At 36.4% G+C, this 144179-nt stretch overlaps 2 protein-coding genes, 2 long non-coding RNA genes and 1 pseudogene across 9 annotated transcripts; 3 read left to right on the forward strand and 2 right to left on the reverse strand.

The window, feature by feature from the left end:
- Positions 1 to 1685: 1685 nt before the first annotated feature.
- Positions 1686 to 2480, forward strand: LOC115853434 (coiled-coil domain-containing protein 90B, mitochondrial pseudogene; annotated as a pseudogene).
- Positions 2481 to 19413: 16933 nt separating this feature from the next.
- LOC115856526 (uncharacterized) lies at positions 19414 to 39767 on the reverse strand. 2 transcript variants are annotated; one of them, XR_009563615.1, is made up of 5 exons: positions 39674 to 39756; positions 38758 to 38884; positions 37013 to 37187; positions 23861 to 24045; positions 19414 to 19578 (listed from the first exon to the last, which is right to left on the reverse strand). It is a non-coding gene; the product is annotated as an uncharacterized lncRNA (long non-coding RNA). The 2 variants fall into 2 exon arrangements; XR_009563614.1 differs by lacking the exon at positions 38758 to 38884 and having other exon boundaries at positions 39674 to 39767.
- Positions 39768 to 39948: 181 nt separating this feature from the next.
- CCDC39 (coiled-coil domain 39 molecular ruler complex subunit) lies at positions 39949 to 86555 on the forward strand. The gene is made up of 20 exons (XM_030862884.2): positions 39949 to 40048; positions 46174 to 46293; positions 47959 to 48105; positions 49260 to 49418; positions 50182 to 50274; positions 50550 to 50678; positions 53474 to 53665; positions 56262 to 56365; positions 56690 to 56822; positions 60040 to 60234; positions 61322 to 61486; positions 64036 to 64173; positions 66004 to 66212; positions 78053 to 78176; positions 82378 to 82537; positions 82959 to 83065; positions 83749 to 83889; positions 84036 to 84215; positions 84353 to 84438; positions 85535 to 86555. The coding sequence occupies exons 1-20, from the start codon at positions 39959 to 39961 to the stop codon at positions 85686 to 85688; spliced, it is 2826 nt and encodes a 941-aa protein (XP_030718744.1). The 5' UTR covers positions 39949 to 39958; the 3' UTR covers positions 85689 to 86555.
- Positions 65890 to 98944, reverse strand: TTC14 (tetratricopeptide repeat domain 14). 5 transcript variants are annotated; one of them, XM_030862932.2, is made up of 13 exons: positions 98603 to 98944; positions 98001 to 98125; positions 97702 to 97901; positions 96466 to 96550; positions 96238 to 96367; positions 95764 to 95919; positions 95324 to 95395; positions 94799 to 94918; positions 94572 to 94694; positions 92079 to 92196; positions 91041 to 91150; positions 89845 to 90221; positions 65890 to 66090 (listed from the first exon to the last, which is right to left on the reverse strand). In XM_030862932.2, exons 1-13 carry the CDS (start codon positions 98761 to 98763, stop codon positions 66041 to 66043), a joined length of 1827 nt encoding a protein of 608 aa, XP_030718792.1. In that variant the 5' UTR covers positions 98764 to 98944; the 3' UTR covers positions 65890 to 66040. The 5 variants fall into 5 exon arrangements, 4 of the variants coding, with proteins under 4 accessions (XP_030718792.1, XP_060154366.1, XP_030718787.1 ...); XM_060298383.1 differs by lacking the exon at positions 65890 to 66090 and adding an exon at positions 80795 to 83392; XM_030862927.2 differs by lacking the exon at positions 65890 to 66090 and adding an exon at positions 98162 to 98291 and having other exon boundaries at positions 88664 to 90221; positions 98001 to 98054; positions 98603 to 98744.
- A 47-nt stretch (positions 98945 to 98991) lies between these two features.
- Positions 98992 to 119815, forward strand: LOC115856564 (uncharacterized). Its single transcript, XR_004040894.2, has 3 exons — positions 98992 to 99066; positions 100485 to 100598; positions 119681 to 119815. It is a non-coding gene; the product is annotated as an uncharacterized lncRNA (long non-coding RNA).
- Positions 119816 to 144179: the final 24364 nt, after the last annotated feature.

Consider the following 144179-nt stretch of genomic DNA (forward strand, 5'->3'; position numbering starts at 1 on the left):
AAATTACTTATGCACAGCTATTATTAAAATAGAGGGAAAGCAAATTAGAAAGTCCTCCTATCTCTCCACTGGATTTAGCCAAGGCAGGACTGTGACAGCTAGAGTCAGCGTTTTTGAAAAAATTCTGCTCTCTTGAAAAATTTTGCATCTCTATACAATTCTATACCACTGTTGTAAACGTTCTGACCTGCCTTCTTACCAAATTAACCTAAATCCTTTCTATTTTTCAACATTAATGGAATCCTCTAGAGTCCTGCTGATATATATTAAAATATATTTATTGGTTAATTTGAATTCCAGCATTTTGTACCTCATTTCCAGCACTCCTGTTAAATCTGAACAGCTTTGAGCTTTAGCATTAAAAACTTACAAATTAAGATACATACAGTACATCTTACAATTATCAGATCAAAACAACTTAACTTTTATTGGAGTATAGAATGGTAAATTTAACTTTCTGATAAAATAGAAAATGAAGGTTGTCTGTGTGAAAGAGTTAATTGGATTTCAATGAGTGTTTTCTAGCTGATGAGGGGACGTCTTTATTGGCCAATGAATACTTGACCTCTTGGTTTTAAGGACAGGTGAAAAGTTTTTATTTCTAGAGGGTTTTGAAGTCCAAAGTTCCCAATAACTGAAGACTAATTTCTGTTAATATTACTTTGCTCAAGTAAAGTAGATCACTAGTTTCTTAGAACATCTGGCTACCATGTCTTTGAAGCCTGAGTAAGTATTGATGAGGCTCTACCCTTTCATGCCATGGTGTTAAGAGAGTTATCAAAGCACTATTTTGAAAAGCAACTTCAACCACAGCTCATATTGTAAAAGATAAAATAAAGAACACTCCCAAGCCATTTCATAAAATATATTGATAAACAGATTTTTTTTTTTAAAGAGAATTGCATCCTGTGTTGGGGAGGATTGGTTATCATACTCAAATAGCATTTAACTTAGTTCTGAAAAATTAAATATGCTCTTTAGTTTCTGTTGTTAAGATCTTCATAGTGTTTTGATATAAGTTTTGTACATAACTAAATGGAGTTTTAAAAACAGCGTCTTGATAGTATAAGTTATTAACACAAATAAAATTACAAATAAGTATTTGTGGTGTATGTGTGGGGTGAAAGTGGAGCTGTCTTAGGAAAGTATGGTGGAATGGGGAAAGGAGACACATACCTCTTTTTTGCCCTCATCTTTGCCCTGAATCCAAACTAGCCATTTTTCTTTCTCTTTGGGAGAAATCTTTCAAAGTTAACAAACATACTTATGCTCACGTTCAAAATGGATGTTGGAAAAGAATACCAAGCAAACAAAACCTAGCATCACAACTAAAAGGCATACAAATGATTTTGGAACTTTGCTGCTGTAAGATACCAGAGGAAAGTATTATTTTCAGGTCCGTCCACAGCGATTTTCAAATGGGGTCATCTCTCCTCCTGTCAAAGTTTAATGACAAAGTGTTGTTCTCTCCTTGAGAGAACTGGATGAAAAATACTATTTGTGTATCCAGCATTATTAATTTTAAAATTCAGTGTGTAATTATATGGTGTTATGACGCCTTTAAAATAAATCTATTCGTAAACTTACAAGGTGGAATTCACTAGCAATAGAGTTTTGTCAAATGTATCAAAAAGAATGCAGAGTTTGAGCTTTTGCCCTCCCTCACCAGCTGCAAAGCCGAGGACATGTGGAGCCACTGGGTTTGGCGGCTCCTGCGTTCATGAAGGCCTCCGGGTTTCAACTCCCCGCGGGCCTATTTCCCCGGCCCTGCGGAGAGATTTCTTCACCGCCACAACCAAAGAAGGATAATATATGAGGCGAGTGGACATAACTCCTTTAGGACAAAGGTAATTAACTTTTGATACCCGTGCATTGGTTCAGGACTTGGAAACTCATGGATTTGACAAAGCACAAGCAGAAACAATTGTATCAGCTTTAACCACTTTATCAAATGTCAGCCCCATACTATCTATAAGGAGATGGTCACTCAAGTTCAACAGGAAATAACAGTACAACAGTTAATGGCTCATTTGGACTCCATCAGGAAAGACATGGTCGTCCTAGAGAAAAGTGAATTTGCAAATCTGTGAGCAGAGAACCAGAAAATAAAAATTAAATTAGAACAAGTTAAGCAACAACTGATAAATAAAACCAGTCGAATCAGAGCAGATAATAAACTGGATATCAACCTAGGAAGGAGCAGAGTAACAGATATGTTTACAGATCAAGAAAAGAAACTTATGGAAGCAACCACAGAATTTACCAAAAATGAAACCAAAACCAGAATTATATTTCAGAGACCGGTAACAAAATTGACACTGAAATTGCTTATTTAAAAACCCTAATGGAGTCTAACAAGCTTGAGACAATTCGTTACCTTGCAGCCTCAGTGTTCACTTGCCTGGCAATAGCACTGGGACTTTATAGACTCTGGAAGTAACAGTGAAACTACTATATTATGCTCCTACTGCTGCTGCTGTTGACTTAGAACAAACACTGTGCCAGGATGGATTTACTCTGAACATTGAAAGTTGCAGTAGAAACTTAATACAAGATTATTTAAAGTACATATGGACTAAAGGAAATGTTTTAGAATGGGAAGGTGTATTTTGTCTTTGTTTTTTATATATGTCTTTATTGCATTATGTTGAAAAGATGCCGTTCAAAACCTGATGGATTTGAGATAGACCTTTTGTCTTTATCCTTTAGATAGCTCATAGAAACTGAAGCAGAGTTTTCTTGTTTGCTTGAACAACTGTAAATCATACAGGATTTCTTTGGTATGTGTTGCAAATTTGTTTAGTTATAAATAGGGAATCTAAAGTACAGAGTAGTCAAAAGACTGACCTTGTATGGTCCAGCAAGTGAGAATCAGAGGCTCTCCAACTAAATTTTTTTCAAAGAGCTAACAGCTGGGTTGTTTTCAAAACAAAACTTTCTGTATTTTGATTCAAAATATCTCAGAATCCTCTTGCCTAAGAAAATTCTTGGCACACTGTAGATAAATTTGTGTTGGATTAATAAATAAAGACCATATAGATTCCACGGTAAAAAAAAAAAGAATATAGAGTTTGAGATCAGTGAGCAACTTGAATCATGATAGTTAATCCTGTTTATAAAATACTTAACTAGCTGAAGTTTCTTAGATGTCTTGTTTTTTACCTTGGCAATGGTGGTTTAAGCCAAGAAATCCCACGGAAGACAAATAATTAGTGTGCCATTACTCCCCAGGCATCTGCATAAAGTCTAACACCTGCATGAAAAAAGAAGCATCTATTCTTTCAGACAGTTTAAGGTAACAGCATGGTTGGCATTTTGTAGACACAGCTTCCTATCAGTTCTAAGGGTTGTAGGCTGAGAAGAAACGTAAATTGAAAATAGAAGATGAATTAAATTATCAGGATAATTCAGGCAAAAAAGTAAAATAAAGTTTTGCAAATAAATCGGTCACATGCTATTCCTCAAAAACTATAGCTTGCTTTTCCTACAGACTGTTTTGAATTAACTCATCATTTAATTGATCAGTTGTTTCCCTGTAAATTGCTTGAAGAGCAGCATGAATAGAGTTGTGAAAAGCTAGGAACTTTTGAGTCTAACAGACTTAGATTTGAAACTTGGCTATAACATTACCTAGCTGGGTAGGTACATAACCTTGCTTAAGCCTCAGTTTCTTCTTTTGTAAAAATGGAATAATACCTTACTCACATTTATCAGGAGGATTGAATAAGGTCGTGTATGAAAAAGATTGACTTTTGAGTATGTAGGTGCTCAGTAAACATTAGGATTTCTTTAGTGCATTTAATCAGCTACAGGTATGTAAGACTTTTTTTGTGTGTGTGGTACGCGGGCCTCTCACCGCCGCGGCCCCTCCCGTTGCGGAGCACAGGCTCCGGACGCGCAGGCTCAGCAGCCATGGCTCACGGGCCCAGCCGCTCCGCGGCACGTGGGATCCTCCAGGACCGGGGCACGAACCCGCGTCCCCCGAATCGGCAGGCGGACTCTCAACCACTGCGCCACCAGGGAAGCCCTGTAAGACTTTTTAAAACAGGCTTCAGATCTTATACAGTTTTGGTAGTATTATAGGTATGATTTCCATATATAACTTCTCTTTAGTCAGTTGTAGGTATGTAAAAATTTTGTTGTTGTTGTTGTACTTTAGATATAATATATATCTTTGTAGTGTATTCTTATGATCTCCATAAAACTCTTCAGTATGTACATCCATGAATGAAGCAGAGAAGAGTTTGTTTCTTACAAAAGGACAAGAATTTTGAAAATACAAAAGATTTCAAAACATTCTTAAATAAGAAAATAATTGAGTTGCTCAATGTAGAATATTTGAGAATTATACAGTGATATAAATTGAAAAGTGAAAATATTCTTTCTTTCCATATTCCAAAGACATTTGAATATTTCTATACATATCCATATTTTTTAATAAAACTGAGATCATATTGTATTTGCTAAGATTTGATAAACATTTCATTTAATAACATATTAGTCCTTCCTCATGACAAATATTTTTATAAGCATAATTTTTAATGACTGCAAAATATTCAGGTGAATGATCTTACAATAATTTATCAAACCATTTACTATTTTTGGATGCTTAGGTTGTTTCTAACTTACGGCTATTACATAATTTTATTTAACTAACAAATTTTTGTCTACATTTTTTTGTTGTCTTCTTTGGTAACCTAGTTGTCAATGAATATAGGCATTTTTGACCTGTTTAGAATTTAATTCCAAATTCTGCAAGAGTTGTAGCACTTTATACTTCCACAAATAAAATGCAAGAATATACTTCTCAAATCCCCTTTGCATAAGTTGAGCATGTTATTTTTTAAAACTTTTGTGAATTTAATAAATGAAAAATTGAATTTCTATCAAAAGTGTATGAGTACCAGTTTCTGGTAAACCGAATCAGCACTGGATATTATCAACAAAACAAGGTATTTTATTTGTTTTGGCAAAATTTATTTTTTAAATTAAAGGACTTTTTAAATTGGTAGTGGGATTGGACATTTTTTTTCTATGTTTATTGGAATTTGAATTGTCTTCTTTGGTGAATCATCTTCTCTCATCCTTTTATCATTTATCTATTGGTGTGTTTATCTTATTCTTATTGACTTATAAGAACTATTTATATATTAAAATAAAAACCACTTAGTATTTTGCATTTATTTTTGGCCTTTTAACATTATGATGTTTTAAAATTAATATAGTTTTATGTTTTTATATTAAAAAATAAATGCTTTCCTTTATAATATTATAAACTTCAATACTTATATTACTTTCAAATATTTTACTCATAGAGTAGTAAAATTATTGCTTAAAATTAATTCTCCTTTTATAGTTTTTTTTACATTTATACAAACTGTCTGAAATTTATTTCTGTATTTATGAAGAGATAGGGTGTTAGTTTTATTTTTTTCCATACAGTAGGCCAACCTACTATCAGAGAGTTGGTCTTTTCCAGTCTCCTATATTGGTTAAGTCTCGTGGATTTATGACAGTTTCTGACTTACTTCTCAGTTATCGATTAGATCTATTTATCTGTAGATAGTTTTTCCCTAATATTATGCTCTTTTATGCAATACAAATCTTCATCATTTTATCATTGTTTTGGCAATAATAAAATAATAATTGCAATAAATGATAATTATGATTAGGACAAGAATGATCACTTTACTCAAGTCAGTGACTCATATGCAAGGTAACCTTGGGTAAGCTACTTATTTACCCATTGGGGTAAGTAAAGTGGGAAGCATCTGTAAAATGGGCAGAATAGTATCTAGTGAACATTATGGTTTACTCTTCAAAAGGCATTCCACTCCAACTCTTTAGTGGCCAGTTATGATAGTCTTTTCATGCTAAACAGTGATTGCTTTAGATAAGGTCTTGTCTAAGCCAATTGGGCCAATAAAACTTGAGAAAAGTCTTAGGGCTTCTGGGCAAGAAGCTTCCTGCACTTTAACAGTTGGGTAAAAGTGGTTTTGGTCTGTCTGTATCTCTCTCTGACACACATGCACATTTCCCTTACACATGAACAAGGAGTTCCATTTCCCTGTCTACTACTGGCAGTCGTCTTGAGATTATGAGGCAAGCAGCCTGAGGACTACAGCTGACTCAGAGAGAGGGAAAAGTTAAGAAAATAACAGAAGGTGGAGCCTGGAGCCCGTATCTCCCTTTGTCTGAAGCCCACACTACTTCTGGCAGGTTACTGTTACTTGCAACTGAAAGCATCCTGATTGATACATATTATCTCTTCCTAGTTTAGTGTGCTAAGCGAATAAAAGCATGATTCCATAGTGCTTTAGAATATCACCAGGAATGCAGCAATATGTGGTTGTCAGGTATGAAAGGTTGCTGTCATTATGCATGAGTTAGTTGATCACACATCTCTGTTAGCAGAAATGTTTGAGCATGCAGCTTCAATATATTTGTTTACCAGATGCATTACTGTAAATATCTATGTGATATATAAATAAAAATATATATTAGACATAATATATGTAACATTGAATATTATATACATTATAAAAATTCACAAAACAGGAAGGAACTCGGAAGAGATAAAGATGAAGTAAGTAATTTAAAAATAATTTTTTGTTCACTTATTAATGTTACAGAAAACCCTTCCCCACTAACAGCATCATTATTAAATATATTTATTTTATAAAAATATATACTGGATTGGGCTTCCCTGGTGGCGCAGTGGTTGAGAGTCCACCTGCCGATGCAGGGGACACGGGTTCGTGCCCCGGTCCGGGAAGATCCCACATGCCGCCGAGCGGCTGGGCCTGTGAGCCATGGCTACTGAGCCTGCGCGTCTGGAGCCTGTGCTCCGCAACTGGAGAGGCCACAACAGTGAGAGGCCTGCGTACCGCAAGAAAAAAAAATCTACTGGATCACACACTATTACCTAACCCTTATCATCTCAGAAAGGTCAATAAATCATGAACAGTTGTCTTAAAAAAAATGTCACAACTGTACTTTAAATTCAACCACTCTTTTAAGTACTTTTTGAAGAAGTTACCAGCAAAATCTGTAATATACCAGGCTTCTCTCCCAATCTAATGTCAGGTATTGTAAAGACTCTGTTCTTTAAAGTAATATATGTAGGTATGGTTAGCCTCATGCACAAACTGCAATAGGCCATAATATGCTGAAAGCTGGTAGATGAATTAAGGCTTTTCTGTTGACCCTCGGCATTGCTAAAACCACATACCTCCCTCAGCCAAACTGACAAACCTTTTATGGTAGGTTGACCAATTTAGGGTGTCAGTGTCAACTGTGTATTAAATATTATAGGGTTCTTTTATTCCTTTTTAAAGATAAAGATAAACTCATTATTTCTCCCATATGTCAATAAATTGGCATGTCCTCCTGGCATATGAATGCCCTTCACTGGAATACATCGGTTAGATATCAACTGTGAGCCGCTAAAAAAAAAAAAATCTAATTTTTTTTTGGAAAGAGCCATCATGAGGTTACATGTCAAAACAATTAAAAACCAACCCTAAGAAATAGAATATTCTAGTTGATAAACTGCTATGAATGTAGAGGCTCTTGTTTTTATTGTGGCCCCAGTATTGATTATAAACCTTATAATCACAGTCAGAAGCACAAAACTAGAGTTGTTGGTGCTAATGTGGAAATTGAGGAATAGCAGTGTTAAATCAATGAGACCACTTCGCCAGTGAAGGGGGGTAGAACTAGGAATTTATCATAGTATAACAAAACCACATGAAGTATTGCCTTAAATGCTTTCAGCATCCAAAGAGAACCAGTAATATTATCATTTATTTGTATAAAGATTCAGATGGTTTTGAAAAAGGTTAAAATATAGTTATATCTGGGTACTCTGAACTCTTAGAAAGTGAGTTGTACTATATAGCCAAACTGTACTGCTTCTTAAGGATTAAACCCTCAACAATCAACACTTTTATTATATTTTAATTTTTCTAGTATGAGTTTCAGTCATTTATGTACTAAGCAAACATTTCCAAGAGTCTTCTGTAAATTCCTATAGACTGTTCCTGTGACGTGTGTAAGACCATTTGCCACATCTGTAAAGAGCTCTGCACCGCTGCCCTTTTTAAATTCGTGCTTTGCTTTTTATGGTGTTTCTATCTTTTCTTTTTCTTCTATACTGTCACATCTTGTTAATATACTAAGTTCTGCTTGTGGGAAATACCCTTCTACAGCCCTTCTCTCCCTTCCTAATTTGCTGCTTCAAATCGGTTTTGGTCCTGAAACAAGTTAGAAATGTTCATTAACAACTAAGTTGGCTTGAATTACTGACATAAGTTCTCTCCTATGAGCAGAGTGTGTCAGTTTTACTGCCTGTGTGTTATAATATACATTTCAATTACTTGATATTCTTTTCTTGGCTTTGAGATTGGTGAGGAAGCCACAGACCCATGCTTCAGAATGGGTAAATTGTTACTCTGGTGCTCAGTGTTTTCTGCTTTTGACCTGATGGCAGTGGATTCCTTGAAACCTGTCATGTCTCTGTGTTGATTGTTAAGCCTTCACTCATGAAGAATGATTATAATGCATTTCCTGTTACTTCAACTTCTTAAATGAGGTTTTCTCAGAATATAGGATATGAAAAAACATATAAACATCCTTAGAAATACCAGAAAAGAATTCTGCACTGAACACTAGTGACACTCTACTGAATTTTTAAAAATTCCTTTAATCTAAGACCAAATTGCAATGTATTAATTGACTTTGGATTGTTTCTTTTTGACTTCTGGAAACTCAGAGTCATTGTCTAAATTTTTGACTGAAATAAAGTAAGAAGTAAATAAATGGAAAATAAAATGTTTTTATTGTTTGTCCCACAATAAAATTTAATTTATTTGACTATTTACCAGAATTAGAATTGACGGTGTTCACTTGATATTTGAAGTGCATTTTATGATGGTGTTCACTTGATATTTGAAGTGCATTTTATGATAGATTTTTTTTGCAGTTTTAAAATTATTTAAGACCCTTTTTTGAGAAGTTACAGAAATGCATAAATCACACAGAATGAAGTCCAATAATACTACTTTCTGTATGCTTTGTATTTTACAATTTCCAAAGCATTCTCTCCATAACTTAATTTTTTAGTTCTCATGAACCATGTCAAGAGGTAAACGGGGCAGTTATTACAACTGTTTTACAGATGAGAAAACTGAGCCACGTTTGCAGCTAAGGGACTGACCAAGGAGGTCACATAGCTAGCTTGTAATTGACAGAACTTGGATGTGAATGTGAATATAGTCAGTGCTTTTTGCCCTTCAGATGTTGCCTGGGTGTGGTTCATAGAAGTACTGATATGAAAATGAATGCTTAATAAAAACCTGTTGACTGATGGATCGGTATGGAAGCAAGTCATGTCTAATGGAAGTGAGAAGAGGCTGACAAGAATGTCGGAATCGGCCTGGAGAGGGCCTGGCACGTGCCTGTGCATTTTGTTCTCAGTCACTGCTAGATCCTATTCCTACTGTCCATGAAATGACCCAGGAATCCTTCTTCCCTGGCAGCGTCTGCAGCTGCTATATGTGGACCAGCTCTCCACCGAACTAGGATTAAGGAAGGGCCATAGAAGAGTGATCTCCCCACTAAATAGGCTGATAAAATGTTCAAGAGTCACAGCTGTTAGAAACAGCAGGTCTTTTGTTCCCTGTGCATGTGGAAAAAGATCACTGGAACAAAGTTCCAGTTCTTCAAAATTCAAAGTTCTAGGACTTCAAAGTTTTGTGGGTTTTTTTTTGTTTTCTTTAATCTTGGGAGAGCACTTTAGAATGATGTGCCACATTATCAATACATACAGTATTTTACAAAAATCAGTCCTTTGTCCCCAGAAGCTCATTTCCTTTTTTATTTAGCTCAGGACATATCCTAGGAACTTAGTAAAGGGCATGCTACAATATTAAGAATTCTATAATTAATGTTGGCCAGGATTTGAATTTAAATCCTTTACTTTTCAGAGTCTAATTAAACTGAGACGTTATTGTGAGTGGAATGAGACATTTTCCTGACCAACCGTATATTAATGGTTTAATGTGTAAGGATTTTATGTTAAAAGTTTAAAACATATTTGGAATAATGCGTTTTCCTTTGAAGTCAGGAAGAGTGAAAAGTTATCTTGCCTTAACATAAAAGGAAATCACCTTTGATAAAAGTGGCCTTATTAGGGCAAATATTATTTTATCTCTTTACAATTCTTAGTAGCTCTAAAATACACCACAAAATTGTAAATATAATTACAAACACTATACCAACATAACTGCTGTAGTTTAGTAGGTTTGGGTTCTAAATAACTAATTCATTTTAGATCAGGTTTTTAGCTGTGAAATTGAACTCTTTGGGGAATGATGTTAATATTTGCAGGTAGCTTAACTGCAAAACTGTCAATATAACAGAATAGTGTATTCAAGTGCTTAATTTCAGGTTTTACTTGGGCTGTAAAAGGTAGTTTAATATATGTCCTAGAAAGTCAGCTATAAGAAAATAATCATCTGTTGATGTTTACAATGTATTCTAGAAAGGAAATACTGTTCATTTTCTGGCAATCATTTTTCCCCCCAGAATTATAAATTATATGCATTAAGAGCATTAACATCTTAGATGTCCATAGCAACTTTTCTCTAATAATTCAAGTGCTTTTACTTCTATTATTTCATTGTATGTTAACATCACTATATATATGTACTTCATTCACAAATCAAACTCACAAATCAATATACTATATGTACTTCATTCACAAATCAATGTTAATTGAAAATAGCATTATAAAATTTAAACTTAAAAGAGAAATGCATAACCTGAAATCTATAAACTATAAAAATTATAAAAAGACAAACCTCCAAAAATGCTCTGTTCCAAAATAATATTCTTCAAATTTCACAAAGATGAAAATATTAGTTGGATTATTTAAAATACAACTAATATTGAATAAAATCATCAGGCATAAATAAAACAGTAAGAATTGGTGTAAAATAAGCCTTCAGTTTTTATGTAAAAATAAAAGTGTGTTTTCATGCTCATACAAGCTTATAATCTTTTTCTGCCCCACTTCTCTGATCTTAGGAAGAAAGGATCAAATTCTTTTGCTTTTTTCTCTGTTTCATCGAAATAGAAATCATAGATCTTAGGAGAAGGGGACAAGAAAGCGAAACAAAGGGCAAAGCTAAGGGCGAAGTGGACTGAAAAGAAGGCTTCATACATTTCCCCGAATCTGACTGCTCTCTGGAGTTGGCTTATCAATGTCTTGTGTAGTAGTAGTAATAATAGTGGCAGTGGTATAATTGTCACTCACATAGATATTCTTCCTGAAAATAGAGAAATAGCCTATTAATTTTAGGAAGAGTATAACTTTCACAAAGCCCTCAGATTTAGGCCCAGGGCAGTGAAAAGAATGTCTGAGCACTAGGAAATGTTTAATTTAAGATTGAACTTGGACCATTTACCTTTTTTTTTAAAATTTATTTTTGGCTGCATTGGGTCTTTGTTGCTGCACGCGGGCTTTCTCTAGTTGCGGCGAGCGGGGGCTACTCTTCCTTGCGGTGCGCAGGCTCCTCATTGCGGTGGCTTCTCTTGTTGTGGAGCATGGGCTCTAGGCGTACGGGCTTCAGTAGTTGTGGCGCGCGGGCTTACTTGCTTCACCGCATGTGGGATCTCCCCGGACCAGGGATTGAACCCATGTCCCCTGCACTGGCAGGCGGATTCTTAACCACTGTGCCACCAGGGAAGTCCTGGACCATTTACCTTTGATTGTCACCACCAGCAAATCCTGAAGTTGAATCTCTTGAAACTTACTATGGTTTCAGCAGCACAGGGGTTAAATTTCCTTCCAACCTGCCCTAGATTCTTCTCAGGAGCTGGGAAGGCAGTTCTCCCAATTCCCAAGTAAGTTATTCAACACAGCATAAGGCAGAGCTCAAATTCTTCTGTTGAGAACTTATCACTACTCAAACCAAAAGGAAATCTAAAGAAGGCTGCCAAAATGCTTCTCTGCTGCCCTCCCCCACCAAGGGAGATATAAAAATGGCAGAGTTACAAAGCAAACTACAGTGTATGGAACATATATATATATATATATATATATATATATAAATTTAAAAAGCCCACCACTTTGTCTTATTTGCATGAGCACAAATCGCTTTCAACTTAATGCCGGAGAAAAAGGCAACATTCCCTGTGATGACTTGCTGAAAAGCTCACTGTATTTGTTTGATAATGGATTTTAGTTCATTGTCATGTACTTCACTCTTCATCAGCAGGAGCACTTCAGGGTAAAGAAACAGGCTTTTACCACACTGGAACAAAAGCTATATAAGGAAAAAAAAGTCCTGAGCAGATGGAATATTATTTGCATTTGCACAAATAGTGGTTTTTATCACAATTCATATTACTCCATTGTGAGCTAAAGTAAGCCAGATGTGTCTACAGCACGCTGCAGATGTAGAATCGGCTTTTTGTTTGTCAGACTCAGAGGTCCCAACCTTATGATCTTTGTACTTGTATATCCATTAGTTTTATTTCAGTTACTTATCAGGAGGGAAAAGAAGAAAATGGCACTATGTATTTAAGAGGACCATTGCAGAGAGGGCCAAATTAACTATTTTTTATTTTCATGAGTGAGGATCAAATAGGTTTCAGTTATCTGAATGTCCATCTAGAGGTCTAGATGATGATGTAAAATTAAAAAGCAGAGTGTTAAGTGTAATAAAAATTTAGTTCTCTATGATTACATTAAATAATCCTTGACATATATTTTGTTAGTTATCTGAATGTCCATCTAGAGGTCTAGATGATGATGTAAAATTAAAAAGCAGAGTGTTAAGTGTAATAAAAATTTAGTTCTCTATGATTACATTAAATAATCCTTGACATATATTTTGTTCTTAAGTATCTCTTATGCAAAGTAGAAAGACAAGTTATTTGACATGATTGAAATAGAATTTTAGGTGTGAAAGGAATCTTTGACACTATCTAGACCAACTTCCTCATTTTACAAGTCAGGGAACTGAGGCTCTGGCACTGAAGTGAGTTCTAAGAACTGGTACAGATAGAACTGGAGCCTGGTCTCCTGACCTTGAATCCCATCATCTATCCATATATCAGCGTTTTCTAAAATGTTTCAGTTGGGCTACAAGCTTGAACAGGTTTGATAATTCAGGCTTCAAAAAAAGTTAAGCTAACAAATTTTTCTCAGCCTTTAGTATATGTCATCTCTGTTGTACCTTTCTAAGAGCAGGAAATAATAAACAGTGTTTCCCAAAGTCTCTTGGCCCAGACCCCCATTTTCCAAAATACATAACAAGGGTCACTTGTGTAGAATGTTCTTTGGGGGGTTGCAGCAATGGAGTATTACATCTCCTTTTCCCTTCATTACAATGAAAAGACATTGAACAAGTTTAAAGAAATCACAAGGGAAAAAATCCTCGATGACATCAAATTCTGGTAAAGATAAAATAAAGGTATTCAGTTTAATTAAAAACAAGTGATATATTTAAAGCTAGCTAGACATTTTTGATCAGTTAACATTCATTTATTTCATTTCTTAAACAAACCTCTGCTTTCCATGTTATTCACTATGTCTTATTTAAAAAGAGTGTGCTCGTCCATCCATGCTGATAGTGGAATAGTGGCTGCTTTCCATCTGCGTTAACTCAGGGTCTAGTTGGTAACCCAAGAGCCATTTTTATCTGGCTTTGAGATGTTCTCATTCATTTGTCCATTTAATCATGTAATGATATGATTGAGCCCCTAGTATATATCAGGCACTGTGCTAGGCATTGAGACTGTCGAAGTAAATAAGTAGAGCACTTCTCCTCAAGGAGCTTACAGTCTAGTCAGGGAGAACCAAATAACAAACAAATAAACAATTATGAACAAGTTAACAAACATACAAAGAAAAAATAGTTACAATAAAATACATTATACTATATTCCATACCACATATTATCGTAGCATATTTTCTGATAGCATAATACACAAAAGTGCTTATAACAGGATGCCATGGATGCAAGTGGAAGGGCATGAAGGGCATATTACACAGACCAAGAGGTCAAGGAAAGCCTCCTGATAGAACTATCTCAACTACGACCTGGAGGATATAACCAGATGTCAGCTATTGTTAAGCACGATGGGAAAGGAAGAAAGAAAAAACATTCTAAGCATAGAGACTAGAATGTACAAAGACCAAGAGTTGAATGAGGACATGACATGTTCTAGGGATTCTGGTGCTACTGTTTGCATGTGCCGGGGCATAGAGTGTGACAAGGAGGCTAGAAGATATAAGGCTGGAGAATTAAGTAGACACCAGAAGATGAGGCTGTCCTGAACTGTGTTAAAGAGTTGAGACTTTATCCCCTGAACAGTGGGTATGGGAAGCCTCTGAAGGATTTTACTTTGTCAGACAAGTTAAAAGGCTGTGAAATAATCTAGGAGAAAAATGGTGGTGAACTGAACATAGTAGTGGTGGAGATGAAAACAAGTGGACAGTTTGAAGAACACTAAGGAGGCAGCATATACAGTTCTTAGGGATGGAAGACTTGTGTGGACTGGGAAGAGAGATGACTGTAGATGACTCATGTGGCTGGGGCATCGGTAGGCTACTTTACTTAGTTATATTTGGTTTAGGTTATTTCTTTAACTACCTGACAGCAAAGAAGAAAAAGTACCTTAACTTAGATTTGAAATGATATAGAGTCACAGGGATGCAGTGACCTTCTAAAAGCTGAGGTTAGAAGAAAAATGCTTTTAATCTCTTCTTATTGTAAAAATAGAAATGTTTGTATCATAATAACTTTTTAGCTATAAAGAAATCTTTTTTTTTTTTTTTTCTGTACGCGGGCTTCTCACTGTTGTGGCCTCTCCCGTTGTGGAGCACAGGCTCTGGACGCACAGACTCAGTAGCTGTGGCTCACGGGCCCAGCCGCTCCGCGGCATGTGGGATCTTCCCGGACCGGGGCATGAACCCGTGTCCCCTGAATCGGCAGGCAGACCCTCAACCACGGAGCCACTAGGGAAGCCCAAGAAAGCATTCTAATTTAGTAAATGTGCATAATCTGCAAAAGTAGATGAAGAAAATAATGTCATTTCTCACTTAGAGGTAGTTGCTACTCTAATATACGGATATTTCTGACTGTCTGAAAGCTTATTATCTGAATTCAGGAACTGAATTTTTATAGCATGAAATATTTGTATTTCTTTACAATCTTCTTATGTGTACATGTCACAAAATTGGCTTCATATTATATGTGTAATTGTGTCCCAATTTTTTATTTAACATTTTGTTGTATACATTTGTCTTGTTTCATCATATAATCTTTAAAAATGTGATTGTACTGACAGGACAATAATCCACTGTACTATAATTTTTGAACCATTTCCCTATTGAAGAACATTAGGGTTTTTTTTTCACCATAATAAATGCTGTGGCAATGAACATTTTTAAATGTAATATTAGCCTTTGATTGTTTTTTAGGATATCTTCCTAGAAGTGGAATTGCTTAATCAAAAGTTACTCACATCTTGAAGTCTCTTAATAGATAATGCCAAATTGACCTTATACTTTATAACAATATTTTGAGTGTTCCCTGTGTTCCGGGAACATTGTGTTTGAGTGTTCCCAGAAAGCAGAGACATTTCAGAAAAAATGTCTTTAAATCAGGAGTACATAACAGATATTTGAGTTATGGGAAAATGGGTTTTGTTATTCACTTGAAAAGCAGCAGTAGATATACCTGCCATAAAAAACAAGTACTTAGTGTCTCTTCACACCAACTGAACGTAGAGCATTTACCACAGCCTAACAAAAGTGGAGACAGCTCTAGTATGAAATGATCTTATCATTTTGTTATCTGGTCAGTGGAGAGTAAATTAGACAATACATGATCAAATGTTTGACCTATATACTTCCACCAAGAAATAAGTCAGACAGAGAAAGACAAATACTGTACGATATCACTTATATGTGGAATCTAAAAAATATAACAAACTCATGAACATAACAACATCTCTCTGTTAGAGGATGAAGAATGGAAGAGCCAACCAAACCTCGAAGAGGTATTATGATTGTGTAATGTTGTTACAGATGACTATACATACACAAGGTACACAAAGGAGAAGAGCACTCCAGAGGGAGGTAGCAGGAACAAAGCCCTACTCTTTAAATGCTGATCTTTTCAAATCTAGAGGGTTCACCTTCTGCTATCTTTTATTTCTCACTTTATGGGCTATCTGCCAATAGTCTTATCCACTCCAGAGGCAAACACTGGTATAGATATACTAGTCTCAAGCCTATATATCTATTGGATCACCAGAACTATATTCTTAACTCACTGGATGGCTCCACTTGGATATTCAGCACACACTTTATTTTATTTTTAAAGTATTGTTTAATTGAATTATAGTTGATGTACAATATTATATGTTACAGGTGTACAATATAGTGATTCACAATATTTAAAGGTCATGCTCCATTTATAGCTATTATAAAATATTGGCTATATTCCCTGTGCTGTGCAATATAACCTTGTAGCTTAGTTTATACATAATAGTTTGTACCTCTTTATCTCCTACCACTCTGTTGCCCCTCCCCCCTTCCCTCTCCCCATGGGTAGCCACGAGTTTTTTCTCTATATCTGTGAGTCTGCTTCTTTTTTGTTATATCCACTAGTTTGTTGTATTTTTTAGATTTCACATATAAGTGATATCCTATAGTATTTGTCTTTCTCTGTCTGATTATTTCAGTTAATAATTCCAAGTCCTTCCATGTTGCTGCAAATGGCAAAATTTCTTCTTTTATGGCAGCATAGTATTCCATTTGTGTATATATATACCACATCTTTATCTATTCATCTGTTGACGGTCACTTTGGTTGCTTCCGTATCTTGACTATTGTGAATAGTGCTGCTATGAACATTGGGGTGCATGTATCTCTTCGAATTAGTGTTTTCGTTTTTTTTCAGATATACACCCAGGAGTGGAATTGCTCGGTCATGTGGTAGTTCTATTTTTAGTTTTCTGAGAAACTGCCATACTGTTTTCCACAGTGGCTGCACCAGTTTATGTTTCCACCAACAGTCAACACACACTTTAAATGAAACATGATTTGTTCCCTTCCAATCAGCCTTTACTCCTATATGTACTTAGATTAACTGGATTCCAGAATCTTCTTAGATTTCTTACTGTTCCTCAACATTTAAAATTCTTTGAAAAAAAAATCAATAGGAACTATTTTTTCTCTTTCTTGAATGTCTCTTGAATCTGCCTTTTCCTCCTATTCTTGCTGCTATTGCCTCAGTTCACGCTTTTATTATTTCTTATTGAGAATATTGCTCTCTAATGCTACAGAGCAATGTAGCATAGATATGGTAAAGTAAAAAGAATATAGGCTTTGGAGTTGAACAAACCTTTAGAATATCATTTCCAACTCTTAATATTTAAATAAAGTTTCTGAAGTTACTTAATTTATTTGGGTCATGATTTTTCCCTCTGTAAAATGAGGAATCATAATATTTACTTTCAGGGTTATTGTAAAGATTTAATATTATAATATACATAAAGTACCCAGTACCATGCCTAGTATGTAATAGCTGTTTAATAAATGACAGGTACCTTTTGTATGCAGTTGTAGTGTGAAATAAATGCAATTAAGAGACAAACAAAAGAAGAATCATATTGACACCTGTAACTGGGAATTTCAGGACACTGTCACCCAGGGCTGACACAATGTTGTAGAGCTCTTTTTTCCCTTTCACCTCTGTTTTTTCTCATATGTTGGCTTCTATTTTATACAGACTCTTTCTGTGTAATGGCAGGATGGCTGTTGGGAACTCTCAGCCTGCATCTTTAGACTATGTTTACTGAAAGGATCCATGGCTTAACCTCAGGAAAGAACTCAGATTGGCTCTGCTTGAATCACATGCTTATCCATGAACCAATTGTGCGTCCCAGGAAATGCAGCACTAAAATTGACCCAACCTTGTGGTTCTGTGGGACACTGATTGACAGTCCCACCAAGACTGCCCAGAGTGGAGAGGAAGTTCTCACGAGGAAATGAACACTTTCAGACAAAACAACATGCCCACCATACCTTCCCTACCCAATCTCCTTGTCTCCAGTATTTCTATCCAGCATATCCTCCATGAGATAAGATTATTTTTCGAAAATGTAGAATGTACTATGTAACTCTCAAAACCTTAAAAAACTATACTCTGCTTAGAGAACATAGCACCAACTTCTTTACAGGGCTTCAAATATGCACACTATTTGACCTCAGCAACCTTCCATTCTTTCCCCCTGTGTACCACCAATACCATCCAGTCCCTCAACACGCACTGAGTTTTCCCTCTTCTTGCTTTTGCTCAAGGTCTCTGCTTGGAATGACTTTAGTTTCCATCTTAGCATGGCGGTAGCCAATTTATTTTTCTAGACTTCAATGGATTTAATTCTTCTGGTTTACCCAGAACTCCTCTTTCTAGGAGAACCTGCTTCTCTCCCTTTGCAATGATGCGTTTTGAAAGCCTTGCCAATCACCGACCTAGGCCGTATACATCATCATGCTTGTGACCCTAATGATTGATCCAAGGGTGAGCAAGTAACCCCAGCTGGGCCAGTTGGAGTCCTTCCAAGGTTGAAGGTAGGTAAGGGACACCCTTTCCTTCTGAATCATTACTTTGGAATGACGTTTAGCCCAAAGCTGCCAGTGACCATGTTCCCTATGACAAGGAGAAAGCTCACATGTAGTAGGAGACAATGAGGCCAACATGCAAAAAGAATCAGATAAGAGAGCTGGGAGACTAAGGGAGTCAAGGTGGTCCAGCCCTTGTTCTAATAGTGGTAAACCATAATCTCCTTTTTCCCCTTAAACCACTTTGAATTGAGTCTCTGTCACTTGAAAGGAATAGTCTTCAGGTCCACATTAAATATTTCTTCCTCTATGCAGCCTTTCTAGACTGTAACCTTATAGACCTGCTTTATTATACAATTACCATCTGCTTTTTCCAAAGGTATAGTTAAGTATTTACTTATTCCACTAGGTTCAATCATTCAGTAACATTTGCCAAGTGTTACTGTGTTTCCCACTGGGCTAGACTGGGAGCTTGTCTTATACCCCACTCAGCACAGTGCCTAGTACACAGTAGAATTTTAAAAAATGTTTATTACTTTGAATTGCTAAATGTTGTTCAAAGAAGGGTTTTCTTCCCATTGTGTCTGATGACATGTATTTCTCTCTCCATTCAGGTTCTGCACTGGTAATAGAATCACAAATGATCTACAATATTTCACTGAAAATGTAATTTTTGAAAAATACGTGAACAAGTGGAGAACATAAGCTACATTCGAAGTAGAAAAGGTTAGTTTTCAAATAATGAACTTAAGCCATTTCTGTGTCTTACCTCTAAATAGCAGGTACAAATTGGTTTATTTGCATTTTCTTGGTTAATCACACATTTTGGAATAATCTTTCCATGTGGAAGTCATTGATAACAGGATCTAATGCTGGAGACCAAAGTGCCATTAGCTTCATTGAATTGAAGCATTTTCAGAGGTTGGAGTCAAAGCCTGGGAATTAGAAATTGTGGGTCTTAGTTACATCTTGGTCACAGATTGGTTGTTTTCTTAGAAGCATACAACCTCAAAAAATTCAAGTGCCTGTAAAATGAAGATGAGAATCTTTGCCTCCTTCAACATCAGCCTTCTACGTGGTTTAATGAAATATTACCTGTACACGCCTTTGATTTCCGAGGATGGTGTGCCTTACTTTCCTGAGCTCTTAAATAGAGTGGCCATGTAGCATCGTGGACGAACAGGTAAATTAAGGCCTCTGGCGTGGTGGAAAGCAAAGTCTAGGTGTTTGTAAGAAAGGCTCAGAAACAGGAGAGGGAAGGGAGCCACCCTGAATTGGTGGCTCCTCTCCACGAACTGCGTGTTAAGCAAGGGTCTTTACTTATCTGTAATCCTTCGAAAATTTTATGAGATAAATAGAGAACACATTTTACCCATAATGAGACCAAACTTCAGATACCTTAAATAATTTTCTTCAGGGTCACACAAACAACAACTGGATGATGGTCTGTGTGCTGGTCTTTGTAGAATTAATTATGCTGTCGGAAGGCTGTGCTTTTGGTGCTGGCATATTAAGCCATTTACTCATAACAGTTAATAAAAACTAGGCGCCTGTTTCGGACATTTTTTCAAAAGTAGTGCTATACATTTTATTATTGATTACTGTCAGCAATAAGAGGAACTTTGAGCTTCAGCGTGTTTTGCTGTATCAGAATGGCTCATAAATTTAAAAAGTTAGCCCTTGAGTTTGTCTCTAGATGGGACTATAGGAATGCTGTGGGCATTCTTTCTCAAAGTACAGATTAGGCATCAGATTCACTTGTGAAGCTTGCTGAAAAAAAACAACCCTGGAGCCATTTCATGTAGATTCTCACTCTGAAGAATGTGTGTGTGTGTGTGTGTGTGTTTACATGCTCTTCTCTGAGATAGGAAGATAGTGATCCAAGAATGACAGGTTTCCCTGGGAGAAGACTCAAGCCAGTCCAGGGGAGGTGCATGAGTGTGGGAAACTCTATGAAATCTAGGTTATCTGTAAGGTATCCTGGAGTCCCTAAACTCTCCCTCCAGTTGTACACATTTCTAAATTGGCTTTGGAATTGACCCGTTCTTCATAAAACTTGTGTGGCAGAGACAACACCTGGTCCTGACAGGTTATCCTCTCTCATCCGGGAGCATGTTCAAGTCAAAACAGCTAACAGAGGGGAGGAGAGAGCACTCTGGGTGAACATGGGAAGCAGGGAAAGTGAGAATCCTTCGGCAACAAGCCCAAAACCTTACCATTAAGGAGGCTGCACCCCTTTCAACCACCAGATAAGACGAGATAATACCTTCATGTTTCACTTGGCCAGTTTATAATGTGGCACTCAAAGGGAAGCAAGAGTGTCAAGCTGGTGTCTGCATTATCTGATTTCCCCCACACTGCCCCTGCTGTCCCCCATTGTGTCAGAAGTGCATTACTTGTTGGAGCAGTGAGGCTCAGCAAACCTGGAGAGTGGGGCTGGGAGGATTATGGGGAAGAGCAGTGAGGCTCAACTAATGTGGGGGAGTGGAGAGAGGCAGGGACACATAACAGCACAAGCTCTGCTTTGACTCACATGACCAAATCCAGCTGAAAAGCCGGTTCAGATTTTAGTGTAACAACTCTATTGGCAAAAGACAGCAAGGGTTTTCCCCAAGCTGTTTCTTCAGAATTCAGAGGAAACAGTGCTAGAAGGATGTAAATACTACTCTCTTAATTTATTTTATTAAAAAGAAGTTTAAGTGTGTGCGTGTGTGTGTGTATATACACGTGTGTGCACTCATTCATTCCTCCCTACACTGGCATGGAAACATGGAAGGAGTCTCTCTTGGAAATGGCCATACAGTGCTATAGGATAAAGCTATTTCACTGATATTTTTCTTGTCCATAACACACAGAATTTAATCTGATATTCCTTCCCCATGGAAACTGGCAATATTCAAACCATATAGCATGGGTGTCTGATGAGGATTAGGGTGTATGAGGGTCCACAGCTTAATTTGAGACTATATGCAAAATTCTATATGCAAAAATAAACAGTCTGTGGCATAGCCAAAACAAGTATAGATTGACTATGAATTCTGAACAGTTCATACACTCATTCTTAATCAATATAGGTATAGTAATCACATTGATTATGAAAACTGATCTTAGGGACTTCCCTGGTGGCACAGTCGTTAAGAATCCGCCTGCCAAAAAAAAAAAAAAAGAATACACCTGCTAATGCAAGGGACACAGGTTCCATCCCTGGTCCGGGAAGATCCCACATGAGGTGGGGCAACTAAGCCCATGTGCCTGCGTGCCTAGCGCCCATGCTCTGCAACAAGAGAAGCCACCGCAATGAGAAGCCTGCGCACCACAACGAAGAGTAGCTCCCACTCGCCGCGACCAGAGAAAGCCCGTGTGCAGCAACAAAAAGACCCAATGCAGCCAAATAAATAAATAAATAAAATTTTAGAAAAAGAAAACTGATCTTAGAAAACCATAGGGATCATTTAAAATACTGACGTTTAACAAGTCTAAATAGATCAGATCATAAGTGATGCCCTTTTCCTCATCTCCTTATGAAAGAAAAATTTAAATTCTTCAGGTGAGCATACCCGAAGAAAGTGCACAGTAACTTTTACTAGAGAATTCAACTGTACTTTTAAAATGAACATTAAGCAATAATAAACAGTAATAATAAAACAGCTACCCTTTACTGACTAACTACTGTGTACCTGACATAGTGGTGTTTTACATATATTATCTTAATTAATTCTCTCAAAAGCTATAGGACTTAATGCTTAATGCTGTTAGTATCCCCGTGAAGCCGAGAGAGTTCAAGTTCACACAGCTAAAATAAGTGGTGGATTTAGGAATGGAACCTATAAAAGCCTGATCCCTGGAACCTGGCTCTTAAGCATTACTCTATTCTAGAACCACAAACACCTTCAACATAACCCAGAGACGTAGCAAGAGGAGTTAAAAGACTAGTCATATTGGGCTTCCCTGGTAGCGCAGTGGTTGAGAGTCCGCCTGCCGATGCAGGGGACACGGGTTTGTGCCCCGGTCCGGGAAGATTCCACATCCCGCGGAGCGGCTGGGCCCGTGAGCCATGGCCGCTGAGCCTACGCGTCCGGAGCCTGTGCTCCACAACAGAAGGGGCCACAACAGTGAGAGGCCCGCGTACTGCAAAAAAAAAAAAAAAAAAAAAGACATCATATTGATGGATCTAGGATGAGGTTTTCCAAATTCATAAATTGGGGTTGTTCAGTAGATCACATAACTTCATTAAAGTAAATCAAGTAATCCTCCTTGCTTGCTAGGCTGATATTTATAAAGGATGGGCCAGGGAGATAAATTTCCAGTTAAAGTTTGTTCCAAGCATGGCTGTTCCTATAAACTTATATAAGGTAACCACCATCCCACTGTCAAAAAGACCCCAGAGAAACCTTACTACAATCTCTTTAGGTTACTTTTAAATGAAGAACTGCTATTTAGAAAAGAAATATACTTTCACTGTAAATAAAAAAGAAAAATACAGATATATTCAAGAAAAAAAATCACCCATCCATAACTCCATCACTGTTTAATTTTGTTGTTATATTCTCCTAGTTTCTGTGTGTTCGTACATAAATTTCTATTGTTTTTTGTAATTTATTTAGTTATTTATTTAGTTTTGGCTGTGTTGGGTCTTCGTTGCTGCACATGGGCTTTCTCTAGTTGCGGCGAGCAGGGGCTACTCTTCGTTGCGGTGCATGGGCTTCTCATTGCGGTGGCTTCTCTTGTAGCAGACCACGGGCTCTAGGCGCACAGGCTTCAGTAGCTGTGGCTCGCGGGCTTAGCTGCTCCGCGGCATGTGGGATCTTCCCGGACCAGGGCTTGAACCCATGTCCCCTGCATTGGCAGGCAGATTCTTAGCCACTGTGCCACCAGGGAAGTCCCATAAATTTCTATTTTTAAATAAAAATTAGATACACCATAATAATATTTCATTTACTGTCTTTTCCTGTCAATATATTAATATATGATTTAGCAGCCACAACCCAGCTTCACATCTTATGAATTGTGAAACTTCAGGAAAATTGTTTAGTTTCTAAGTGCCTCAATTTTCTTTTTTGTAAAATAGAGATAATATCAATATAATGTTGCCATAAAGGTTTATTTTTAATATTTGAAAAATGCTTAGGGCAGTGCCTGGCACATAATATTATAAAATAAATACCGGAGAAAAGTATGTGTACCTTTTAAAGAATTCTTTCTGTATTCTTTTCTTACCTTCCAGAAAGCGTCTACCAACTGATATGCTTAGAGCACAGCATGTGAGTGGAGTACCCATTTTCCTGCTCCCGTGGCAGAGTGGTTAATAGTGTGGGAGGTCAGGCCAAAATCTTGCTCCATTGTCCAGTAGCCATGTTATCCTGGGAAAGTTGCTTGACCATGCTAAGGGTCACTTTCTTTTTCTGTAAAATGGGAATGACAATAAATATCTGCTTTTTAGGATTGTTAGGAAGCTGAAATGAGATGATATAAGTGATTAGCACAGTGCCTCACATAGAGAAAGGGATCAATAAATGCTAACTATTAGTCTATGTTTGCAGTCCCTCCACATTAAAGATAAGGAAAATTAGGACCAGTAAGTATGTCATCCATGGCTGAAGAACTAAAGTAATAAGCCAAAATGATACAGGAAATCCAGTGAGGGGGATATTTCTGGCTCGAGGTGATAAATTGTTTTGTGCCTTGCTGACCAATATGGATATCTTTAAAAAAAAAATATTTCCAGGATGCCTTCCTGTGGTTAGCGCTCAGCATATATTCATTAGTGACATGGACAGTGGCACAGAAAGTATGCTCATTAAACCTGCTAGTGTGAGGGAGCGAGGGCATGAGCTTCACCTTGAAAGAAAGAACCAAGAAAATATGATTCTACCAGGAAATGTGATAGTAGTCTACTTGAAGAGAAAAATCGGTTGCCAAAGTACCACGTGCGAAATGAATGATTATGTTCAAACCAAGAAGAAAAAGCTCTATCAGCCAATCTGTGCAAAACAACTGTATGATGAATGTAATACTACAGATTAAGTTAACCTGAAAGCCTTGAGCAGATAGACTGAGAACAGGGTGGTGTCCTGCTCTTTTGGGGCACCCCTGATCAGCCTTTCAGATAAGTAACAAGATAGGATTGGGTTCCCTAATGAGGGATGGTCTTGCAGAGTGTAGGACTTCATCAGAGGGGACCTACAATACAAATGGCTAAAAAAAAAAAAAAAAAAGAACAGCATTATTCACTTTGAGGAATTTGTCAGACATTTTTGTTATTTTTTTAAGTACAGGCAAGACTCTCTTAGGAAGTATACAGTTGTTTATTTCCACTGAGATTAGAACAATAGGAAGTGGATTTCAAACTGAAGCATGGAAGATTTAAGTTAGAATGATTGAAAAAAAACTTACAATTAGTGTGAAATGTAAAACACTGCAAATGATTACCAAGTAAAACTACGTAATCTTTCCAGAATTATTCAAAATAAGACTTTTCTGTATTAGTTTCAAATTATTTTCGTAGGTGTTAACTAAAGGCAGGAGAATAGGCTGGGTAGACTCTCAAGATTCCTTTCTATGATTTGATGATAAAAAAGACTTGATCCTATAAAGATTGCTCTGGCTTCTTTTCTATTGAGGCTACCCAAGGAACAGCTGTTGCCTTGACAACAAGGGACAGTCTTAGGTTCCTCATATGCTAGTAGGAAAATGGCCAATTTTCTTGTTCATAAGAGAAAACTGTTAATGTGTGCATTTCTTTCTCTCTCTCCCCCACCTGTCTCGCTTCCACTCTCTCTGTCCTACCATTATTAGCCACCCTTACATGAACCTCAGTGAAAGAGTTCAAAGAAGATGAGAAAAAGGTGGTAGAATAGTTTGTATTTTCAGAAATACCCACCGAAACTTCAGAAACTCATTCACAAAAGACTTTGGAGTAAGGTAATGCTATAGGAATACCAAGAGATCAGCCTTCAATGTGTAGAGAAGAAAAACAATGGATGACATAAAATTCTTAGAATGTGGGCAGACACACTGAACAGATTCCAAGAGGAAGGAATCAATATACCTTCACTGATGTCTCAACATGGGATGAATGACATAACCACCACTTCCAACTATCTAGATACACGTATATAGACATCACCCACTTTTGACTAAACTGAGTAGATTGTATACAGACCTAGCTTTACATAAGATTTATGTGAATAATACTACAGAACATAGTAGAAGAACAGCAGTTACTTCACATACAATTCACTAAAGTAATAGGCAACAATTAGTTCCCCTAGGACAAAAACCTTAGGATAATACCTGCTTTCTCCTTTGCTACCTGAAATGTAGCCAAATGCAGGCTAGGAAACAGATTGACAACTGATAAAAAGTGCTTTGAGTAAACTTACCCATATATTATGTGGGGAGCTATAGCTCGTTGAATTAAAGTAAGCCAACTCTCTGCAGTGTCTCTTAAAGCCTCAACTATAAGAAAGCCAAGTTTGTTAGCCCAATGGAGTGGTGCTTTTTCCGTACAGAAGCATGGGAGGTTCATGCTGCAGCTCTGAACCAGCCTTGTTTTTATACTGCGCTCAAATGGATGGTGTGTTACAGTGTCATGACAACACACATTTTCTTGTATGTTTACCCTACCTTTTTCTACATAGTGATTATACGGTGGGTGTGTTTTTTGTTTGCTGTTTCCCCACTACCTCCCAAGGATTTTTTTTTTGGAGGGGTGATATTATTGTTGTTAAAAAGTATTTTTCTTCTGGTTATAAAAAAATTCAAGCTTGTTGTAAAGAATATGAAAAACGTTCACAGAATAACAAAGAAGGAAATGAAAGAATCTTGGTATTGTTTTGAAGAGCAGTACTGAAAGCAAAGAAAGCCAATACCAATATTTTTTTTTACTAAATGCTAGGATAGCATAAGACACAGGATATTACTTCCTGCCTGTTTTCTTTATTTTTCTGTGTCTACCATGGTCCCGGGAGAATAACACTCTAATGATGTGCAAAAACATGCAGGTACCCGTAGGCGATGCTATATATTCTGATGACGTAGAGTGGGATTGTCAAGCACGTGAGAGAATATATAAGGTTGGAAAGGCTAAGCAAAACCACATTTACACTTTGATGAGATAATGTTAAGGATATTTTGAAAACTCTGCTACTTGTGGCACAATATTGCTGGTGGATTTTGGAGCTAGCTTTTCTCATCCCAAGCCCACTGGTCCCCAATATTTTTCACAGAATGAGAAGACCATCCTCTTGGTTGGTCCCACTTTTTTTTTTTTTTTTTTTTTTTTGCGGTACGCGGGCCTCTCACTGCTGTGGCCTCTCCGGTTGCGGAGCACAGGCTCCGGACGCGCGGGCTCAGCAGCCATGGCTCACGGGCCCAGCCGTTCCGCGGCATGTGGGATCTTCCCGGACCGGGGCACGAACCCGTGTCCCCTGCATCGACAGGCAGACTCTCAACCACTGCGCCACCAGGGAAGCCCTGGTCCCACTTTTAAACAGTCACAAAGTCTTATCTTCTGCCTTTTTTCTCTTTCCCTATTTCAGACCCACATTACTGATCCGCTTTCCATTCATCTCCCCCATTTAAAATTATTCAGTGTGTCCCTATTGTCTATAAGAAAATATCTTTGTGTTGTGGTACCTTTCAATTCTCCCTGCCTCATCTCATGTTACTCTCCCAGGCAAATGCTACCCTCAAAAGTCACCCCATTCCCCATTCAGTAGTGTTGAACTACTTGTAATTTCTCACTTCTCTTCACCGCTCAGGCTCAAGATTTTCCATATTATTACCTTTTTCTTGTTATTCTCTCTACCTGGAATACACTTTCACCTCAGCTTTTCTCCAGGAACATTTATATCCCCATCTTTGGAGTTTCAGATAAGACCTTATTCTTTTTTTTTTTTATAGAGTGCATACATTTTATTGCTTTCTCATTGGCTACATTATTTTTTTTAATTTTAATTTTATATTGGAGTGTAGTTGATTAACAATGATGTGTTATAGGTGTACAGCAAAGTGATTCAGTTATACCCATATGAGTGTCCATTCTTTTTCAAATTCTTTTCCCATTTCGGTTATTACAGAATATTGAGCCAAGTTCCCTGTGCTATACAGTAGGTCCTTGTTGTTTATCTATTTTAAATATAGTAGTGTATACATGTCAATCTCAAACTGCCAATCTAGCCCTCCCCCACACCCTTTCCCCCGGTAACCATAAATTTGTTCTCTAAGTCTGTGCGTGTTTCTGTTTTGTAAATAAGTTAATTTGTATCATTTTTTTAGATTCCGCATGTAAGCAATATCATATGGTATTTGTCTTTCTGTGTCTACCTTACTTCACTTAGTATGATAATCTCTTGGTCGATCCATGCTGCTGCAAATGGCATTATTTCATTATTTTTAATTTCTGAGTAATAATCCATTGTATATATGTAGCACATTTTCTTTATTCATTCATCGATCGATGGACATTTAGGTTGCTTCCATGTCTTGACTATTGTAAACAGTGCTGCAATGAACAATGGGGTGCATGTATCCTTTCAAACCATTGTTTTTTCTGGATATACACCCAGGAGTGGGATTGCTAGATATGGTAGCTCTATTCTTAGTTTTTGAAGGAACCTCCATATTGTTCTCCAGTGTGGTTGTATCAATTTATATTCCCACCAACAATGTAGGAGGGTTCCCTTTTCTCCACACCCTCTCCAGCATTTATTATTTTATAGACTTTTTGATGATGGCCATTTGGACTGTGTGAAGTGATACCTCATTTGCATTTCTCTAATAATTGGCGATGTGGAGCATCTTTTCATGTGTTTGTTGGCCATTTATCTGTACGTCTTCTTTGGAGAAGTGTCTATTTAGGTATTCTGCCCATTTTTTGATTGGGTTGTTTGTTTCTTTCACATGAGCTGCATGAGCTGTTTGTAAACTTTGGAGATCAATCCCTTGTCAGTCGCATTGTTTGCAAATATTTTCTCCTATTCTGTGGGTTGTTTTTTCATTTTGTTTATGGTTTCCTTTGCTGTACAAATGCTTTTGAGTTTAATTAGGTCCCATTTGTTTTTTTTTTATTTTTATTTTCATTACTCTAGGAGGTGGATCAAAAAAGATCTCGCTATGATTTATGTCAGAGAGTGTTCTGCTTATGTTTTCCTCTAAGAGTTTTATAGTGTCTGGTCTTACATTTAGGAGGTAAGTCCTTATTCTAATGGTGTGACTGCTCTGCCCTTGATCCCCTCCCACCTGGAGACAGACATGCTTCCCTGATGAGTCTTGATAGCTTGCCATACTGTGTGCACTTGGTATGCTTTAGCTCATTTAACAAAGGTTCTGGAGGGCAGCATCCTACAAGTTTTTCTCACTGATACATATCACTATCACTTACTACAGAGAGCATGTCACACCTTAGGTGCTCAAAGACTATACAATGAGAATGAGTGAATAAAGGAATGATGAATGTCTACTGTGTGCCTAGTGCTGGGGAGCCAGTGTTAAATCAGCTAGACCTCTCTGACCTATGTTGCTTACAATGTAATAGGGGGGCTCAGGGAAGTAAACAGAGGAAATGTCATGATAGCCGAAATATGATGCCAGGGGAAATGTATATAGGTCAGGGAAGGTAGACATTAGCTGGGAAAATATGGGAAGAGTGCCCAGGCAGCAGGAACAGATGTGCTAAGGCTTAAAGTGAGAGAGAACTTGAAGAAAAGGAAACAAATTCACTCGGGCTAGAATTCCCAGTGTGAGATGAAGAAGAGTGAGAGACGAGAGCGGGGAGGGAGAAGGCCCAGTTCATGAGGGCCTCAGAATCCACGTTAGGGAGGCCTTGGAGAGCTGGGGAGGGATGATGTGCTAAGATCTGTGGGTTAAAAAACTCATTTTGGCTGAGGCGTGGAGATGATATTAGAGAGATCGATTATGGAGGCAGTTACCTGTTAGGAGACGGCTTTTGTCGGTGGTTTCTCCACTTGATAGTAAACACCTTGAGGGGAAGGATAATCACTTTTTCAATTTTGTAAATTAAGGGCTTAGGTCAATGTTTCTTTAATGAATGACAAACTCTACATATGTCAATTATCATACCTCAGAAAAACAAAAATAAAAAAGCCCCTTCTTTTAAGAAGTTGCATCCCCTGTGGCTCATCTAGTCATTGGGTCAATATAACTACCTCCAGGTAAGCTGGTTACACAAAGGAGATTTAGTGGCACCTCCACCCTGACCTTGCTCGTGATAGATACATAAGTTGATTTATTTTACCTTACCTTGCCTATATTATAACTGACCATTTTTTTGGCTTTTTCATGAAGATGTCATTCCTGGATTAAGATCATGGCTTTTCCATGTTGCATAATCTACCTAAGAATAATCCATGCAACTCTGCCTCTTTGTGTTTATTCAAAGACTGGTGAAAGAGTTAATGAAGATATGAATTAAGGAAAGCATAAATGATAAAATAGTCATCTGAAAGGTTACTTCTGACTTCCCTGTATTTGTATTAGAATCTAGTCATTAAAGTGATATAATTCACTGAATAAAATCATTTTATTAAGCCTTTGGTCAGCAGATTATTAATACCTATATTATATATAGAACTCATCTAAAATTAGTAATTATAGCTCTCATTTTTCTTTTGATACAACGAAAAGAGTAAAAGAATTTTCAAAGTATGTGAGAGGACTCTGTGAAATAACATCACAGTTAATCAAAATTTAATACAATAAACTAATAAAATAGTAAAAATGTTCTAATTTAATATTAGTAGTAGATGTCTTCTTCTTATCCTTATTTTATATACAATGACACTTTCAAAGCATTATAAATTTGTGAGCTAATAACATATCACAAATCTACAAAAATATGAAAAGCCAAAAAAATTGATAACTTCTGATTCAGATTATATGTCAGTTTTCATTATTGTGTTTCTAGTAAATAAGTAACATAAATGAACTATTTGTAGGGTGGTGGGTGATATGGATTATTTTTCCTGATACCTAATTAGAGTCCCTACTTTTCTAAAACTTTCAGTCTTTCACGATTCACAATGAAACATTAATTTGTATGGTTCACTTAATCAGATTCAACAAACTTTGTTTATAAAATTTCATATACCTAAGTTTTTTAGCATATGTTATCTTCTAAGTGGTTAATTTACATGTTGATCTATCCATGACAATCTTACATTTAAACTTTCATTGTTAATTATTATCATTGTTATGGTTGCTTCACATTAATAGCAACTAACAATGTTTAGAAGAATAAAAGGGACTCTGATTTTGCATCTGGATGTTTTTTAATGCAATGACACAGAGTTCTGTGTCACACCAAAGATTTTGTCATTTTACAGTGAGAATGAGCTGGGGGAAAATAGTTGTTAATAGATTGTTAGGTTGGTATTTGGGCCACAATTATTTCTGGGGGGTTTTCTCCTTAAGAACATCTTTAATACTGCACCCAGAGATTTGACTCAGATGTCAGGAATAATGAGCTTCATTATAAAGTAGACCTTGATGATAGTTCTGGCTAAAAAAGAAAGAAAAGATTGAAAAAAAGAGGTATTTGTGGTACTTTACATAGACAGACATGTAGCACCATCTACTGGATTAGAATAAATGAATAAAATCTGTATTTCCACTAGCAAAAGTATGAAACTATGAATATCAAAGCTTCCTATAGCTTGATAGGAATTGGTTTAGCCAATTCTTTTGATTCTGATGATTGTTTTACTAGTAGATGAGAGTACTTTGCTATATAGGGCCTTCTTTTCCCCTCTGTCTTTGCATCTAGGAAATTTTTTTTTTTTGCATCATGTGTACACACACACACACACACACACACACGCATATCCCATTGTACCCAACTAAATCATGTAATTTTTTTTACAAGGCAGTTGTTGCCATTGGCAAAAGAAATTTTGTGAATGTAATTTCCCCGAAAAGGATATTAGAAAGTCCGTAATTAAGGTCTTTCCTTTACTGTTTCTCTGCAGTAGAAAATGTTTTCTTTAAATATAGTTAAGGCCTCCTGTTATCAGTAGAAATAAATCCTTAAAAATAATCCATTCAATAATTCATTAATTAAACAAGTATTAATCAAGGGATTACTATGTTTCAGCAACAATGATAAGAACATTAAAAAACAGAACAGTGATTTCAGAAATATTGCATAATATTTGTCTGTGAGGTAAGTGTTCCTTTGTAAAGACTTACATCCATCCCTTTCATTAACTGAGCAGCCAATTATCCGATATAGCTTTGTAAAATGTACAAGTTTGCAAAATGTTATAGATACTGGTCAAAATATTCAGCACTAAAAACATGTTTTGTATAGGGAGGAAAACTGTGGAACAGAACAATTATAAGACCTTTCTGACCTTTCAATGAGACTGTTATCTCATTATCCAAGTCATTAACTATTTCATAATAAAATGAATTTCCTCAGGAGGGAGTGAGTACCTCAGCAATACAATAGCAGTGTAAAAGCACTGCATGTTGCTGAGGTGCATGTTGTAGTCAGGGGCTATCTTGGAAGTTTCTTCTAATTCTGAGGTTATATAAATGCTCTGAATCTAGTCATATGGAACTATATTAAGAATGAATTACATAAAAGAAAATCTGAGAAAATGGAGACATTTACCATATTTCTGGGTAGGAAGACAATACAATAAAAGTTTAATTTCTTCTTAAATTATTATGTATATTCAAGGAAATTTCAATGAAAAATCCTAGGGTTCTTTGACCTTTTTTGAACTTCACAACTTGATTGCAAGGAAGTGTTTGAAAATAAATAAGAGTAGTTGTGATGGTGGTGATAGATGGTGTGCTTGGCCCTACCATAGTAAGAAGCTATGCTACTCAAAACAGTGTGGTTCTTTTGTAGAGATAGATAAATAAGTCAATGAAATACCAGACATCTAGAAACATATCATTATATATATATGAGAATTTAGTATACAAAAGGACACATTTCAAACCACAGGAGTGAGACAGACTATTTAACAAATGGTGTTGAGAAAATTCCTATTTATTTTGGAAAAGAACTATGAATCTATGTCCTGTCATACACAAACATAAATTTTATGTGCATTAGAATTTTAATGTAGAATATATAATTATAAAAGTACTTATATAATTATAAAAGTACTTGGGAATTTGGGGTTACCAGATGCAAATTATTATATATAGAATGGATAAACAACAAGGTCCTACTGTATAGCACATGGAACTATATTCAATAATCTATGATAAACTATAATGGAAAAGAATATATATAAAAAAAGAATATATATAGGTATAATTGAATCACTTTGCTGTACAGCAGAAATTAAGACAACATTGCAAATCAACTATATTTCAATTAAAAAAATAAAGTTCTAGGGCTTCCCTGGTGGGTGGAGCAGTGGGTGAGAGTCCGCCTGCCGATGCAGGGGACACGGGTTCGTGCCCCGGTCCGGGAATATCCCATATGCCGCGGAGCAGCTTGGCCCGTGAGCCATGGCCACTGAGCCTGCGCGTGCGGAGCCTGTGCTCCGCAACGGGAGAGGCCACAACAGTGAAAGGCCCGCGTATCGCAAAAATAAATAAATAAATAAATAAATAAAGTTCTTGGGAAGCTGAAAAAAAGTACTAAAAAATATATAAATAACATATATAAATATTTTAATGAATAAACAACAATAAATTTTAATGAATAAATACTAAATCTTAATATAAACTTTAATATTAAATATATTAAACTTTTAATAAGAGTAAAATTTAAATAAATAAAATATGTTATATATAATACTTATATATAAATAAATAATATATAAAATAGTTTATTTTTATAGTCTTCCGGGCAAGGCTTTCCTTAGTGAGATGCAAAACAAAAGTTATCAAGGAAAAGACTGACAGATTTAACTATTTAAAAAAACTCCTCTTTTCATTTATGTATTTATTCTCTCAGCAGATTTTTATTGAGCATTACCATGTGCAGATATTGTTCTAGTTTCTGAATATAGTGTGAACAAAATGCATATGGTTCCTATTGTCATGCATATTATAGTCTAGTGGCAAATATAGAAAATAAGTAAACAAAATAAAAATATAAGTACTAATTATGGTGAATTAGTCTCAATGTAATTACTAAATGTGAAAATTTTGCTGTAAGACAGAGTAACAAGTAAAAGCTATATTTGATTGAATGGGCAAGGAAGGCCTCTCTACGGAGGTTATATATAAACTGAAGAATATAGAGCCCTGCAGAATACTCTAGAACTAGACATTATGGAAGAAAATATTCCAGGCAGAGGGATCAGTATATATGAAGACCCAAAGGCTGGGAGACTCCTTGGTTTTTTGAAGCTCTAAGGAAATAATTAAAACAATTCAAGGTGGCTGAAACATAGTGAATAAGGGGAAAGATGGCAAGAGATGAGCTTGGAAAAAATTTGTCAGGGATAAGATCACATAGGATTTTGTAGACCAGATTAAGGATTTTGGATTTAATTCCAACTAAACCAGGAATCCACTGAAGAGTTTTAACTTGGAAGAAATCTGATTTAAGTTTAAAAAAGCCTTTAAAATGGTACAACTACTTTGGAAAAGGTCTGGAATGTTTTATAAACATGCCCTGCTGTCAGCAATTGTACTCCTTGGTATTTATCCAAGAGAAATAAAAACATATGTCCTTGAAAAGGCTTGTCTTGAGAGTACACATTAATAATTCTGAAACACATTTAAATGTACTTTGGGGTTGAAAAAATAAGTAAATGGCTGATGGATAGTGGGAGCAAGGTTTCTCACTGTCAGGAGGGAAGTTTCAAATAAATAAGAAGGGAAGGCTAGAATAAACTCTGTGGTACTGGATTGGAGTCAGAGACATCAGTATGTACTAATGTTTAGCTTATACAGATAGACACAAAGATGATTATAGATTTGTGAATTCTTGGGTTAGTATACATCATATATTATCTAGTTTTGTCTGCTGAGAGAGCCCAGAAGCACTGACAACCCAGTAACAGCAAACATACCCAGAGCCCAGATCTTGATTTCTAAATGCCATTCTCCAATAAAAGGAATCAGAGCTCCTTGGAGAAATGGCTAATTCTCAGGCTGTGTAAGGGAAAATACAAGATGGCCCGGAGTACTTTGTAGGCCAGAAAGTAAGGAGGTGCTCAAAAAACAAAAAGATGAAGGCATGTCAAAGATACAGGGGCCAATGGCCAGAGCTGGAACAAATTGGGTAACAAAATAGCATAGTTTGGATTATAATCCAAAGTATAAAATATATATGAGTCCACAGTAATATAAATAAATAATTGAATAAATAAATAAATAAATGGAGAGGATAGACTCCTACTTACAGAAAAGTCTCAAATAATACATGTAGATACTCTCTTTTTGGGAGGTAGAGTGTAATCTCTCTCCTCGAAGGCAGACCGAACTCAGTGAATCATTTAGAGTATGGAAAGGGAAATAGTAGCTTTACAATGGAGAAACCTGGCAAACGCTATCTTAACAAAATGATCACAGGTAAAATCACCAGTAATGCCATGATGACATCACGAGCCCTCTGATAAGATGTGATGAGAAGTGTATTTCACCTCTGTGGTTTTCTTCCCCCAAACCCATAACTCCAGACTAATTATGAGAAAACCATCAGATAAAACATTAAGAGACATTTAGAGAACTTCTATATGAAATAACTGACCAGTACTTCTCAATACTGTTCAGGTTACAAAAAACAAGAAAAAACTGAGAACTTGTTACAGACCAAGGAAGACTAAGGAGACATGATAACAAAATGCAATGTGGTATGCTAGATTATATCCTGAAACAGAAAAAACATGGATGGAAAGACTGGAAATCTGGAGTTTAGTTTATAGTAATGGGCCAATGTTGGCTTCTTTCTTTTGTCTAATGTACCATGGTAATGTGTGATGATAATATTAGAGGAAACTGAAACTACATGAGGGATATATGGGATATTATCTTTGGGGAAGTGGTGATGTTCCACCTCTTGAGCATAGTTTAGGTTAACCTGGTGTATGCATTTGTCCAAACTCAAGATATGTGTATTTGTTTGTATATAAATTTTACCTATAGAGGGAAGAATGTAAACAAAAGTAAACATATGCATAGTGAAGTCTTTAGGGGGGAAGTGTACTGATCACTGCAATTTACTTTGAAATGCATCAATAAATAACATGAATTGATGAGTGGATGGATAGATGGGTATGTAACAGCAAGAATAGTCAAACACTCATGGTAGGACCTAGGAAACATCTAGATCACGGGAATAATGGTGCTTACTGTAAAATTATTTCAGCTTTTCTATATGTGGGAAATATTTCAAAATTAGATGTTGTAAGTAAAAGATTACCTTAACTGTTGAGGGAGAATGGATTTCGGGGGAACAAGAGTAGAAGCAGATTGTTGAGGATGCCATTGCAGTAGTGCAGTGAGAGATGATGATTGTTTGGAGTGGTGGTAGTGGACTTGGAAGGGAGTCATAAAAGCCAAGAGAAGAAAATGTTTTAATAGGGAAAGAATAGTTGAGCTGAATGTAGCCCATAGATCAGGTAAGTTGATGATGAACGTATCCACTGGAATATGAAGCATACTGATGGCAATGAGAGCAGTTTCTGAGGTGTTGTATAGCAAAATACACTAAAAAAAGTTAAAAAAAACCCCCAAAAATTAGGAGAAAAATACTCATACACACACACAAACATGCACAAAGAAACTATAACATAAAAAACACTGCCATAATTCAATAAGAAGAAACAACCTAACGGGAAAAAATGGACAAAGGATATGATAAAGAAATTCTTAGCAGAAGAAATGTGATGTTCAGTCTCACTCATAATTATATAATTGTCAATAAACAATGAAAAACCATATTTTACTCTTTAGGTTGTAAAATATTTGATACTTCATAAGAATACTGTCATATTTTGTAGGTATGCAAAGACATTTTGAAAGATAATTTAGTGGTATCTATCAAAATAAAATTGTTTATACCTGTTTTCCATTAATTTTACTTCTAAGAAAATGTCATGCAGAAATACTTACATAGGTGTTCAAGATTATATCCTATTCACCAAATATAACACTAACTGAAAGATGCATTCCAATTTTGGAGATATTAAAATGTGAAAATAAGTATAGTCTAGAATTGATGAAATACAGTATTAGAAAGGTGTTCATTATAGCATTGTTTATAAAGTTAAAATTGATTGATGATACTGAATTTTAAGCTGCTATTAAAAGACCAAAGATCTAATATACTGACACGGAAACATAGCCACTATTGTTAAGTGAAAAAATGAATTTGCAAAATATTTAGGTTTTTATTTCTATAGGAAAAAATTAATATATGTATATACTTACAGCTTCATTTAAAAAAATGCCGGTAGGGGCTTCCCTGGTGGCGCAGTGGTTGAGAGTCTGCCTGCCGATGCAGGGGACACGGGTTCGTGCCCCGGTTCGGGAAGATCCCACATGCCGCGGAGCGGCTGGGCCCGTGAGCCATGGCCGCTGAGCCTGCACGTCCGGAGCCTGTGCTCTGCAACGGGAGAGGACACAACAGTGAGAGGCCCGCGTACCACAAAAAAAAAAAAAAAAATGCCGGTAGGATAAACACCAAAATGGGGCAAACTTTTGAGAATGAGATTGGCATGGAGCTGAGGATATCTTTTCCTTTTACTTCATACATATATGTATTTTTCTTTCTTATAAAACAAAGATCATGTTATTTTTGCAAAACCCCAAATCTCTTCATATTTTAGCCTTAACAACCTGATCTGGATGAAGTTATCTATTTGAGAATGAGATAGTAAAAGGGTAACATCTACCTTAGCATTTGGGGATTAAATTGATTATTTCATGGTTAGTGACAAGGCTTGTAAAACTTTGGGCTTTATTTCTAAATCTGAATGAATAATGATAGGGTTAGAATCTGGAAGCTGTAGAATTATAAAAGTGGGAGGAAATGGATGATAGGAATACTGTGGTGATGAGGGGGAGAAGCAGGGATATTGTTTAAAGGCAGAAATGTAGAATTTAGAGGATGCATGGACATTTTGTCCAAAATTCAACATTGTATAATCATTATCCTGAAATTCAGGAAATAGAAGCCTTGAGATATGGGAAATGGGATTCTTTGCAGGGATTTGGCTGCCAAAGTTCTTATGTCCTTGGGGCCTACAGAAGTACCCAGCAAAGACAGCTGCAGTCATACATTTGGCAGCTACAGCTGACACTGAGAGGGGTGGATCAACAGATTGGCACAGGCGAAGGCAGCTGCCTCAATATTCACATTTTAAAATAATCATTAAACAAGGGACATTGCCATAACAATTTTTAAATATAAATAACAATATGTCATCTTAATATATGCTGGATATTAACATTTTCATTAGTAGTGTTGACTAAACTATTATAAAATAAAAGATGATCTCTATTAAGGTTATTTAAGCTGTAAAAGTCCATTATTCCATATAGGTCAACATTCCCTCTACAAGCTCTCTTTCTCTTAACCACCTTGGAAATTTAGGCATTGTAGAACTGGAGAATAAAATGCCTTGCTAACTCTAGACTTTGAAGACACTATCTCTAAGTCCATAATGCTAAATATATGGAAAACCATGTAAGCACAAAGAGACAAAGCTACAAAAGATTTCAAAAGTATAGCGACAAACCAAGGGTAAAAAAAGACATTTTCAAGACATTTGAGGAAATATGAATGTGAAAAGATACTGATCATGAAGAGTTATTTTGATACTGTTAATTTTGTCAGATGTGCTAATGATAGTGTTTATGTTATAAAACGTAAAACATTAGTGATACATGCTCCAGTAGTTATGGGTGACATGTTATGTTTGTGATTTACTTTAAAATGCTTCAGCAAAAGATCCAGATGAAACTAATATGGCAAAAAAAAAAAAAAAAGAAAGAATGTTAAGTCATGGTGATAAGTATATAGGGGTTCATTATACCCTGCTCTCTATTCTTACATATATTTAAACTTTTTATAATAAAAAAGGTTAACAATGAACAGGTAAAATAAAATTGAAAAGGGCAAAAAAAGCTACATATATTTGACTATTGGATAAGCAAAATTAATTGGTCCTCACAATGAAGTGGTAGAGTATTCCAGCCAACAACACCCCTCATTGCAGACAGCATAGTTTGAGACCTGTTTCCTAGTTTAGGTCCTGCTTACTTTACCCACTTCACCTCAGGGAGCTTCACTTCATTTATCTAGGAAATGAAAGAATTAGGTTAGTTCACTGTTTTGTGCTTTCCAGTTCTGAGAAGCGGGTACATAAAACACGGGTCATAAACTCAAACTCCTACCGGTGCCAAGCAGTTAATTCAAATGAGTGAATTGGTAAAGTGCTTGCCAGTCTAAAGCGGTTAGACTTTTTCGAGTTTAGGAAGAAATATAGGTTTCTGTGTGGAATTAAAGATGTGTAAATGCTAACAAATGAAAATGTAAAGAAAATAGGGACTTCCCTGGCGGTCCAGTGGTTAAGACACTGCGCTTCCATTGCAGGGGGCACGGGTTTGATCCCCGGTGGGGGAACTAAGATCCCACATGCTGCCTAGCCAAAAAAAAAAAAAGGAAATAAAGGTGTGGGAACTCTGCGCTGCAGGTTTGCCATCTCGGGGCAGTTCACGACTGCGGTCAACTAGGACTCTGCAACCGGGCAGAAGACCATTGGGTGGGAGACCAGAAGTTAAAACAGACGAAGATCAAAACATCCAGCAATGATTCTAGGGAGTGAATTGTGCTTCAAAATACCTGTCTACTTCAGCCTACAAGATTTCATCTACTAATGAAACTCAACAAACGCCACTTGAAAGGAAAGCTAGGTTTATTCTTTTCGTTAGCGCTCATCTTCCGCCCGCGATCGCAGCTGCGTAGCGCAACGCAGGTCCGGTGCCCTGTGGTCCCCTGGAGACTGCAGGCGCCACCGATTCTATGCCTCCCGGGAGCGCCGAAGGGGCTAACCGGAGCCGCACATTGAAGGACTGTTATGCCGGTACCTGGCAATCCCAAGGAACCTCTGGAGGAGTAAGTTGATTCGCTTCGCTGGGTGCCCAAGAAGAAAAAGTTGCACTGGATCCTGGGAAGGAGTTCTCAACCGGAAGATTTGCCTGGGCGCTTCCTGTTTGGTAACTAAGGGCGCGAAACGGTTGCTAGAGCTCCAGTAGCAACTACCCCGGAGCTTTGCGAGTTCCTTGGGTTGCCTTAGGTGCCGCTCACGGGCGATACGAGAAGGTGGATCTTACCTCTGCACCTTTTCTGAGGTCCCCTATCTGTTTGTCATCATGAGTAGTGAATTCCTGGCGGAGCTGAATTGGGAGGAAGGGTTCGCCATCCCGGTGGCGAACGAGGAGAACAAGATACTGGAAGATCTGGTAAGGATCAGGTGAAGAAGGCGGGGGAAGAAGGGGTCTGTTGGGGGACGTTTTCTAGTTGGCAGAAATACCCCAACCCTTTTATTTCTCTCCGTTCTTTCCCTAATCCCATCTCTTCTCGGTCTACCTCTCTCCGGCAGCATCTCCTTCTTCCCTCACCTGCTAGCCCTTTTCGGTACTTGCTAAAGCATTAAAATCAATCAATCAATCAATCAATCAATCAAACTGAAACTATAATAGATATTCACAACTATAAAGCTTGAAACTTTACTCCCTCCTCCTCTTCCACCCCTTGCACTCATTTCTAGCCTCCTGAGCAGTAGAGGAAAGGCTGGTTCTCGCGCCCGCCTTTTCCTTCCTCAGAATTGAGCGCAGTTTGCAAAGGGACTTCTGAGGTTTGCGTAGCGACAGTTATTTGCGGATGTTTGTAAACAAAACATGTTATGGTTGACATTTCTTTTTGAGTTACTGCCTATGATGTTTAAAGTGACTCGAAGAAATGTTTTTAAGAGGGATGTTCTAGTAAGTACGTATAATGTGCAATTTACAGCTTTTCAAAGTGAGGATTAAGTTGTCACAGAAATATATAAAATATTTTTGTAAGGAGTATTTTACACCAGCTTGCAACAGTGCATGGTAGTTGTTAAAAATAAAATTGCAACCAGCTCAGGAAACTTTGAAAATCAGTTAGCAGTCAGTCTAAAGTTCCATCACATGGCAATGTGTTGTGTGGAAGAGGGTCCAAGAAGACCGATGATGTTTACACTACTTTAGAGAATGGAAGAGAAGGTTCCTCTGAGAAATGAAAATGAAAATCCTCCACTTTGTTTTTTGAAAATATGTTTTTCAAACTCTTCTGACTTATTTACTTATATCTAATGTAGATGGCTTCAGATTTTGTTTTTTGTTTTAAGTGAAGGGCAGCATTAGGAAATATAAGAGATCTAGCACTGAGTACTGAGGACTAATAATAAGTATCCAGTCTTGGGTTCTGATCCTGCTTACGAGCACTGAGTCCATTTCTTCTTCTGTAAACTGGAGATTAGTAAAATAATTATCTCACAGGGTTGTTACACAGCTCTAAGGACTTTAATATAGGTTAAGTTCCATTCAAACGTTAGTTTTTGGTATTATTGCCATAATATTTGTCTCACAGGACTTTATATACATATTACTTGTATTAGCTATTTAAAAAAATATTAAAGAGCAATAAAAAGAATAATGAGGGCCATAATCACTTCACCTGAATAAACTCCAATATTAAAAAAGCAACTCTTGAAAGTTTAAGATATTCAAACAGAAGAGAAGGGTATAAAATAAAAAATTCAAGATATTCCCTCCCCAAAGTACTCACTGTTGACCGTAGAAGTGGCTATCATGGCTTTAAACAAATATCCCAGACATCATGGTCTACAGGTATACAGATAGAAAAGACAGGAGTATTATAAAACTGGGATCCTATTACATGTGCTGCTTTTAACATAGAAATTTAAATTTAATTTTACTTGTGTTTAAAAGGAGAAAATGAACGGAATTGTTGAATTTCAGTGAGTATTACTTGGTTATAAGAGATAATGGTTGCTAAAGATTTCTTTAACATTAAGAAAAACTAAATGGTTAAATTAATTGTTTTTAAAAAACTTCTTTGCTTCATTTGTAGACAGTATGGGTTGACTTCCTGATCTTTCATTTCTCATCTTTGAAATGAAGAAATTAGCTCTCTTACCCTTCCTGCCACCTTCTTTTCCCCATTAAAAATAGTGGTTTTATTATTTTTATAATATCAAGGTTTATTTTATTTTCATTCTATTCAGTGCCCTTAATTTACTGCAAGTGTTTAGTCTTATATTTAAAATGATTTAATGGTTGTTCATGCAGCCACTTTTACTATGTTTACCTTTTTTTGAATTTTTCACTTTGATTCATCTTTTGACTGGTTGGGTACTATCCATGTGTGGGTTTCAAGAAGGACCCACAGTACTGTGCTTTCAATTCCTCACATCCCTGGCTGCCAGTCTGGTTCCTTGCATTGCCAACTTTACATTTATAGTCCTTAAATCGTAGTATCAGATCTTCAAGATACTTTCTCTCTCCCCCTACTCCTTCCTCCTGGAGTCCTGTGTTTCCCAGTATGGACTATTTTCCCACAGACCTATTTCCCAGCTGTTAACTTGAGAATTCCCTTTCCTTTATTGGGTTGACGCTCTATTTCCTACATCACATAGCTTCTTTTTTCTCAGATTATTATTCTCTTATTTTAATGAAATACTTTCTTGTGTCTCCCTAAGAAGGGTCTATGGGAGGTAAACACTGTGATTATCTTCACATATGATGGTCATTTGGCTGGGTAGAAGATCCTAGAATAAAAATAATTTTTCCACAGAATCTGGAAAGTATTGCCCTATTATCTTCCAGCAGTGTTGTTGGTGAGTAATCTGATATTAAAATGATTTTCATTTCTTTGTAGCTTACTTTTTTAATCTCTGGAAGCTTTTAGGGTTTTATTTCATCTTTACATAGAAATTTTAATTTTGGCAACTGTATCAATCATATTTTTAATTTTCAGGTTATTTGCTTATTGCTTTTTTGTATCACATGGTCGTGTTTTAGGAGTACATTATCATTTACAATCTCTGAGTGTGTATGTGTCTGTGTGTGTGTGTTTAGTTCTTGTCTTTTGTGTCCTGAATTATCTGTTTTCTTTGGGATCTTTTTGTTTGTTTATCTTGATGTCCCTCACATTATGTAAGTTTTCAATATATATCTGGTGGTCCTTGCATGTCCTTTTATATTGAAGAAAGAGGCAATAAAATGTTGTTTGGGAACTCTATGGGGAAGGAATTATCAAGTTGTGGTGAGTTAATCATTATGCTTTCATTTAAAAAGCAGATGCTTTTGCTCTGGGTTCATTATGCAATGATAAAAATCATAATTGATGAAGAAAATAAAAGTGATAAAGCACCAAACAACACAACAGCTAAATATGTAAAAGTAAAAGCTTTTATAAATGCAAGTAGGCCTTGACAAAAATATGTAGTGAGATACTTCAATATTTACTTCCTCAGAATTAGACAACTCTAATAGACAAAAATAAAGATATAAAAGATATGACTAATACAACAAAAATAAGAACATAGAGAACATATATCCCTTAAGTAGAATATGTTCATAAAGCATTTACAAAGGTAGATTATGTACTAGACCAGAACAAAAACCTGAAAATGAGTGATCAACCTTAAATACAGTAGGCTAAGTGAAATAAGCTGGACACAAAAGGACATACTGTATGGTTCCACTTATATGAGATAACCTAGAGTAGTCAAATTTGTAGAGACACAAAGTAGAATGGTGATTTCCAGGGGCTGGGGGTAAGGGGAATGGGGAGTTGGTATTTAATAGGTACAGAGTTTCAGTTTGGGAAGATAAAAGATTTCTGGAAATTGATGGTGGTGATGGTTGCACAACACGTGGATATACATAATGCCACTGTACTTAACGGACACTGAGAAAGGGTTAAAATGGTAAATTTTATGTTATATATATTTTATAACAATTTAAAAATGAGTGATGGAAAATTTTTAGGTCACATTTTCTGATCATAAGCCAATAGAATTTATAATAAACAATTAAAAAAATTATCTGCCATTGTTAGGAACTGAATACTTGCGTGCCTTCCCCACCCCCCCCACCCCTGCCCCATTCATATGTTGAAGCCCTACTCACCCACCGCAAACGCCTCCCCCCCCACCGTGTGATGGTATTTAGAGGTGGGGCCTTTGGGAGGTAATTAGGTTTACATGAGGTCATGATGGCGGGGAAGGGAGAGCATGGGATTACTGTCCTTATGAGAAGAGGAAGAGAGACCAGGGCTCTTTCTGTCATATGAGGACTCTGAGAAGGCAGCCATCTGCAAGTCAGGAAGAGAAATTTCACTGGAACGGAATTGTCTGGCACCTTGATTTTGGACCTCCTAGCCTCCAGAACTGTGAGAAATAAATTTCCATGTTTTAGCCACCCAGTCTATGATATTTTGTTATGGCAGCCTGAGCTGACTAAGAGACCCATCTTAAATATTGATACTTAGGTGAGTTTCTCAGAAATATATTTCTGGGTAGATTTATATCAAAGAGAAATTGAAAGGAAAAAAATCACCTTTTAGAGAACAGTAAAAGGGGACTGCTTCATACCCACACCCACGGGAAATGGCAAAAATCTTAGAGAAAACTTATAGCCTTAACTGCCTTTATTTTAGATCAGTGTCTTAGCCTGGGTTACTACACCAGAGTAACATAGACTGAGTGACTTAAAAAACAGACGTTTATTTCTCACAGTTATGAAGGCTAGAAGTCAGGATCAGGGTGCCATCACAGCTGAGTACCTATGAGAGCCCTCTTTTTGGCTTGTAGATGGCTGCCTTCTGGCTCTGTTCTCACATGGCTAAGAGAGAGAGTGAGCTCTGGTCTCTCTTCCTCTTCTTCTAAGGACACTAATCCCATCATGAGGGTGCTACCCTCATGTCATAGTTTAAACCTACTTACCTCCCAAGGGCTCCACCTCCAGATAATATCACATTGGGGATTAGGGTTTCAATATATGAATTTGGGGGTGACAAATATTTAGGTCATAAAAATCAGTAAGACAAAAAGTAAAGAAACTAAGAACTCCTCTTAATAAGTTTTAAAAAAGAACAATAGGGCTTCCCTGGTGGCGCAGTGGTTGAGAGTCCACCTGCCGATGCGGGGGGCACGGGTTCATGCCCTGGTCCGGGAGGATCCCACATGCCGCGGAGCAGCTGGACCCGAAAGCCATGGCCGCTGAGCCTGCGCGTCCAGAGCCTGTGCTCTGCAACGGGAGAGGCCATGGCAGTGAGAGGCCCGCATACCGCAAAAACAAAACAAACCAAAGAAAAAGAACAATAAAGTAAAAAAAAGGGAATTAAAATAAAAACTTAAATTAATGAAATAAACAGCAAAAAATACATATTTATTATTGCAGTTGACCTTGAACAGTGTGAGGGTTAGGGGGTGCTACCTGCCCCCCTGCCCCCGGCAGTGGAAAATTTGAGTACTGTTATCTCTGTCTCAAAAACAGGGAATTGATAAATGATTCACCCAAGGTCAGGAAGCTGAAACAGTTTGGATAGAATCAGGAATCAAACCTTAGTTCTTTTGATTCCCCATATTGTGATCTCTAAGCAAACACAAACTTTTCCCCACACTTAAAGATCTGTAAAATGAAAATATAGGTACTATATTTATTGAAAAAAAATCCCCATATAAGTGAAACCACAGTTCAAACCCAGGTTATTCAAGGGTCAACTGTACTTAGTAAGTTTAATAAAATATAGGACATAACAAATGAGTAAATTAGTATTTATTTTCTTTCTTCCTTCGTTAAAAATTCAAATATTTCTTCTGCGTTTTAGTGGATGGTGTTGTGTACCTCCTGGATTGTAGCCCCAACATGCGGAACCACAGCTCCAAACGCTAAGGAAGCATATTTTTTGTTGTTGAGTTTTATACTGCTTCGAGGGGGTGACATACTCTAGTGGTCCTGAGAATGTGTGTTATAATTTCCTAAAGGTTTGTTTGCTTGCATTTACAATGTTTTGTTTCTACTCAGGGTTCTTATTCAAAAGACACACAAAATTTATTAAGAAACAGGTTTTAAGCATGTGAGAGTTAGTTGTTCTGTTCTGTTAAGCTTAGCCTAAGTTTGTTGGTTTTGAATAGGAGTTCAGGGATGAGCTATTATGCTGCGTGTACAGCTACTTTTCAAATTTATGTTCCATGCTGTGTGTTTTTGTTACATCTTGTTGCTATGCTCTGTCTACTTTAGCTATCTTGTGGTTTAATTACAGAATAGAATCTTATTAAAGTGCATTTTAGCAGTGGACCTGCTAACGCTGTAAATCTGAGAGAGATTTCTATTCTCTTTTAATATAGTGCTAATTTTCCCACAGAGCTATTTTATAATATTTAAAAGATTAGTAGATTTTAGAAGTTTAAATGGATATTGCAAGAAGTGAAGTAAATGAGGATTTAATTTTCTTTTGATTTTAGATCCTTTTAATATGGTAAAAACTTAGTAGGACTTTGGTTAATCATAGAATTTATTATTTACAGTTGTCAAAGCTGCGGAATGAAAGGTCAAGCTTTCAAGATCAGCTACGTGACTATGAAGATCGAATTAATGCTATGACTTCTCACTTCAAAAATGTTAAGCAAGAGTTCTTATTTACCCAGGTACAATAATGTTGAAATTCACATTGATTATATCATGTGTAGTCATGGAACATTTCACATTGCATTTACATCTATGATTTGATTTTAGAGATATTATAGGAAACTTCATATAACTCAATAATTATGAACATAACCTTGATCCTGAAAGTAGGTAGAAAAAAGACTTTTAGGAACTCTACTGCCACCAAATTCAAGGAATAATTAGTTCATTTGAAAACAGAAATCCTCATTCAAACAGTCTGATATATTAGTCAGCTGATTATATGAGAAGGATACAGTGATGGCAGTGAGAAACTATGGCGTTAAGTGGAAGCAGACCTAATAAAACACATAATAGAGTTTCTGTCTACTTTTAAATTTTTCAGCACAACCCCCTGGAGCCATTTTGAGTGGAGGTAAATAGTCCACACACTTCAGTAGCCCTTAGGACACGACGGTATTTTAGCATAGTTTAAGAATTGAATTTTATAATGACGATTCTGAGGTAATAGAAAAGTTAAATTATATTCAGGAAACTAAGGTAACTGGGAACAGTACAACGCATTTTAGAAATATTAACACAAATAATAAAAACTAAAACTTAGAGTGATTAATTAAGTAAACATCTGTTTTATGGACCATCTATTCATGTGTAGAATCTCTTTCCCTGATGATGCCCAGGAAATCAGAAAGCTCTGTAAATCAGCATTGGAGAGTTTACTAACTTCCATCTGAAACAATTTTTCAAAAAATGCATCAACTTTCCTTTGAAGAAGTATGTAATTCTTAAAAATGAAAAAAGTCATGTTTTTAATACTAATTTATACTTAATATAGGTAAGTAACTGTTTTATGGGTTTTTACAAGTCTTATTAGAAAGTTATAAATTTAATGAACTTCTAAAAACAATCTCAAGATTTTTGTATCCTGTTGTGATTTAGTAACTAATAAGCAGTTTGGAACAACATCTTTTCTTCAAGTTGTTAAACCACTGAGTTGGGGAATTGAGAAACAGAGATTTTCTGTAGGTGTATTTCATTATAGCCAAACCTCAATTAAGTAGGACAATAGAGACAAAAGACAGTAAACTTCCTTCAACACTAACAGCCTTAATAATGTAAAAATAATACATATGGTGATAACTTTGAAGCCCTACAAGATCAGTAGTCAACAAATACGATTTTATTAAGTAAAACTTAACACCAAGTCATCACTGTATATTAATATACTCTAGGGCATATTTATAACCATCACTGTTTACATAATTACTTTAAAATTATCTCTGTTAATTAGAATATGTGATCAATTCTTATAAACATACCATTTCCTAAGTATTTTTAATTAGTTTCATTTTTTATTTTTAAATAAATGAATTATATCTTTTAAAAGTCTTAGTATATAAATTTTGGTTTTCAGCAGTTTCCTTAGACCAACATAAAAACTGAAAACTGCTGACAACATTTTTTCCTAGCACATTCCATGAACTGACTTCTTACAACTAGTAAGCAACACCGACTACACTGAATCACAAAGTCTAATGTGGTGTAGGTTTCTGAGAAGTGGAATTAATAGTACTTGATCTAAGCATTTTGTGGGAACTTTGTTATTTTCTGTCTAGTGGATTATTATGAATATTTTATAATATTAAAATTTAAAAAGTCTTTCTGTCTTGTATATTATTCTGTAGTCTCTTTGCAAAGCCAGGGAGCATGAGATTGAAAGTGAAGAACATTTTAAGATGATTGCTGAAAGAGAACTGGGACGAGTGAAGGAAGAAATGCAACGACTGGAAAATGAGATAACTTCAATACGGGAAAAGAAAAGTGATAAGGAAGTATGTGTTGAAATGTTACTTAAAATTGTGTGCTATTGTTCCTTCTTCCCTCACCAAATAAACTTTTTTTTTTTTCCATACGGCAAAGGCATTCTTTAGTTTCCTGACATTCACTTACATCATTTTTTGGACAATGAAACTCACGTGGAGCTGTAATTTGAATCAACAGTGATAGAATGTTACATTTATTTTCTCAATATTCATTTACCAAAATAGTCATTAAGCCTTACTATGTGCGAAGTACCATGCTGGCTGCCTGTTATATACCACACTAGGCATAATTTATAAGTGCTACATTTTTAAAAGCTACATTAAAAAAGTCACTTGTAATTTTGAATTTCATTTTTCAGTTAAAATTTTTACTTTTCATATTATCAGCTGGTGATTCTAATATTAAACTACTGTAACCTATTTTTTTCTTTCTTAGTTTTTAGTTACCTGGCTGGGAGCTCTTTCCAAATTCAATTCTTATCTTTACATATGCATATACTTATGGAAATGTATATATCTGTATCTCTATATGTATACATGTATGTATACATATGCATACATATCATATTAATTTGTATGTGTTTGCATATTGATCTGTTTTCTTCTTGTGAACCTAGATTTGTTAAATGAATACATTGACAGAAATATTTTTATCTGCTTAACTACTATATTTATTTTAATTAGACATGCTTCCAAAATTTCTCTATAAGAGGTCTTTTAGAGGAAAGACCTCTGATTGGAAATGGGGCTGAAGGGGACTTGTCTTGGGCTTGAGTTAGCATATCAAGTACATTATTTTTATTAAGGTTGTGTATCAGCTTGGGGTAGTTTTGGTGGAGTGACTAATGAGATTGCTCTAGGGGAGCTACCCTGAAGCCTTTTTTTTTTTTGCGGTAAGCGGGCCTCTCACTGCTGTGGCCCCTCCCGCCGCGGAGCACAGGCTCTCGACGCGCAGGCCCAGCGGCCATGGCCCACGGGCCCAGCCGCTCCGCGGCATGTGGGATCTTCCCAGACCGGGGCACAAACCCGTGTACCCTGCATCGGCAGGTGGACTCTCAACCAGCGCCAGCAGGGAAGCCAGCAGGGAAGCCCATGTTTTATTTTAATTTGTACAGTAAATAATGTTTTGTAATTTCCCCATGCCCCATCTCTTTGGAAATTAGAATTACATATTTAAAACTACTCAAAAACTGGATGATTTGAAATGTCAGATGAACTGGGACCAGCAAGCACTGGAGGCATGGCTGGAAGAATCGGCTCATAAAGATAATGATGCCCTCACTCTTCAGAAGTATGCACGACAAGATGATAATAAAATTAGGGTGAGATATTATAAATTGTAGTGTTAGATTTTCTCTGAATCTGTAATATATCAACCATTTAATCTAAATTGTACTTATAATTTTAAAGTAGTTCTTAAACATTTTGGGTCTAATAAAGCCAATTATCCTGTCTCTAGATAAATGACTATACTCAAATATCCACAAAATTTTGCTGCAAGTTTTACAGATCCTCTGAAGCCCTTTGTCCATTTAGGGATCTCTGGACTCCCGGTTAAGAATCCTGATTGAGAAGGTTTCTCAAAAGCATTTCAGAAAAGAAAGTTTTGTACTAGAACTATGTATAAGTATTTTAACTTCTTTTGTGTAATAGTTTGAATGTTACAGATAGTTTTTGCTGATTTGAGACTATAGTGCTATTGATTATTTAATATATTATTTTAGCCGTTACTTAAAAATCTACTTGTAATTAAATCTGGTAATATTTTAGTATCATGAAACATGCTATTTTCTAATAGATTAATACCACATATGTTAGTTAAAATAATTTTAAATGGAAAATTATTGTTTAATCTTTTTTCTAACTTACTTTAAAAAGTATTAAAAGTCTTTTTAGAAACAATTGGGTTATCATTGCAGCACTATGGGTCTAGAAGATAAAGAATATATATATTATTTTGTAGTTATTTTAGATGTCAAATAAATATGTATATGTATAATATAATACTTAATGTGAGATATGCTAACAGCTTTTATGTTAATAAAATGATAATTATGAATATTTTTGCATGTAATTACATCATAGGCACTGACCCTTCAATTAGAAAGACTGACTGTGGAATGTAATCAGAGAAGAAAGGTACTTGACAATGAACTCACAGAGACTCTAAGTGCACAGGTTGGTTTAGTAAAGATTTTTGTTTTGTTTTGTTTTTATTTATTTATTTTTTAACATCTTTATTGGGGTATAATTGCTTTACAATGGTGTGTTAGTTTCTGCTTTATAACAAAGTGAATCAGTTATACATATACATATGTTCCCATATCTCTTCCCTCTTGCGTCTCCCTCCCTCCCACCCTCCCTATAGTAAAGACTTTTATTTCTTAGTTGTCAAAGTGATGTTTAAAAAGCACTTAAATTCACAGAAATACTATTTGGTCTTCATTTGACAGTTAGAATTGGATAAAGCAGCCCAAGATTTTCGTAATATTCATAATGAAAGGCAAGAACTCATTCAACAGTGGGAGAACACAATAGAACAGATGCAGAAGAGAGATCGAGACATTGATAACTGTGCCTTGGTAAAGTAGTTGTTTGGTCCTTGCAACGTTCAGCTGTATTTATCTCTTTTGTATTTAACTCATTCATTTCAAATGTAAATCACACTGTTATTTGAAAGTCACTTTTGTAGCAGGATTCAGTAGTTTTGGTAAATGTTTTTCAAAGCTGACCCTGTATCCATTTAGAAATGAGATTTTATGAAGATTATTTACTTATGGATATAATGCCGAAGACTGGATCCTGACATCTCTGAAATGTGGGACGAGAGAAGATCAACAGATAATGTTATTGCAGTAAAACAAATGCCCTGACTTATACATGGTTGTCCAAGGTGCCTTGGATTTAGCATGTGTGCTATTTGTGTGCTAATCAAAGGTGTAGGGAAAGGAGCCTCATGGATAGCCAAAAAAGAAGGACTGCAATAAATTTTCCCTTTTGAAACTGAGATACCCATGATGGGGTGAAAGCTCAGAAGGGGAGGAACACCACACTGATTAAACACAGACCTAGTGTTATCTTTTGCTACTTTCAGAGGTAATTTAGGAGAACTTTTTTGGGAAATCATTAAGGGGTAAAATAGTAGTGAGTGAAAATGGGAAGATGATGGAAAGCTGGGAAGGAGAAGGAATTGAGGAGGAAAGAAGGCAGATGAGAAAATGGGTGAACTTCCATTCTGAATATACTCCATGGAAAGGCATTGGCAAGCAGCTCAGGTCACTGGGAGTTTGGAACTCCCAGGGAGTTTGGAACCACATCCATATCTGGATGTGGTTTACTTGTTAAATGTAACTTATATGTAAAATGTGATTTCTTTATTTTAAACTTCTGTAAGTAATCAACATTTTGTCAACAAAATGGCCTACACCTCCCTAAGGAGGGACTTGGGAGACCCAATGTTAACTATGAGTTCCTCTTATTTCTTAATGCTGATGTTGGTTTCTCTTTCTTGGCTTCATACTGCTTTCAAGCATCAAGTCCTGACTGCTTCCTCTGTGTAAATCAAATGTGTCAGATCTAAGACTGCAGATCCATAATCAAATTCTCATACAACCCTGCAGCTAAATTGACTCAGCCTGCTGATTTGGCGGAATCCACAGCCTGTAGCTCTCTGGTCATATCCTCAGTGGTTCCTTATTTATGGGGTGACATTTCCTGGCTGTATGTATTGAAAAAGACTAGGAAGGGAAACAAGAAACTGTTCCATAGGTAGTGGGATGCTTCTAAGTGTTTAACAGCTGGCTCTCAATTTGTGGTATTTCTGATTTCTGTGGCATCACCTGTATGAAAACTTAACTGTGAATAGATTGCCCTGTTAAAAAATGTGAACGCTGAAGTAGGAATTAAAACATCTGATTAAGTGGTAGAAAAATTAATATAAGGCAAGAAATTCTAGAATAATCATTTGACATATATAAACTTAAGAAGTTTTGACCTCCTAAGATTGAATGAACATAGTAGATAGATGGAATGTTACAATTATAGAATGTTAATTGTTATATAGATGGGAATACTAGATTAAACAAATTTAAAATGTTTTTTAAAATGCAGTAAATCTCAGATATATATTGATTTAATATGCTAATATGTACAATATTACATGCAGCATTTCTAAAACTTACTGATTTTAGAACACATACTCTCCTCTGACCCAGTCTCCTGGGATTAGTTGTTTGATGGGACCCTATTTCAGAACAATTGGAAGAAATATATTTTAGGGTAAATTTTCCTTCTCCCTCCAATTCAGTTAACATATTGCCATCAGAATCACCCGTGAAAACCACATATGATCTTTTTATTCCCCAGCTCTAAAATCTTTATTCCATGTTGCTTAAAAGCTGACCCTCTTTAACATGGCAATTGAAAAATTGAATTCTTCACCATTTGGCCTTAACCTCTACCTTTCCAGACTAATCCCTATCATCTGTCTCCAACCTTTCTTATTATGTCCCCATTCCATACCCGCCCTCCCACCCTGCACCTTAACCATGTTAGAGTATTTATGCATCCCCATTTATCTTTTTTTCTGCGCTACATGGGCCTCTCACTGTTGTGGCCTCTCCCGTTGCGGAGCACAGGCTCCGGACACGCGGGCTCAGTGGCCATGGCTCATGGGCCTAGCTGCTCCGCGGCATGTGGGATCTTCCCGGACCGGGGCACGAACCTGTGTGCCCTGCATCGGCAGGCAGACTCTCAACCACTGCGCCACCAGGGAAGCCCCCCATTTATCTTTTTAGGCCCGGTTCAAATGAAGGCTCTTAGGTAAAGCCTTTTAATGATTTCTCTTGGGTAGATTTCATTATCTCTTTGCTCCCATAGTATTAATACTTTGTCCATACCTCAGTTACTATGTTATATACTCTAGTTATTTTGTATCCCCAAGACTAGCAAAAAGCCTGCGTGAAGACATTCCTACAGAAACCAATAACAAAAATAAAATTCTCAAAAAATGAAAGAAACTGGTCTTGTGAAATATTTGGAAAATTTCATTGAAATCCAACTTTCCATGTGAAAACTATTCAATACTGTTATATTTTTTACATGTCACCTTTTGTTGATGAAAAATTGACATTTTTCTCATCCCTTTAGCAAAGTACCAGATGGATGAAATAAAATACAGAGATCTTTAAAAAATGAGCTTATAGATATTAGTGTGTGGCATATTAATATTTTATTTTATTCATATAAATCAGTCTGTCTTTAAAAAACATTTTCTTAAGTTTTGGTAAAATAAATGCTATAGAAAAACTAAATTCCTTTTAGTTTTAGTTTTGTTTGTTATATTAAATATATATTTAACATGTATTTTAAATCCTAGGCACTAGCAAAGATAAAACAGGAAATAAGAGAAAAAGAAAATTTGGTTAAGGAAAAGATCAAGTTTTTGGAAAGTGAGATTGGGAATAACACAGAGTATGAGAAAAAAATTTCTGTGGCTGATCGTGAAGTTTTAAAATGTAGAACGGAATATCAATGTCATGAAACTAAGAGAATTCAGCTGAAGGATGAGGTATGTCAACTAAAAAGACTGGTTTGTGTGTTTATAACAAATTACTATACAAATAAGCATAAAGCCTTTCCTTTGATTAAGAAACTGTCTTCTAGTTCTTTTTGTTACATCCCTTCATGTTGTGGCACTTTTAGGATACTCTAATGAGACCTTGCTTGGATGAAGGCAACAGGGGGCTGTCATTCACATCACAGGTGGTGTGAAGGGCTCCCTCTGGAGTTGTGCAGTGACCAACTTGACTGTCACACATAGTGTTCTGTAAGTGACCCAAGGCAAAAGGCTCCTGAAGGGTCTAGGCTGGAAATCATAATTATAAGATAACCGGCAAATGAGCAAATGTGAAGATGAATTATTGACATCGGTGGTAACTTGAAGTGTCCTTCCAGTGCTACATGTGTATGGTGGTTTTAACTCTCAAATTCTAGGTGGAACTACCTGCTGAAGTTCAGTTTCTTACCTTGTTAAGGGAAAATATTTCAATGTGGTAGTGGGACAATGTAGTGGTATAATGTCTTTAAACAGACTAAGAGAGAATAAAATTCTCCTGCTTTGTTCTTTTCTTTTTTTGAGCATACATGCCAACTAGATTATTCCATAGGGAGAGTTAGCAATCCCCTTAGTTAGGAATAAAGGGATCTTTATGAAATTTGTGCCTTGAGGCCATGTTATCTGAAGTTACTGCTATTTGGGTGGGAAATTGGAATATTGCAGAGCTTTTTATTCTATAAGTTGTTATACTTTATAAATATAGTAAAGATAAAGAAGGAAAGATTTTTTTTTCTGTCTGAAGAGAATTATTAAGATCTTGAAAAAGTAAAATAAGTGAATTTCTTGCATAAATTAAATGTCACTGCTAATAGCTCATTCTCAACAATTTTTAAGTTTAAACCAATTACAGAAAAGAATGCAGGTATTCATTCATTTATAATTTGCTTATTGAGATAGAATTCACATATCAAATACACCCTTTTGAAGTGTACAATTCAATGGTTTTTAGTATTTCACAGAGTTGTGAAACCATTACCACTAACTAATTTTAGAATATTTTTGTCTTTCAAAAAGAAATCCCATACCCATTAGCAATCACCTTACTTTCTCCCCTCCTACCAGGCCCTGGCAACTCCTGATCTACTTTCTGTCTCTATGATTTGCCTATTTTGGACATCATACAATATGGTGCATTTTGTGTCATGATTCTTTTACTTACACAATGCTTTCAAGGTTCATACAAGCTGTAGCATATAAGAGTACTTCTTTTTCCTCAAAATTTTTTTATTGTGGTGAAATACATGTAATATAACACACATTTACCATCTTGACTGTTTTCAGGTATACAGTGGTATTAAATACATTCCTAATGTTTTACAACCATCACCATCACCCATCTTCATAACTCTTTTCTTGTAAAGCTGAAACTCTGTACCCATTAAACAATAATTTCCCATTTCCCCCTCCTCCCAGCCCCTGGAAACCACCATTCTACATTCTGTCTCTGTGAGTTTGAGTACTCTAAGTGCCTCATATAAATGGAATCATAAAGTATTTGTCTTTTTGTGACTGGCCTATTTCACTTATTTTACTCAGCATAATGTCCTTAAGGGTCATCCCTGTTACAGTATATGTCAAAATTTTGTTCCTTTTTAAGGCTGAATACTATTCTATTGTGTGTATATACCACATTTTGCTTATCCATTCATCTGTCAATGGCCTTGGGTTGCTTCCATGTTTTAGCTATTATGAATAATGCTGCTGTGAACATGGGTGAACAATTATTTCAGAATTGCTGATCACATGGTAATTATATTTTTAATTTCTTGAGGAACTGCCATACTGTTTTCCACAGTGGCTGTACCATTTTACATTCCCACTAACAGTGCACAAGTGTTCCAATTTCTCCACATCCTTGTCCATACTTGTTATTTTGGGTTTTTTTGATAGTAGCTGTATGAATTGGTGTGAGGTAGTATTTCACTGTAGTTTTGATTTGCATTTCCCTAATGATTAATGATGTTGCATGTCTTTTCATGTGCTTATTTGCCTTTTGCATCTCTTCTTTAGAGAAATATCTATTCAAGGTCTTTGCCCATTTTTGAGTCAGGCTGGGTTTTTGTTGTTGTTGTTGAGTTTTAGAAGTTCTCTATATATTCTGGATATTAATCCCTTATCAGATATATAATTCGCAAATATTTTCTCCCATTCTTTGGGTTGCCGTTTTGCTCTGTTATTGTTTTTGTTGTACAAAAGTTTTTAATTTAACGAAGTCCAATTTGTCTACTTTTTCTTTTGTTGCCTGTGCCTCTGGTGTCATATTGAAGAAATCATTGCCACATACAATGTTGTGAAGCTTTTGTTCTATGCACTTTTAACTCATATATGTAGTTCTCTATAATATGCCAGGATTTACAAGTTATTCAAAATTTAATATCAGATCAAAAAGAAAAATTGTTAAATATGTATTACAGCAACATGGTTATTATGTTTATGGTTGTGATGTAAGTTAGAAATTAATGTGTTCATAATAGAACTTCTCAGAAATGATATTAATTTATAAGATGTAGAGTAAATATATAATTTCTCTCTGTTAACTAATAAATAGCTGGATACTTTAAAAGCCACTGTGAATAGAAGTTCTAGTGATTTAGAAGCTCTGAGGAAAAATATTTCCAAAATAAAGAAGGACATTAATGAAGAGACAACAAGGTAAGAAAAAAGGTATTTAAATATGTTTATAGTTTTTGACTATTTCTAGAAAAATTATTGAATATTTGATTTTTTGGTTAAATAACTGTAAAATTATAGCTACTAAATTATTAAACTTAAAAAAATTTTCCTGGGTTTTTCAGTACAAAGGCTTAGGAACAATATTTTTATGGCTTATTATATACGCATTGATAATAAAAAGATTTATGGCAAAAGAAATTTTCAAGTTATATGAAGAAATCTTAGGATAAACTATTCCTTATTTGTTTGCATTAAATATCTTTTAGACATGTTTTCTATTTTTTCCTTATAAATTCTCTATAGGTTACACAAAATTAAAAATCATAATCAGATTGTAAGAAAAAAATTAAAGCAGATAACTGAGAAAACTACGTCTGTAGAGGAGAAAGCTACCAACTTGGAAGACATGCTAAAGGAGGAAGAAAGAGGTGTGAAAGTAAGTTTAGTTTCGTTTTTTTAAAAAAAATCACAGCAGGGCTTCCCTGGTAGCATAGTGGTTAAGAATCCGCCTACCAATTCAGGGGACATGGGTTCGAGCCCTGGTCCGGGAAGATCCCACGTGCCGTGGGGCAGCTAAACCCGTGTGCCACAACTACTGAAGCCTGCGTGCCTAGAGCTGGTGCTCCGCAGCAAGAGAAACCACCGCAATGAGAAGCCTGCACACTGCAACAAAGACCCAATGCAGCCAAAAATAAATAAATTAAAGGAAAAAATCACAGCAAATTTAGCAATAGTGAATAAATTAGACTCTTGAGATCAGAGGAGAAGGAGGTCTTTTACGAGGCTCTGATTTCTGGGGTGATTGCATTTGTAATTAGATTGTTAAGTTGTTGGACCTCTTTTTATCTTCAGCTCCTAATTCTCCATTTGCTTCACTTTCAGCATTTAACTGTGTCTTCTTTTAGAGGTATAGCCCTTCTATCTTAAATTCCATGTCTTCTCAATGCCTACTGTGTCTCTGTCCCTGTTTGCCATTCCTATACTTTTTTTTTGGCTGCACTGGGTCTTTGTTGCTGCGTGCAGGCTTTCTCTAGTTGCTGCGAGCAGGGGCTACTCTTCGTTGCGGTGCTCGGGTTTCTCATTGCAGTGGCTTCTCTTGCTGTGGAGCACGGGCTCTAGGCACATGGGCTTCAGTAGTTGTGGCTCACGGGCTCTAGAGCACAGGCTCAGTAGTTGTGGCACACAGGCTTAGTTGCTCCGCAGCATGTGGGATCTTCCCGGACCAGGGATCAAACCCCATGTGTCCCTGAACTGGCAGGTGGATTCTTAACCACTGTGCCACCAGGGAAGTCCTTGTATATATGTTCTTACATTGCAAATGCATCTTGAAAAATGCCCGTGTTTTACAACTTATTTCCACCTGATTATCATCTTTTTTGTTTGTGATCAAGTTCCCCCCAGTGGTCTACGTTCATTGCATGTATTTCTTCATCATCTGCTATCTCTTTAACCTCTTCCAGGCTGGCACCATTTATTGGTAAACAGACTTTTAAATGCTAACACTTTTACTAACTTCACTGGCATACCCCTTCTACCTTAACCTCTTTGGCATTCTGGTAGAATTAAAGCCGATTTTTAAGGAACTGGAAAAGGCTGGTTCACCGTTCCCTCTTTGAAAACTTCAAAATTATTTGTGTGACCTATCACTGTAGGCACTACTTTCTGCTTTTACTCTTTTTTTTTTTTTTTGCGGTACGCGGGCCTCTCACTGTTGTGGCCTCTCCCGTTGAGGAGCACAGGCTCTGGACGCGCAGGCTCAGCAGCCATGGCTCACGGGCCCAGCTGCTCCGCGGCATGTGGGATCTTCCCAGACCGGGGCACGAATACGTGTCCCCTGCATCGGCAGGCGGACTCTCAACCACTGCGCCACCAGGGAAGCCCTTACTCTTTTTTTTGATGGGGGAAGAGGACGGGTAGCTGAAGGTGGTGGTAAAATCCCCCATTTGCTGAGGCTTATATCAAGTATGGTTGCATTTATATTTGGATAGAATCCAGCTTCCTCAGTGTGCTGTTGTATGTTTAAAATTCCTGAGTAGTGAAGTCATGCAACAGTCTTGACTTGAGTGGTATTTGAGTCCAAATCATACAACATTATTAAAAAAAGAAAGTTGTGGATTTTTTTTGCCCCTAAGAGCATGATTTTCTGTAGTACATGGAACGGGATAGTATTAGAACTTACTAGAAGTCTGTAAATACTGTGAAGTTTGTATGAAATACACCTTCTGAAGACATAATTAGCTGAATTAGGAAACAATAAGATTGGCAGCATGTGTACTGATTGTGCTGTAGCAGGGCTGGGTTCATAATCTCGTTTTTTGTAGTTATTGGGGTTTTTTGTTTGTTTGAAAAAAAATCTCAACTCTATCTATTTTTCTGTGTTATTCACCACCAAGCACTGACTTTAAAACTCTGCCAAGCAGTCTCAGAAGGTCTTAAACCCAGTGAAAATTGTCTATTATATGAAAAAGAATGCATTTTATAAGGTTATATCAGATTATATTTCTTGATTTGTGAAAATTTAAATGTGCCAGTCACAGACTTCTTTTGTTTCATATTGAGGTTCATTGAATGCCAAAGGGAAATATGCTTATCTGGGTATAAGAACACAGAGGGAAATTATTTCAACATTTTAAAATGAGAGCTTTCAATAGATCTTGGCGTGGGAGATCTGTTCGAAACCTAGAATACATTGATGTGACACTGTGAGATCAAGACGGACCTGCCTCCTGAGAAAGGAGAAGTGGGAATAGGGTACCGGTTTCTATTTGCTAGAGGGCTGCACATGTAGGGAAGTCAGCTGCAGGCAAGGTGTAAGGGATAGTGATAGTGCCAGTAGTGTGTTGGGGCCAGCTCTCACCAGCTCACAACAGCTGATAGTTAAATTTTCTGGAATTTTTTAAGTCAGCTGCTAAACATAGCTACTATTAAAAATCAAATTATATAGTCTTACAATTAAATAAATTATATTAAAAATAAAATATGTACTCAGCACATATCACTTCCAAATTATTTTACTGCATTTTACTGTTATCTATGCTTTTAAGGTTACTTAAGACTATTAACATCTGTTATATCTGTCTAGTAGATATACTGCATAATGGTCTGCTATGGCATATCTCTTCCTAGCTTTGCATTTAGAGGAATCATGTTAGTAGCTTGAAACTGGCCATAGTGGGAATAAAATAATCATAGAAATCAGCCTCTTCCCCGTAACCTCCCATCTACTAGAAAGCTGATGGTTAAAATTTATGTGCTCACCACTGGATAGTACCAAAAAGAAGGTGGGAGATTTCTTCCCTTAACACTCTCAAGACTTTAGTAAACTCTGTGAGCTTAGAAGCTGTGTGTCTTCAGTATATTTTATGTTCTAAGGAAACCAGTGGAATGGTCAAGTTCTAAGGCTAAGGTGACATAGGATAGAATTAAGATGACAGATCAAGGTGCATGACACAGGAATAGAAAACTACTATTCTAGTCTACTAGACTGGAGTAGACTACAAGCAATATTGGGGATTTGTTGAAACTGTGGGAAGGGCTTTATATTCTTAAGGGCTAAAATGAGGGTTCATTTATGACCCCCAAATTATAATATTCATGCAATAAAACATTACAAGGTATTATATTTCATTAATCATTGTTATTCTTATTATCAGGAATTAGAAGTTCAGTTGAACATAGTGAAGGATGTGCTATTTAAGAAAGTTCAGGTATTACAGACTGAGACAATGAAAGAAAAAGCTGTTGTATCTGAAATTGAAGGAACCCGTTCTTCTCTAAAGCACCTCAACCATCAGTTACATAAACTGGACTTTGAAACCTTACAGCAGCAAGAAATTATGTACAATCAGGTAGATGTTACTCTTATGAATGTCTTCATATTGATTTGTTATAATTGTGATGGTCAAGATACTGCAGTGTCCTAAGAAAACAAAGATTTCTAAGAACTCTTGGGGTGGGGGGATAGACAGATGCTGAAGATGGGATATCATGTTAGGTCAGCGAAGGGTGAGGGGACCTTAAAAGCTATTTTTTTTCTTGATCTGAAATAAATAGAGAAGAGGATCGACAGCTCTAGTGAGGGAGACCATGCTTTAAAGGAACCTGGAGCAATTGGACCTGGAGTAAAACAAAACAAGGAATGGGATGTCTGAAACCTAGAAAAACTGTATGTTGGGAATTCCCTGTCAGTCCAGTGGTTAAGACTCCACGCTTCCACTGCAGGGGGTGCGGGTTCAATCCCTGGTCAGGGCACTAAGATCCCACATGCCACACAGCGTGACCAAACAAACAAACAAACAAAACCCCAAACCCCTATGACTGTATGTTGTGCAAACATCGGTATCCCCATCTCCATCCCCACCCCCACCCCCAGACCAAAAAATGTTTTAAATTTTTTTCCTTTTTTGTTCTATTTATATATTGTCTCATGTTAATTTCTTAATGTCCTCCCTCTCTACGTCTTAATTTCCCCATCTAATGTGTTCTTAGTTTCTCAAAATTAGACTCTAAAGTATAATTTTCAGAATAATTCTTTAGAAGTTCATCATATTTGAAACCTTCATGGCTAACAATTTGTGATTCTTTTTTTGTACTCCTTAGAAAATGTACCCTCAAAAAATCCATATCCATGTAAATCCAGTGGATTTACTGATGTTCCATCATGGGAGTATGATAAATGACCACCTAGCTGCTTTATTATATTTTCAGATTAGTTCTGTGTTACTATCACGTACTCTGGTTGTTGAAGAATAGTTTGCTCTTTCTCCCCTTACAGTAAGAAGGATTTCATCCTATAAATCACTGAAGGGTGAAAGTGACTTTAGTAAATGGTGACATCAGGCCAAATTCATAAGAAAGTATTTACAGTGTTTTTGCATTTATAGAAATGGTTTTAACTGTTTCTTCTTACTAACTTATCTTTAAAACCTGTAACAGGATTTTTACATTCAACAAGTGGAACGCCGAATGTCACGGTTAAAGGGAGATATTAACTCAGAAGAAAAACAAGCCCTTGAAGCAAAAACTGTTGAACTTCAAAAGACATTGGAAGAGAAAAAATGTACATTTAACCTTTTGGAAACACAGATCAAGAAGCTTCATGTAACTTAGTTAAAATACTTTTTATGCTTCAAATATCCTAGTCATCATTTTAAGTCAACATGTTCCTAAGACTTGACTTTGGATAGGATAATTGCCAAGCTACCCATATATATAACAAGTGTATGAGCTAATGCTTATATTTCTATACTGACTATGAGAATGTAACATTACCATTGATTATGCATTTACTGTATGCTAAGTATATGCCTTTAGTATCTTATTTCATTTAATCCTTATAAATGTCTTGTGATGAAGATAATACTTGTTTTACAGATTAAGTAACTTGTCCATGATTACAGCTAGGATTTGATCCGTGGTCCATGTGACTTAAAAATAGTCTTAAATAGTACATGATTTAAAAAAATTGATAAATTCCAGTTTTCTATTATGTATCTGCCATAATAACTTGATTGCTTTTTATGTCTGAATTGGCATCTAAAAGAAGCTGCTCTTTTATGGGTCATCTATTGTTATTCAAATATTTACTTAGTTACATATTTCAGATGACTCAGTTTTGTTAATACGGTAAAAAATGTTCTTCATCTTTAGGTACTTTAATGTTTATGGCAATATAAAACCTGTGTTAGGGGAATCTATGTAATATAAAACCTATGTTAAAGTGTAACTGGGAAGTAAGAGTGAAGGAGTGAAAACATGGACCTGAATAGGGGGAGAACTACAAAGGTTTAAAAATGTTAAACAGCTGGAAAGGCTAGTGATGAGTGTCCTCTAGTGGTTCTAAGAAGAATTGCCCTGAATTCCTTCAGGGCTACAAAGGTGAAAGGGAGCTACTACTTTTTTAAATTAGGGAAAAAAAAAATTAACATGACAAAATATTGGTTTGGTAGCCAAATTGGTAGCCAATATTGGTAGCCTGATTAAGTTTTTAGAAGACTGTTTCCTTGGTTTAGTGGAAAAGAGCAGAACCGGTTTTGAATGTCAAGGTTACACCACTAACTGATATTTTAACTTTTCTGAGTCCTAGTTTACTCATTTTAAAATGGAAAACTATATTTAATATTATTTTAGGGCATTTGGGAGAATTAGAAGCAATGTATATCTTAACACAGTGCTTTTAGTAGGTACTCAATAAATGGTATTTTTTTAATTACATAGAATATGAGAATATTAGTGCTACAGAATAATAGGAGGGTGACATTTGTATCTGGACATGTTTTTTGACCCTAGCCTGAATTGTGTCTGTTTTCCTGTGTGAGGATGGTTCTAGTGTTCCTCCTTTTAGCTACCCTGGGGCTCTGTCCATTATGCAGTTGGCTAGTACTTATGCCTATCCCAGCTGGTTTTGACAGAGAGGTAAATAAATTAATAGAAATGCAAGTGAATTTTTAAAGATATTAAAGCTAGTTAAGCTTCTAATGAAGGTTTTCTCTTCTCAATAGTAGCATTAGATTGTAAAGTCATTCTGCATTCTCTTTCCCATGCCACTCCATCTATTATTTTGAATAGTAGAGACAAATTTCTTCTGGTTGAAAATTACCTTAAATTAAAAATTTCATTCTAAAAGTTAATTTTATGAAATCACATCTTTATGTGAAAAAAAAATCTTAATGTCTTGCTTCAATCTTAAGTCCTGATAGTTCAGAGAAATACAGGCAGTGAGAAGGGCAGGGGAGGGAAGAAGGAAGGGACAGAGGAAGAGAGAGAGAGAAAGAGAGAGAGAGAAGGGAGACAGATCTTGGCAATAGAAACTTTTTGCTTTATGTCCCCTAAGAGGGGCTAAGGGGGACAAAGGGAACAAACCTTGTTCTGGTTCTGAGTGGGAGGGAGGATACAAACTGGTATAAAGCTAGAAAACTAATATCTGAGTATGTATGACCCATTTATTCATTCAGTGGAATTAGATCTTATCTAGCATTTTTCTCTCCAGCAGTATGTGATTATATATGTAATAATAATAATAATAATAGACACTTCCATGTGTCAAACATTGTTGCACATATTCTTTGACAGTAAATTCTTTAACCCTCACAACAACCCAGGTAGGTAGGTATAGTTATCATCTCCATTTTGGAAATGAGGAAACTGAGGAAGAGTATGTTGCCCACTGGGGTTGGATGGCTAGTATATAATTAAGGCTGTCTGATTCCAGAGCTTGTAGTTAACCAAGACCCTATGCTTTCTCAGACTGTTAATGTTTTTACCTTCTGAGACTTGGGTTGAATCAAATAATGAACTCCAGAAGGTGAACCATGTATTTAACCAAAGCTTGAACTCCACCCTCCCATTTCTCCCTGTAAATGGCAACGACTTAATACAGTTTGAACTGTAATCATACATAATATTTCCTAGAATTATTGAACTCAAACTGAACCCAAACATCAATAGATAATAAAAATGAAAATGCTTCTATGTGAACATCCATGTATATTCTATTAGAGACATAAGACCATGAAGGGTGAGATTTATAATATTATATTATTATAAATATTTAATGGAGCATATAGTTTAATGTAAGTCATGTTTAGTAGTATGTATTTAATATTGTTATTTAAAATATGTATTTATGTACCGTTTTTTCCTCTTTACAGAATGATCTTTACTTTATCAAGAAGTCAAATAGTAAAAATCGTGATGAAAAACAGTCCCTCATGACCAAAATAAATGAACTAAACCTCTTCAATGACAGATCAGAGAAAGAACTTAATAAAGCCAAAGCTTTGAAACAGGTGCAATAAAATCATATGTATATATAATATTAAAAAACACATATTTTCATGCTAATTGTAGAAAAATTTAAAATACCAAATTATAAAGAAGAAAATAAGTCACTATAATCACTGTACAGAAGATAAAGTGTTATAGTATATTATTTTCTTTCAGTCTTTTAAAGAAAATTGGCTTTATATATTATATTCAAAAATTTAAAAGTATATTGCACATGTCTTCTAAACATTAATTATCTTTAAAGGCTTCCTACAGTCCATTGCATGAAGTTACCGTACTTTATTTAACCATCTCCTATTTTTGGATATGTGTTTCTAGTGTTTGGCTATTCTAAGTGGTGCTATCATGTACTGTGCACATATTTCGTTGTACAGTTCATGTATCTCCTTAGGATAAATTTCTAGCTGTATAATTATGGTTCAAAAAGTGAATATTTTCGGTGTCTTGAAACTATTTTCAAGCCAAATTGCCTTCTAGAGGGTTCAGTTAATACTCCTACCAGCAGTGTGTAAGCATTCTATTTTACTCACCACCACCAGGGCTGGATAATATAATTTATAAAATTATTGTTAATTTGATGGGCAAACATGGTATCTCATTGTTTTTAGTCTGCACTTTAGAAATTGGTGACATTTTAAAACATTTTATGTTTAAACATAAAATTTAAAATACTTATGTTTCAGTTAAAATGTATAAACATTTTTTTCTATTATGTTATATTCCATAATTTTTCTTTTGGATTTCTAGTTCATTTTCTTGCCCATATTTCCATTAGGAGGTTTATATGTTTATTTATTTGGTTGTGCTGGGTCTTAGTGGTGGCAGGTGGGCTCCTTAGTTGTGGCTCGTGGGCTCCTTAGTTGTGGTATGCAAACTCTTAGTTGTGGCACACGTGTGGGATCTAGTTTCCTGACAAGGGATTGAACCCGGGCCCCCTGCATTGGGAGTGCAGAGTCTTATCCACTGCGCCACCAGGGAAGTCCCCAGGTGGTTTATATTTTTTAAATGCTTGGCAAAAGATCTTCATATGTTAAAATATTAACTCATAAATATTAACTCATAAATATTTGTCCCATTGTCTTTAAATTTCTATTCAGTTTTTTTTGACATAAAAACTTTTTTTAACATTATATGTTTAAGTGTTTTTCCCTGTATAATTTTTATGCTTAGAAACTTTTTCATCACACTAAAAATCAAACAGATATTTACATTTCTAGTGGCTGCACTGGTTTAATCTCTTACATTAAGTTCTTTCATTCATCTGGCATTTATTTTTGGTACATATGAGATATGGGGATCTAATCTTTTCTCCAGCTAACAAGCTTTGTTTTGAATTTGTAAAATATTATATTCTAGAGTGTTTTTTCTGGGCTTTCTATTCTGAAAATTGATCTATTAGTGTGATCTTGTGTCAGCACTCTACTCATGACTGAACTGTTTTAAAATAAAAAGGTATTTACACATTATTTTGTAAGATTTAGTTTAGAATATAAAAATGCTCATCCATTGGGTTTCATATATTTGCTGGACATTGTAACTTTCAATTTTATAAGTTCTTCTTTTTGTTATTTTAGTAAACTTGAATTTAAAATTGAATTATAATAAAAGACTTGGAATAACCATAAACCCTTTCCTTAAAATAAAAATAAAAGGAAAATCAGTCATGACTCAGAGCAATCTAAATTTAACCCTAATTAATATCTTGGTCAATGGTCAAATTAGAAAATGTTATATTTTCAAGTTTGACTTTTGTAGCAATAAAAAGGAAATATATTTTGGTTTGGATATGCAAATTATTATTTCAATATTTGACGATTTTGTTATGTTGATAGGATTTGATGATAGAAGACAATCTTTTAAAACTTGAGGTTAAACGTATTCGAGATATGCTTCACAGTAAGGCAGAAGAAGTTCTTTCTCTGGAAGAAAGAAAACAGCAATTACACACTGCTATGGAAGAACGGAATGAAGAAATTAAGGTTCACAAAAAAATGCTTGCATCACAAATAAGATGTGTTGATCAAGAACGGCAAAATATAAGGTAACAATTAGAGTTTTAAAATCCTGCTCACGAATTTTGAAAACGTTAAGAGTAATGTCAGAAGAACTGACTGCTCCCTCCACCACCCTGGATGTCCATCTTTTTCTTATTTGTTTGAAAAAGCTTTTAATATAATACATAGGCCATATTTTAGCTACAAAGCTATGCTTTTCCCTCTCTTTCCTTAGGCTAACTCCTCATTCTTTAGAGTTATCCTTTTACCTTAAGATCATTAATCTCCTTGGAACTGATTTTTGTGTATGGTTTGTGGTAAGGGTCCAATAACATGCTTTCCCTTATGGATACCCGACAGCTGCATTTATTGAAGCAATTTTCCCCTAGAGATTTCGCATTTCTTTTATAAGATTTATTCCTGGATACATGCTATTTTTTCTTAATGTTACTATCAGTGTTATCTCCTTTTAAAGCATTTCATTTTTGGTTTGTTGCTGGTGTATAGAAATGCAGTTGATTTCTGTATATTAAGTATTCAGCAGCCTTGCTTAAATTTTTATTAATTCTAACAATTGATCTGTAGATTCTACTTTCTAGGTATTTCACTGACATCATTTGCAAATAACAGTTTTGTGTCTTCCTTTTCAATCTTTATAACTTTTCTTGTTCTTACTTTATTGTCCTTGTTATCTAACCTCCAGTTCAATGCTGAATAGCAGTGGTGATTGCAGGTACCCTTGTCTTGCAGGTGGTTGATCTTAAAGGGAAAGTTTTAACTGTTTTATCTTTAAGTATCAAGTTTACTATAGTGTTTTTTTGAGATTCTCTTTATAATATTAAGTGAGTTCCCATCTATTTTCATCCTTTGCTAAGAGGTTGTTTTAATTTGTTTAATCAGGAATGAATGTTGACTATTATATGCTTTTTTTGTACTCACTGATATGATGTAGCTTCTTCAGTCTGTTAATATAATTGAATATATTGATGCTTTTTCAAAGTTAAAACAAACTTACATTCCTGTAATAAATACAGCTATTTGTTACATATTACATTTTGTATGTATCTAGATTTGGTTTGCTAATATTTTAATACAATTTTTGCATCTATGCTTATAATTCTCTTTTTCTCTCCTGCCCTTGTCAAATTATCAGGTTATTAAGGTTACATCTACTTTTATAAAATGATCTTTGTGCTTCTTATTTTTCTACACTCTGCATAAGCTTGTAAAAGAGCAGAATTATATCTTTCTTGAATTTTCAAATACCTCACCAGTAAAGCCATTGGACATCTGGAGTTTTTTGAGGGGGATTTTCAACTGTTGGTTTAATCAATTTATTGGTTATAGGACAATGAAGATCTTGTATTTTTTTCTTGAATCTATTTTAGTAAGTTATATATTTTTCCTAGGAAAAAATTTCCATTTCTTCTAAATTTTCAAAGTTATTACCATAAAGTTGTTCACAATATCATTTTATTATATGTTTAATAGCTGCAGTGCTTGTAGCTTTTCATTCCTGATATTGGTTATTGTGACTTCTCTTTTTTGGGTGGGATAAGTCCTGCCAGTAGTTAATGAATTTTATTACTTTTTGAAAAGAATAAACTCTTGCTGATTTTTTTCTATTGTGAATTCATTTTCTATTTTATTAATTGCTGCTCTCACATTTACTATTTCTTTCTTCTATTTTTGTGGATTTATTTTTATGTTCTTTTCCTAACTTCTTGAGATAAGATGCTTAGCTAATTAGTTTTCAACTTTGAAGGCTAAAGCAATTCCCTGAAGTATTACCTAGCTGTATCCCACACAATTCTCTGTAACGGCCAGATAGTAAATATTATAGGTTTTGCTGGCCATACAGTCTCTGTTGCAACAACTTGACTCTGCCACTATGGAGTGTAAGCAGCCCTAGACAATATGCAAATAAATGAGTGTGGCTGTGTTCCACTTTATGGACACCGAAATTTGAATTTCATAGAATTTTCATATTTCATGAAATAGAAACTTTCTCTTGATTTTTCAACCATTGTACATTAAAAAATGTAAAAGCCATTCTTTGCTCATGGGCTGTACAAAAACAAGTAGCAGGTATAGGATGGTTTGCTGACCTTGGCTTTTTATCTCTAAGTGGTACCATTCCACTGTATGTGTCTACCCTAATTTATATATATATTTACCTGTTGATGAATATTTCAGTTGTTTCCAGTTTGGGGCTATTACAGATAAAGCTGCTATGAACATATGTGTTCTTGGTATGGACATATGCTTTCTTTTCTCTTGAGTAGATACCTAGAAGTGGAATAGCTGGATCATATGGTAGGTATTCTCTTTGTCTTTCTGTACTTTCATTGGTTTTACTGAATTTCCCTTTTTTCCTCTTTGTTTGTAGTATGTATATTCTAATTTAAATTATTTTGTTTATTTTTAAATTCAAAAGAAATTCTAATCTTCCTATCTCTCTGAATACTGAAGATTAGTTACTATTATTTTTTCCTTCCTAAAATAGTTACAACTTTTAGCGTGTTTTACTGCTGTATTTCCTTTCTCCATCTTTCATTTATTATTGAAATCACAGATTATAGTTTCGGGTTGTTATTTGTTTTTAATATTATGTCTCTAGTTTGAAAAGAACTCTTTCTTATAACTTGCATTAAACTGTACAGCCAATTGCCAGCAATAATTTCAACCTAGCTTCATGTTTTACTTGTTTCTTGGTTTAATATTCTTTCATGTATCTTTTGTTATTCTATTTCCTTGGATTCTTATTTCATTTCTCTGGAATATGTTTTGAAACTTTTTCTCAAGAACTGATGTTTTCTGAAATTTTCGAGTCCTTGTATGCTTAAAACATATTTATTCTTCCCCAAGTTTGAATTACAGTCGAAGTTTGAAAGTGTTTCATATTCTTCCAGATTAAAGTGTTGTTTATGGGAGATCTGGTTCCAGATAGGGAACCTGGTTTTTGTGTTCTTTCTGGAAGCTTTGGGACAATGTTTTTATTTGGGGGATTTCAGAACTTTCATGGGTGCGTCTGGGTGTTTTATCCTTTTTCATTTTTCTTGTTTGACCCTTAGTGAGCTCCTTCAATTATTTCATTCAAGTCTTTCTTCATATCAGGAAAATATTTTTCTGTTAGTTTTTCAATTTTTTTTCTCACAACACTCTCTCCATCTGTTGCTTATTTTTAGTGGATGCTTAGTCTTCCAGATTTCTTAACTTTTCTCTCATTTTAATTTTTTATTCTTTTTATTCCACTTTTTAAGATATTCCCTCTCGCCCCATTACAATCCTTTCTGTCTTCTCCCCATCCCCTGCCCCTCTGTCTTTCTCCTCTCTCTATATCATTGATTCAGTCTTTCGACCTGCTTCATTTCCGACCTGGGCCAGTTCACCCTTCCTTAGGCAACCTGGTGGTCCCCCTCTCCCGGGAGGTCACCATGTTGAGGCCCAACTTAGTGCGGACACCCAATTGGCATAGCACACTACAGTACAGAGCTCGTGGGCTCAAGAGATCCTCCTGCCTTAGCCTCCTGAGTGGCTGTCACTACAGGCGTGTGCCCACCATGCCCAGTATTATTTACTACTTTTAAATTAAAAAGTGGAGATTATTTGAGAGAACTCTTATTCTTTCATTGGTTCTTTCTTTTCATAGCAGCCCATTCTTGTTTTACGGGCATTTTTGGATGTAATATCCTTTCATGTTTTAGAAGATACTAATTAGAATACTTTGAAGGTTTTTTTCTATCCCATACATTATCTTTGTTTCTCCTAGGGTCTATTCTGTCTTTGCTCATTTTGTTCTTTTCATTCATACCGTTAGCTTTTCATAAATGCTGATAATCTTTGGCTCTCTGTTATATTTATTAACAAATGCTTAATTAATAATCATGGTGATTGGTATAGCTGGCTGGTATGGGTTTCTTCTGCAATTAGGTAGATTGCTTTTTCTAACAGGTCTCTCCCCTAACTGGGAGGGCTGACTGTAAGCTCTGGGCTAGTCTGTCCTGTAAGGAGCATAAGGGGTTTATTTTGGGCAACGAAAGGTTTCATTTCTGGCTGGCACTGCCTTTCTCTTTTATTAACCTCCATTGTTGTGGAAGCCTGGAATTACTTCATGCTCTTTTTTGCTTTTCTCTCCAGCTTCAACATACAATGTTAGGAACTCTGGTAATTTTGAGGGTTATCACTGGAGCATAAATAATTCCTGCCAACATTTCTATGTACTTTGAGGGGTTGAGGAGAGTGGCCCAGATGTTCTATAGGCAATCCTTTTATTAATTACCTTGACAGTAGCCTCAGAGATCACTCTTGCTCTTTTTATTTCTTATTACTGAGTTTGGATTTTCTCCAGACTTCTTTGGTGAAAAATGGCTCTTATTACTATATAATCTTCTGAATCTCCATTTTTTTTCATCCTGTCAATCATATCCCATTTGTTTTCCATTTTTCATGAATTCATGAAAAAATTTTCTTTCTTTTCCCAGAGCTGTGGTGGGTTTTTTGGTTTATTTTTCTTTTAATCTTTTCCATTTTAGGAAGGAGGAGAGAGATTCTTGTGCTCAGTCTACCATCTTAAGCTAGAAGGCCAACAAGACTTGTCTTTTAAAATCACATAAAGGACGAGTAAATATTTTCTGATGAAACAATAATAATACTTAAAAATAAGCAAAGCTGTAACTTCTGATACTTAATATATTTTACCATAAACTTTCTTTAGGAGTAGGAACCTGGTATGTTGAAGATTTCTTTTCACCATGATTGGAAGGCTTATTTTCATGAAGTTGTAGCAGGCAAACAAGTCACTGTCCATGTTGCTGTGCATATATTAACATTCTTAGTATTATTATTATATAAGTTAAAAAATAGTTTAAAAATATAAATTTACTGGAATAGAAGGAAAAAAGTAACAAGCAGATTTAAAAATCAAAATCTTAGGAGACAGTTCTCCAAAGGTTTCTCATATTTCTGCATGCCTTGCAAGGAGAGGCACTGGCTTTCCTGTTCTGGAAAGACAAAGGAGCAAGGTAAAAACCTACAAGACCAAATAAATGAAGATGAAATAGGCAACCTACCTGAAAAAGAATTCAGAGTAATGATAGTAAAGATTATCCAAAATCTCGGAAACAGAATGGAGAAAATACAAGAAGCATTTAACAAGGATCTAGAAGAACTAAAGAGCAAACAGTGGCAAACAACACAATTACTGAAATTAAAAATACTCTAGAAGGAAACAATAGCAGAATAACTGAGGCAGAAGAATGGATAAGTGACCTGGAAGATAAAATGGTGGAAATAATTGCCAGGGAGCAGAATAAAAAAAAAAGAATGAAAAGAATTGAGGACAGTCTCAGAGACCTCTGGGACACCATTAAATGCACCAACATTCGAATTATAGGGGTCCCACAAGAAGAAGAGGAAAAGAAAGGGTCTGAGAAAAAATTTGAAGAGATTATAGTTGAAAACTTCCCTAACATGGGAAAGAAAATAGTCAATCAAGTCCAGGAGGCACAGAGAGTACCATACAGGATAAACCCAAAGAGAAACACACCAAGACACATGTTAATCAAACTATCAAAAATTAAATACAAACTATTAAAAGCAGCAAGTGAGGGCTTCCCTGGTGGTGCAGTGGTTGAGAGTCCGCCTGCCAATGCAGGGGACACGGGTTCGTGCCCCGGTCCAGGGAGATCCCACATGCCGCGGAGTGGCGAGGACCGTGAGCCATGGCAGTTGAGCCTGCACGTCTGGAGCCTGTGCTCTGCAACAGGAGAGGCCACAACAGTGAGAGGCCCACATACCGCAAAAAAAAAAAAAAAAAAAAGCAGCAAGGGAAAAGCAACAAATAACATACAAGGGAGTCCCCATAAGGTTAACAGCTGTTCTTTCAGCAGAAGCTCCACAAGCCAGAAGGAGTGGGAGGACATATTTAAAGTGATGAAAGGGAAAAACCTACAACCAAGATTACTCTACCCAGCAAGGATCTCATTCAGATTCGAAGGAGAAATTAAAACCTTTACAGATAAGCAAAGTTTAACAGAATTAAGCACCACCAAACCAGCTTTACAACAAATGTTACAGGAACTTCTCTAGGCAGGAAACACAAGAGAAGGAAAAGATCTACAAAAACAAATCCCAAACAATTAAGAAAATGGTAATAGGAACATACATATCAATAATTACCTTAAAGGTAAATGGATTAAATGCTCCAACCAAAAGACACAGAATGACTGAATGGATACAGAAACAAGACTCATACATATGCTGTCTACAAGAGACCCACTTCAGACCTAGGGACACATACAGAGTGAAAGGGGATGGAAAAAGTTATTCCATGCAAATGGAAATCAAAAGAAAGCTGGAGTAGCAATTCTCATATCAGACAAAGTAGACTTTAAAATAAAGACTACTAGAAGAGACAAGGAAGGACACTACATAATGATTAAGGGATCAATCCAAGAAGAAGATATAACAATTGTAAATATTTATGCACCCAACATAGGAGCACCTCAATACATAAGGCAAATGCTAACAGCCATAAAAGGGGAAATCAACAGTAACATAAAAACAGTAGGGGACTTTAACACCTCACTTTCACCGATGGACAGATCATCCAAAAGAAAATAAAGAAAGAAACCCAAGCTTTAAATGACACATTAAACAAGATGGACTTAATTGGTATTGATCGGGCATTCCATCCAAAAACAAAAGAATACACTTTCTTCTCAAGTGCTCATGGAACATTCTCCAGGATAGACCATATCTTGGGTCACAAAATCAAGCGTTGGTAAATTTAAGAAGATTGAAATTCAATCAAGTATCTTTTCTGACCACAACACTATGAGTCTAGATATCAATTACAGGAAAAAAATCTGTAAAAAACACAAACACATGGAGGCTAAACAATACACTACTAAATAACCAAGAGATCACTGAAGAAATCAAATAAGAAATCAAAAAATACCTAGAAACAAATGACAATGAAAACACAATGACCCAAAACCTATGGGATGCAGCAAAAGCAGTTCTAAGAGGGAACTTTATAGCAACACAATCCTACCTCAAGAAACAAGAAACATCTTGAATAAACAATCTAACCTTACATCTAAAGCAATTAGAGAAAGAAGAACAAAAAAACCCAAAGTTAGCAGAAGGAAAGAAATCATAAAGATCACATCAGAAGTAAATGAAAAGGAAATAAAGGAAACGATAGCAAAGATCAATAAAACTAAAAGCTAGTTCTTTGAGAAGATTAAATTGATAAACCATTAGGCAGACTCATCAAGAAAAACAGGGAGAAGACTGAAATCAATAGAATTAGATATGAAAAAGGTGAAGTAACAACTGACACTGCAGAAATACAAGGGATCATGAGAGATTACTACAAGCAACTATATGCCAATAAAATGGACAAGCTGGAAGAAATGGACAAATTCTTAGAAAAGCACAACCTTCTGAGACTGAACCAGGAAGAAATAGAAAATATAAACAGACCAATCACAAGCACTGAAATTGAAACTGTGATTAAAACTCTTCCAACAAACAAAAGCCCAGGACCAGATGGCTTCACAGGGAAATTCTATCAAACATTTAAAGAAGAGCTAACACCTATCCTTCTCAAACTCTTCCAAAATATAGCAGAGGGAGGAACACTCCCAAACTCATTCTACAAGGCCACCATCACCCTGATACCAAAACCAAAGATGTCACAAAGAAAGAAAACTACAGGGCTTCCCTGGTGGCACAGTGGTTGAGAGTCCGCCTGCCGATGCAGGGTCACGGGTTCGTGCCCTGGTCCGGGGAGGATCCCATATGCCACGGAGTGGCTAGGCCCATGAGCCATGGCCGCTGAGCCTGCATGTCAGGAGCCTGTGCTCTGCAACGGGAGGGGCCACAGCAGTGAGAGGCCCGCGTACTGCAAAAAAAAAAACAAAAAAAAACTACAGGCCAGTGTCTCTGATGAACATAGATGCAAAAATCCTCAACAAAATACTAGCAAACAGAATCCAACAGCACACTAAAAGCATCATACACCATGATCAAGTGGGGTTTATCCCAGGAATGCAAGGATTCTTCAATATATGCAAATCAATCAATGTGATACACGATATTAACAAACTGAAGGATAAAAACCATTATGATAATCTCAATAGATGCAGAAAAAGCTTTCGACAAAATTCAACACCCATTTATGATAAAAAATTCTCCAGAAAGTAGGCATAGAGGGAACCTACCTCAACATAATAAAGGCCATATATGACAAACCCACAGCCAACATCGTTCTCAATGGTGAAAAACTGAAACCATTTCGTCTAAGATCAGGAACAAGACAAGGTTGCCCACTCTCACCACTATTATTCAACATGGTTTTGGAAGTTTTAGCCACAGCAATCAGAGAAGAAAAAGAAATAAAAGGAATCCAAATCAGAAAAGAAGTAAAGCTGTCACTGTTTGCAGATGAAATGATACTATACATAGAGAATCCTAAAGATCCTACCAGAAAACTACTAGAGCTAATCAATGAATTTGGTAGAGTACCAGGATACAAAATTAACACACAGAAATCTCTTGCATTCCTATACACTAATGATGAAAAATCTGAAAGAGAAATTAAGGAAACACTCCCATTTATCACTGCAACAATAAGAATAAAATACCTAGGAATAAAGCTACCTAAGGAGACAAAAGACCTGTATGCAGAAAACTGTAAGACAATGATGAAAGAAATTAGAGATGATCAAACACATGGAGACATGTACCATGTTCTTGGATTGGAAGAATCAACATTGTGAAAATGACTATACTACCCAAAGCAATCTACAGATTTAATGCAGTCCCTATCAAACTACCAATGGCATTTTTCACAGAACTAGAACAAAAAAATTGCAGAAAAGATCCTGAATAGCCAAAGCAATCTTGAGAAAGAAAAACGGAGCTGGAGGAATCAGGCTCCCTGACTTCAGACTATACTACAAAGCTACAGTAATCAAGACAGTATGGTACTGGTACAAAAACAGAAATATAGATCAATGGAACAGGATAGAAAGCCCAGAGATAAAACCAGGCACATATGGTCACCTTTTCTTTGATAAAAGAGGCAAGAGTATACAATGGAGAAAGACAGCCTTTTCAATAAGTGGTCCTGGGAAAACTGGACAGCTACAGGTAAAAGAATGAAATTAGAACACTTCCTAACACCATACAAAGAAATAAACTCAAAATGGATTCAAGTCCTAAATGTGAAGCCAGACACTATAAAACTATGAGAGGAAAACATAGGCTGAACACTCTATGAATAAATCACAGCAAGATCCTTTGTGACCCACCTCCTAGAGAAATGGAAATAAAAAAAAAAATAAATGGGACCTAATGAAACTTAAAATCTTTTGCACAGCAAAGGAAACCATAAAAAAGATGAAAAGACAACCCTCAGAATGGGAGAAAATATTTGCAAACGAAGCAACTGACAAAGGATTAATCTCCAAAATATACAAGCAGCTCATGCAGCTCCATATCAAAAAAACAAACAACCCAATCCAAAAATGGGCAGAAGACCTAAATAGACATTTCTCCAAAGAAGATATACAGATTGCCAACAAACACAGGAAAAGATGCTCAACATCACTAATCATTAGGGAAATGATTAGTGATGTTGAGCAAATCAAACAAAACTACAATGAGGTATCACCTCACACCAGTCAGAATGGCCATAATCAAAAATTTACAAACAATAAATGCTGAAGAGGGTGTGGAGAAAAGGGAACCCTCTTGCACTGTTGGTGGGAATGTAAATTGGTACAGCCACTATGGAGAACAGTATGGAGGTTCCTTAAAAAACTAAAAACAGAACTACCATATGACCTAGCAATCCCACTACTGGGCATATACCCTGAGAAAACAATAATTCAAAAAGAGTCAGGTACCACAATGTTCTTTGCAGCACTATTTATAATAGCGAGGACATGGAAGCAACTTAAGTGTCCATCGACAGGTGAATGGATATAGAAGATGTGGAACATATATACAATGGAATATTACTCAGCCATAAAGAGCAATGAAATTGAGGTATTTTTAGTGAGGTGGACCTAGAGTCTGTCATGCAGTGAAGTAAGTCAGAAAGAGAAGAACAAATACCATGTGCTAACACATATATATGGAATCTAAAAAAAAAAATGGTTCTGATGAACCTAGGGGCAGGAAAGGAATAAAGACACAGACATAGAGAATGGACTTGAGGACACGGGGGCTGGTGAAGGGTAAGCTGGGATAAAGTGAGACAGTAGCGTTGAGATATATACACTACCAAATGTAAAATAGAGAGCTAGTGGGAAGCAGCTGCATAGCACAGGGAGATCAGCTCCGTGCTTTGCGACCACCTAGAGGGGTGGGATAAGGAGGATGAGAGGGAGACGCAAGAGGGAGGGGAGATGGGGATATATGTATGCATATAGATGATTCATTTTGTTATACAGCAGAAACTAACACAACATTGTAAAGCAATTATATTCCAATAAAGATGTTAAAAAATTTTTTTTGGTAAAAAAGAAAATTTATCATCTTAACCATTTAAAAATGTACAGTTAGTAGTGTTAGTATTTTCACATTTTTGAGCAATAGATCTGCAGAACTTTTTCATCTTATAAAACTGAAACTATCTTTTAAAACTTTTTGGTAAAAAACACATAAAATTTACCATCTTAACAATTTTACAATGTACAGTTAGTAGTGTTATATATTTTCACATTGTTGAGCAACAGATCTCCAGAACTTTTTCATCTTGTAAAACTGAAACTCTATACCCATTAAATATTACCTTCCCATTTCCTCCTTCCCCCAGCCCTTAGTAGCCACTATTCTTTCTGTATGAATTTGACTACTTTAGATACCTCACATAAGTGGAATCATGTAGTATTTCTTTTTGTGACTGGTTTATTTCATTTAGCATAATGTCCTCAAGGTTCACCATGTAGCATGTGACAGAATTTCCTCTTTAAGGCTGAATAATATTCCATTTTATGTATCTTATTCATTTGTCTGTCCATGGGCATTTGGCTTGCTTCCGCATCTTGGCTTTTGTGAATAATATACGAACATTGGTGTGCAGATATCTCTTTGAGAACCTGCTTTAAATTCTTTAGGATATATACCCAGAAGTGGGATTGCTGGATCATATGGCTCTTCTAAGTTTTTGAGGAACTGCCATGCTTTCCATAGCATTTGCACCATTTTACTGTCCCACTAATAGTGCTTAAAGGTTCTGTTTCTCCACTTCCTCACTAATACTATGTTGGGGGTTTTTTTTTTTTCTTTTTGATAGTAGCCATTCTTATGGGTGTGAGGTGACATCTCATTGTGGTTTTGATTTGCACTGGACCATCTTTTAAAAGATGTTTGGATAGTGAGCAGCCTTGGGAGCTAGAGATAGTATCTCCCTCTGCAGCAAAGGTTAGGTATGTTTGCTTACTTTCCATTATAAAATATTTGGATTAACTAAGCTTGAGGTTCTTCAGTTGTGACATAAACCTCCTGTATGTGCAGCATCCATTTGAGCTCCTCCTCACCTGCATGGCACTTTGGGAGTGAGGGGAACTAATGCAAATAGGAAGCTCATGCTACTTGGTGTGCCATCAGTGATAAAGGCCTTTTCCTCTGACCCAGAAATCTTGTGTTTTTTTGCCAGCATCCATGAAATTGTGGCAGGCTAACTTGTTAGCTTTCAAATTGGGTGAAATCTGAGACCCTTCACACTGAATTATAAAATTGCAATGTGAGAATATATTTAAACTGTTTGAGTTCAGTAGTAACAGAAAACTGTCTTCTGTAAGAACAGTAGTCCTTTAAAAGTATATTGTTTTTCAGTGTTTAATTTTTCTTTTCTTTTTCATACTAGTGCTGAGTTTCATGAGCGGCTAAGTAAAATTGATAAGCTGAAGAATAGATATGAAATTCTTACTGTTGTTATGCTGCCTCCTGAGGGAGAAGAGGAGAAAACGCAGGCCTATTACGTAATAAAGGTAATCTGAATGGATTTACAGTTGTGATAGAATGAAGTATTCATTCTTTCTTAGCTCTTTGTTAAAAACCAAAATGGCAAATTTATTTTTGCCATGAAATTTCAAATTTCATAGCACTCCAGTAGCTATTACACTTAATTAGGTCATAAAACATGAGTTGCTAGATGGAGGTACTGAAGCATTATTAGTTTTATACACGAGGTCAAAGAGAGGTCTGGACCACTCTGACACTGTTTTTTTGCTATCATTTGTGTCATGTCTTTTTCCCTCATTTATTCAAGGTTCATAATCTCTTTTACTCTAAGACCCACTGTCACTCTGGGTGTCCTTAACATGTTGTGACAACCTGTTTAAAACCTCAGGCTCAAAGCTTTACTTCACTGTAGTCATGCACTCATGTGACCACAGCCTAGACTTTATTGTTACCTAGAGCTACACCACCTCTGAATCTTACACTCCAGTTTATCATTGCTGTCCTGGTATGGCAGATAGCTACAGAGGAAGAGGGCTGTTCCTTTGCTTTCGTTTTAGGTGGGAGACAGATCAGGTGAATCTACTGTTTTTTTTCTGATGTTTTGAGAGTTGTCTGCCATCTCGTGATTATCTGTACCTTGTAACCCTAAAGGGAAATTTAGAAGTGATCAGGAGTTGGATGCAGTTTCCTTCCTGACTACTGCTATATTCATCTTTCCCTTGTAGAAAATACCCTGAACAGGTGTGATTTCCTTTGCAGAGAGGTCTGGGAAGTTACTCTAAACAGTTCAAAGAAGGAATGGAGATTGTAACTTTAGGTCATTTTTCCTGTATCATACATGGATAGGAGTGGGAAAGAGATCTCCAATTCACATCTTTAGAGGATGGCCCTGTGGATGCACCCTCCATTTGGACTTCTACTTAATCTTCTAAGTTTCCTTCTGTAGCCCTTCTTTAAGGCTGCCCCTAACCTACTACACTGTGTGATATGTCTGCCACTTTGCCTCAGGAAATTCCACCCAACCTATATGAGAAATGAGTCCCAGCTCTCAAACCCTTCTTATAACTCAACAGTCTTCAGTACGTGAGGCTTCTGCCCACTATTAACAGGACTTTCCTCCTCTCAGGTTTTGAAGGTTCCCAAGGGGTGAATTGTAGGCTCTAGTCTGTTAAATGATGGGAAGTAGATAGATGTTGCAATTCCAGCTAAGTTTCTCTACCAACAAGGGCTTTGATGAGTTACATAAAAGCACTGGTGTTAGAGTGCTTTTGTCCATGCCTTGGTTCTATCACTGATTAGGTAGGTGACCTTGAATAAGTTATTTAACCATTTGGGGTCTTAGTTTACTCACTTAAAAAATTAGGGTAATATTGTTACTTTTGTTTTAAGAAGTAAATATATGTAAAGCCCTTAAACAGTGTCTGGAACAAAATGAGCTCTCAGTGAATATTAGCTATCATTACTGTTATTGCTGTTGTGATGATGATGATGAAGTATACACTTCTCAGGAAAACAGGCAAATTTTATGAGGAAGAGTATTCCTTCTGTGCCACTATAGTGAATATGTGAAATTAATCAAGGCTATCAGTTGCCCTTAATTTCCTGATGTCATACTTCACTTTCCTCCAGGGTCCATAGCTTGCCACACAGTTATTCACACTTTTTGTTGTCAGCATATTTAAATGTTTTACTCATAACACTTCACATGTGCCAGATGTGTAAAATGGAAACTTTTCTTTATAACTAAAGTCAATCTGGCTTATGTTGAGAAAAATTATCCATGGTCTGAAAATGGGCAAAAGCAATCAGTAGGTGTACAATGATGCCACTGCATGGTGACACCAAAGACCTGGCATTTTCTAGTGGGCCCTCCAGGGATTATCTGATTCTACAGGAGTGCACACCTCTGACTGATTTTCTATTTACCACTGTTTAGAAGTCTAAGGTATTTATGGAATTAGATCAGGATTTTGTATAAATGAACAAATTCAACTCATTTATTTGACAAACAAACTGACCTTGGAGTAGGGAAGTAAATGACTTAATGTTACTCAGCTTACTAGTAGGAAATCCACAACTAAAATCTAGCTGTTTTGATTCATTCTAGCTCTTTCTCCCTACACTATATTTTGAATGAAATGTTTGCTAATTCTAGACTCAACCTGAAAGAATTAGATGTAATTTACCTAAGAACGTTATTTTCTTTGCTAAGCTTAATTTTTTATTATGTACTATTTGCTATAAAAATGTGTAACATATCTTGAAGCATAATAAAAAAAATAACTGAAAATGTTAAGAATTAAAACATTACCAAAAAAAATTCCAGTGACCACATTCTGGTTTAAATATAGATACTTGGGATTGAATAAATTTACCAATGAAATTATTAGTTGATTTTGACTAAAAATGGGTTTTGGCACTTTATTTTTTAAAATTTTATTGAAGTATAGTTGATTTACAATGTTGTGTTAATTTCTTCTGTATAGCAAAGTGATTCAGCTATATATATATATATATTTTTTTTCAAATATTCTTTCCCATTATGGTTTATCACAGGATATTGAATATAGTTCCCTGTGTTATACAGTAGGACTTTGTTTATCCATCCTATATGTAATAGTTTGCATCTGCTAATCCCAAACTCCCACTCCTTCCGTCCCCCACTCCCCTTCCCCTTGGCAACCACAAGTCTGTTCTCTGTATCTGTGAGTCTGTTTCTGTTTCATAGATATGCTCATCTGTGTCATATTTTAGATTCCACATATATGTGATATGATATTTAGCTTTCTCTTTCTGACTTACTTCACTTAGTATGATAATCTCTAGGTCCATCCACGTTGTTGCAAATTGCTTTATTCTCTTTTATGGCTGAGTAATATTCCATTGTATACATGTACCACACCTTCTTTATCCTTTCATCTGTTGATGGACACTTAGGTTGTTTCCATGTCTTGGCTATTGTGAATACTGCTGCTATGAACATAGGGGTGCATGTATCTTTTTGAATTATAGTTTTATCTGGGTATATGCCCAGGAGTGGGATTGCTGGATCATATGGTAGCTCTATTTTTAGTTTTTTAAGGAACCTCCATACTGGTCTCCATAGTGGCTGTACCAATTTACATTACCAGCAACAGTGTAGGAGAGTTCCCTTTTCTTCAAACCCCCTCTAGCATTTGTTATTTTTAGACTTTTTTGATGATGGCCATTCTGACTGGTGTGAGGTGGTACCTCACTGTAGTTCTGATTTGCATTTCTCTAATGATTAGCGATGCTGAGCATCTTTTCATGGGGGCACTTTTAAATATATATGCATGCTATCCCTCTCAACCCTTAATTGCAGTTCTTTGGAACTGTTTGGGTACAACTCTAGAAGGCTTAGCCCAGTGACAGTTAAGCTGGAAAAAGTCACTGAGTATGTTCACTCACTGAGGAATTTTTGGTTTTCAGCAATTTACAGACTTCATTTTTCTAGCCATATTTATCACAGTTATCTAATTAAAACTTTTAAAAATGTGATTATACATAAAATTTGCTGTTTTAATAATTTTTAAGTGTACAGTTCAGTGGTACTAAGTATATTCATATTGTTGTGCAGTCAACACAAGAGCCATCCCCAGAACTTTTTTTATCTTTCAAAACTGAAACTGTACCCATTAAACAATAACTCCCCATTTCTCCCTCTCCAAAACTCCTGGCAACCACCAACCTACTTTGTTTTTGTGAATCTGACTACTCTAGGTACCTCATATAAGTAGGATCATGCAGTATTTTTCCTTTAAAAAAATGTGACACTTTATGGGTATACTTTGTTCACCTCTTTTACCACTAAGACTTAAAATGAGAAAGTGTGCCAAGCCGCTTTCAGGTGAGAAACATACATTCTTTTTATTTAATATCTAGTTTGAAACCGCTTCTAGCTAACCTTATTTCTCTTCTCAGTAAAGTTTATACCTGCTTAACTTTTCGTTCATTTTTGTTGGAGAGTTTTCATCTAAGCTTTGGTTGGTTACTACACTGCCATCATGCTTTTGTAGCCTATGTGCTATATTTGGAAGGCCTTGAGGATTTGGTCTTTTACTTTAAATCAGGTGCAAGAAATAAATGCTTGGTGCTGCATGTAGGCCCCACGGCAAATTGGTATTGTTGTGAGTTAACTATTTCCTGCCCTGAAAACAGACATTCTCCCCCATGATACTTTTAACCAATCTATTCCATTTTTCATAGGCTGCTCAAGAAAAAGAAGAACTTCAAAGGGAAGGTGACAGTTTGGATGCTAAGATCAACAAAGCTGAAAAAGAAATCTATGCTCTAGGAAACACCTTGCAAGTGCTGAACAGCTGCAACAACAATTACAAACAATCTTTTAAGAAAGTGACTCCATCTAGTATGTGGGAATTATTAAAACTTTAAAAATATACATGCAATGAAAGCTGTAGAATTATTTACCTTAAAAAGAGGAACACTATGAGACAAGGAAAACAAAAGTGTATCATGTTTGATTCAGCTGGAAAAACTAATCCCCCTCCTTTAAAATAAGTGCTAAGGTGTTATTTCCATTATTACTTCTAGTGATATGGCATATCACTTCTCTAGGGAATTAATTTCAAATCTGAAGAGAACAGCATATTGGCTGCTCTATGCTGACAAAATAAAAATAGTTATTTCATGTCCTGTTTTTCAACAACTAGACATAAGGAATTTAACCTTTCATAAAAAAAAGTTAAAAGTTTAACTTATGTAAGACTTTAAGCTTGCTTTCTACACAGCATGTTAAAAATTTAGAGCAAAAATTCTTTAAATTCTAGGTGCTGAGTATGAGGTAAAAATTCAACTAGAAGAACAAAAGAGAGCTGTTGATGAAAAACACAGATACAAACAAAGACAAATCAGAGAACTACAGGAAGATATCCAGGTAAATTCTACAGGCTTTAGTAATAAGACCTTAGTAAAAGTTAACTATCATTATTCTTTCTTGTTATCTTGTACAAAGACAATTTTTTAGAGAATTAGATAGTGCGAGATGTCTCATTTAAATGAGAAAAAAAATAAGTGATCAAAGTATTAACTAAATTAGTTAAAATCCCAGTGCTAAAGTGTAGGTTAGACTCCTGACAATTACTTGTTGATTAGCTGATGAATCAGAGCTAGCTAATTATGATCTATCCACTAACCTTTTATTTAATGAACTTTATTTCACTTAAATCCTTTAATATCACCTTAAAGATTGTTCCTTAAAAGTCTGAAAGATAAGAAAACAACGTGCTTGGTAATAAGCAGGCTCTATAAACATTTAGATTTTTTTTTGACTAATAAAGTTGAAGGAACAGGTGATATGAATTAGGAATCTTTGAAAATTGTATGCTTTCAACAGTCATTGTTTGAATTGTTTATTTTTCTCCCAAATACCATAAAAATACTTTCCAGTGTAATTATATATAAAACTTAATCCATAAAGCCATTATACTTATTATCTACCAACAGAATGTACATTGTACACAAAAATAAATGAATCGAAATTAAATGAATACTTGGCAAGTTATAAAAGTTATTTCTGATCCTAACCAATAAGTATGTTAATACCTTTATTTTCTGCAGAGCATGGAAAATACTTTAGCAGTTATAGAACATTTAACAAATAATGTCAAAGAAAAAATATCAGAGAAGCAAGCTTACACACTTCAACTAAGGAAAGAAACTGAGGAGCAGAAGCCAAAATTAGAGAGAGTAACTAAACAGGTATTGATAACTTTTAAAAACTGACCTGTCATATTTATATTTTTTTGGAGTTCCAAATGGTAACCCCAAATCCTCCTTCACCCATTAAAAAATATTAAGTTCTAGAAAACAGGTTTAAATAATAACTGACTACTGTTGACCAACAGTGTGCAAAACTCATCAAGGAAATCCGTCTTTTGAAAGACACGAAAGATGAAACACTAGAAGAACAAGACATCAAACTTCGTGAAGTGAAACAGCTTCACAAGATCATTGATGAAATGTTAGTTGATATCACAGAAGAAAATGCTGAGATTGGTATTATCCTTCAAACATACTTTCAACAGGTAATAAGAGTATCTTCTAGTTAAATATATTTCTTAAACATTTCACAAAAAAATTTATGGTATTCATCATAAAGTGAAGTCTAATGAAAAATATTCTAAAATGCAGTGGTACTGACTGCTATTGACTATCCTTCCAGAGTGGTTTAGCACTACCTACGGCTAGTACTAAAGGGAGTCGTCACAGTTCTAGATCTCCTTCCCAGACTTCACTGGTATCAGCAAGGTAAGTGGAAGGAGAAAACACCGTCTCCTTACTTACTTACCTACAACTCTCACAGCTTCCATCCTAAGTGAACTCAGCTACTTCCACATGCTACAGCTATGGCATGCGTCAGTGTCACATACACAGAAAACAGCCAGCAGGGCAGGACTCTTTCCTTCTGACTTCTGGTGTTATTTTCATTTTGGCATAAGTGCTTTGTGACTAGCAGCTATCTCAGTAGGATAAAGCAGGGTGAGATTTTGGAGGGCACATTTAGCATGGTCATCCCTGAGTATGGGGAGAATTTATTAAACCATAAAAGGGCAACTTGGTTGTACAGACTTATTATTAAAATCCATTGTAAAATCTTCAGGAGTCAGAATTTTATTTATGCTGCTTAATTTTGCTAAAAAGGAAATTATTCTTTACTTCTGCAGTTTAGTTTTATACAGAATTCTATCATCAAGTAGACATTTTGTCAACACAGCAGCCATATTACTTTTCATTACTCTGCGAAGAGATGTCATGAAAGGATTTCCTAAGACAGTGCTTAAGTAAAACAAAACAAAAACACTTTCTATGTAAACACGGTGAGCAGCCACTTGAACATCCCAGTACTTTCATAAAAATATATATTTAAAAATCTTAGTATTTACAGTTGTATGGATAGTTACCACCACTTTATCCTGTCAATAGGCCCTTCACTTTCTTTTTGGTTTAAATTATATAACCTATCATATTAATTACTCTTGCCAGCACCCAACTTCCCATGCCTGTTTTTGTTACCTTTTGTTTAATGATTTTTGCAAACTTTTAATACCTAATGATTTTATCTCTAAATTGGTTATAGTTGAAAACATTTTTCATGTATCAATAGAAATATATTTGTTGAACTATTTTTCTACTGGTTTGAAACTTTATCAGCTTTTCCTTTCTAAACTAATTTCTTGATATTACTAATGGTGATGCTTTTAAAATTATTAGCACTATTAATAGTATATCTTTTTTGATCTCTTTAATTACTTGTGGGATTATGGCATCTTTTGCCATTAATGAGGGGGTCTCTACTAAAATAAAAATTTTGAATTAAGTTACAGTAATTCTGGTTTTATTCTAGGTCATCTAAGAGTACAAGTACTTCTGCTTCTCAGACTTCAATTAAAGTATTAGAGCTGAACTTCCCAGCCTCTTCACTAACTGGCAGCACTTCTAGACCACCTAGTGCTAGCAGTGGCTCCAGTAATGGTAAAAGCAAAAAGAGCAGCAAATAAACATTTTAATCTCTCTTTTGAACAAATTGTAAACACAAAACCAAAAATCTCATAATTTAAAAATAGTATATCCCACTCTATGCTTTTGGGTGCCTTATACTGATATACAGGCCTACTGAAATAGTGTTAGAAATACAATATGACCAGACAAAAGTTTTATCCAGTGGAAAATATAAAAACTGTTAAAAAAAAAGTCAAGCTATTTGGGTCCAAATAAGCCAAAGAAATGTTTAATTTTCTTAGCTTTTTGCCTACTATTTTTTTTCACATAGAAGGAAAGCAGTAAGAACAGATTCTTAACAAGGATATGTGTTATACAAGCATAGGGTTATGATATTTTCCACTGTTATTTTGTTTGTTATATCTCTTTTACCCTGGAAGATCCTGAATTTAGGTTTTATTAAAAGAAACATACTTCCCAGACTTTGGGGGAAGAAAACTGTTAGCTTCTTCCTTTAGTATAATTAAAAAATTTTTAGTCAAAAAATGGCATTACCTCTCCCCTCCCCCCACCAAGAAAACAACTGATAGGAAAGAGAACCACTGTATCAATAAAAGTGCAGCTTAAATTTCTAGGAAGTAGTCCATTCTGATCTTGAAAGAAGTCAAACACATTAAAGATTTTGCTCTCAAGATACAACCAAGAATGTGTTTTCAAGATTTCCTTGATTTAATAAACAATTTAAAGAAAGCTAAGCGTAATTAGATTTGCAATAGGAATTCCATAAATTTGCAGTGAAGGTAGACTACCAGATTAAGAATGTTATTTCAGTCAATACTTTATCATAACATGTGCCCAACAGTTTGAACTCCTGAAGTATGACTATGATGTTATAAAACTGGTTTTCAAATAAATTTATCAGGATCTATGAACCTAAATGAGTATTGTCTCCTTCAAACCTTGGAAAAAAATATTTGTTATACAGACAATTGTCATTGTTTAGAACTGTCACTTGCAATTCCTTCTGAAAGGCAGTAGTGGTTTCTCCTGATCACTAGAATATTTTATTATCATTTTTAGTAATAGCCAGCAAAAGGCATAGCCAAGTCCAATGAATAAGATGGGTAAAAAGCTGAATATTGTTTCATAAAACACTGTTCTGCTAAGTGAGATTTATAAGATCTAAAAACTGATTGATCTTATGGTCACTTCAAATGTTCAGAGTTCTCATTCTCTGCCCTTTTTTACTTTGTAAATTACTTGGAAGTTGAAATATTAAACACTGTATTCTATGAAGGCAGGAATTGTATCTTACTAGTTCTCTGACCTTGGGAAAGTTACTTTATGCTTTTTTCCTCATTTGTAATATAAAGACAGTAAGAGTTATCTATATCAAAAGTTTATTGAAATAATCAGATAATATATACAAAGTGCACAGGGCCTGATACATCGGAATTGCACAGTAACTTCTACCTATTATTGAGTCACCAACCAAAGCCTAGCACAGTATTTGTGGAATGGTTAGGTTCTCAAGCCAGCATGCAAGTCTACATTTAACTCTTAAATAAAGTAATAGTTCCAAGTTCAGTGTAATAATGTTAAATGGTGAAACAAGGGATCAACCCTATTATCTCCAAATCTAGAGTTATCCTAACATTCACCTGCTGTGTTAGAAAGTCATCTACTTATGCAAACCAAGATACTGCCTGGGTACGTACAAACTATAGACATATAATGTTCAGGGAAAAAAAGTGCTGAAGATACCACTAGGGATTCTTCACAAGTAAATCTCCAATAATATATTTTTTTTCTGTGATGGGTTTCCTGAATATATCCTTATAAATTGTCTTATATAATCTGCTTAATATATCCCAGGAAAGAAGCTTTGGGGAAAATGGAATTTCTAAATTCAGGCAGGCTGTTGTATAAGATACTAACCTAATTTTTTGTAACTGAATGTAACATTAAGCCATAAAAACGCTTTGGAAAATGACAATGCTGGTTGATAGTGATGCTCAAAGAGATTTTATTAAATAAAGTGTGTGTAAAATCCTGAAGCTGTGCTAGCAATTCCTAAAGGTCAAGGCGTAGTATGTCAAAAGAGTTTCCACTCTAAAAACACCACTATGTAGGATTACATAGGGATGATACCAGAACTATTAATACACAGAAAGAACTAGGGACTCTTTTCAGATAAATTTCTTGGTGCAAAGACTAATGCCCAAGTGACTGACTGATTTCTACTGCCATTACCTATTGTTTTTGACCAGAGTTTCTTTTTCTGTTCCATTGCAAAACAAATTTTAGCTTTTTCATTAGGCTCCCATCACTGAAGTCTGAAGGTCACAAATAGTACACATCCAGTTATACTAACTTTTGGTATTTTACTGTTGGCAGAAACTCCAAGACAGAACAAGGACTGTCTTCTTCCTCTATCATTCTCTGTCACTTAGACCTTTGTAGATGGATACTCACTACCCTCCAACCCACCCATCCAGTGTCATCATGAGTTGGAAAGATTCTAAAGCCCATTATAAACACCTATGACTTCTATTTATATCTATCTCTATCCCTATTTATACTGTTTTCAATAATTCGAGGAGGATCCTTATGATCCAAGTCCATTCCTTCTTCAGCTCTAGTTGCTGAAATTTATTCTAAGCCCAGGCTCTGTCAGCCTAGTCATTTATTCAGACTCTAAGAAAGGAGGTATCAGAGGAGAGGTGTTAAGGAAGAAAAGCAGAAATGCAGGCCAGCTCTAGGCTATTCAGAAACAGGCCCAGTGCCTTCCCAACTGGACACTTGCAATACTAGGACAGTTTCCTAACTTCCTTTCCCGTAGTGGAAGACCAGATTTATAGTGTGTTTCACTTGCCACTGCTGTTTTTGCTAAAAGAACTCTTTCCTACTCTGATCTATTTTTGCCTGGAATGTAGTCTCTTAAGGTCTTGCCAATATTTAAAGAAATTTCTTAGTGCTATATTGCTAGCAAGAAGGGGGGAGAAAACGAGAAGTAAGTAAAATGGGCCCCTAGTCAACTTTCATGGCTTTATTCCTAAGGTACCTGTTAAACAGCTGATACATAAACCATTTTAATTAAATCAGGGTTTAGAGGTCAATTAGACAAGACAGATAATCTACCATTTTAAGATAAAAGTTATGCAAAAAACTTAATATTTAAAAATGAATATAAAATGGTACTTATGAAACATTCAAATATATTTGTTTCAAAAGTCAAGAGCTTTTAATTTAACAGAGGAGAGAATGAAATAAGTTTTCATAAAAACGATCCAAGTGTTCACTGCACAAATTTAATATTCTCTCAAACAGCAGGATAAGGTGGACCCAAGAAATTCTCACACACCATAATACAATGAAGAAACAATACTTTGAGAGTGTTATCTTCAGGTGAAGAAGTTTAAATCATCAGAGTAAGAAATAACTGTACATAAACATACACAAGAAAAGCCTGAAAAAAATCAAGCTATGAAAAGGGGACCTACAACTGAAACAAATACTTTGAGGATCGCTATAAAAAGCACTTGATTTCTGTAGTCTCTACAAATAAAATAACTGCAGGAGCAGATATTTCTGCACTGGACTGTTATTACTAAAAGACCAAAACCTTTTATTAAAAGCCTTTAGTGTTAATGGTGCTGATCCCCTTGGCATATTAATTTTTTGGCTTATTTCCTTTTTCTTTCTCAAATGCAGCTATCTGATTAAATATATTGAGTAAATTTTGAGGTAAATTTTTTTTAACTCCACTTTCTGAATGCTCTTTGCTACTCAGTCCCTCTTCTGGAACCTCTGTTTTAATATCCTCCTCATAATTACCCTCTCTTTCATATTCTCCTTGATTTTTATTTAATTGATATCTTTGCTCACGTCTACTGAAATCACGTGATCCAGAATAAGTGTATTTTTTATATTTTTCAACTGACTTCCAAGAGTAGTCTGAGCTTGCTGGTGAAGTGGAATATCTCATGGGACCTGGCTCCCACCTTCTATAATGTTCTTTTCTTCCTTCTGTATCTTTCTCAAATTTTCTATAACCATAAATTTTTATCTTGTCCTCTGAATTCCTATAGAAGGAATCTGAGGAATCTCTTCTACTGGAAAAATGTCTTTCTGATTTATGTGGCTTTTCTGTTTTGCTACTACCTGTCTGAGTTTTATAGCTATTATAAAAATCTCTTGGATCTTCAGACCTACCTCCAAAATCATCCGGAATTTCAACTGAAGATGAAGAAAGAGGGCATCTATCTTTTTCTTTTACCTGTTTCTTTTGATATGGTAACCTATCCTGCTTTTCCAGTAGTTTTTCCACTTCTTGTTTTTGGTTAAGAAAAGATGCTGAAGTATTGGCTGGAACTGGGAAGCACTCATCTTTCTTATTCTGATCTATCTGATTTGAGGATGCCTTAGCTGAATGCCTTTTGGAACTTCGAGAAGACTCTGAGCGATTCCTCTTATGTTTCTTATGCCTTTTGTGACCAGAAGAGGAAGAGGATGAAGAAGAAGAAACTGATTCATCAGCAGAAGAAACACTTGAAGAGGAAGAAGTTGATTTTCTTCTTTTTTTCTTTAGCCTAAAAAAATGTAGTTAACTCATCAGATATGTTGAGTATAAAAGTGTTTAATTATCCATAAAGATTTTAGTTCTATTTTATTCTAAAGATTTTCATAAAAGTTGTGGCTTAGATAAGGAATTATAATAATAATCCTAGCTACCACAAGATCCAATTTTACCATGTCATGACTTTTGGAAAAAAATACTTGTGTAGACAGTTGTCACTGTAAGCAAATCCATCATTTCTGAAAGACACAGTGACATTTCCCATATTACCTTAAAAATTTAAGACCATATGAATACATAAAGGAGAGAATTGAGGTTTTATATTTGGCTACCTCTAGTTAATAGTTTTTCCACCTCAGTACTATTAACATTTTTGGCCAAATAATTCTTTGCTGGGAGGGTAGGGTGGTGGTGGGGGAATCCTACATCATTGTAGAAAGTTTAGCAGCATCCCTGACCTCTATCCTCTAGATGCCAACAGTACTCTACCAGTTATGACAACCAAAAATGTCCTCTGGGGGACAAAACCGCTCCCAGTTGAAAATTACTGCTCTAGTTCTAAAAAATTTCTCCCTAAAATACAGATAATTAAAATGACTTACATATTTTAATTCTAAGATTAAATTTTTCTTTTTTTTTTGCAGAATTCTAGCCTTCCATTCCACTTTGCTTTATCTCTTTTATAGAAAAATTTATGGTATACATACTTGCTAAGAATCATTGATTACAACTTGAAACACTTTTATGTTTTACTTACTTTACCTCCCATATGGCACTTTGGTTCAACTCAGTACTTGCTTTAAGTTTAAGAATACTGAATATCATAGTTTACCTTTTCTCCTCTTTTAAAAGCTTACGTAACTTTTCTGCACTTGTTTCTATTTTCCTTGTTTTCTGCTTTTCTTCCTTTTCAGCTTGTTTTTCTCTTAATTCCAAAGATTTCTTTTACAACCCAGATATCGGAAAAAACCACACGTTAAAAATAGCAGAACATATAAAACCCAGTTTTCAAAAGACCAACCCCCCAACCAGAAACCAAATGTGGTATACCCAAATCACCATATATCCAGCATTAAACAAATATTTTTAACATATAAAAATTAATCACACAGGTGTTTGGCATTAATCATTGGAACAGCCAGAACAGTATTGAGGACCAATTGCAGTTGGTATTCCATGAAAAAAGGGGAAGCCATTGCATCGAAACCCATGACCCAGAGTGCAAGAAAGGGAAAAAATAAAATACATGAAAAATTATTAAAAAACATTAAAAATTTAAACAGGACACAAATTTTATAAATAAAATTCAAATAAAGAAATTCCATTAAGATGAATTGAGGGGGAAATCACCATGTTCAAATACAAACCATTTAAAAAATAGCACAGCCCAGTTGGATGCATGATTATATAAGAAATCATTTTCCAGTTTGAGGATGGGGATGAGCAGCACCAGATGTCACAGACACAGCAGCAATGGTCCAATTCAGAAGAAAATGCATGAGAAAACATCATCATCAGTATTACAGGAAAAGACAGTTTAAAATATTTCTCAAAAAGGTTTTTTAAAATTGGCTCAATTACAGTAACAATACTGAATTCTGTAACCACCAGGAAAGCTCACTACAAGGACAGTTCTCAAATCCACATACCAAATTTAGGCAATGGGAATCTTCTCACAGGGCTATTTTTACTTTTGAGTATTAACAAAACTATGAAGCAATGTCAAACCCAATTAAGAAAAGCTATTATCTAAAAAACTTTTCATAATGCCTTAATTAAATGATCTAGAATAGTTTTCCCTAGAAAAAAGTTAAGTTTTGGCATTAATTTCAAATCTCATTAATATTTCTAAGAGGAAATAAAGAATCACCTGCATATATTTATGAAGCTTCTGCAAAGCATCCTCTGCATCTTTAAAAGTTTCATCCAAAGCCAAAGCTTTCTTATAGTAACTTTCAGCATTTAAAAACTTTTCTTCTTCTTCTAACCTAAATCAGAAAGGAAAATTTAGCTTTTTTTGGGTAAAAATTAGAAGTCCTCAAATATGCATATAGGGCAGAGGCGTATATGAGAGAATTTATTAGGGGAAAACCCACGTTCAGCAAATTATTTTCTTTTTTTAAATAAATTAATTTATTTATTTTACTTTTGACTGTGTTGGGTCTTCATTGCTGTGTCGGGCTTTCTCTAGTTGCAGGGGCTACTCTTTGTTGCGGTGCGCAGGCTTCTCATCGCGGTGGCTTCTGTTGTTGCAGAGCACGGGCTCTAGGCTCGCAGGCTCTAGAGTGCAGGCTCAGTAGTTGTGGCGCACGGGCTTAGTTGCTCCGCGGCATGTGGGATCTTCCTGGACCAGGGCTTGAACCCATGTCCCCTGCATTGGCAGGCGGATTCTTAATCACCGAGCCACCAGGGAAGCCCAGCAAATTATTTTCAAATTGAACAACACTTAAATATTGTGCTTTTACAGCTGTTTTTTTTTTGGTAAAAAGACAATATAAAACCACATAAAACAAATCAGAAAAACTGAACTCAAAGATACAGAGAACAGATTGGTGGTTGCCAGACGTGGGGGTGGGGGGGGTGGGGGCAAAGTAGGTGAAAGTGGTTTATCTTATAAACTTCCAGTTATAAGATAAAGTCCTGGGGATGTAATGTACATCATGGTGATTATAGTTAATACTATATTGTATATTTGAAAGTTGCAAAGAGAGTACATCTTAAAGTTCTCATCACAAGAAAAAAAAATTTAACTATGTATGACGATGGAAGTTAACCAGACTTACTGTGGTAAATACTTCACGATATTTACATATATCTAATCACATTAATGCACATAACCTGAAACTAATATAAAGTTATGTGTTAATTATATCTTAATTAAACAAACAAAAATACGAATAGGAATCTATTACTGATAACTAAAGCCATACTGTAGGTCAAGCATTGGCATTTTAGTATAATACGTGAAAACACATGATCAACTGATATCCTCTGTAAATTTATTATGATCTTGAGCTTTAGTACAGAATTATATAGGCTGGCTTTTCCTAGTAATTTATGAAGAATTTTCCTTTCTACAGAAAAATTTTCCCAGAAAATTCACTGCTAAAGTTGGAAATACCAAGGCATACGTGTATATCACAACCAGCCTGTAGACAGGATAATTATTAGATGATGTTCACAAGTCTATGTTGTGAAAAATGAGAATTAGAAAGTTTAGATACACAGCAGTGAAAGGGTTTTGCAAAATATTTTCAGGTTTTGGAAAGTAGGAACAAGTAATTACTATAAAACAAATTTAAAAACCAGTGGGTTCAATGGAATCACTCGTGTCAGACTGGATGAGGGGAGTAAGGGACGAAAGACGATCAACATTTTTGGCCTGGATGATGGAATAGATGGTGTTGTCATTCACTGAGCTAAAAATCACCAATATGTGAAAAATGAGACAACCACATTTAAGTAGGTACTAGCTTATGTACCTAGTGAGAAAGTAAAAAGCTGCTCCAAACACTTGGGTCCAACTAGAAGTTCGTTATCAGTTAAAAACAAATATTACAAAATTTCATTTATATGGAGTTCTGGAATGATCATACAAACTGGAATGATCAGGCAAATTCATGAAACAGAAAAGAGATGATTCTATTTAAAAAATTAACAGCAAAAAAATGCTATTAATCATAAACTGGTCTTTAATTATTAAAGCAGACTGTTAGCAAATTATTTATATTTGTATTATGTTTCTTCAAAATATTTTATAAATTAGACTAGTCTATTAGTCATTAAATATTTATGATAAAACTACTATGCCAAGTATTATGCCAGTATCTCAGGACAGTAAGATAGGTTATAGGGTTTGTTCTTAATGTTTTGTTCTTCGTTTAATCTAAGTTTTGTGGATTTCACTGGACAAAGTAGAGCAATAAGCTGAATACAATAGTGAAATCTAATTCACAACTAACTATAGAGTTCTCAACTTATATTTCTGGCATTATAATTACTAAAATGATGAAATGAATTAGAAATTTCTGTCTATTAAACAAAAACTTCTAGTGTATGTCCAGGAAAACAATATTTACCTAATTTCTTGTATCTTTACATTTATATTTCTGTGTAATGAAAATATTCAGAAAACTGAAGTCAAGACACTAAAATATCTCCAATCTTAAAGAACCTAAGTAATAAGGAAAAAAAGAACTAGAAAATGTATAGAGGACTATATTTAAAAAACATTTTCAACCAAAATTGAAACTAACAGTGTCTGAACTGAGTTAGAGATGCTATTTCCTTATGTTAAGTTCAAGATTTTATCGTAGCTGGTTGAATATTAGATCTCTGCTGTTTAACAAAATCTGACACTTACTGCCCTCCTCTTTCTACAAGGGTCTGGCAGAGATATTTTCTTGCATTCCTGTGAGTTGGACAGTTTTCCAATGCAAGCTCAAAATCTTCTATTGCTTTGTTCAGACTTCCTTTTGTTGCATATCTATAGATATGAGACAAAATTAGAGGAATTTATTTTGTGAGCTATTCATAAATCTTATACACATTTACCTTGTAAATATTCCTTAAAACCCATTATCCACTTACAATGCTCCACGAGCTACCAAAGCTTCCACATTTTGTTTATCTATTTCCAGAGCCTTATTGTATTCATTCATAGCATCCACATGGCGTCCAACCTTAAAATAATCAACTCCAATCTTCACACTAAAAAGGTGTTTGTAAAGCATACATAACAAATATTTCACAGAATATCCAAACAAAATGTCAGCACGAATAAAATTTTAAAGCAAATCAAATTTGGTTAATATTTAGTCTTTGATATTCTCAATATAACTAAGAAGTATTGTCTTTGGATAATTTCATAACAAATACTTATGAAATCCAGATATCGATATACTAATTCCTTTTTAAAAAAATTAAAAATATTGGCTAAAACTTAAATCTTTAAAGTTTACAACATAACACCATTTACACCTTTAAAAAAGCTAATGTCAAAAAGGTATCATTTAAATTCATTTATAAACAAATTTGGTCTTAAAGATGACATAAGCATGCTTGCCTTAACCTAACTTTTAGACTAATGTAAGTGTTGAAAGACAGTCTTCATACCATTTTAAAGCCCAAGATGCAGACTGCTTCTTTCTTAATGCAGAAGCAAAATCGTCTTCAGAGAAATTTTTGCTATTAAAGAAAATAAAAGTCAAACTGTAAATACTTTTTAGGGTAACTATATCTCTCCACCTGACAGATAAAAACTGAATCCCAAGCAAGCAATTTGTATTTTATTTACAAAGCAAAATTCTTGAACTCTCAGGAATGACTATTATTGTTAAATATTATTTTTTTCTGCATCTTTTTCTGCATCTATCTGGTCACATGGCACACATCAATCACTGATAAAAGACTCCATTCCAAAAAGAGGGGATCACCTAGTTCATTCAAACATTGGCAGCAAGCTTAGGATAATTGAGTATTTTCTTCAGTTATGCAGCTTTTGACTTCAGCACCACTGACCTCACCACTTAATATAATAATCTGATTTACTATACCTTTGCAGGCCTCGCATTAAAGATGGTGGATTAGATTCATCTATTCCTAGTTTTCCTAAAAGGAATTCAACTACTCCTGGATTAACAAATCCCAAAGAACTCTGCATGATATTCTCATAGGAGTCTGAAGAATTGCTATTTAGTTCAACGCTTCTCCTTAAAAAAAAAAAAAAAGTCACAACAAAAATATAAAAATGATTAACATGATTAGCATGTCCCATTTTAATTAAGGAAATAACATTATCACATGGGATTTAAATACTCAAACCATTTTTGTACATGAAGGTGTGGCAATAATGACTTGGTTCCTTTTGCCAAGTTTGAAGAAATTTAAGAGTTATAAAAATAAAATTAGCATATTTTGAAATAAGAGAAACTACAATTCTACTTTGTTAGAAGTTGGGCAAAATTTGCTATTTTTTAGCAAAGAAATTGTTTTCCAATTAACTTGTTGAGACAATGTGGATAAATTACCTGTAGTACAAAGGAAGTTCTTCGGAACTAATTACACCTAATTTAATACCAGATAGGTGTGGTGGAAGAGATGAGCTATATAGAGATACAGCAAGCTTTTCATGATATCTGTCAATATCCTTGATTCCAGCTTAAAAAATAAGAAAATTGAGTTGATTAACAAGGCAATGCAAACTAACATAAATATGACAACCGTTACTTTTTTATTAATATGATGAAACTGATTACCTCGAACAATGTCACCAGTTTGGTAATATGATAAAGGATCCCCATGGTTACTGAGAGAAGGCACGTCTCTTAGTGGACATAGAGCCTGCAATGAGAAGTATTGTAAAACACCAGACATTCTATTCTTTGGTGAGAAGTGTCTTCTTTTATTCTAGCTGTTCAGTATAAACAGCTAATAGCTGACAGGAACATTAAGAAAACAACTAGCACCCTAGAGTCTAAATTTAAATAAGGACTTTAATAATTTCTGTGCCTAAACATAATAAAACAAGTTTTCTGGTTCAGGTCAAAAACTAAAATCTCATGAAATTTGCAATTAGTTTTAGAAACCACATATAAGTATGGATGATGAAACAAAAAATTATTTTGTGCTTGTTAAATATAAAACTAAAAGCTTGTCCAGAAAGTAGACCGGCTTCATTGCCCAATCGGGTCTGTCCTAAGCTCTTGGCCGTACATCCTCCAAAAAAAAGTTTTAACCAAGGATTCCCTCATTCCCCTGTCTGTAGGTGGAGGGCGCAGAAACTTAAAAAGGGACAGCCGCGGCTGATACACAAGTCCAAAGGATTTTAGCTAAAGAATCCGCGCCTCTGTGTTCCAAAGAAAATGAAATGTGAATTCTTCAAAGTTTAGGTCTGTTATCCAGTTTGTGATACCTTCTTCCCTTTCTACCTGCCTTAACACACAGTAAATATCTAACCTTTTAAATTAAAGTGACATACTATTTCAAATTTAGGTCTATTCACCTTGGGCAAAGCATCTTATTATAATGTACAAACCACTTAATTTAATTATTGTAAATGCATATTGAATAAATAAGAATTTGTTTCTAAATTATCCACATACAAGTATCTAATACTAAATAATTAAAGACATGTTCAACTAGAAGAAATAACCCCAGTCTACTAATCAATCTCACCATCTCCACTGATATCTCTTTGAGTGTTTAAAAAAGGACCCCACCCCTGCCACCCAAAGGGAGCAAAACCCCCCAAAACTAGAAATGGTGCCGGAAACTGTAAGTAACTCTATTACTGCTGATTATTTTTTAAAAAGAAAAGGTGCTTTATATTTATACTTTTTACTTAATACTTATTTACTTAATTAATTAATTCTCAAAACTAGGTCTGTAGGGTACACTTAATTACAACTGGATGCAAAGACATAAGTTTTGCATTGAGATGACATTTTATCCAAAACAGAAACAATCAAATAACTGAAAAGTGAATAACTTACTGTGATTTCTAAGTGGGATATATCTCTCATAATGCCACTGCCTAAACAAATCAACACCATGAAAAACCCAAATTCCCGAATGGAACTAATTCTTCCAATCACTATATCACCACGCTCAATATCTCGAAAAAAGAGCTCTCTCCGGTCCATACTAGGTATCTCCATGAATTGCTCTAAAGGTGGCATGACTGCATAACGCTCTGAAAAAATAATTAACAAAATTACTAACAATAGTTTTGTGTTCATCTGAAGTGCTGTTAAACCAAACCGCAATCAAACGACTTTAAGATTAAACTCACCTTCATCGTCTTCATTAACTTCAGAAGTTGTAGGTGCATCTGATTTCCAGGAAACTGCAAAAAGCAGATCCGCTTTTTTGGAAATGAATTTTTGTATTTCAATGTTTTCAACTTTCTTCTCTTTTCTTAAAAAGAAACAAAATTTATGAAAACTGGTTTACCTGCAAAACCTTTTAGTAAGTCCAAGCTTCTGCTCAGGGCTTTTTCATCGCCCAATCGGGTCCGTCCTAAGCTCTTGGTCGTACATCCTCCGAAAAAAAGTTTTAACCAAGGATTCCCTCATTCGCCGGTCTGTAGGTGGAGGGCGCGGAAACTTAAAAAGAGACAGCCGCGGCAGATACACAAGCCCAAGGGATTTTAGCTAAAGAATCCGCGCCTCTGGTAGTGCAGTACCAGATTTAAAAAGTTCAGCCCGCATCCTGCATTGCCCTCACACCAGGAGTGGGCACCCTCCTCCATCCTGCCCTCGGAACTAGCGCCGCAGTTCTCACGGGCTCACGGCCTCGGCTCTGCTCCTTCAGGACTCAGCCGCCCGACTGCGGTAGTGGAGCCCGCAGCTGCCTCCCCTCCCCCGTCTCGCAGCGGCGCCGCCGTCCCATTACCTGCCCTGTAACTGCTGCTGGGGCGCCGGGCCCCGGGCAGGCTCGACCACCGACCCCAGGAGGCTCCGGAAGTGCGGATTGTCCTGCTGTTCGCTCCTGAGCAGGGAGAGCAATGACGGCCCGTGGAAATTCAGTGACTGCCGCATAAGGTCCCGGTCCATGGCTAGAGACTGACGGGCCCAACGACCGGGGGTTGCCAGCCCCCCGTCCCGTGCCCACTACTTCAGCCCGATGGTCCGGGAGGCTGAGGAAGCAGCCAGGAAGCCGCCGGAAGCAAACACCCAGACACTTCCCCACAGGAGCCTCCCGGAAGTGTTCTGGAGCCGCCGCCAGCGGCAGTGCCGCGGAGCTCAGCCTTAGTCTCGCGGAGCTCAGCCTTAGTCTCGCGAAATTGAGCGAGGTTACGGAAGCCGAAAGTATTGGGCCAAGCTTTTCTGGAGCTAAGGGAAGACTGCGGATTTGAGGTAGTGATGTGTGTAGCAAGTTTGCTTTGTAAAATTTCCGAGGTATTAGTACATTGAAATGGCCCGAGCTCTAATCTGTGGTAGATAATAATTCATCCTCTTATTTAGCGAGGCACTTCAAAGTGCGAGTGTTAGGAGGAGAACTCCAAACGGGTTACAAAGTTTCTTCCCTCGAAGTATTCGCTGCATAAGTCATTACCTGCGCCTCAGGCATAATCACGTTAAAACGACTGATCTGGGAGATTTCCTGATAGGTTAAGGGCAGAAGAAAGGCAGGACACTAACATTTACTAAACTCTGGAGCTGTGTTCTCTAGCCATACCCTGTTCACTATTAGTGCTTTTAGAGTTAAAACCAGAATGGCCTTAATGCCTACATGTACGCATATATACATTCTTTTTTATTTCTTCAGTTTAAGTGGTTTCTCAAAATTTAGTGCCCATAAGGTTTACTGTATAGTGGGTACACTAAAGTCAATATGCTATACTTAGGGGTAATTAAAGTGATTTTTCAGAGGTAATTGTGACAGGCTTCCCCCCTCCCCCCCCACCTTACTTACTGACTTGGGAACCTAACCACTGTACCTCATCGTACTCTCATTTTGGAGATTGAGGAAACAGGCCCAGAGACTCTCAATATATTTGCTCAATATCACCAGCTGGCAAAAGGCTAGTTTGAATTTCAACCTACGACGGAATGGATCTTCACTGACAGAGTTGCTGGAGGAAGTATTTTTATCATATAGAAGGTCAAACTTTAATATTGAAATAATGTGGCTTTGTTTTATTACAATATATTAAAGTCTGTATTACTTAAGTTGTGTAGTTTAGCCTAGTCCTCTTGAACAAAAATAAATAGCAGTTATTCTGTCACCTTCTGCAGCTTTGCATATTTGGGGAGATTAGTTTGCCTTTCGTTGTCTCCCCACCCAGCCAAAGTATAGTGAATGCCTTCACACTATTTTGGTTTACAATTACAGGTGTATTTGAATTCATTTTCTGCTGGGATAGGTACCTTTGACTTTAAAGGGGACAGGGTATGGGATCTTTGAGGTAGGACTGGAGGGAGTGAGGAGAGAAAGTGAGGAACTAGTTTTGCTTCTTATCTTGGAGAAACCAGTCCCACAGATGGAGCTTCTCAAGGTGGACATAGAAAGAAGACACTTTTATTTTCACGTCTTGATTTAAGTTTTTTGGTTACTGGTTTGACTGTTAAAAGTATTTAAAAAATATTTTCCAAGTAATTTTTCCACATTAAGCAGTACGAGTGATTAAGTGAATATATGGGAGGTAAGAGAGGGCAGGGCATTCAAGACAATCATATCTTTGGTGTCTTCACCCTGGGCCTATTTTTACTGTGATGTCAAATTCCATTTCTAAATAAACATATATGTACATCTTTTAACAAATGCTCTCTAGGCCCTGGAGATATAAAGATAAACAGAACAAAACAAAACAAAAAAACCCTGGTTCTTGGCTGGCACACAGTTCAATGGAGGAGTAGACATAAGAAGAAACAAATATGGCACAGTGGTAAGTACTACTGTTGTGGATACCTGCTATGTGTCTGCTTAGTTCCCCCTTTTTTTTCTGGGAGATGAAGTAGTGGGAACTGATGAAGGTAAGAGAGAAGAGGAGGAGGCAAGTATGTGCACTTCAGGATGAGGGAGCAATAGGATTAGAGGAGTAGAGATATGAAAAAGCAAAATGCTTTCTGGAGACTGCAAGATTGAAATTGAGTTAGGTAGGGATATTTTAGTTACGGACATTTTGGTTGTTTAAGTGTGTCGTTTCAGGTATTTTTCCTATAACGAGGCCACTTGGTTTCATTCATAAGTATGAGGTGCAAGAGGTTTAGATTACAGCTTTGTTACCGTATAAGGTAGCTTTGTTCTATTCAAAGTTCTATTCGAGGGACTTCCCTGGCAGTCCAGTGGTAAGACTCTGAGCTTCCAGTGCAGAGGACACGGGTTTGATCCCTGGTCAGGGAACTAAGATCCTACATGCCTTGTGGCACAGCCAAAAAAAACCCAAAACTAAACACCCTCTCCCAAAAAAATCCCAAACTTCTATTCAAAGTCCCCCTAAATTGACTCAAGAGAGAGTGAAGAAGACTAAATGGAAAGTATGGCTAGACCAGCCAAAAATCCATCCTCGTTATTAAAGAAATAATTTAAACTACAAGCCCTTGTGATGAGGGCTGGTACATCTTCATTCATTCAGTAATCTTTGTTTCCACCACCTTCTCTTTTCATTTTTTTCTATCACAGACCAAGACATCTCTTTAAGAAAAACATTGCTAGTCTAGTATTTATCCACTTGAGTGTGCTCTAAGATCATTATGTGTATCAGATTTTCTACCCTTTACCAGAAAACCAACTGCCAATTAAACAAAGATTCAGGGATGGGAAACTGTGACCTATCATATAAAGTCATTTTAAGATAGTTGTGTCTCTTAACACCTTCTCCATTTTTTAATTACTGGTAAATGTTTTGAGGATATTATTTTAATGTAAATCAGCTCATATATCATTGTCTAGAATTGATTAGCTCAGTCATTTTGAATTACTTTTTCCAAGAGGAAAGATCATTGGTTTTAGTTCCAGTCTGGGCTGGTTAGATTGAACAGACCCATGGGTGAATACTGCACAACTCCAGGGAAGGGTGGTGGTGGTGGTACTGATGCATTTACATCATAATCCATGTACAATACACATGGCACTTGCAGAGATGTGCATGCAGTGCTTGACCATACACAGTGGCCACCTGCATTGCTATTCTCAGCCAGCTATTTATCCATGTTTGTTTACAAAAAGGACTTGGAAATAGAATGAGGATATTTAAGAAAAAATCCATCATGATTGTTGAAAAAACAAACCAGTTGAAAGATGTGTAGAATACTCGCATGGAATAGATAGGTCAGTATGCTTACTCTCAGGTACTTTGTCATGACTGCTTATAAAGATACGTGCACACACACACACACTTCTTAGATTCTCATTTTGTGGCAGTTTCTCAGAATACTGTGCAAGAGAACATGTCAAGGTTATAACCAAGAAAAATTGACAGCTTAATTGATGCTAAATAAATAGTATTCCTTGTCAATACATTCTGGGTTGGTTTGATACTCATTTTTAATGCATTTGGGTGTTTCTTTGAAAAAGAGTAGTTGATCATCTTTTTATTAATTTTTTTCTTTTTGGCCCCACTGAGCAGCTTGTGGGATTTTAGGTCCCCGACCAGGGACTGAACCCGCGTCCTTGGCAGGGAGAGTGCAGAGTCCTAACCACTGGACCTCCAGGGAATTCCCTGATCATCTTTTTTAAAAAATTTATTTTATTTATTAAACTATAGTTGATTTACAATATTGTGTTAGTTTCAGGTGTACAGCTTGAGATTCTTTTCCATTATAGGTTTTTACAAGATATTGAATATAGTTCCATGTGCTATACAGTAAATCCTTGTTGTGATCATCTTTTAATTATTGAACAGTAACTCCTTTTCATTTTATTGATGGCAACAACAAAGAAGAATTTCAGAGACTAGAAATGTATTATTGCGTTAGTATATTTCCCTCCTTAATGGAATCCATTGGAAGAGCCAGCCTATCTGGGTAAAGATTCAACTTTGATCCTACTCACTTTAGATATGACATTTTATTATTGGTAGACATAAAGTGGTCAAATTTCCAAATGCAATTAATTGAATGAATTAATTAATTCATCCAGCAAATATTTGTTGAGAGTTAGGCACTCTTTCAAATGTTAGGGATATAATAGTGGAAAAATACACCAAGATTCCTGCCTTCATGGAGCTTACATTCTGGTGGAAAGAGACAGACAATGAGCAATAAACATAATAAGTAAATGTTAGACGGTGTTAAATCCTATAGAAAAAGAAGAAAGTCAGGGTTAGGGGCATTGGAAGTGAAGAGGGTTGGGTGTAGTACTTTTAAATAGAATGGTCAGTGCAGGTCTCATTGAGAAGATGACATCTGAGCAAAGACTTGAAGGAGATGAAGGACTTAGTCATTCAGCTTATTTGGGAGAAAAACGTTCCAGGCAGAGGGAACAGCCAGCACAGAGGTCCTAAGGCAGGTGAGTACTTGGTATATTGGGAACAGCAAGGAAGACAGTGTGGCAGGAACAGGGTGAGAATGGAGGTGCAGGATTTGTAGGCTATTGGAAGAACTGGCTTTTACTCTTTGTGGAATAGGAGTTGTTTCAGGGTTTTAAGCAGAAAGGTATTATGACTTTCATTATAAAAGTTTTGGCTGCCATATAGGCTGGAGTTAACTAAATACCTATTGCTCTTAATGGAAAGGAAAAAGTTTTATAGAAGGCTATCTTTGATTTCTTGGAAAACATAATTTCTTTTTAAAGTTTACCCATGATTGCATAGAATGAGAATACGAATTCTTGGCTGCAAGAAGATTAAGAGTGTGAGCAACTATTACCACGATGTAGGGAGTTATCATAGGGGGAACAGTTTAGCCCAGGAGTCCTGGTTGTATTTTGGGAGCAGACCATCTAATCTCCCAAGCCTCTCTTGTCACCTTTAAAACTCAGGGGTTGGACACAATGAACTTTCAGATCTAACCTTTAACATTCTCTGTCTGTGATAAAAACAGTCCAAGTGCTAAAACTGCATATCTGTCTTTAAGCCACTATGCTTCTTTTTCTATGAAGAAGGTAGGAAGTTCTTTTCCTATCGTATTGCATTGCTGGTAAGTGTGGGTTCCTACTGTGGATCGTCCCTTTAAATGGATGAGATTCTCTAGTTCCAATTGGTTGTGGATAGAAAAGAGACCAGCCACAGAAGTCACAGACATTGGTTGGTCACTCTCAGGAAACCTGAGTGTGACAGTTCCATGAGGTAGTCATTGCACTGGGGGATCCTGTTTTTCAAGTGCAGAAATTAATTAGACACTGATTTAGAAACCTCATTGATGATGTTTAATGTCATGTGCACCAGAAAGTCATGGAGTATCAATATATTCTCCCATGAGAAGCCAGCTCTTGTCAGTAGAAGTTTGTTTGTGAGCCTGGAATCAGAGCAAAAGCAGGCTGTTGGGTGATGTTAATGACTAATCCCATCAAACTATGTAGTCTTATGCATTTATTTCCTCTATATGAGTATTTCTGCTAAGGCTGTCTGATACTCTGCTCACCTAGGAACCCCCTCTGTCTCTTCCTCTTTCTCTCTCCCCCACCCTCTTCCTCTCTCCTTCTCTCCCTGTCTTTCTCTCCCTCTCTCTCTCTCTCTTCTTGCCTCATATATATATATATATATATATACATATTTATAGTTATAGTCTCCATATATATAATATCTATTAGTTATATTCTCCATATATGTCATTATATATATGTAATTATAGTTTCTGTTTTTGAAGCAGTTTTCAAAGATTTTTTTTAACCTTTTTTGAAATGGAAGCCCAATGTACAAAACAGGTAACAACAGAACTATCTTTGTTGGAACAATTGACAGGAAGATATTGAGCAATCTATTAACACCTCCCCCATTTCTCCCTGCCCTGCCATGGCTGGAGAGGTACCTTTAAGGAATATCTCAGACTTGTTAGCAGATTACTCCTTCAGGCAGGGTTCAGTATCATTGATTATGTTTCAGCTTAAGTTATAATCATATTCTACTCATTGTTCTCTATGTCTATACTGTAGTCTCTCTGAAATTGTATATTTTTCAAATTTGCCAGCCATACACACACTTTCTTTTCTGCTTGTAACCACTTCCACAGGTGGTGATTCTTGTTCATTGTGCTTTGATTCTTCCTGGTTTCACTTTTTGAGAAAGTAATCTGGTTTCCAAGTTCAGGAGTGTTCCATTGCCCTAATAAATTTCACTATGAAACCCTTTATGATCTGGTCTCTGCCTACGTATCCTACCTCATTTTCAATCCTTTCTATCATCATCGGGATTCAACCACATGGATTTTCTGATATTTTCTAAACACTCCCAAGTTTTTCCCAGTTCAGAGCTTTTGTACTTGCTGTTTTTGAAATGCTTTTCCCTAAATTTTCTTTATTTTGTTTTTTTAAATATTCAGGTCTTAGTTTGAAGGAGACCTCTTCTGTCTCACAGCACTCCATTTATTTCCATCATAACAGTTATCATAGTTTATTTTCTTACCGATTATTTGTCTTACCCACTAAAATATAAGTCCATGAGGACAGGGCCATATCTATCTTGTTCATGACTGTGTACTCAATAGCTAGCTCAGTGCCTGGCACATATGAATGAATGACAATATACAAATATTTACATGCAGATATCACACTCAGAGTAAGGGATGAGACATAGTTTGTCATATATGTCACATATATGGCTGAGCAAGGCTAAATTAACCAGGTTGCTGAAGGGGACCTGGAAATAATTTCCAATTCTGGGCCATGGGACCACCTTTTGCCTTGGGAGGTAGTTACGGCAAGCAAAACATGTCATCTGGAAATTATAGCAAAAGACAAAAGGTGGTATTCCAAAAAAGTGGTTCATATTATTGGTTCAACATGGAATAAAAGTGTTTTCTGGACGGGTGAAGGGAGCATGGTAACTGGATACTCCAGAAGCAGATGGGTTCATTTTTTAAAAAAACTTCAAAGGAGTTCTTTTCTCCTTTTGCTCAATTATGAGTTACTTGGTGTGATAACTAAAAAAGCAAATGTAATTTTCTTTCTTCCTCCCTTTATATTTTTCTTCTCCCTGGTTTACATTTGGTTATTGTCTTTTATCTTGTATTAATCTTTGTTGATTTCATTGTATCTGTGATTAAGGACTGCCCTCTCTGAGGTGTGACTAGGAATAATCGCTCTGCAGTATTCTGTGCATATAGGACAAATATCTGCATGCGTGTTATATTAGTCAGGGTTCTCCAGAGAAACAGAAACAGTAGGATGTGTGTATATATATAGAAAGTGATTTATTTTAAGGAATTGGCTTATGTGATTATGGCGTCTGACAAGTCCAAAATATGCAGGGTGGGCTGGCAGGAGAGCTGATGCTGTAGTTCAAGTCTGAAGGCAGAATTCTCTGCTGGCAGAATTCTCTCTTGCTTGAGGGAGGTCAGTCTACAGTGTTAGTCTGGCCTTCAGCTGATTGGATGAGGCCCACCCACATTATGGAGGGCATTCTGTTTTACTCAAAAATCCACCAACTTAAATGTTAATTTCATCCCAAAGCACCCTCACAGAAATATCCAGAATGTTTGGCTACATATCCAGGCACCATGGCCCAGCCAAATTGACACATAAAATAACTATCACAAATGTGTTGTACTTCAGTGCCACATTTTAAGACAACGATGCTTAATTGGAGTAGTACAACCCCATGATGGCAAAGCAGCTAGAGACCATGTTATGTGAAGAACAGCTGAAGGGATAGGAAATGGTTAGAAACTCAGCATCGAATAAAGAAAAAAGAACGAAGAGAATTGAGGACAGTCTCAGAGACCTCTGGGGCAACGTTAAACACACCAACATTCAAATTATAGAGGTCCTAGAAGAAAAAGAGAAAAAGAGAAAAAGAGAGGGTCTGAGAAAATATTTGAAGAGATTACAGTTGAAAACTTTCCTAACATGGGAAAGGAAATAGTCAATCAAGTCCAGGAAGTGCAGAGAGTCCCATACAGGATAGATCCAAAAGAAACATGCCAAGACACATATTAATCAAACTATCAGAAATTAAATACAAAGAAAAAATGTTAAAAGCAGAAAGGAAAAAGAAACAAATAACATACAATGGAATCCCCATAAGGTTAACAGCTGATCTTTCGGCAGAAACTCCGCAAGTCGTAAGTGAGAGGCAGGACATATTTAAAGTAATGAAAGGGAAAAACCTACAACCAAGATTACTCTACCCAGCAAGGATCTCATTCAGATTCGACAGAGACATTAAAACCTTTACAGATAAGCAAAGGTTAAGAGAATTCAGTACCACCAAACCAGCTTTACAACAAATGCTAAAGGAACTTCTCTAGGCAGGAAACACAAGAGAAGGAAAAGACCTACAATAACAAACACAAAACAATTAAGAAAATGGTAATAGGAACATACATATTGATAATTACTTTAAATGTAAATGGATTAAATGCTCCAACCAAAACACAGGCTGGCTTAATGTATACAAAAACAAGACTCGTATATATGCTGTCTACAAGAGACCACTTCAGACCTAGGGACACATACAGACTGAAAGTGAGGGGATGGGAAAAGATACTCCATGCAAATGGAAATCAAAAGAAAGTGGAGTAGCAATTCTCATATCAGACAAAATAGGCTTTAAAATAAAGACTATGACAAGAGAAAAAAAGGACAGTACATAATGATCAAGGGATCATTCCAAGAAGAAGATATAACAACTATAAATATTTATGCATCCAAAATAGGAGCACCTCAATACATAAGGCAAATGCTAACAGCCATAAAAGGGGAAATCGACAGTAACACAATCATAGTAGGGAACTGTAACACCCCACATTCATGGATGGACAGATCATCCAAAATGAAAATAAGGAAACACAAGCTTTAAATGACACATTAAACAAGATGGACTTAATTGATATTTATGGGACGTTGCATCCAAAAACAACAGAATACACTTTCTTTTCAAGTACTCATGGCACATTCTCTAGGATAGATCATATCTTGGGTCACAAATCAAGCCTTGGTAAATTTAAGAAAATCGTAATCGTATCAAGTATCTTTTCCGACCACAATGCTATGAGACTAGATATCAATTACAGGAAAAAAACTGTAAAAAATACAAACACATGGAGGCTAAAGAATTCTTATGCTACTAAATAACCAGGAGATCACTGAAGAAATCAAAGAGAAAATCAAAAAAATAAATAGAAACAAATACAGTGAAAACACTATGACCCAAAACCTATGGGATGCAGCAAATGCAGTTCTAAGAGGGGAGTTTAGAGAAAAACAATCCTGCCTCAAAAAACAAGAAAAATCTCAAATAAACAACCTAACTTTGCACCTAAAGCAATTAGAGAAAGAAGAACAAAAAAACCCAAAGTTAGCAGAAGGAAAGAAATCATAAAGAGCAGATCAGAAATAAATGAAAAGAAGGAAACAATAGCAAAGATCAATAGAACTAAAAGCTGGTTCTTTGAGAAGGTAAACAAAATTGATAAACTACTACCCAGACTCATCAAGCAAAAAAGGGAGAAGACTCAAATCAATAGAATTAGAAATGAAAATGGAGAAGTAATAACTGACCCTGCAGAAATACAAAGAATCATGAGGGATTACTACAAGCAACTATATGCCAATAAAATGGACAACCTGGAAGAAGTGGACAAATTCTTAGAAAAGCACAACCTTCTGAGACTGAACCAGGAAGAACTAGAAAATATAAACAGACCAATCACAAGCACTGAAATTGAAACTGTGATTAAAACTCTTCCAACAACAAAAAAAAGCCCAGGGCCAGATGGCTTTACAGGCGAATTCCATCAAACATTTAGAGAAGAGCTAACACCTATCCTTCTCAAACTCTCCCAAAATATAGCAGAGGGAGGAACACTCCCAAACTCATTCTATGGGGCCAGCATCACGCTGATACTAAAACCAGACAAAGATGTCACAAAGAAAGAAAACTACAGGCCAGTATCTCTGATGAACATAGATGCAAAAATCCTCAACAAAATACTAGCAAGCAGAATCTAACAGCACATTAAAAGGATCATACACCATGAACAAGTGGAGTTTATTCCAGGAATGCAAGGATTCTTCAATATACGCAAATCAATGTGCTACAGCATATTAACAAACTTAAGGGGAAAAACCATATGATCACCTCGATAGATGCAGAAAAATTTTTCGACAAAATTCAACACCCATTGATAAAAGCCCTCCAGAAAGTAGGCACAGAGGTAACTTACCTGAACATAATAAAGGCCATATATGACAAACCCACAGCCTACATCATTCTCAATGGTGAAAAACAAACCATTTCCTCTACGATCAGGAACAAGACAAGGTTGCCCACTCTCACCAATGTTATTCAACATAGTTTTGGAAGTTTTAGCCACAGCAATCACAGAAGAAAAAGAAATAAAAGGAATCCAAATTTGAAAAGAAGAAGTAAAGCTGTCACTGTTTGCAGATGACATGATACTATACACAGAGAATCCTAAAGATGCTACCAGAAAACTACTACAGCTAATCAATGAATTTGGTAAAGTAGCAGGATGCAAAATTAATGCACAGGAATCTCTTGCATACCTATATACTAATGATGAAAAACCTGAAAGAGAAATCAAGGAAACACTCCCATTTACCATTGGAACATGAGAATAAAATAAATAGGAATAAACCTACCAAAGGAGACCAAAGACCTGCATGCAGAAAACCCTAAGACACTGATGCAAGAAATTAAAGATGATACAAACAGATGCAGAGATATACCATGTTCTTGGTTTGGAAGAATCAAGATTGTGAAAATGCCTATACTACCCAAAGCAATCTCCAATTCAGTGCAGTCCCTATCAAACTACCAATGGCATTTTTCACTAGAACAAAAAATTGCACAATTTGTTTGGAAACACAAAAGCACCCAAATAGCCAAAGCAACCTCCGATTCAGTGCAGTCCCTATCAAACTACCAATGGCATTTTTCACAGAACTAGAACAAAAAATTGCACAATTTGTTTGGAAACACAAAAGAACCCAAATAGCCAAAGCAATCTTGAGAAAGAAAAACGGAGCTGGAGGAATCAGGCTCCTTGACTTTAGACTATACTACAAAGCTTCACTAATCAAGACTGTATGGTCCTGGCACAAAAACAGAAATATAGATCGATGGAACAGGATAGAAAGTCCAGAGATAAACCCATGCAGATATGGTCACCTTATTTTTGATAAAGGAAGCAAGAGTATACAGTGGAGAAAAGACAGCCTCTTCAATAAGTGGTGCTGGGAAAACTGGACAGCTACATGTTTAAGAATGAAATTAGAAAACTCCCTAACACCATAACCAAAAATAAACTCAAAATGGATTAAAGACCTGAATGTAAGGCCAGATATTTTAAAAACTCTTGGAGGAAAACATAGAACACTCTATGATATTAATCACAGCAAGATTCTTTTTGACCCACCTCCTAGACAAATGGAAATAAAACCAAAAATAAACAAATGGGACCTAATGAAACTTAAATGCTTTTGCACAGCAAAGGAAACCATAAACAAGATGAAAAGACAACCCTCAGAATGGGAGAAAATATTTGCAAACGAAGCAACTGACAAAGGATTAATCTCCAAAATATACAGGCAGCTCATGTAGCTCAATATCAGAAAAGCAAACAACCCAAACCAAAAATGGGCAGAAGATCTAAATAGACATTTCTGCAAAGAAGATATACAGGTTGCCAACAACCACATGAAAGGATGCTCAGCATCACTAATCATTAGAGAAATGCAAATCAAAACTACAATGAGGTATCACCACACACCAGTCAGAGTGGCCATCATCCAAAAATCTACAAACAATAAATGGAGAGGGTGTGGATAAAAGGGAACCCTCTTTCACTGTTGGTGGGAATGTAAATTGATGCAGCCACTATGGAGAATAGTAAGGAGGTTCCTTAAAAAACTAAAAATAGAACTACCATACAACCCAGCAATCCCACTCTTGGGCATATATCCTGAGAAAACCATAATTCAGAACGGGTCTTGTACCACAATGTTCATTGCAGCACTATTTACAATAGCCAGGACATGGAAGCAACCTATGTGTCCATCGACAGATGAATGGATAAAGAAGATGTGGTACATATATACAATGGAATATTACTCAGCCATAAAAAGGAACAAAACTGAGTTATTTGCAGTGAGGTGGACCGACCTAGTCTGTCATACAGAGTGAAGTAAATCAGAAAGAAAAAACAAATACCATATGCTAACACATATATATGGAATCTAAAAAAAAAAAAAAAGAGGTTCTGATGAACCTAGCGGCAGAATAGGAATAAAGATGCAGACGTAGAGAATGGACTTGAGGACATGGTGATGGGGAAGAGTGAGCTGGGACGAAGTGAGAGAGTAGCATTGACATATATACACTACCAAATGTAAAATAGATAGCTAGTGGGAAGCAGCTACATAGCACAGGGAGATCAGTTTGGTGCTTTGTGACCACCTAGAGGGGTGGGATAGGGAGCGTGGGAGGGAGATGCAAGAGAGAGGGGATATGGGCATATATTTATACGTATAGCTGATTCAGTTTGTTGTACAGCAGAAACACAACATTATAAAGCAATTATACTCCCAATAAATATGTTAAAATAAACACAGAAATTCTGCATCTTTCAAACTACTGGGTTCCACACTTGTCCATACCCAGTGTCTTTCTGAGTTGAATCATTATGTCTTACTTATATCAGAGTTACAGTATGAATTGTAGACATTTCACTATCCTTTGGCTTGAAATTGCTTTAATTTCAGTTAAGGGCCTTTATCAACAAAACATCTAAGCTAGTAATGCTTTTATTTTACTATTTCTAATATCTAGAACATAAGGAGATTTCTTATCCAGCCTGGTGATTTCTGCAAAATAACTTCCATGTTGAGCATTGAGTAAAAAATTTTCTGCCTTTTGCATGAATCATTGACCCCAGGTGACTTCCGTTTTTAAGCTATAAAACATCTCTCCTAATTGTAACAAGCTAAGGATTTACTGTTAACTGTCTCATGCCCATTTCTGTGGCCATATTTCAACCCCTTCCCCAGCAATAATAAACAAAACCAAGCATCATCCTGTTAGGAAAGTTTTTTGGTTTTGTTTTTGTTGTTATTTTTCTGTGACACTTAGACCTTTCATTAGCTGTTGGTCCAGATTTTATTGTATTCATTTTTTGTATTGAATTAATTTATTGTATTCATTATTGGCATCATGGTGACTAGTATGAATGTAAGAGTTGTAATTCATTCATTCATTCACCTAATGTTTACTGAATATCTACTTGTGCCAAGCACCTCTAGGTGCTGGGAATTCAGTGGTGAACAAGTCACAGAAACATCATAATTGAAAAAGGTAGCATGAATGGTTATTGCCGATATTTTGCTTTCATCCTGATGAATCTTCCTTAATTCTATAATTCTGGCTATGAAAGAAAAGTGAATTATTTCTATAGCTTTTATCAGTTATACAGAATAAAAGCACTAGTACTCTTGTTAAAATTTAGAGAAGAATAAAATTCACAATAGTATAGTATAATTTTACAATAACACATATCATTATGTTGATTATCTCTGTATAATTAAAATGTTTCCAAGCCTTTGCCGTTGGCTTTTATTTCTGGCCAAGTTAAGGATAACTCATTTCCTGAACTATATAACAAACGAGTATCTGTAGGATCCTTGGAATTAGTGGAATAAGAACTGAATTGGTGAAATTTTTATACCATTTACTACGAAATTTATTTTATGGAATAGTCTGAGTTGACATAGCCCCCTTTCCCAGTGTTCATGGAGAGAGAGAGTGTTGAATTTTGAGCAAGTGTTCTTATGATAGGTTTTATTAAAAATGACTAAACAAAAATACATTTTATGGGGCTTCCCTGGTGACGCAGTGGTTAAGAATCCACCAGCCAATGCAGGGGACACGGGTTTGTGCCCTGGTCCAGGAAGATCCCACGTGCCACAGAGCAACTAAGCCCATGCACCCCAAATACTGAGCCTGCACTCTAGAGCTTGCGAGCCACAACTATTGAAGCCCGCATGCCTAGAGCCCGTGCTCTGCAACAAGGGAAGCCACTGCAATGAGAAGCCCGTGCACCACAACAAAGAGTAGCCCCTGCTTGCCACAACTAGAGAAAGCTTGTGCACAGCAACAAAGACCCAACACGGCCAAAGATAATAAATAAAATTATTTAAAAAATAAGAGTAGTAAGAATCTGAAAAAGAATTTATTGATGTCTCTCTGTAAGTGAATCAAGTGGATGTACAGCAGCAAGAAACACAGCATTGAAAATCAGCTACACACCGTTATAAAAATAAAATACAAAAAAAAGAAAAAAAAGACAAATTCTTACAGAATTCGTTCAGGGGCTGTGATGCAACCTGGACTGACCACATCTAGACACACAGCTGGATGGGACCTAAGGCTGGACACTCATGGGGCTGAGAGGCTTGGTGAGGATGGGCCAGCAAATGCAGCCCCTTAAGAGTAATACTGCCTGGTCCCCATTCCTTGGGTCCCAAATCTCCAGGTGCAGGGGACCCTTCCTACAGCTAAAACATGCATGGGACACCTAGAGGATGGTACACCATCTGATCGGGAAGAATTTGGAAAAGGCACCTCATCTCCTCATCTCCGGGTGGTCGGGTTCCCCCCTCCAGCCTCTTCCCTTACAATCTCCCCACTTGGGGAAGTCAGCACCTTCAACATCCTTTTTCGTACAGTTTGGAATTTGTCCGGAGCATGAAGCGGAAGGGGGTAACCAATGAGAGACAAGCCCTAGGTGTTTGGACAGGCATGTGCCACTCTAATTTCCAATCAGGAAGAGGAATTGACCAAGGGCTCAGCTTGCCCCCGTAACCAGAATAGGGCTTGAAGCAAACATGCTGTTTTGTGGCCAGTTCCCAAAAAAACAAGTTGAAAAATGGAGCTTGGGACACTACAATTCACAAACCTGCAGGGTTGTAAATGATACCTATCAACGAAAAATGTCTTGAGGTATGTCATCGAAAAGGACTTGTAAGCAAGGTAGAATTGCAGGAAAGGGATTTCAAGAGGTAGATTGGACTCGCCATTAAAGCACATGAAAAGCAGCTGAACTTCGCCAATGACGCACAGGCAGGCAATGCAAATCAACACTACAAAGAGGTATCACGTCCCACCAGTCAGAATGGCCATTCTCACAAAGAGTAAAAACCAGAAATGGAGGTCAGGGCATGGAGAAAAGGGAGCCCTGTTATGCTGATGCTGGGAATGTAAATTGCCAATGGCCACTCTGGAGAAGTGTATTGTGTTTCCCCAAAAATCTAAAAAACAGAGCTACAGAGCATACGGCACTTCCATTCATGGGCATATATATTGGGAAAACCAAAAATCGACAGGACACAGGTACCCCAACGTTTAGTGCTGCTCTGTTTACAAGAGCCTTGACTTGGATACAACCTAGATGTCCTTGGAAGGAAAAAATGGATAAAGAAGATGTGGTACTTATGTACAATGGAATATTACTCAGCCATGAAATCAATGAAATCAGGCCAGTTGCAGCAACTTGGGTGGACTTAGGTACTATCATTCTAAGTGACATAAGTCAGACACAAAAAGAGACTTATCATAAGATATCACTTATAGGTGGAATCTAAAAATGGCTACACGTGCACTAAATTACAAAACAGAAACACAGTCACATCTTTAGGGCTTCCCTGGTGGCGCAGTTTTTAAGAATCCATCAGCCAATGCAGGGGACACGGGTTCGAGCCCAGGTCCGGGAAGATCCCACATGTCGCGGAGCAACTAAGCCCGTGTGCCTTAAATACTGAGCCTGTGCTCTAGAGCTCGCGAGCCACAACTACTGAGCCCGCGTGCCACAACTACTGAAGTCTGCACGCCTAGAGCTCATGCTCTGCAACAAGAGAAGCCACCACAATGAGAAGCCCGTGCACCACAACGAAGAGTAGCCCCCCGCTCGCTACAACTAGAGAAAGCCCGCACTCAGCAACAAAGACCCAACACAGCCAAAGATAAATAAAATTATTAAAAAAATACATTTTATACAAGAAATATTGCTACTAAATGGATTAATAGCATGTCAATGCTGAAATTTTCTGGGCAATCTCATTATTTACAGCCTGTTTACCTATTTGTCTTTTTTCAAACCTTGAGCTCATGTGTGAGACTTTTTGGCATGCTTGCCCATTTAGGTTGTATACCCTCCCAGTTTTCCTGAAACTCTGTCGTAAGTGTTCATTTCAGTTCCATGCAAGACCCATACTCACCTTTGGCATGTGATACACTTCTCTAAGGCTAGCCTAAACTTATCACATCTTCAGTCTTTGAGGGAACCATGAAAATCCTCTTAGATCTTCGTCACTTGGGCCTCTACTTGCACTCTTCCAATGGATTATATTTTATTCTCCCAAGGCCATGCAGTGAGCAAACACCAGTTCCCTATCCTGTCATTGACTGCAGACTCCTGTATTATTAAATTCTGAAACTTTTCAATTTTATTAGAAAAGAAGAGAACTTAATCTCTCCTTTGTTCTCTAGGAAATTGCTTTTCCTTTGTTCTCCAGGAAGTCATTTTTAGTTCCCATCTTCTTCTTCTCTTCCAGTAACTTCTCTTTTGTCCTCTTTTATGAATAAATCTTCTAGCTGATCTCCCTATGTGAAGTATCTGAATTATAGTCATTACAGTGGTAATAAAATTTGACTATACAATCTAGTTTACATACCTGTAGAAATTTGAGATGTTTTGATAGTATGATTTATGAATTATTAATTGATTTTTTTCCTGGTATAAATGATTAAATGGTGATCCTCTTCTCAGTTGACACCTACATAGAAGGATATCCATTATATTAGGGATTGTCAATAATAGTATAAATGGAGAAAATCAAAAGCCTTGACTTGTATTACAGCTATGACTGATTAATTGGTACCAGACTAACGCTTATGCAATAAAGAACTAAAAAAAAGAAAACGTGAAAACATATATGAAACAACTGTTTTCAGACATTGTACAGCAGGCAGTGCAAGACTACAGTGTCTGAGAGAAGGAAATCAAGCTAGATAAGCCCTACAATTGCCCAGTTTTCTGGCTGGAGGCACTTCGTAGACAGTGGTGCATAGAGGTAGAACACAGACAAAACATGGCAGCCTTGCTAAACTGAGGGGGCAAATATCAGAGTTAGAGAGGCTTAAGAAAGTTAATTTATGGCGGAGAGGACCAAAAAGAAGGGAGCTAAGCAGAGTAAGAACTCCAGAAATTTGCATGGATGTCACTTTGAGTATTTGAATATTAAGCCGTACATATATGGGGTGAGACTCCGCAAGACCAGATAAATGCCTACCAGGGAGGGAACAACTATAGGGAAGCTGTAAGCTGAAAATCCATCAGAGTTTCACAGCGTTGGAGATGTTTGAATTCTGACCAACTAGGGTGGAAAGGCCTGTTCACACTCAGGGAATTCAATAGAGATCCCCAAAGGGCTATACCATTAGTTTTACTCCTAAGAAGAAGGGCTAAAACTATCCCTAGAGTAAAATCTGTTCTAGACCCACCTTAATAAAGTTGAAATAGAAGCTGCAAAATGATCATATTACTCTTCAGGTACAGGCATACCTCGGAGATATTGTGGATTCCATTCTAGACCACTGCACTAAAGTGAATATCACAATAAATTGAATCACATGCATTTTGGGGTTTCCCAGTGCATGTAAAAGTTATGTTTATACTATACGGCAGTCTATTAAGTGTGAAATCTAAAAAAAATCTTAAAAAACCACGTACATACCTTAATTAAAAAATGCTTTATTGGGCTTCCCTGGTGGTGCAGTGGTTGAGAGTCCGCCTGCCGATGCAGGGGACACGGGTTCGTGCCCCGGTGCGGGAAGATCCCACATTACACAGAGCGGCTGGGCCCGTGAGCCATGGCCGCTGAGCCTGCGCGTCCGGAGCCTGTGCTCCGCAACGGGAGAGGCCACAACCATGAGAGGTCCGCGTACCGCAAAAAAAAAAAAAAAAGGCTTTATTGCTGAAAAAATGCTTCCCATCATCTGACAATGCAGAGTTGTAACAAACCATAGTATCTGTGAAGCACAATAAAGTGAAATGCAGTAAAACAAGGTATGCCTGTAAATTAATTGCCTACCAGAACAAAACTCAATTCCCTTTAATGAAACACAAAAATCACTCAACAATAAAATTCATCATATTCAACATTCATCAAAAATTGCTAGACGTGGAAAATCATGAAAATGTGAGCCGTAGCCAGGTGAAAAAATCCATCGATAGAACCAGACCAAGAAATAACAGAGATGATGGAATTAACAGACAAGGACGCTCAAAGCAGTTATTATAAATATATATAAAGATTTGTAATGGTAATGGAGATAGAGGCAAGAAAAGGGAGCTTTGTCATTTTCTATGTAAATGAAATGAATTCCCTTGGAATGAATTCTGGGGCAAGTATAGGGAGAGGAGAGAATGGTGGTAAATCCTTCTCCCTGTCTTCCTCTGATGGGTTTACTCTCTATGAATCACCCTTTCTTTCTGGGACTTTGGTAGGTTTGCTGAGGTTCACCACACTATGACAACTGGAGAGCAATGGAACAGAGAATTCTGAAGAGACGGTATGGCACAGCAAGTGCCTGCTGACAGCCATAGAACCTTTGTGGTCCAAGAGGTATATGAAAAAACAGTGAATTTCTCTGTGTCCACAAGAAAGAAAGGGCCCAGAATATAGGTGAGATAGAAACACTCAGCAGACTTGCACGAGGTTTACCAGTCTTTCAGCCTGGGTGAGAAGAATCCCAGGGAGATGGGAGAAGATAAGAAGAGGATGCTGCCACATCCCAATGGATTATCAACAACACAATGGTGAAACATGATCTCCAAGGATACCAGTTTCCAAAAATGAGACCAATTAAAATACAAAGTGGATAACCCTTCTACCCAGATGTCATAGTGGCATATTTAAGTTCCCCAGCTCAGCAACAGCCAGGGTAGAGGAAGAGGACAAAGGGAAAGTAATCTTAAATAGGAATGAGTTTTCATTTTGGTACATCTTAGTTTTTTGTCAAGCAGGCTAAAAAAATGATGTCCTGCTCCCCAGTTGCTTTTCTAATCATCTAGCTTTAGATTTGTCACTGGATAATTTTAGAGATGTGCTCATTTCTGTAGAGGAATAAATGTGAAGCCAGCCTATAAACCTATGAAAAGTTAATGTGCTTTGTGTAGATAAGCAATTTAAAAACTAATATGTAGGTACATTATTGAGAGGAAAGGTAAAAGGGCACAGTAGAAAGCTAAAAATAGATGATTTTCTGTATCATTTTCGAGATGTGATGATTAAGTACTTGCATTCTTCGCTTTGTCTTATCAGCAAATACACAGCTGCAATAAAAAAAAACTCCATTTACCCTATAAATGTGATCTGAAAGAACTAAATCCTGTGTCTACCTGGTTAAAGCTTTTCTTCCTTAAAACAGGATGATTTAAGAGGAATATACATCTAGGCTCAGCCTTAGTAGTCCCTTGCCACTCACATGGTTAAATTTACTGTGGATTGCACGTTCATGTAGTGTCCCTGGCTAAAATATAGAAGCTCTACTAATATTACCTCATCATACTATAATTTCCCTGGGCCATAGACTTTCATTTCTTCAAGATTTGATTTTAAAATGTTATCTAGTTTTTAGGTCACTTGAACTTTGTTGGTTCTCAGCTTCTAAAATGATCCAGGCCTTTCCAGCTTTAAATTTCTGTGATAGTGTGATTTATGTTTGAAAATAAAAGTACTTCCTTTTCAAAGAAAAATACTCCAAAGTATAATTTTATCATTATTAACACCAAATTGGAACTTCCCTGGTGGCACAGTGGTTAAGAATCCGCCTGCCGGTGCAGGGGACACAGGTTTGAGCCCCGGTCCTGGTAGATCCCACATGCCGCGGAGCAACTAAGCCTGTGCGCCACAACTACTGAAGCCCATGTGCCTAGAGCCTGTGCTCCACAACAAGAGAAGCCACTGCAGTGAGGAGCCCTTGCTCCGCAATGAAGAGTAGCTCCTGCTTGGTGCAACTGGAGAAAGCCTTCACGCAGCAACGAAGACCCAATGCAGCCAAAAATAAATAAACAAATAAATTAAAAAAAAAACCAAACACCATATTGACTCATTAGTTCATCCTTCTATGCCAATAGTTTGGAAAGAAGTGACACTAACAACTAAAAAAGAAATGTCTCCCTTTTTTTCAAGAATTGGTGACCTAAAGAGAATGCTTATGTTGGGCACACTACTTATAGATCTAGAAAGCTAATATATTTATATTTACGTTTAATAGCACAACAAATCAAATTATTGCAAGATGAGAAGTTTTATATACATACATAGATAGCAGTATCTACATATATGTTCATATAAATATATATATATGAATAAGTGTGTCATGGCTTCATTGGCATAAAATGTGGAAATTGGAAGAAAGGTGGAAGTTTTTACCATATTTTTCTAATGCTACGTGGTCAGCCTAAACTGGTAGATTCATATATTCCTGAACATCATGATAATTAGAGCTGAGAAGTGAATTAGATTACCAAATAGGCCTCAGTGGTCATTTGTTTTCTTTTGGCTGCCTAACATCCATTTTTCCTAATTTTGGTAACAGTACCCACTTTTTCCCCACCCTCTGTCCTTGGGCTTTGTGTGGCCTAAACAACTGAGTCTAAGAATAGGCATGTGATTCAGTACAGGCCAATCATCACGTTTCATTCCTCTGATTAAATTGATTGGTTTAGGAATGGGCAGGTGACTTGATTTAGTCCACTGAGAGTTAAGCCCAGGAACTCTGATTAAACTGTTGAAAGGACCTTGTGTTTTTTACTTTATTATTTTTATTTTATTTTATTATTCTTTTAGTATTTTTTCTGGACTTCAACCTGAAACTGCTATCAGATATCTTGACACTTCGAATAAAGTCTACACATAAGAGAACAGAGCTGAGAGATGGAAAGATGCTGAATCCCAATGACATCCTTTGAAATGCTGGGTGAAGCTGGGCCTGAAGATAAAGCCACCTCTATAGTTTTCAGATACTTATGTCAATAAATACTCTTGTTTGCTTAGATAACCTTGAGTTAGATTTTATATTACCTCCAAAAGAGTACTATATTGGATATTTTACATTTGCCCTCCAAATTCACTCTCTACTCTTCTCTACCCTCTCTGTGCCCCAGGGGACTAACCTATCTGAATTGCATCAAAGAGTTCTGTTGCCCTCTGGTTTCTGGTTGTGTTCAGCCAATGGAAGTCTCTCTGGAGACTGAAGTCAGGGCAATTATTCCCCATTTATTCCTAGGGGCTCTCACTGGTAGATACGAATAGGTTGGCTGGTCCTTCTTGCAGAGGCTGTAGATCCTGTCAAGTGTCCTTCTCTCTCCAGGTTTGAGTAGCTTTTTTCTCCCTTCACACCATCTGATGTAGGGGAGTAGTACCTCCCTACAATTGCTAGTCCTGGATTAAAGCATTATGCTTAATTGATTTCCTGTAACCTTCCCATACTTTTGTAGTCTCTCTATTAAATTCTCCTCAGTTATCCAGTTTGAGGCTAATCCAGAGCCATCTCTTTCTGCCAGAACCTGAGTGATACATACTCCATTTGGTCTTCAAAATAGAGGAAAATGAGGTAGTTTTAAAAGACATAATCAGACTTGCCATTTGAATAATTTATTGCTTGGTGGTGAATGCTCAATTGAATATCACAGCAAGGCTTTAGACTTTTTGCAATGCATTAAAGAAAGTCTTTGGTAAAGGGAACTGAGGCCTGTTGGCATCTATATGAGCTAGGACTTACTTTAAGATTTTGGATTCTCTTCCAGTCTGTCACTCCCAGAAACTACCTTTTAGTGCAACCATGGTGGGATTCTTCTTTGTTATCCATAGTAGCTCTAAGTAAGCATCACAATGCTCTCACAAACTTACATTTTCACTTCTGCAGGTCTAAAAAGAGGGCTACTTGAATTTCTGTGAATAAATGAATAAAGAAATAATCTAGAAATGCACACCAAATTAAATGACAGCAATCTATATGCAAGTAAAGCATTCATTTGCATTCATTGAATTTATATCCTGTGATTATTTGCTTTAATTTTTTTTGTACCATCTATGTAAAAAGGGTTTCCTGAGAAAATTAACAATATTAATAAAACTAACAGGTTTATGTTAAAAACTACTCAGGAGAACAAACCTTCCATGGGTCTTTATATACTTCAGAAGGACATAGCTGTAAATATGACAATTTCAAATTATTCATTGAAGTAATTTCTCAACTAGGTATCATATAATTACTGCATGTATTTTAAGTAGTAAGTTTACTTTAATGTAATTTATCTTTTAAACTTTTTACCACGTTAGCCTTTTCTTCAGTTAGTCTGAATGATGAGCACTGATGAGCTTTTTTAGTGATAAAGTGTTAAAAGAATTAACCATACTGAATATACATAATAGAGTTATAGCAGGTAGATATTCAGTATTAACCTGAGGGTATGGAGTATATTCAGTAGTCAAGATGAAGCAAAATATTATTTATACTTTAAGTTGAGAACACTTTACTAAGTCAATCAAGATACTTTCCACCTCATCTAGGTTTTCCTGACTCTCTACTTACAGCACAATTTTTACACTGGACAGCAGTTCAAACTAATAATAAGTATATGGTTGCTATATGTTTTCAAACTATAACATCTGTTTATGGTGATAATGGAACAAAATATTTGAAATTGCCCCGACCTAAGGAAAAAAAACTAAGCCATAAGGTTGCTATGTGTACAATGTTTTACGTGTAACACATTTCCTCTCAATCTCTTTTGTGAAAGGAAAATCAAAATGGAGTCAGTATTGCTAAGAGAGCTTTCTAAAATGGAGCTGGGAGACCATTGAGGAAGTGTGACTTATGTGCATCTCAGCCCAGATGGAATCTCACCTTTTGAACACTTATTGTCCTACTCAAGATACTTATCCGTCATGTACCCTAAAACAACTTGTGACAACCTATCTGCTTATTGAATCCTTACCCTAAAACAACTCATGATTCCTTAAGCACAAATATCCCCTGACTTGCATCAGAGTCAATCAAAATTCTCTTGCAAGCTAACAACCTTGTGGCTTTTGTCTTTTTAAACTCCTGACTGATTCTCTTCTTCGGAGCAGTCTTTCGGTTTCATCCGAATCTGTGTCTCCAAATTGCAATTCTTAAGACTCCAAAGCTCTTTGTTCTTTGCAGCCTCAATACTGATTATTGTTTGACATTTTCAACAGCACAACTGCTTTAAAAGTATGTACCAGTCTCCACAGAAATCTAATAGATTTAAGAAAATGTGTTATAATAATAGTTAATAATACCCAAGAGTTCTATAGCATGAATTAGTGCTTCACTGTGCTGGGCACCCTTGTTGATTAAAGGGTACAATAAAATATGGTTCCTGCTTTTAAGGAGAATAAAATTGAAGAGAAGTGAGCTATCGACACTAGGCAGTATAAGAAGCCTTTACATTTCAAAGGACAGACTTGCTGAGGACTATTAGATGAAGAAAGGCAGTGTGTGCAGACTGCTGGCTACGGTGGTAATCTGGGCTTTAGTCCTGGCTACATCATATGCTAGTTATATGACCTTGACTAAATATCCTGAGACAAGGTTCTCAAAATGAAGATGGTTACTTACCTGACTACCCCACAAAATCACTGGGAAGATCTGTCTTACACCCTCAACTTTTCTTTAGTTTCCTTTGATATATTATCTAGAATTCCATCTTCAGCTGTCTTATCTTTTCAATTCCATAATGTCTTCCAAAGAAACAGCCTGGATATACCAAAGGCCCCTTAAGCCCCACATACCCAAAAACTATATCAATAATCAGATTTATTAGACAGAGCATGTTTAAGATGATAGCAGAATTTTCCCCACTGTAATTTTCACACCTATGACTTCAATTACCAGTACATTTAAGTTGGGAAAGTAAATAAAATTGTGATCATATTTTCATTTTCAAAAAAGTAACACTCCAGCATCAGATTGCAGGAAAAAAATAGAGGGAAAAGGAATGGAGCATCCAGGCAAAAGATTATGAGCTCAGGCAATGGTAGTGGGCATGGATCATAGTTAAAAAGGTATTTAGGAGGAGGATAGGCAGATATTTTTCCCCTCTGTGTTTTGGAACATAGAAGCATTGGGATAATCTGATCTTTGGAGGTTTGCTAGAATTCCCTCGTGAAACCATTTTGGCCTTGTGCTTTTGGTGGGCTAGTGTTTTGAAAAACTGTCTCTATTTCTTTTATGAAAATTAGTTTGTTTGACATTTTATATACAGGGTTAATATTCTGAATGTATATATTTCATCCAGGTGTTACAATTTATTAGCAGAGTTGTACCATGTAAACTCTCATGATTTTTTTAAAAAAATCCTGTTTTTATGGTTGTTTACTTGTCATTTCTTATTTTGTATATTTGTGTTTCTTTTTTGCTTGATTAATTAGCTAGTGGATTCTGTATTTTGCTTATATTTCCAAAAAACCAACATTTAAACTTTTTAATTAAAGCTTTTTTTCTGTTTATAACTCATTATTTTTGCCTTGTTTTTTAAAGATTTTTTTTGAGGTGGACCATTTTTAAAGTCTTTATTGAATTTGTTACAATATTGCTTCTGTTTTATGTTTTGGTTTTTTGGCCACGAGGCATGTGGGATCTTAGCTCCCCGACCAGGGATTGAACCCGCACTCCCTGCCTTGGAAGGTGAAGTCTTAACCACTGGACCACCAGGGAAGTCCCTTTTTGCCATTATTTTTAATATTCCCACTTTTTCTGTTTACTTTTGACTGCTCCCCAGTAAAATTTTTATATATTTGTGAAGAATTGACATCTTTGTGATATTAAATAAGTCCTATTTAAGAACAAGGAATGTCTTTCTGTTAATTCAAGTGGTTATTTATTTATTGTCATCCTTTTATTTTTTTCTGTATAACCATTTAAGGCCATGATTTTTTTTTTAATGTAAAAGGACATTTTATTTATTTTGAAATTTTGAATTTTATTGAATTTATTTTTTATACAGAAGGTTCTTATTCTTATCTATTTTATACATATTAGTGTATATACGTTAATCCCAATCTCCCAAGTCATCCCACCACCACCACCACCTCCACTTTCCCCCCTTGGTGTCCATACGTTTGTTCTAGGCTATGATTTTTTTCTCTGATCTTCATTCGTTAATACTGACAAATAGTGTCATCATTTCCATTATTTTTACAAATAATTCTGAAATTTCAGTTCCTCTTTGCCTTGAGAGTTGTCTAATAGAGAGTTATTTAACTTTAGATAGAAAGGCCTATTTATGTTTTAATTTTGCTATTAATTTCTATATTTTTTATATGAGAGAATTATTTTTGTATCATTCTACTTTGTTAAACTCATTGAGATTTTCTTTGGACCATAATATATTGTCTATCTTCATGAATGTTTATGTGCTCTTGAAAAGAAAATGCATCAATATTTGGGATGCAAAGTTTGATGTATATTCACATACTTTATTGCTTATGTTGTTTAGGGCTTCTATATCTTTATTTTTTGTCAACTCCTCTTGGACTAAGAGTGATATATTAAAATTGTGCATTACTGTGTGCTTCTGGCTATTTCTCCTTACAGCTCTTGTAGTTTCTGCTTTATAAAGTGATTGCTATGAAATATGGTGCGTAAATATTCAAAACTATTATATATTCATATTTTTTTACATAATGACATGTCCTTTATTGTCACTTTTTTTAATGCTTAAGGTACTGAATTCTAGCTTGTCAGATATTAAGATCACAACTCCTTCCTTGTTTTTGTTTGCTTTTTGTGTGTGTGTGTGTGTACCTTTGCCCATCTCTTTATATTTAAACTTTATGAATAACTTTTAGGGATTTCTCTTATATATGGTATAGCATTGGTTTTTACCCTGTAAGCTAATGTAACTTTTTCTTTTAATATATGAGTTTGAATTTGTTAATGTCATTGATAATTTTGGTCTCTGACATTCACATTATATTATGTTTCCTTTGTTCTTTCTCTATATTGCTTTTGGTACGTAGGAAGGTTTGTATTTTTATTCCAGTGGTTACCTTTATACTAATTCTAATAATTTTCTTTATATAATGCTCTTAGTACCACTTTTTCTTACTTAAGCTTCTGTTTTGTTTATGAGTTTCAGATGCCATTCTTTGATTCTCACCTATTGCCTGTGTTGGTGCGTAGACATCTTGTAATTTAGTTTTAATTGTTGACATACTTTTTTTTCCCCAATTTTTCTCATTGTTTGGCTAACTATGACTTCACATTTCTCTGTTCCTTGTTCATTTCTAGACTCAGTTTTAATATTTTTTATATCTACAATTTCTTGTTTAATTATATTTAATTTATATTGAAGCATTGTTAGTTTTCTCTGCTCTGTGGTTGGCGTCTTCCTTCCTTTTTGCTTTCTGCCTTCCTTTTGTATTTTCTGCAGCTGAAAACTTTTGATTTCTCTTCAGTTTTGGATGAGAAAATTTGAGGTACAGAAAGGTTAATGATGAGTTTGGGGTCACACTACTAATTGTGAAAGAATGGAGATTATGACTCAGGTCTTTTGACTTCTAACATGTGACTTTCCTGAGCTACACTAAATTCAAAAGTACAGTCTTACAATGAGTAACAGAAGCAAGGCTACTGAGAGACTGAATATACAAATGGATGATGGCCAGACCATATATATGAATAGATCTCTGACCCACAATTTGCAGCAACCTGCCCAGGAAACTGACTCATTATCTATAGTAAGCAGCCCAGGAAGCCAGTTTGCTATAAATCAGACTGGTATGAAGTCAGGGGCTGTAACTAGTAAAAAGCAAAAAAACAAAAAAACCACAACCAAACACTAACCCCTGTTACACTCTGCCCAGAATGCCCAGAACTTGATTAATAATTGATAGCTTCCCTAATTTTTGCCCCTAATTCCAATTTAGGACCAACCAGAAAAAGCCAAATATGTACCTCTAACGAATCACATAGGATGCCCCACTTCTAGTTAGCCAGCCTACAACCTCCCCATGCCAACAGCCTCCATTCAAGGCATACCTGAAGCCTTCCCCTTTTTCTACTACAAAGCTTTCCCCACTCCTTTGCCTGCTTTGAGTCTCAGCCAAAATGCAAGTAGCAGTGGCTAACTCCTTTTCTATAGCAAGCTCTGAATAATAGCCTTTGCTTGTCTTAATTTGGCTGATCTTTATTTCCACACTGCTGTTCCTCATAATCAAATATTCCCTTCAACATAACTCAAATATGACTCTCTCTCTCCTGATAGGACTACCTTCCCCTTAACCCCCTTACAGTGAACTCATCCTCATTTCTCATTCTCCTCCTAGTGTATTGAACATGACGGAGGTGGGCTTCTAGCTCCCAAATGTCATTTCTAGGACCTTTATCGGCCACTGTCATCCCACTTCTCATCTGAGGTTCAGATAATCCATTTAGGATACCTTATCCCCACTTGCAATTTTGGTTACTGGCTTCCATAACCCATTCCTGTCTTCACTGTGTTACATGGGGCATATTTATATTCTCTGACTCTGAGTTGTCCAATAAGGAAGCCACTATTCATATGTGGCTATTAAGCACTTGAAATATAGCAACCAAATTGAGATGTGATGCAACGTGTAAAATACACACTAAATTTTGAAGATGGCAAAAGATAAAAAGAATGTAAAATTCTCAATAATTTTTATATTAACTACAGATTGAAATTTTCCAATTTAATTTTTGAAATTGGGTTAAACAAGATATATTATTAAAACTAATTTCATTTATTTCTTTTTACCTTTTTAAAAATGTGGCTACTACAAAATTTTAAATTATATATGTGATGCATATCATCTTTCTATTGGTCAGTGCCATCACCCGTCTTGCCCACTTCCTCATTACCCTAAAATCTGGCTCATTAATAGCCTCTGAATTTCTAAACCTAATTTTTTTTCTTGGTTCCCATTCTCATTGGTCTTTTTTCTTGTGTTTCACGCAATGGGGATCCCTGCTTTCTTGATTTTCTTTCTCCCTTGACCTCTATCACTCTGAGTCAGTATAGTTCTTATCCAGTTTCTTTGATCTCTGTTCTCTTGTCCCTTTCACTGGCTTCTCTTCTTCTTCATACCTTAAATGTCCATCCATATGCTCTGCTCGTCTTTCTTCGCTCCTTCTCTTGAGGTGTTTCATTCATCATAATGCCATAACCACTGCATAAATGAAAATGATCAAATCACCTTCTCTGGGCCTGCCCCCTCTCTTTAGCTGCAATATTGTATCTGCAGTTATCTGCTAGACATTTCTATTTGAACATCCAGGCATCAGTTTTAAAATTCTACCTCAAAGAAAATGCATCATTTTGCTCTCAAAACCAGTTCTTGTCTTTTCTATTTCTGCTGGTGGTGTCGTGATTCTCTTTATTGCCCAGCTTGAAACCTCTGATTAAGTTGGACTCTTTCCCCTCTCTCTAGCCTCTCCTATCAATTCATCCAGAAAGAACTGAAAGCTCTTTCTTCCTAATGGATTCCCATGTATCCATTCCTTCTGTCTGGTGCCACAGATGGATGTCCTCACATGATGCTCAGGCAGCTGCTTCTTTCTGAACCCAGAGTACCTGGGAATGTGGCATGGGTATGAAACACCAAGGGATTGGGTGGGGAGTAATGATGACCATTTCCTAGATAATTGCTCCGAAGTGATTTATTCACAGTACTTTAAAAAAAAACGCTAACAGATATCATTTTATCTCATCAATGAAACTACAATTTAAAGAAAGGAACTGTTCTTATATGGTTACAATCAGGGGCAGCATTCTTTATTTGGAGGTAAAGAGTTAAATGTAGACATACAGGCAGAAAAGACAGAATGAAGGCATAGTATAGACATTAGAAAAGTTGAAGAGGAGAGAAATGAGCCTTATCACTCAAACCACACTGACTATGAAACATATTGCAGTCTCAATGTTCTGAAATCCTCTTTATAGGATACATATTGGGACTGCGAAAAAGACTGAATACTAAGGCTTTTGCATTATTGACAGTATTTTAAACTATTTAATATTTTGTTGCTTTGGATTTTAAGCCCTCCTTCCCCCTCTCTTTTTTTTGTTTAACAGAAATATTGTTCCTAGAAAGATAAAAACCATTTCATGCATTCTTTCAATTCCTTTGACACTTTCTACATATATGGTATTTTTTGGCCCCAGGAAGACACTCAACAATTCTCAAAGATGTGAGACAGAAAACTTCAAGGAAGCAAAGCATAAAGATCTTTGGGTGGCCCTGGATAGAAGTTACATAAGAATTCAAATAAAATGTAAACACTATATAATAATGCAAAGTTCTATCTGAGTTTGGACTGGCTGGTCAAAGACGAAAATGCCAAGGGACTGTGCCCTGTTCCTGTTCCTACCATTGAAACATGTTGACCTAAAACAAATAGACTGCCAGATATTTCTTCAGCAAAAACGGGTTTATTGGGGATCAACAAAGAATTGCAATTCAGGGTCTACAGTCGTGGGGAACCACGGTGCAAATCTCCACACAGCAAGGAGAGAATGCTTTCAAACAGTGGGAAACAGAAGTTGGGCGGGCTGTAGTAAACAATGAGTACATCGGAGGAATTGAGGGCTCAAAGTATAGTGGCTGTTCATTGGCTGAGTTGTGACAGTCATTCATTGGCTGACTTCTTGCCTGGCAAGAAGAGGAAGTCTTTCTTCTTCCTGTTGTGCTCTGCTATTGTCTGGCTTTCTGACTCTATTTTAGTTGAGGTTTCTGTTTTATTAATTTTTATACACATGACACACTATACTTTTCCTTCAAGTTCTACAAAACACTTCACAAAGACAAATTGTTCCTTTCAGTGTACCTCCCCATGAAACTCTTTGCTTCTTTGTTGTTCTGGTATTTAAATCTGTGGCATCATCCCGATGTTGTTTGTCTATCTTAGTTAAAGAATCAGTGAGTACAGGCAAAGACATTGTAATTTTGATTTCGGTTTATACAGTCTCAGGTTTCTGCCCTCTGATCAGATTCCCACCTGTCTGTCATCTTTTCCTGTTTGTCTAAGGAGATATAACTGGTATTATTTACTTTTGTGTTAGTTTAGTGGTTCTCAAACTTCAGTGTACATTAATTTAACTTAGAGGAGCTAATTTAAAATGCAGGTTACAAGTCATCAGCCCAAAGATGCTGATTCAGTATGCTTAGGATAAGAATGTTAATGGGTTCTCTAGTTGTTGTAATGCAAGACGCTATAAGATCATACTGTCAGCAACTCTGGCTTAGTTAATTGAAGAAAATGTGTTCCCTTTCTTAAGTTGTCTGTGCATATTAATTCCTATTTTCTATTGTAGAATACAGTTTTTATGTCCCTATACATGGAATTTCAGATATCCAAAGGTATGGGAAACATCTAGGGGCAGAATAAGTAAAAATCTACCTGGTATGTGAAGGTTAAATGATTTAAAGAAAAGTTTTAAAATGATATTAAAATGTGTATTTCCTCTAGATATCTTTTTTTTTTAACACCTTAAAAAGAAAACAATCAGGTAAGTCTTATTTGTATAACTCATTATTGGAACAGCTAGGCTGGGGTTAGCCAAGTGAAGAGATGGGCAGAATCCATCTTTAGTTTCTCTTTCATCTTTTTGTTACTTTTGAGGAAGAGAGAAGTATTATTGAGAAAGTCCCCCCTTTTTATTGTGGTAAAATATGCATAACATAAAATTTACCATTTTAACCATTTTTACATGTAAAGTTCTGTGGCATTAGGTACATTCACATTGTTTTGCAGTCACTACTACCTTACATATCCAGAACTTTTTCATCTTCCCCAACTGAAACTGTATACCCATTAAACACTAACTCCCCATTCCTGCTTCCCTTCTAGCCCCTGGCAACCACCATTCTACTTTCTGTCTCTATGAATTTGACTACTCTATGTCCTTCATATAGTGGAATTGTACAATATTTGTCCATTAGTGAATGGCTTATTTCACTTAGCATAATATCTTGAAGATTCGTCTATGTTGTAACATGTGCCAGAATTTCTTTTCTTTTTAAGACTTAATAATATTTCATTGTGTGTATATGCCACATTTTGTTTATTCATCTGTTGATGGACACTTGGGTTGCATCCACCTTTTGACTCTTGTAAATAATGCTGCTATGAACATTGGTATACAGATATCTGTTTGAAGGAGAAAGCCCCTTTTCTAATTTAGAAAAAGAAGCCTGTAAGTTTATTTCTATGCTTTTTAGATATATAAAGTTTCTTTATCCTTAGCCACCTACTCATAGAGTGCATATAATACTGCCACTACCTTGCAGAACACAATAATCCCTGGGTGAATGTCTGCTGCAATATTATTTATTTATCTTCTGTCCTGACACAAATAACATACTTGCTCAACAGACAGTGAAGTCTGAAAGTGAAATACCACTCTGGAACTAGAGTACAGGTTTGCCAACCAGTGACCTGGAACCAATCCATATGCAGTAGCACCACAGCATACATAATACAGAGGTATAAGAGAAAAATAAAAATACATCAGAGTACCCATTAAATTGGAAGCAGATTTGTTTCTAGCTCAGCCCTTTCTGCCCTTATGAGAAAGAAATGAAGAAAGACTTACAGTTGAAGCAGAACCAAAAGGATTGAGTATAAAGTGGATGTGCTTTCAAAAAGAGAGGTAAATATAGTCAGAAGGAAGATAAAGAGAGCCAGAGCTTTGGCTGGATCACTGGGTTAAGCAGAGCCCTAGGAATGAGAGAATGTTGCTTTGTGGTATCTCCTCTGGGTAGTCTTTCCAAACCCCCCAGTCTGTGTTAGTGCTGTCACAACACCCTACCAGTAGCTCCTCATAACATCCCTCTCCTAGTTTGAATGGAGATAAAGCACTCTTCTAGCTTTCCTGGAGTTAATTCTTTGATTATGGAGAAGAGGAACAGTTCAATAAAAGTAAAGCAACCAAGAAACAAAAGATATAATAAGTGGTGGAGACAATGATGCTTTAGAGAAAAAGGGAATCGATATGGGCTGATGCATTTGGAAACTGACTCAGGCAGAATTTGCAAGGGGAAGGACCTCAGCTGGAATTGGAAGAACAGGTAGGATCTGGATAGGTGGAAAGGGGCTCTCTGAGAGATGTTAACTTGTGTAAGTTAGGCCAAAGATGGAAGGCAAAACAGATTTTTTTTGCCAGTACTAGACTGTTTTTTCTCAAAAAAAATTAAAAAGAAAGAGACACTTTAAATCTAAGCAGTTCTCTGGAAGCTAAAGCTCTCTCCTTTACAAACACTTCCACACATACAAAAAAAGCTTCCTTTCCAAGTTTTTGTTTTGTTTTCTTCTGTTTTTTTTTTTTTTTTTTTTGTGGTACGCGGGCCTCTCACTGTTGTGGCCTCTCCCGTTGCGGAGCACAGGCTCCGGACGCGCAGGCTCAGCGGCCATGGCTCATGGGCCCAGCCGCTCCATGGCATGTGGGATCTTCCCGGACTGGGGCACGAACCCGTGTACCCTGCATCGGCAGGCGGACTCTCAACCACTGCGCCACCAGGGAAGCCCTTTGTTTTCTTTTTGACGTAACTAGACGTCACAGCTTGACAAGATTATCTCTTTTCAAGGACTTGTTATAGTGTCAGAAACAATTTAGCCACCTTTTTCAACTTTGCAAATTGGGTCAATCTGTGTAGAACTTGCAGGTTAAATTCTGAGTACATATCAGAGTATCAGGTTGGGGGTTGGCAGTACTGGGTCTTTACATTCCTTGAACTGTGCAGAGGTTGCCAAAGGAGTTAAGGGCATAAAGGATTTCAGGATCTGGTGAACTTTTTGGTAGCTTTGCAGTTTTCCTCTTATCTTTGAATCAGCAGTTCTAATGAGCAGCTTGCCAGTGTGCCCAATAAATACTCACCAAAGAGCAATTAGAACAAATAACCATTGAGCATTCAATGAAGAGGAAGTTTACACATTTCCCTAAAGTAATTAACATTCTTTTTCCTTGTTTTGTTTACATTTTGTTTTTACCTAAATTGCCTTAATGCTGCCTTTAGTGAAATAGTTTAAAATAAGAGTCATTGGAATTGGATCTTTCTTGCTTAAATGCTAGAAATATTGAGGTTAAATAGACCAAAACTGTATCTAAAGCTGTTGAGTACAGATCAATGGTCCTGTTTTCCAAGGAAGTGTTTCTTATGTCTCACATTAGGCCTGTATTTTAAGACCTGGAGGTTGGCACCATCATCCCTGGGGTTCCATTTTGCACCTGCATGTTTGTAAAAACAAAGCACACAGAGGACTAATGACCTCGAAGCATTATCATGAGCTGGGAGAGCTCCTTCCTTCTCACATCTTGTCTTGGAAACAAGCTAGTAAAAGTTGCATTACCCCAAGTGGAGCTGAGGTGAGGCTTAGCAGAAACGTTCTGAAAGTCTAGCCTTGAGGTAGAGAAGAAGCAAGAATATCTAGAAGTTAAATGTCCCTGAACCAAAGGGTGTACACTAAAAGAGATCATCCACAAAGTACATTTCTTGCAAATACAAAGGCTTTCAAACCTTTTGACCATTTTCCATTGGAATAAGAACTTGTAGCTAATAATAAAGTGTCCTTGTTAAACTTACCCTCTTCTATCCTTCACCCCGTCCCCTCAGGAGTGAATTTCATATAACTGTTTAACAGTACAAGTGTGAATGACTTATATTAGAACCACATTTCATTCTTGTCTTAAGACCTGTCAGTTCAAAATTATAGACCCAAAATACTGTTAGTATAAGCATAACATCATTAGGAGCAGTAGGGTAAACAACCATTAACAAACTGGATTGATAATGTTAAAGCTAAATGAAAAGTTCTTTATAATTTAAAAAAAAGAATTGAAACAGTTAACGACCAGAAGCAATTCATTTCGTTCATACAGCCCACAAATATATACCGAACACCTACAATTTTCCAGTTATGCTATGGACTGGGTACATAGTGGTGAAAAAAATAGACATGACCACTGATCTTACAGAGCTAATAGTGTAGTGGGAGTGACATACTTTAATTAAAGAAATTAATTACAATTATGGTAAGTGGTATGGAGTAAAAGTACAGTGTGTTATGGTTATGTTGTTGTACAATGTCTGTGAGGTAATTTGGGTGATATAACATATAATCCTTGTAAAAGCTAAAAAGACTAAGAGGTGGGGAAAATTCTAGTATTGGATCAGTTTTAGTTTTTTATAACTAAATATAAATAATGTTTAATAAGTTATTAGTAGGCTACTAGTAAGTAGGCTCACACATACATAACAGTAAGTCTGCAGCATTTCATGTCATTTATTCAGCCTATAGCAACCAAAGAAGGAACTCACAATTTTGAATCACATACCATCAGGAAGAAGTTTGCAACTCCCAAGGTACCAAAGACAACTGTTTAAGAATTATCAGCCTAGACCAAGGGTTAGCAAATTGCAACCTGTTTCTGTATGGCCCAGGAGCTAAGGGTAGATTTTACATTTTATTTAATTATTTTAAAAAATATTAATTAATTAATTTATTTGGCTGCATCGGGTCTTAGTTGCAGCTTGCAGGCTCTTTATTCTCTCTAGTTGTGGTATGCGCGGACTCTAGAGCATGTGGGCTTAGTTGCCCCACGGCATGTGGGATCTTAGTTCCCCCACCAGGGATTGAACCTGCGTCCCCTGCATTGGAAGGCGGATTCTTAACCATTGGACCACGAGGGAAGTCTCAGATTTTACATTTTAAATGGTTGAAAAATAAAATAAAAGAAAATGAAAAATCTTTTGTGATATGTGAAAATTATGTGAAGTTCAAATTTCAGTGTCCATAAATAAAGATTAATTGGGACTCAGCCATGCTTTTTCATTATGTATTATCTGAATAGTTGTGACAGAGACCTTATGACCTGGAAAGCCTAAAATATTACTATCTGGCCCTTTACAGAAAAAGTTTCCTGGCCTAGACTATAACAGTTTACATGACCCTCTATTAGCAGCATCACCAGTCTTCAAATTTACAAGTTTTCTTAAAAGGTCTTAGAAATATGATCCCCAGAATAATGACCCAAAGTGTTTGTGATGGTTAATTTTGTGTCAACTTGGCTGGAGAGATAGATATATATATATATATATATATATATATATATAGAGAGAGAGAGAGAGAGAGAGAGAGAGAGAGAGGGAGAGAGAGGGAGAGAGAGAGGGAGAATAAATTGGCTCATATGATTATTTAGGCTAGTGAGTCCAAAATCTGAAGGGCTGGCAGGCTGGAGACCCAGGAGAGCCAGTGGTACAGATGAAGTCAGAAGGCAGTCTGCTAGATAATTCCCTTTTGCTTGGGGAGACCAATCTTTTTGTTCTATCCAGGCCTTCAACTGATTGGATGATGCTCACCCACCCACATAAGTAATCTGTTTACTCAAAATTGATTGATTTAAAAGTTAATCTCATTCAAAAACACCCTCCAAGTTGCTACATTAAATTAACCTTTATATTAACTATGCCAGACTTTGGTTTGATTTGGATATATAGCTAGCATTTGTTAAGTGCCTACTGTTTGTCAGACACTTTATTCCTGTTTGAATCATGCAGCAACTAGCAGGTTATGCAATACTGTATTATTTTACTGATGATGAAACGTAAGCTATGTGAAGTTAAAAACATTGGTCAAGGTTATACAGCATGTAAATGACAGGCGCAGAATTATGAGCTCAGGCTTGCTTGATTTCACAGTCTATGTTCTTTCTACTGTGCCATAGTACCTGAGAGATCAATTTCAACTTCTGAATTCTTGGTTAAATGATGCCTTATAGGACCAGTAAGTACAATTTACTGATACACAAAGCCACAGTCTATTCAACTTTGTCAGCTATACTTTTTTGTACTCAGAGTGGAATAGGGCAGATGTCAGGAAGCAATAGGCATCTGCTGTAGCCAGAAAATTGCACCCACATAAACATCAGTTGCCTAAATGTTTTCTTTCATATATCCTGATATTTCTCAGAAGTACACCATCTGCTCATCAAATAGATACCAGAATAAGTCTATGGCAGTTTTTCTTGTCAAGTTATCTCTCTTACAGTGCATTACTTTGGTTCTTATGCATACTTAATCCAATCCAGTACAGAATCACAGAAGTACAATACTTGCTGGTTCATTCACCCCAAAGGAAGGGGGCATATGTCACATGGATTAAACATGGGGAAACCAAATGTATGGAGATTAATTTGGTCTCTGGTATTTGATAGGCCTGGCTTAAAAGTCTGGTCTACCACTTACTAGCTCTCAAATTTAGCAATTTACTCTAAGCCTTTGTTCCCTCATCTACAAAATGAGGACAGTGAAAATAGTGCTTACCGCATAGGGTTTTAGGGAAATTAAATAAGATAGTATTTGTAACACAGTGATTATCTCATAGTAAGAACTCAGTAAATATTATCTATTTTTATCGTTTTCTTTTTCTACTTGCACAACTTTCTCCTTTATTGTGAGTAGACAGTAATTGGCCTTGTATGTTATGTAACATTTTAAAATCAAACTAACTTCTCCATTCGTTTATTAAAAAATATTTAATATGTACCTAGTATTTTTCTTTTTTTAGATTTCAGCTACTATATATATATATTTTCCATAGTTTTAACACCTTTATTAAATCTAATAACTTTCATAAAGAGCCTGGCACACCTTATTAAATATTAGCTAACCTCATTTTATGACCAAATCTCTCTTTTCCTGTTGCTCTAATATTTATTTTATCAATTATTATTATCTTTTTTTAACATCTTTATTGGAGCATAATTGCTTTATAATGGTGTGTTATTTTCTTCTTTATAACGAAGTGAATCAGCTGTACTTATACATGTATTCCCATATCTCCTTGCTCTTGCATCTCTCTCCCACCCTCCCTATAGCACCCCTCTAGGTGGACACAAAGCACCAAGCTGATCTCCCTGTGATATGCAGCTGCATCCCACTAGCTATCTGTTTTATATTTCGTAGTGTATATATGTCCATGCCACTCTTTCACTTCATCCCATCTTACCCTTCTCCATCCACGTGTCCTCAAGTCCATTCTCTACATCTGCGTCTTGATTCCTGTCCTGCCGCTAGGTTCTTCAGAACCATTTTTTTTTTTTTAGATTCCATATATATGTGTTAGCATATGGTATTTGTTTTTCTCTTTCTGACTTACTTCACACCGTATGAGTCTCTAGGTCCATCCACCTCACTACAAATAACTCAATTTCGTTTCTTTTTATGGCTGAGTAATATTCCATTGTATATGTGCCACATCTTCTTTATCCATTCACCTGTTGATGGACACTTAGGTTGCTTCCATGTCCTGGCTATTGTAAATAGAGCTGCAATGAACATTGTGGTACATGACTCTTCTTGAATTATGGTTTTCTCAGGGTATATGCCCAGTAGTGGGATTGCTGGGTCATATGGTAGTTCTATAATCAGTTTTTTAAGGAACCTCCATACAGTTCTCTATAGTGGCTGTATCAATTTACATTCCCACCAACAGTGCAAGAGGGTTCCATTTTCTCCACACCCTCTCCAGCATTTATTGTTTATAGATTTTTTGATGATGGCCATTCTGACAGGTGTGAGGCGATACCTCATTGTAGTTTTGATTTGCATTTCTCTAATGATTAGTGATATTGAGCATCCTTTCATGTGTTTGTTGGCAAGCTGTATATCTTCTTTGGAGAAATATCTATTTAGGTCTTCTGCCCATTTTTGGATTGGGTTGTTTGTTTTTTTGATATGGAGCTTCATGAGCTGCTTGTATGTTTTGGAGATTAATCCTTTGTCAGTTGCTTCGTTTGCAAAAATTTTCTCCCATTCTGAGGGTTGTCTTTTCATCTTGTTTATGGTTTCCTTTGCTGTGCAAAAGCTTTTAAGTTTCTTTAAGTCCCATTTGTTTACTTTTGTTTTTATTTCCATTTCTCTAGGAGATGGGTCAAAAAGGATCTTGCTATGATTTATGTCATAGAGTGTCTGCCTGTCTTTTCCTCTAAGAATTTTATAGTGTCTGGCCTTACACTTAAGTCTTTAATCCATTTTGAGTTTATTTTTGTGTTTGGTGTTAGGAAGTGTTCTAATTTCATTCTTTTACATGTAGCTCTCCAGGTATCCCAGCACCACTTACTGAAGAGGCTGTCTTTTCTCCATTGTATATTTTTGCCTCTTTTATCAAAGATAAGATGACCATATGTGCATGAGTTTACCTCTCGGCTTTCTATCCTGTTCCATTGATCTATATTTCTGGTTTTGTGCCAGTATCATAGTGTCTCTGAAGTCCGGGAGCCTGATTCCTCCAGGTCCATTTTTCTTTCTCAAGATTGCTTTGGCTATTCGGGTCTTTTATGTTTCTAACCAAATTGTGAAATTTTTTGTTCTAGTTCTGTGAAAAATGCCATTGGTAGTTTGATAGGGATTGCATTGAATCTGTAGATTGCTTTGGGTAGTAGAGTCATTTTCACAATGTTGATTCTTCCAATCCAAGAACACGGTATATCTCTGCATCTGTTTGTATCATCTTTAATTTCTTTCATCAGTGTCTTATAGTTATCTGCATATAAGACTTTTGTCCCCTTAGGTAGGTTTATTCCTAGGTATTTTATTCTTCTTGTTGCAGTGGTACATGGGAGTGTTTCCTTAATTTCTCTTTCAGATTTTTCATCATTAGTGTATAGGAATGCAAAAGATATCTGTGCATTAATTTTGTATCCTTCTACTTTACCAAATTCATTGATTAGTCCTAGTAGTTTCCTGGTAACATCTTTAGGATTCTCTATGTATAGTATCATGTCATCTGCAAACAGTGACAGTTTTACTTCCTCTTTTCTGATTTGGATTCCTTTTATTTCTTTTTCTTCTCTGATCACTGTGGCTAAAACTTCCAAAACTATGTTGAATAAAAGTGGTGAGAGTGGACAACCTTGTCTTGTTCCTGATCTTAGAGGAAATGGTTTCAGTTTTTCACCATTGAGGACGATGTTGGCTGTGGGTCTGTCATATATGGCATTTATTATGTTGAGGTAAGTTCCCTCTATGCCTACTTTCTGCAGGGTTTTTATCATCAGTGGGTGTTGAATTTTGTCGAAAGCTTTTTCTGCATCTATTGAGATGATCATATGGTTTTTCTCCTTCAATTTTTTAATGTGGTGTATCACATTGATTGATTTGCGTATATTGAAGAATCCTTGCATTCCTGGGGTATACCCCACTTGATCATGGTGTATGATCCTTTTAATATGCTGTTGGATTCTGTTTGCTAGTAGTTTGTTGAGGATTTTTGCATCTATGTTCATCAGTGATATTGGCCTGTAGTTTTCTTTCTTTGTGACATCTTTGGTTTTGGTATCAGGGTGATGGTGGCCTTGTAGAATGAGTTTGGGAGTGTTCCTCCCTCTGCTATATTTTGGAAGAGTTTGAGAAGGATAGGTGTTAGCTCTTCTTTAAATGTTTAATAAAATTCGCCTGTGAAGCCATCTGGTCCTGGGCTTTTGTTTGTTGGAAGAGTTTTAATCACAGTCTCAATTTCAGTTCTTGTGCTTGGTCTGTATATATTTTCTATTTCTTCCTGGTTCAGTCTCGGAAGGTTGTGCTTTTCTAAGAATTTGTCCATTTCTTCCAGGTTGTCCACTTTATTGGCATATAGTTGCTTGTGGTAATCTCTCATGATCCTTTGTATTTCTGCAGTGTCAGTTGTTACTTCCTCTGTTTCAGGTCTAATTCTATTGATTTGAGTCTTCTCCCTTTTTTCCTTGATGAGTCTGCCTAATGGTTTATCAATTTTGTTTATCTTCTCCAAGAACTAACTTTTAGTTTTATTGATCTTTGCTATCATTTCCTTTGTTTCTTTTTCATTTATTTCTGATCTATCTTTATGATTTCTGCTAACTTTGTTTTTTTTTTTGTTCTTCTGTCCCTAATTGCTTTTGGTGTAAGGTTAGGTTGTTTCTTTGAGATGTTTCTTGTTTCTTGAGGTAGGATTGTATTGCTATAAACTTCCCTCTTAAAACTGCTTTTGCTGCATCCCATAGGTTTTGGGTTGTCATGTTTTCATTGTCACTTGTTTGATACTTGATACTATTGATACTTGATACAATTGACACATACTTGGTACAATTTCAATTTTCTTAAATTTACCAAGCAAGGTTTGATTTGTGACCCAAGATATGGTCTATCCTGGAGAATGTTCCATGAGCACTTGAGAAGAAAGTGTATTCTGTTGTTTTTGGATGGAATATCCTATAAATATCAATTAAGTCCATCCTGTTGAATGTATCATTTAAAGCTTGTGTTTCCTTATTTACTTTCATTTTGGATGATCTATCCATTGGTGAAAGTAGGGTGTTAAAGTCCCCTACTATGATTGTGTTACTGTTGATTTCCTCTTTTATGGCTGTTAACATTTGCCTTATATATTGAGGTGTTCCTATGTTGGGTGCATAAATATTTACAATTGTTTTATATTCTTGGATTAATCCCTTGATCATTATGTAAGGTCCTTCGTTGTCTCTTGTAATAGTTTTTATTTTAAAGTCTATTTTGTCTGATACGAGAATTCCTACTCCAGGTTTCTTTTGATTTCCATTTGCATGGAATATCTTTTTCCATCTCCTCACTTTCAGTCTGTATGTGTCCCTAGGTCTGAAGTGGGTCTCTTGTAGACAGCATATATACAGGTCTTGCTTTTGTATCCATTCAGCCAGTCTATGTCTTTTGGTTGGAGCATTTAATCCATTTACATTTAAGGTAGTTATCGATATGTATGTTCCTATTAACATTTTCTTAAGTGTTTTGTGGGGTTTTTTTATAGGTCTTTTCCTTCTCTTGTGTTTCCTACTTAGAAAAGTTCCTTTAGCATTTGTTGTAAAGCTGGTTTGGTGGTGCTGAATTCTCTTAGCTTTTGCTTGTCTGTAAAGGTTTTAATGACTCTGTCGAATCTGAATGAGATCCTTGCTGGGTAGAGTAATCTTGGTTGTAGGTTTTCCCCTTTCATCACTTTAAATATGTCCTGCCACTCCCTTCTGGCTTGCAGAGCTTATGCTGAAAGATCAGCTGTTAACCTTATGGGGATTCCCTTGTATGTTATTTGTTGTTTTTCCCGTGCTGCTTTTAATATTTTTTCTTTATATTTAATTTTTGATAGTTTGATTAATATGTGTCTTGGCCTATTTTTCCTTGGATTTATCCTGTTGGGACTCTCTGTGCTTCCTGGACTTGATTGACTATTTCGTTTCCCATATTAGGGAAGTTTTCAACTATAATCTCTTCAAATATTTTCTCAGTCCCTTTCTTTTTCTCTTCTTCTTCTGGGACCCCTATAATTTGAATGTTGTTGCATTTAATGTTGTCCCAGAGGTCTCTGAGAGTGTCCTCAATTCTTTTCATTCTTTTTTCTTTATTCTGCTCTGTGGTAGTTATTTACACTATTTAATCTTCCAGGTCACTTATCAGTTCTTCTGCCTCAGTTATTCTGGTATTGATTCCTTCTAGAGATTTTAATTTCATTTATTGTGTTGTTCATCATTGTTTGTTTGCTCTTTAGTTCTTCTAGGTCCTTGTTAAACGTTTCTTGTATTTTCTCCATTCTATTTCCAAGATTTTGGATCATCTTTACTATCATTACTCTGAATTCTTTTTCAGGTAGACTGCCTATTTCCTCTTCATTTGTTTGGTCTGGTGGGTTTTTACCTTGCTCCTTCATCTGCTGTGTATTTCTCTGTCTTCTCATTTTGCTTAACTTACTGTGTTTGGGGTCTCCTTTTCACAGGCTGCAGGTTCTCAGTTCCCGTTGTTTATGGTGTCTTCCCCCAGTGGTAAGGTTTGTTCAATTGGTTGTGTAGGCTTCCTTGTGGAGGGAACTGGTGCCTGTATTCTGGTGGATGAGGCTGGAACTTGTCTTTCTGGTGGGCAATACCACTTATGGTGGTGTGTTTTGGAGTATCTGTGACCTTATTATGATTTTAGGCAGCCTCTCTGCTAAAGAGTGGGGTTGTGTTCCTGTCTTGCTAGTTGTTTGGCATAGGGTGTCCAGCACTGTAGCCTGCTGGTTAGTGAGTGGAGCTGGGTCTTAGCATTGAGATGGAGATCTCTGGGACAGCTTTTGCTGTTTGATGTTATGTGGAGCCAGGAGGTCTCTGGTGAACCAATGTCCTGAACTCGGCTCTCCCACCTCAGAGGCTTAGGCCTGACACCTGGCTGGAGCACCAAGACCCTGTCTGCCATATGGCTCAGAAGAAAAGGGAGAAAAAGAAAGAAAGAAAGGAAGGAAGGTAGGCAGAGAGGGAGGGAGGAAGGGAGGGAAGAAGAAAGGAAGAAAGAAGTAAAATAAAGTTATTAAAATAGAGAAAATATTTAAAAAAGTAATAAAAAAAGAAAGAGAGAAAGAAGAGAGCAACCAAACCTAAACACCAATCCACCAATGACAACAAGCGCTAAAAACTATACCAAAAAAAAAAAAAAAAACATGGACTGAGCCCTAGGACAATTGGTAAAAGTAAACTATACAGACAAAATCACAGAAAGAAGGATACACATACACACTCACAAAAGGAGAAAAAGGAAAAAAAAATACATATATAAAAGAAAAACAATAAAATAAAGGAGGAGAGCAACCAAATCAATAAACAAGTCTACCAATGATAGTAAGCTCTAAATGCTAAACTAAGATAAACATACAACCAGAAACAAATTCAGTGCAGAAAGCAAACTCCAAGTCTACAGTTGCTCCCAAAGTCCACTGCCTCAATTTTGGGGTGATTCGTTGTCTATTCAGGTATTCCATACATGCAGGTTACCTCAAGTTGATTGTGGAGATTTAATCCACTGTTCCTGAGCCTGCCCGGAGAAACTTCCCTTTCTCTTCTTTGTTCACAGAGCTCCTGGGGTTCAACTTTGGATTTGGCCCCGCCTCTGAGTGTAGGTCACCTGAGGGCATCTGTCCCCCCCCCCGCCCCCGACAGGATGCGGTTAAAGTAGCAACTGATTAGGGGAGCTCTGGCTCACTCAGGCCTGGGAGAGGGAGGGGTACAGAATGCGGGGTGAACCTGTGGCTGCAGAGGCCAGCGTGACATTGCAACAGCCTTGCGTTCTGCCGGGGAAGATGTCCCTCGATCACGGGACCCTGGCAGTGGTGGGCTGCACAGGCTTCCTGGAGGGGAGGTGTGGACAGTGACCTGTGCTTGCACACAGGCTTCTTGGTGGCTGCAGCAGCAGACTTAGTGTTTCATGCCTATCTCTGGTGTCCGTGCTGATAGCTGAGGTTCGTGCCCATCTCTGGAGCTCATTTAGGCAGTGCTCTGAATCCCCTCTCCTCGTGTACCCTGAAACAATGGTCTCTTGACTCTTAGGCAGGTCCAGGCTTTTTCCTGGACTCCCTGCCAGCTAGCTGTGGTGCACTAGCCCCCTCCAGGCTTTGTTCACGCAGCCAACCCCAGTCCTCTCCCTGGGATCTGACCTCCAAAGCTGGAGCCTCAGCTCCCGGCCCCCACCTGCCCTGGCTGGTGAGCAGAGAAGCCTCTCAGTCTGGTGAGTGATGGTCAGCACTGATCCTCTGTGTGGGAATCTTTCCACTTTGCCCTCTGCACCCCTGTTGCCATGCTCTCCTCCACGGCTCCAAAGCCTCCCCCCCACCCCACCCCTGTACACCAGTGAAGGGGCTTCCTAGTTTGTGGAAAATTTTTCACCTTCACAGGTCCCTCCCAGAGGTGCAGGTCCCATCCCTATTATTTTGTCTCTGTTTTTTCTTTTTTCTTTTGCCCTACACAGTTACGTTGGGAGTTTCTTGCCTTTGAGGAAGTGTGAGGTCTTCTGCCAGTATTCAGTAGGTGTTCTGTAGGAGGTGTTCCACATGTAGATGTATTTGTGGGGAGGAAGGTGATCTTCACGTCTTACTCTTCTGACATCTTGAAGGTCCCCCCTCTAGTATTTTTCTAATCGCTAGGAAGAAAATAGTGAGCCAAAGGACAAGGTGTAAGTCAAGGCCTTAGACCCCTCAGGGCTTTGGTCTAATGTGAGAAAGAGACATGGAGCAAATACCCATTTACACACATATATAATTATAGTGAGGGGAGAATGAGAACAGGAGGGAGGGGAATTGGGAGGGAGCTTTTGACTTTATAAGTGACATTTGAATTGAGTTCTGATGGATGAGTAGGATCTCACTAAGGGAAGAGAAATAGCGAGATAAAAAAAATATTTTAGAAGGACTGATATTGATTTCAGGAGACAGTAGTGAGCACAGCTGGAAACAAGACCAGGGATTGAACCCTGGTCGAGGTGATGAGAGCCTTGAATCCTAACCACTAGACCATGGGCTAGAGTCTGGGCACCAGTTCTTGTCTGTCTTCAAAAAAATGTTGACCAGGAGACAGAAGACAGAGAGGAAAGTAAGGTGTTTATTAGAAAAGTGGAGTACATCCTGACAGATGCACGGGTAAGCTCAGAGAAAGTCACACCTTTGGGAAAGGGAAAGTCACACCTTTAAATCCTTTATAAGGGGGCAGTCTTCTGGGTCTTTGTTTTCCTCTGGCCAATTGTCTTGCTATGTTCTTTGACTCAGGGCCCCTCCCAATACGTGCATGCATCCTTTAGCCAAGGTGGATTTCAGCACAAGGGCCTTTGGGAAGTTAGCAAAACTTATTATGGTCTGGCATCCCTTCCCTTTTTGACCCCCGAGGAGCCTTTCTGTGCATGAGCAGTCCAGCTCTCCATGACCCCAAGGATAAGAAATATATGACATCTTGATCTTTTACCTAAGCAGGGCTTAACTCCTCTCTCCCCTGCCATTACTGTTATCTTAAAGTGTCCACAGGAGACAAAGTCCAGCCATTTACCCTGTTCCTCTTGTTATTTCTATCTAGAAATATAAACATGAGGCTGGTTGTAAATGTCTATCCTGGAGTCCATCTATCCCATGCCTCAATATGTTCATTGCTCCCCCCTTCCCTTCTTCAATTACCCAAAGCTGATGGCAGTATTAAGGGCAATGTTCAATTGGTATGCATTGTATGGCTCTTCCAGGGGTTAAAAATATAAAATACTTTTTACTGATTAGTAAAGAGTCTATATTCCAAGCTCCTTTAGTGGCCCTACCCTCATCCCTGCTGGCTTGACCCTAGGCTCTCCCCCAGAACCTACCAGACTTCCCCCAAATCAGCAACTAAATGGTTGATGCCTGCCACAAAAGGGGCCCTCAAAGACACTACTTCCTCATTCTGGCAGGATGGAGTCTATTCTACTAGGTCAGTGCTAATACAATATTGGTTGTAAAATATTTTTAATATCATGCCTCATTAGGATATCAACAGTT

This window comes from Globicephala melas, chromosome 4 (assembly GCF_963455315.2).
Source record: "Globicephala melas chromosome 4, mGloMel1.2, whole genome shotgun sequence".
Lineage (NCBI taxonomy): Eukaryota > Metazoa > Chordata > Mammalia > Artiodactyla > Delphinidae > Globicephala > Globicephala melas.

Excerpts from the sequence above, each read along its gene's own strand:
- CCDC39 (XM_030862884.2), top strand. The coding sequence starts at position 39,959 with ATGAGTAGTGAATTCCTGGCGGAGCTGAATTGGGAGGAAGGGTTCGCC. Across the intron at positions 56,366-56,689 it reads ATTAATGAAGAGACAACAAG|GTTACACAAAATTAAAAATC; the intron begins GTAAGAAAAAAG and ends AATTCTCTATAG. Across the intron at positions 78,177-82,377 it reads AGGCCTATTACGTAATAAAG|GCTGCTCAAGAAAAAGAAGA; the intron begins GTAATCTGAATG and ends CATTTTTCATAG.
- TTC14 (XM_030862919.2), bottom strand. The coding sequence starts at position 98,763 with ATGGACCGGGACCTTATGCGGCAGTCACTGAATTTCCACGGGCCGTCA. Across the intron at positions 96,551-97,701 it reads TATCCCACTTAGAAATCACA|GCTCTATGTCCACTAAGAGA; the intron begins GTAAGTTATTCA and ends TTCTCATTGCAG. Across the intron at positions 95,920-96,237 it reads GAACTTCCTTTGTACTACAG|GAGAAGCGTTGAACTAAATA; the intron begins GTAATTTATCCA and ends TTTTTTTTTAAG.